General features: G+C 46.5%; 3 protein-coding genes across 12 annotated transcripts in view; all 3 read left to right on the top strand.

Moving 5' to 3' along the window:
- Positions 1-2,239: 2,239 nt before the first annotated feature.
- On the top strand, positions 2,240-71,435 carry LOC135901987 (lysine-specific demethylase 4A-like). 9 transcript variants are annotated; one of them, XR_010564346.1, is made up of 21 exons: positions 2,260-2,279; positions 6,591-6,771; positions 9,635-9,810; positions 13,393-13,516; positions 14,449-14,787; positions 18,598-18,735; positions 19,286-19,464; positions 24,373-24,673; positions 25,126-25,287; positions 28,859-29,008; positions 34,075-34,243; positions 36,621-36,868; positions 37,992-38,190; positions 39,462-39,538; positions 39,999-40,163; positions 45,609-45,866; positions 47,764-47,937; positions 49,039-49,158; positions 49,979-50,071; positions 57,762-57,837; positions 67,945-68,080. XR_010564346.1 is itself a non-coding variant. In XM_065431888.1 (21 exons), exons 2-20 carry the CDS (start codon positions 6,598-6,600, stop codon positions 57,802-57,804), a joined length of 3,285 nt encoding a protein of 1,094 aa, XP_065287960.1. In that variant the 5' UTR covers positions 2,260-2,279; positions 6,591-6,597; the 3' UTR covers positions 57,805-57,837; positions 67,945-68,080. The 9 variants fall into 9 exon arrangements, 8 of the variants coding, with proteins under 8 accessions (XP_065287955.1, XP_065287960.1, XP_065287954.1 ...); XM_065431888.1 differs by having other exon boundaries at positions 49,979-50,067; XM_065431883.1 differs by lacking the exon at positions 57,762-57,837 and having other exon boundaries at positions 2,240-2,398; positions 49,979-50,067; positions 67,945-71,435.
- On the top strand, positions 50,081-57,735 carry LOC139049762 (uncharacterized). The gene has a single exon (XM_070525570.1). The coding sequence runs from the start codon at positions 52,149-52,151 to the stop codon at positions 54,228-54,230; it is 2,082 nt and encodes a 693-aa protein (XP_070381671.1). The 5' UTR covers positions 50,081-52,148; the 3' UTR covers positions 54,231-57,735.
- Positions 71,436-74,466: 3,031 nt separating the features above from the next.
- dop (microtubule-associated serine/threonine (MAST) protein kinase dop) overlaps positions 74,467-123,374 on the top strand; it is a 288,167-nt gene continuing 239,259 nt past the window's right edge. For both annotated transcript variants that reach the window (XM_065431890.1, XM_065431889.1), the window contains exon 1: positions 74,467-75,358. The gene's annotated coding sequence lies outside the window, so the exon portion shown is untranslated. The remainder of the gene's footprint in view (positions 75,359-123,374) is intronic.

Raw genomic sequence — 123,374 nt, 5'->3', positions numbered from 1 at the left:
TGTGAAGAATCTGTTGAGCTAGTAGATGCTTCCGCCATTTGTGTATGTTCCACTACTTGGTTGAGTTTGATAAATGTTGGTTATGATGGCAGCATGCAATGAAGATGGCAATGCATGAAGAAAGAATCTGTGTAGATCAAAGTGCAGCCTTCTTTGTGCTGGCACCACAGTGAAACAGTCATGTGAACGCTGAACTTTCAGAAGGTATTTTGGAAGCACATAGCCATTGGCAAAGCCCATTCACTTCTTTTTTTTTTTCATTCTGCTCAGTTTTACTGTCTTCGTGAAAGGGTTCCAAAGTGGAATGCTGGAGCGAGTAAGGTGTACTGAAACCAAAATAAGACTGACATCAAGGCAACAAAGAGCTGTAGCTTGTGATGACAATTTTCTAGCTTTCTCACAGTTCTGATAGTACAAGTTTTCCAGGGCGTGTGTTTGTGTTGCAGCTTTTATCGTGCTAATTGAACATTGAGACAAATTTCTTCATTTACCACAAAGCCTTACTTCAGCCAAATGGAGGGCCAATTGCAGCTGCCAAAAGCGAATGGTAATATTTTATACGTAATCTCAGATTCTTTTTACAGAAGAGCAAAAATCACTTGTGATGTGAACTGACACCAGATGGCACTTAATAGTACACTTTCCATGGCTTCAGTTTTTGTTCATACAATACTCATCTCTATTTTTTGGGAGTGCCGAATTTTCTATTTACATTTAATGCCTTGTCACTCGTGGTGTATTGAGTGTGCTGCGTTTATTAGGCATGAATTTGTGCATGTGCTTGCAATTTCCTTTTTCTTAACAAGATGACTATTCTGTCTGACCTGCTAATGGTTACATGTTACATACACCTTTATTTGTTGATACTTTCAACCCTTTTGAAATGTATAAACTTGGGTAATGACATAGAATTTCATAGTAAGCTTAATATGGAACTGTATAGGTAATGATACACAAATCTATATGTTAACTTCACTGCTTCCAAAGTCTGATGGTGACTTGTATACGGTGCATTAATAATAGATAAGTTTACATTACAAAAGCTTCAATATTTGCTCCGACATAAAAAGTTTGGTGTTGAAGTAGCATTTATGTTCTATACCTGTACATTGATGCATTTTTGGACAGGGCTGCATTAGCATTCTAGTGTTGCACATATGCATTCAAGATGTTCCACTTTCATGTAGGTTGCAGATAAAAATATATATAGATTTTACTTCCTCGTGTTAATGCTGTGATACTGGCACACTACCAGTTCTGTACTTTCCTGCGTCAGAATGGGGCATTATGTGGCTCCGAGGTAGCTATACTGTGGTTTATACGTGGATAAATATGTATGTTGTATATGAATGTACCAGCCTAATTGCCCGGTTGGTTCATGGTTAAAGCGAAGAGAGTTCGTTGACTTGTAAGCGCTTCAAAACAGATAACGTGAGTTTTCGAGCTAGCGACGTGCGACAAACTCTCCCGGCGTGTGTTACGTAATCCAAGTGAAAGTCACAATTCAGCGAGTCTCAAAGTGAGGTTTTTAGTACTTATAGCGTTATAGTGGTTAGCCGTTAAGAATTCTATTTTTTTGAATTTGTTCGACGCTCCGTTCATTGTCATTCATGCAGAGTGCTTGACTGAGTTTTCCTTGCGTCACTTTCACCAACTCTTGTCATTCCTTTGGTTTTTGACTTTGTTGCGTTTGTTGACTGACATTATTTTGCCTTGTTCAGCCTTTTCATTCTACGCCATTAAATGAAAATGCAGGTAGTTGTTTTCGCACTGAATGTAACGTTGATATGAAACACTGATATTTAATAAACAGAGTTTGGAAAAAATAGCGAAACTGGGGTTCGTCTGCTACGCGGTTATAGCTAAAGCGCGCCACATACGAAAAGACAGCGTCGATGGTGGGCTCTACATAAAGGTGAGCGTAAAGCACAAGCATTTATTTGAGCACTATTGCCAAGTTTGAACGCTGTAAGCAACTATTTGCAGTATTTTCACTCGGTTTTTGACCATCGTCTCCCAGCGTACGTCTGCGGAGGTGTGCGTCAGCTTCTGTATCACTCCGCCGTGGACACTTCCCGCAACGCTCTGCCACAAATTATGCTTATTATATATCTTTCTACTCAAAGTAAACTTTATTAAATTTATATGTTGCTTGGAAGAAGGCGCAATCGTCTTACATATCGTTGTGCACCGATAGTGAAAACTAGATTAGGGCCTACTTCTTGGGACGCGCAATATTTTGAAGCCGTGCTGCGCTTCCAACATGGTGGTTTTTCAGTGTGAGTGGTGTGCTTATGAGATGAATCCCGTGTCCGGAAGAGAATATTTTACTTTGTTCTTGGTACAAACGCCCGAGTAAGTTTCGCGAGGACCATCGCATAGCGGCGTCTGCCGAAAGGTCAGTGTTTCTTTCAACCGCGTACGACGTGTGTCGCGCTTTTTCGCGAGTTCGGTGGAGTTTCTAGGCCTAGCGCTTTGCTATGCGCACAGACGGCGTTCCTTGTAGAACGGCGTTCGGAACCTTCTCTTTTCCCGTCGCTGCGGCGCTAGTTCCAAACCGATGTTCATTTGTTCAACGGCGGAACAAGTGACTCGATTGCGCCGAAGCCGTTTTTGAAAGCTCGGTAGCGCGCTGTGGAGCACAGAAAAAGCATCAACTTCGCGATCGCGGTGGGTCTGCCCCAACATTGGGTCTGCCAGCATCAAAACGTAACCGATGCTCATTTGCGTGGTCGTCGTCTTCGGGCAACTAATTACTACCGTTGGTAAGTTGGACGTACACTTTCGTCACCGCGACATTTTTTTTCGTGAATACGGTTGTTTTCAGTAAACCGCACGGTAGTCTTAAAACGCGAACGCTCCCAACAGCTGAGACGCTCCGCTGTCGCGAGAGATGCGCCGGGATCGGTCAAGGCGACAGACGATTCGGTCGCTTCGGCGTCTCATCGGTCGCTTTGCTATGAAACATCCTACTCCTAATTTGACCTTCCAGCGATGGCAGTGTGTGTCGGAACGAGACCGTCTCTTACATAACGACGTCTATTCATTTTTTTCGACGCTGGGCTGGGTCCCCCAGACGGGCCGAGTCCTGCCCCAGTGAAACCGAGAGAAGCCCGCAGAGGGAGGGAAGGGGGGGTGGCGGCGTTCGGGCATGCATGGCTTGGATCGGCCATTTTGTCCGTGTTTGTTGTGTGTGTATTGTGTTTTATTTTTCGTTCTTTCCTATGCCGTTTACGTTGCGTGGCGTACGGTACTTCTGTGTTGCGTTTCTGTCCCGCCCGCGAGCTTCTGCTAATCCACGTGTGCGTTTGTTTTGTTGCGTCGTGTGCGGAGTTGGTTTATTGGTCCCCCCCCCCCCCCCCCCGAAAAAAAAAAAAAAGTCAGGCACGGCTTAGATGCCGAGGAGAGGGGTCCTGCGGGCGCTTCATTTCTTTCGGTTCGCTTCATTTGCTCGGCGAGCTTTTTCGTTTTTTTTTTTCTTGTTCGAAGGCGCTAGCCATGGGGGTGCGTGAACAAGTGGTTTTTCTTTGTATTCTGTCCTCGTGCCCGTATTGTGAGGTGTTGGGGGAACGGTGACGCGGTCGTTCTTGTGCGATCTTTTTGTGTGTGTGTGTGTGTGAAAAAGCCTCCTCGTAAAACTCTGCTTTCGTAAATGAAGTACCCCTGCGCTGCTGCAGATGCGGTTTTTGTAGGTCCTTTGTGCATGTGTGTGCGTGCGCGCGTTTGCAAGGTGCGTTTATTCTAGGTGGAAGCGGCGGTTCGAAGTTGGTGTCGGCGCGTGGGGGGCTAACAAACAGACTTGCGGTTTTTCGGTATCTTTTTTTTTTTTTCATTCCGTTTTCAGGGCGCGTCGGTCGTAATGTCGCATCTTCTCCACCGCTTCCGCATGGCAAGCGTTCGCATCTGTTTTGAGAGTGCTGTGAAGCTTTGAATACTTTGTCAGTAGCGACAGGTGTGCGCCGAAGATAATTTTGTTTACTAAATTATGTTTTTGTTTTGTTTACTAAATGAGGGGGGGGGGGGGGAGTTATTTCGATGAAGAATTGCGAAGGCGAAATCAAAACGCCTAAAATTTTGTTCTCCCCCCCCCCCCCCCCGTTTGATGGAAAAGAGAGGGGGATGAAGGAGAAACGCTCTTTTCGGCCTGCGAAGAAGGTCGGTTGTCGATCCTTGTAAAATTTCTTCTTCTCTTGCTTTCCCTCTGCTGTTGTGAATCTTCGCTTGTCGCATCTTCAGAGCTGGCCGAGATTTATCTCGGAAGGCTTGTCTAATCCGCGCAAGGAGCCCTTTCCCGATCGTGCGCGAGTATGCGCTCTACCTGTGGCGAAGGAGTCGGCTGTAGAATCTGTCCATCAGTGCGGCTGGTGCGCGGATGGACGGATAAGGGGCCACCCTACCATCCTGTCGTGGATGATGTCAAGGCTTTGGTACCACTAGACTCCGTGAGGAGAAGGCAGGTGCAGCACCCGTAGTCGGGTCGCGCCGTGTGTGTGACGAGTCCGTGGCTGCTGCTATCGGAACAGCTACTCGCTCTGTTCGCAGTTTTGATTGGCGACTCGCTTCCCGCGTCTGCTGCAACACGCGTGGCAATGTGGCCGGTGGCTGCATGTTGTTTGTTGCTCCACAATCTCTCTCTTGCCTGTGGGAGTCTGTCGTTCCTTTGGAGCCGTGTTTCCATACAACGTATTGCACCATCCGCCGTGGTTGCTTACTGGCCATGGTGTTGGGCCGCTAAGCACGAGTTTGCGGGATTAAATCCCGTGTGGTTAGATTTAGGCGTACGCTAAAGAACCCCGGGTGGTTCAAATTATTCCGGAGTCCCTCACTTCGGCGTGCCTCGTAATTAGATCGTGGTTTTGGCACGTGAAACCGCGTATTTTAATTTTTAATTGTATTGCACCGATTATGGAGGTGAATTATCTTGTTGAAGGGTATACGTCGTAATTCTTCTTCTTCTTCTTCTTCTTCTTATTATTATTATAGGTAGGCCAGATTCAGGAAAGTGGGTGGGGTTATGCAAGGAAATGCCAATTGCATTTAATAAAAGTGGGGACGACATCTATCTCCCATTGGCTTCTACCTCTAGGCGATGTGAGGGACCTCTGCCTGCATTAACGCCAGAAATCCCAAACACGATGGCATTCCAATACATAAATGAAAATTGGAATAACTTGATCAGCCTTATTTCTGGTCATTAAGACACTTGTACTATAAGCACAGCAAAATTGTAACTTAAAAATTGTAACTAGTATAGTATCATGAGAAGCCAACAAACACTGACACCAAGGACAACACAGGGGAAATTACTTGTGCTTAATAAATGAAATAAAGAAACGATAAATTAATGGGAAAAAAAAGTGGATGAAAAAACAACTTACCGCAGGCGGGAACCGAACCCACAACCTTCGCATCACTCCCAGGGTTCTACTAGGGCACATAAATACCCAAGAAAATGGATAGGGAAACAGCGCCGCGGTAGCTCAATTGGTAGAGCATCACACGCGAAATGCGAAGGTTGTGGGTTCGGTTCTCACCTGCGGCAAGTTGTTTTTTCATCCACTTTAATTTCCATTAATTTATTGTTTCTTTATTTCATTTATTAAGCACAAGTAATTTCCCCTATGTTGTCCTTGGTGTCAGTGTTTATTGGCTTCTTATGATATGACTAATAAAAATCGGGACGCTCGGTTAACACCCTCTTCTCATTTAACTTGTATAGTAGTTATTTATAGATAGTTTACACAGACATCACTGCAGACATCATCGCTGCAAGGGAATAACAGGTCGAGTAGCGGCGTAAGCAAGAAACATGACCGCACGACAGGCGCATCTTGTGTCCAGCATCGAAGAGATAGAGTGATCAATCGGTGAAGAGCAGTTGCCATTGAAAAGCTAAACAGTGTGTGCGTGATAATACGGCGCACTGATGCCATCGTAGCCAACATGGTACTGGTGTGGTGAGAGCAGCCTCCATGATGATGGGATGTTGATGATGTTGATCTGTTGGGCTATCTACAACTCAACCTTGCTAACAGCTTGTCAACATCGCTATGATGGGTTTTGCATTGAAATTCCGTGTGCCCAAGTTGGCATTCTGAGGTGTCATACTTGCCATATCAAAAAGGAGAAGGGTTGAGTTTTCTGGCATTAGTAAAAGGGGGCATTTAATTAAAATGTAGTAAAATGAAAAAAAATTTAAAGTGGCTTCTTCCGTTTAACAGCTCCAGTGCTGGACCACTGCCTGCTTTGAGAGATCCGTCCCCAGCTATTGTGCAACATTTTACATTCAAGCATGTGGTAGCGTTTGTACAACTTTGTCATTCAGGGACAAAAAAAAAAAATTACAATTCTGTATGCTGCATATGATGGTACTTGTTAAGGTTGACAAATTTGATATGCACCATTGCTGGAATTAAACTAAGAATTCCTAAATAGCATATATATATATATATTTTTTTTTACTTGTGGTAGCAGTGTAACATAGTGAGTGAAAGAGCAGCAAAGAAAAAGTGTTCAGGAACAATTTACAATGTTTTACAGCTGAGGTGTTCCATTATGATGATTCAGGGAGTGTTGCGATTCCTGTCCAGGAGGAGGATGCTGTGCACCATGGAGAAGCCCAGCCCAGGCGGGGGTGCCACGGGGGGCACGTGCACCTCAAGCGTGCCCAAGATCATGGTGTTCCGGCCCACCCTGGAGGAGATGCAGGACTTCTCCAAGTACCTCGAGCACATGGAGTCCATGGGGGCACACAAGGCCGGATTGGCCAAGGTGGGTGGTCTCTCTCTCTCTCCCTGCAAGGGGGCTGCTGCCGCCATACTCGTGCCTTATGCCCCTGTCACATCACACAGGCACCCACAAAGTCCTTTCAACTCCTTCGTCTTTATCTCGAGGGAGACGCACTCAGTGTCACACTGTCTCCCTTCTGCTAAAGAAGCTTTCGGGCAATCTCCCTCAGCGGCTGAAGGGAGTACTCTTACCCATACTTGTTGTAATAAAATTGATAATTTAATTATTGTTTGCATTAAAACTATTGTTGCATGTGTTTAGAATGTTCCTGTTGAAATTAATGAAAGTTCAAGCGCAATTCAGCAACAGTTTGCTTGCTGCTGCACAATACTCTCGACCTAGGCCGCTTGGCGCCGTGTTTTTCTCATCTCTCAGGGCATTTGCACAAACCTGACAGAATCGGGTCGAGTCGGCTTGTTGGGCTGGAATACGCCAGTTGAGTTCATGTAAATGATAGCTGGTCAGACTGAACAAGCTTGGAGTTGGGCTGAGTCAGCCCGACTGCACGGGGTAGGTTTACCCACCCTGACCTGTTTGCAGCATGCATGTAAACGCGGACGGGTCCAGTCCAGCAGCTGTGAGAACACTGGGACGTCACGATTTATACGCCGGCAGCAGGAAGAGTATCTGGACAAGGCCAAGCAAAAAGACTGTGCAGTGCAACCTCATCATAGCGATAAGACCTATGAAATAGAGCTGTAGGAGATGGCATTGGGAATGAGAAGCCCAGTTCGAACGTGTTGATGTCTCTGCTCGACGCTGCGTGCCGTCATTGTCCAGACTCATCATAAGCAAGTCCATGTAAACGCAGTCATGTCGGGCTCGGTCAGCCTGATATCCGACTCTAGCTGCTCGTGTCAGGTTCATGTAAACATGGCCTTTGTTGTGCAGTGGTTGGTGTGGTCACTCATGACTGACACCATCACAGTAGACAAAATAAAAGGAAAGCTCAGGAGTTCACCATGCACGAAATATAGCATTTTAATAGTTTGCAGAAGTTCGTGTAGCAAAACGAAGAGCCAACTCGCCACGCAAAATAAAACACAGATAAGCACAAGGTGGCTGGTGTCACTGTCAGCGCCACTATGAGCGCACTTTGATTTTTAATGAGGTGTATGTTTTTGCATCAAATATATTGGATATTTTTACGGAAGGAGCATTAACTATAGTAGTTACAAGCATAATTAGAGGTTACATATTCTTGTACTTGTGCAAAAACCAAACACTACTGAATCATCCTCTGGCGGCTACTTCTAAAAACTCCTTATTGGCCGTGTGACACAACCACAGCTTCCTTAAAGGGACACTAAAGTGAAATTTGATTTCTTCTGCATCAGTAAATTACTGTTCTACAACACCAAAAACACCAATTTTACAACGATAAGACATTTGGTAAGCCAGAAAAAGCACAAGAACGAAATATGGGTGGCGACGCCTACTTAAGTTCCCGCACCTGGGGGCTATGACGTCTTAGATTTTGATGGCATCTTCTAGGGCCTACTAATTATATATAGCGGTACAGATTGACTACATTGTGTTCTAGTGGAAGCAAATATTAAACATGGCAAGTTTCGGGAACCTTTATTCAGCCAACGCGGCCCAAATGCAAAAACATACTTTGGAATCCCTGACGTCACCCTGACGTACCGGTGCTGGGGTTTCGGCGCGAAATTCAAATACTGATACTTGGACCTTCGTTTTCTCATCTAATAATCAAATTATTTTTTTTTAAATGACTGCCTGCAGGGTTCTCAAACAATGCTTCATTAGTCTAAACTGATTTATTGTTTCGCTTTAGTGTCCCTTTAAGGTCGAACTCCATTGGGAAGTCTCGAGCTTCCTTATCCCGAAGGAGTTTGTGGGTTCTGTGTGATGCAGGTATTAGAAGGACAGAAAGGAGAAAAATTATTTGATCCCTGTTATTGAATTGCCCTTATACAATACAAAAAAAAAACTTTGCAAGTTGTCTGTTCAGACACATATTCAGTGACGCAAGTAGTCTACGCACGCACGCACACACGCAAATATATCTGGCAAGGAAAAACCAAACCCCTGGGAGGAGGCAAGAAAAGCTTTGCTTAAAAACAAAACAAAAAACAGCAACCTGTATTGTGTTCTCAAGACAGTCAGACACTATATATGTACCCCTCTAAGGTGCACTTTCCTGCAGTATCATCACCGGTGATACATAGACTAATCAACCGCAGTTCTCACTTGTGGAGACCTGATCATGGGTGGGGCTGGTCAGTGCGAATGTCTAAGGCCGAATTGTGATGAGTGTTTGCAGGTGGGGCTCTGCTGGGGTCTAAACATGGATGCCTAGCCTCGGAACATTTAACATACACCATGAGTTTGTTTCAGAGAATATTTATTTTTGTGTTCTTAGCAAGTCACGTGGCACAGGCTGTTAGCGTTGTTCACAGCATTTGAAGGTGCTTGTTCAAGAAATTTCTCGTGCCACCCAACTTTTTAATGGCTGGAGCTTGTTTGAATATGTGAAGTATCACAACTAACTAGGGGTACGATAAAAAAAATAATCAGCCGTCACGACTTTATCTTTACTTTGTTGGTGAAAAAAAAAAAAAAAAGTCGACCAGACATTGGTTGCTGGAATTCCAAGTTGAGACAGAGCTGTAGGCTGCCATAAATCTTGGACCTGCTGCAACACATGTAGGCTTAATTGTGATCGTCTTGCACCACAGCAACAAAAGAGTTGGTCCCACGCTAGTGACAGGCAATAGGTGGATCTGGGGACATTATTTAGTGAGGGGTTTGAGAACGTAAATTTGTGTGCTGTGGACATTGTGGACATTGTTTCTGACCCAAGTATGTGTTGCTCATCTAGATCATCCCACCTAAGGAGTGGATCCCGCGCAAGGGTGGCTACGACGACATCGAGATGGATATTCCGTCGCCTATCTCGCAAGTAGTGTCCGGGGGCCAGGGCTTGTACCAGCAGTACAACATCCAGAAAAAGTCCATGACCGTCAAAGAGTTCCGGCGCGTGGCCCAAAGTGATCGGTGAGTGTTGATGAAAGCGTCATTCTAAAGAGGTGTGTCTGATAAATCTGGTCTAGTGGTGGCGTGTAATTCATGGATGTCTTCTTCCCACAGCCCTCTGCCTATACAGTGAAACCTCGTTAAACTGTAGTTGGTCGGAGCGTGAAAAAAGTACATACTAAATGGTAGTAGTGCTTAACTGAAATGGCATGAGATCGCCCTCTTATCTGTCAAGAACGGTAACTTGCAGAGAGTGCGATCAAAGGGCAGAAGTATGCAGTATTTATTCACTTTGTGCGACAAAAGTCTGATTTTCGGTTCATGCCACGACAGCCTAGCAGCAACGACAGTGGCCTCAAACTCAAACCTGCGAGCCAGCTTTTCAGCCAGCCCCCTCTTTTTGGCAAACACTACCATGGCAGATTCTTCGTTTGCGTTGCATATTCTCCATGCATGGGTGCGGTAGGGCTGCAGAAGTTGCGGAGCGCCTTTTTCATTGCTGGGTGCTGTTCTTGTCGCGACGATTGCATTTATGAGGCTGACGTAACGCGCAGCTTCTGCCACTGTCGGGCCTGGATTGCCCGTGCTGTCGCTTTCTGTGTCATCCTCTATCACTGTCGTTAGGCGACACTTCGGCAGCAACGGAAGCAACGATGCAGAAAAGTCATAACCTCGTAACCGACATCTTTTTGTGGTCGCAGCAGCGCTGCCGAGCAACTTCTTTGCATTCCAAATGCCACACATTGTAGTCAACGGCAGATCTCTGTCGCGTGCCAGCACCGATTTCTTCGTTCCGCATTCGATAACACGAACAATGGCCAATTTTTCTTCTGTGCTGAGCACCAGGTGTTCCTATCTGAGCTTCAGCCTGACGAGAGTCCTAGCTTGAATGGTGCCACAACCATAGCCACAATGCTCTCTTTCACGGTGCCGATGTAGTAGCCAGAGGTACTTTTACTTTTATGTGTCATTAAATGCATCCTTTTCTTTATCACTTTCGTTGGTTCGAATTTCAGTTAATTTGAACTTGTTAAGGGGAGATGTGGGTCTTAAAACCAACTTTGTTAATTTTAGTGTGAACGGGATGATATTTAACAGTATTGTTCGGCTTTTTCTGCTGATTGCAAATATATAATTAGATTTTGTATATCTTCATTAGAACAAATGATGCAAAGTTTTTAATACAGAAATTTAATCAATTTCTTACGGGACTTTTCAAAAACTTAACTTTGTCGAGAGGAAAAACAAAGTATATGGCCAGAACGTCAGAGAGTAGCTCTAGCCGGTGATGCTATTTTTATTGTTCTCAGTGCAATTATAATGCAAAAATACCAGATGTAAACATAATTTCAATATCTTTGCTAATTTTCATTTGTATTTAGTGGCAATTAAAATTTAGCCGGCAACTTTAGAAATAAATAAATAGCATCACCGGCTAGATCGATTCGACACAAATATATTGATACCAAACTTTTTGCTGGTACTTAGAAAGAACATATGAAGATACCCCGTAAGGCAGTGTGCGGTGTTTAAAAAAATGAAGCTGAGAAAAACGAGTTTGAACTTTTAGTTCACTATAACTTTTAATGGACTAACAATATGGCAATATAAATTGCACCACCATGTAGCCCTGTCTTTCAGCAACAAGTTCATGACATATATATGGCCATTTTGCAAAAATAACATTGAGATATTGGTTGCAAAATCATGCATAGTCACTGAAAGCAATGCCAGAAAGCTAGCACCACGAGCTTCACATTCCTATTTTAGTTCCTTGTTGTACAGAAGGCACACAAATGACATCCCTATGCAAATAAGGCTGCGCAGAGTTCATGGCCACAACAAAATATGTCATTTCCACAAAGTTTATGGCTACAAAAAATTTGAATCAAATCCCAGTGGTGGTCGCCATATTTCAATGGAGCTGAAATGCAAAAAAGTTCCTGTGCTTGTGTTGTAGCGCTTCCCAAGTGGTCAAAATTGGTCCAGGATCATATCACGGTTTTGGAACGTAAAATTCCAGAACTCAAATTTAAAAAAAAAATTATCTCTTGCACACTCTCACAATTGTGCATTCAGCAAAAGGTCACACCTATACCTATAAAAGCTCAGGACTGTAGGCAGAGTCTGTTGGTGGCTTGTGCCTCTTTGCAAGCTTGTTTTTCAAAGCATTTCTGTTTGTGTGATCCTTGTTCGACATGTGAAGCCTCCGACGATCCTTTCGCGCATGCCACACGTGGAGCACTCCAGCACAAGCTTGGCACAGAGCCCGTACTCCTTGGCGGGGTCCTTCGAAGCATCAGCGTTTTCTTGGCGCACACGGGACACGGCATAAGTCCAAAAAAGTCTTGCACCACGGATAAATCCACGATGGCAAGTTCCGTTCCGCTGTCGCTGATGTCCTCTTTCGTGTCAACACCCAGCAGCTCAAACTTTCGCTCCGTTGCAGACTGCGACGCCAGGCGCCTTATCGGCGATCGCTGCGCGCTTGCTTCTTTCTTCGGTCGTGAAGAAAACGGTATCTACACGGTCTGCGCCAACATGCGAGGCGTGGGTGGACGAAGTGTTGATGCTAGACGTACTGGGTTGCAGCTCGGAACTCGATCCGGCAGAATCTTCAGGCAGACCAGCAGCCGGCAACTCCGGGTACACAACAGGCTTATCCGTCTTCTGTCGTGCATTCCACGGCCGCCTTCGCGCCTTGCCGAACGCTTGACGCGTAGTAGTCTTCATACGACGGTGTCCTCCAGCCATTCGGGCACCGAAAAAGACACTTTATCGAACGTTGTCGAGAAGCGAGCGGCCGAACGTTCACAGCGGCGCGATGAAACCACACAAACACGCAGCGCACACGAGAGCGACCGGCCTGTCGGGAACGCGGGAATCGGCACTCAAACGGCGCCAGACCAATAGGAGCGAGGCGCGCGGGGGGCGTGCGCGCTTTGGCCAATCAGCGGCACGGGCGCATCCTTCAGAAATTACGCGATAGCGTCGGTTCCTCCTCACCTACGCCATATTGAACCGGCGCAAAATACGCACAAAGAAAGCAGCTTCCAAACAAGCTCAAAATGGCGCCCGCCGGCCAACGCGTTCGCAAATGACGACGGCGCGAAGTTCGAACATTTTTGGCGATTTTTTGCTAATTCCGCGGCCACCCTGGCCCGTATAGGTGTTCTTTTTTATTATTTTCCGATTAAATTTAGGTTCTAGATTTCGCGGAGGGATTCTTGAATGTATAAACATAGCGAAAACGCACTTTTTCAAAAATCGACTTTTTTGCGATTTTTTGACATTTCAAGACCCGCGTCTCCCCTTAAGGGTCACTGTGATATTCGAATTAACGAGCTTTTACTGTACTGACATTTACATTCCAAGGTAAACATCCTGTCAAAGCGTTGCAACCGCTGGGTCAGGCGTGGAGTGCGTTTTAGTTCCCTTGCATTTTTTTAGAGCGTCAACTGTGCGGCGTTTAATACTCTCGTTCATGTAGTCTCCGATACTATAGCGTCATCAGCTATGCGCTTAGGGGTGCACTGTTCATTTCAATTAGTACGAGTGTTAAGGGAAGCTGAATATCTCATGTTCTGCCTGCTTCCTTCACAGTTTTAACACACCGGCTCACTTTGACTATGAAGACTTGGAGCGCAAGTACTGGAAGAACATAGCCTTCAATGCTCCAATCTATGGTGCAGATGTCTCGGGATCCCTGTACGACCCTGGCGTCAAGGTGAGCTTGTGGCAATGGATTGTGCTCTCTTCTCTCTCTTGTGTTTGCTTGTCTGCGGCCAAGTGGAAGACAGCACCTCTTTATCCCCGCTATTGTAATTATCTTGACTCTAGTTGAGCCCATGTCCTGCCATTTGCCCTTGCATGCATTGACCAATAGGTTAGAAGAACTGTACAGTTGAACCTCAATATATCGAACAGCGCGGTGATTGGGAAATAGTTCGATATAGGCAGAATTCGATATATAAAGCAAATTGCCATTCCTCCCGAGACGCGGCAGACGCAGAGCGCGGCACGGAGGAGGGGTCAGTGGGGCAAATGCAATGCGTTGTTGACTTTGTTGATCTAGCCAAGCTTCTGCGTGCGTATGCCGCTATGTTCAAATGGTGCCCTCGAGGCAATGGATGTGTGCAGCTATAGTGTGCAGCAGTCAGGAATGCCCATCGCACCACTGCTGTTTTCGATGGTATTGTGGGAAAGCTTGCCGCCTGTCAAGGGAGTGCACGTGGTCTGGTGTGGTGAAATTCGATATATCCATTTTACGTCCGACCCCATTACAAACAAAAAATTGAAAATGCATGCGATTTCCCAGGCAATTGGAAAGTGTTCTGTATATGCAATAATTCAATATATCCGTGTTCGATGTATTGAGGTTTGACTGTATTTGAGTTGCACTATGGTAAGCCCAGATATAGTAAACTACTATTACAACTGCTTTTTGCCAAATTGTTGCATTTGTTATAAGTGGGTTAATATGTACAAACGTAGGATGCACTTCTTGGCAGCCAGTAGACATGTAACCAGCTAAGAGCTTTCAGCAAAATCGTATTCAGTCGAAAAATCGAATTAGCTGATGTTTAATTACCGAAATTTTGTAGTGTCTACTGCGCCTCGCAGCTTTCTTGACTTTTATGTCGACATGCCTGCACCCAGGAGTTCAACATCAACCACCTGAACACCATCCTGGACCTGGTGGGCCAGGACTACGGCATCAAGATTGAGGGTGTCAACACTGCCTACCTCTACTTCGGCATGTGGAAGACCACATTTGCCTGGCACACGGAGGACATGGACCTTTACTCCATCAACTACCTCCACTTTGGGGCCCCCAAGTCGTGGTACTGCGTGCCCCCCGAGCACGGCCGGCGCCTCGAGCGCCTCGCGGCAGGCTTTTTCCACAACACGGCCCAGGAGTGCGCCGCCTTCCTGCGCCACAAGATGACTGTCATATCGCCCCAGGTCTTGCGCCAGTACTCGATACCTTACAACAAGGTGAGCAGCGAGCAGGTTTTTGGGGCACAGGTCTTAGAAACAGAAAAATTGCAGAAACATCACTTTTTTTCAAAACATTATTGTTGGTTTCTACAGTGTCTGATGCATTATCTCAGAAACTTTCACGTATCTCGGACCAATATGGCAGTCATAATGGCGTTTTATATCACGTCTGCGAGCTGTATTTTTACTGATAACCGGGCAAGAAAGGGCCTTCAGTGACGTGCAGTTACATTTCTAAGTTTCTAATCGCAGCCATCGTGCTCTTGTTCGAATTAGCGACTCTTCTTTTTTAGTTTTCGTGCTACTGCTACTCCGTGTGCAGAATTGCTATGAAGGAAAAGCCCGCGAAAGAGTTGTCCCGATGCACAATTCCATTTGTCGACTGAGACACTTGACTGTAAGCACACAATGCCATTGGCAGATTTTTGCTGTTGTCTGCCCAGGCATGTGAAACTCGGCATGAAACGATGTCAAGTTCAGTTTGCTACAAGCCATAAGTTCAGCGAACGAAAGAAGAAACGAGTGGTGTTAAACCTTCGAAAGTGCACAGTAGCTTTGGAAAATGTTGGCAATATTTGCTACCCGTGCTGAGCACCGCCTAAGCCTCCCCCTGTGACAGCGGAATAAGCTTAGCAGATGAAAGCGGTTCTGGCAGCGGCTGGTGCTAATGTGGCATTCCAGCAAAACTACTGCAGCCTGATGTTTGGGAGAAAGCGAAGAAGGCTAAAAAAAAAACTGCAGGACTTTGCTTCAACGCCGGCTACCAAGCGAAAATCTGACTTTCTCACTCATGCCAGTGCAGCCGCAGCTGGCTTCGTTGCGATGGAGACTCGCTTTGTTATCGTAAGCATCAATTCTACAGTTGAATCTCAGTAATTCGAGCTTGAAGGGGCCCAAAGGTCATATGTGGGCATTATTTGGAGTGTGAGTGAGCATCCACCTATTGAGCCATCCTATGCTTTCAAGCTAAAAAGAAAAAGAACAAAAGATTGGTTTCTCGGTCAAACCAGTGCCTTTCCAGGATGCTTGCTCTTCCATATCAGCTAACAAGGGCATACCTGGCCCTTGCGCCATTAAGGGGGGACGCGGGTCTTGAAATCGCGAAAAATGGTCAAAAATGGCAATTTTCAAAAATCGCGTTTTTGAAGTCTTTAATGTCCCAACTATGCCTCTACAAAATTTTATGGCTCAATTCCTACTCGAAGTATAAAAAAAACGGCAATTTAGAAACGTCGGTGAGCCGAAATTGAACGCCAAGCGCGAAGGTTTGCCTCATTTTCAAGCTGCCGTAGCTCCGCGCGACGCGAACCGATCGGCGCCATCTTGGTCTCGTTTGAAAGCTGGTTTCCCGCTCTCCATTCTGGCGCCCCTCGGCACGCTGTAAACCCTCGTGCAGCGGAGCGATCGGCACCCCAGGCACCCGTTCTCAAGAGCGAAATCGTCGCGAGACAGCCGCTGATTGGGTGGAACGGGCGCCTCCCCGAGGCGCAGCCCTCTGATTGGCCGTGACGCATGCTTCGCCTGCCGCGGCCCCGCGGCCGCGTTGTTCTACTCCTTCGCGTCGTCTGCTTTCGCCGGCGCGCACGTAATTTTTCGCGTTCCTCTTTGTTTCCTAGTATTTTTCGTTCTGCCTTTTTCTTTATCGTTCTTGTAGATATTTTGGCTATTGAGTCGCTTCTTTTAACCATGAATTTCTTGCTTTTGCGTGCCTGGTGTCTTTGTTCCGCGTGTCACGATGGCGCGAGACGCGCGCTTGAAAGCAAGCACGCGAAAAGCAGTCAGCAAAAAGAGGCGCGCATGAAATAAGAGCACTACATCGTCGAGAACTACAGCTTCGGTGATGCCGCAAGCTGCTGTGCCCTTGGTGGACGCGGCTGGACTGAGCTCGCCAACAACAGCTTCGCCGGTGGACGCGGCTGGACAGTGCCGATCGGTGTCAACTTCGGTGTTACCGCAAGTCTCCGCAGTGCCGGTGGATGCGCCTGGACTAAGCCAGTCGAAAATGCTAACTTTTGAGACGCTGCAAGTCGCTTCGGATTCCGTGTCGTCGGAAGCGGCCGAGCCGGCTGACCTAAGCCTAACGTCGACTTCGGCGTTTCCGCGCGCCGCTTCGGTGCCGACAGACGCGGCTGAACCGAGCTCGCGTGCTCAACGCTTCGACACGGTGTTTTGCGCGGAGTGCGCGGGGCGTGAAAAGTACGCAGACAGCATTAAAACTTCATTGGCGAAGAAGTCCGCGACTTCCCGCAAGTTCGAGCTAATGAACGTCGGTGCAGCAAGTGAAGACGACTTACTGAGCTTTTTTTTTTTTTGTCAAGTGCCAATGCAATACAGAGGTTTTCACAATCTTTACATGAACAGATTTCTGTGAGTTTGGTGTTATTGTGTTCAGTAATGACTGGGCTGCATGCTAAAGCATTAAATTTTTCCATGTGATAGGTAAACAAAAGTGACAGAGTAAGCAAAACTTTGAATGCAATTTTCTCAGCTTTGCTTTTTCGATCAAATGCCTTTGCCTTACAGAACTTTTCATACTGTTTGCATCAACTGATTTTATTGAATTAGGTATCATTTTTTTCAGTAAAACCTCAACTGCATCCTAAAGCTTTCCATTTTTCATTAAACTCAATAGACTAGCAATTAGGTCAGATGTAAGCTAATTACTCCCGCATTGTTTTTTTCTTCCTACTTTGTTATTCATTCATGACCTATATGATCACTTTTTAAAAATTTCTTTAGCTTTAGGATGTCCAGTGGGCCCTTGGAAATGACAGCTATTCTTTGAAACTAGTTTTTTTAATTAAGAAATTATCATAATGGCCCGTAAGAAAAGACCTATGGGTGATAAATTATTTTGCAATATCTTCATTTCTAGATGAGATATGTAAAATCTGAATATATATTTGGAATCAGCATTCAAAGATATATCTGCATGCCAATTTTCAGGAAGATATGTTAAGAAATAAAAAAAAACTTTTCAAGACCCTCATCCCCCCTTAAACATCAAACATCAATCAATCGGCTAACAAGGAGGTTGGCATATTGCAGGATTTGGAGGGTTAATTATTTAACTCGATGTACAGGGACAGTGAATGTGGGAAATTAGTTGTGCAGAAATGAGCTTGAAGCAACAAAGAAAAACAACATAGGTTTCCCCGGAAAGAAAGCTTCCCAGTTGGAGAAACAATCCTCCTGATCTGGGGATGAATTCGGAACCAACGCCTTTTCAAGATGATCGCTAGCAGAGCGATCATCATTTAGAGCGATTTATTGGTACCATGAAGCACGGGTGCAGACACTGAATGTAACAAATCAGTTCTTTGGAAACCTGCAGAACAAGTTTGCCGAATTTTGGACATGCTCGTGGTGTGTGATTATGAAAGACAAAGTTGAGAAGTCGTGTGCCATTCTCAGTTCTTTCAATGTTCAAGCCCTGTCACCACACGGCTAGATGGGCAGCAGCTTCTGTCCTAGAGGGAGGATCTTTGGCACTTCTGCAGCCACTTAGATAAGGGACGAGATAGGATAGGTAGCTGAGGGAGCTGGCATGATATCACTTTGTGAGCTCAAATAATCATTGCAATGCACTCTGTATATTTTTTATGTGCTCACCAGTTTATTACTTGCATGCCCACCATTAGGAGTTTCAACGATGAAGGTTCCATCACTGTACAGTGACACAGAAAAATAGCTTTTATTTCCTTCATTGGAATCTTGTCTTGCAAGTTGAATGTGTGGTTTGATTGCTTTTGTTTGGAACAGAGTCAGTGGGATTTTTTGGAAACAGTTGTCTTCTTTGATTCGTAGATAACCCAGGAGGCCGGCGAATTCATGATCACTTTCCCGTATGGGTACCACGCTGGCTTCAACCACGGTTTCAACTGTGCCGAGTCTACTAACTTCGCTCTGCCTCGCTGGGTCGAGTACGGCAAGAGAGCCTCACAGGTGAGCTAGCAACAGTTATCCGTATTTCACTTTTATTACCTTACATGTGATCACTGTGTGCAGCAAGGGCAAAAGGAGGGAAGGGGGGAGGGGGCTGTGCCGACTCTACTGAAAAGTGAAGTTGCTGTCAACATCAATACAAGCAGAATATCCGACTTTGCATGGAGAGTGAAAAGTATTCTCTAATGATCACTAGAGTGAAAAAAATTCGGTTGGTGCTCGCAAAAACTAAGCAACTGAAAGCTAACATTTGGGGGTTGTGTTTGACACGTTTCATCTTTCTTCTTGCCCCAAAATCGGTACATACTGTAAAATGATGTCAAGGCAATATCCCTGATTGTGATTGGTACAAGAGACGAATCCAGTGTGCTGCTCATGCCTTAGAAGTGTTTCAAATGCTGCCACAAGTGATTGTCACGGCTAAATGACCGTTAAAGTCATTGAACTTAGTATTGCTGTTTTGTGTTCCATTTCAATCCAGATGTTTTGCATAGCTTCTTGCCATGACATGTAGCCTGGACTTTGGCACGCCTCTCCCTTCCTCCTACAGTGCCTGTGTCGGAATGACTGCGTGAAGATCAGCATGGACGTGTTTGTGAAGAAGTTCCAGCCAGAGCGGTACGAGTTGTGGCTGGCCGGCCAAGATGTGGGCTGCCACCCTGAAGACCCCTCGAGTCGTGTGGCTGCCCGGCCACCCACCCACCTTGAAATGGCCATGTTGCGTTCCATGTGAGTGCACACCTTTCTTCGTATGTGCTGCACAGATGATTTCTTGCTAACATCGCTTGAAGGGGGCAGCAGTGTTCCTCTGTAAGGTATACAGTGGAACCCCGGTTATACGACTGACTCATGACCGCGAAAAAGCAATGCAAAATGCAGGTGTGGTAACTGTACAAGCTAATACTCAGCAGGGCTTGGAAACACAAATCACCAAAAAAAGTACCATATATACCTTCATAATCGACACACTTTCTTTCTCAATACAGTCAAATCCACTTCTAACAATGTTCAAATGCCACGAAAATTTAATTGTTACAACCGGGTTGCGTGAAAAAATCAAAATGGGGTGATGTCAGAACTGACCTGAGAAAACTATAATGGCGGGGAGGCCAGTGCCACTCCCCACCACCTTCCTCCATCTGGCTGCTGATTGTGTTAACTCATTTAACTGCTTCCTGGGCGCTCCAATTGCATGTAACAAGCCGCGGCTCTCGGCGTTAAAGAACGGCACTGCTATAACAACTGCCAAGAGGGGTCACAGGCGGCAAGCACTATGTGAGCTCCGCCAAGTCATCGCTATGGTGGCCCCAAAAGGGGGCTATAAAAAAAGCGAGAAGGTTGCTGCGGCAGCCTGTCAGCTTGAGAAATCCAGAAGAAAGGCTGGGGCGTGATCGCCGCTAGCATCTCCCGACGTACTCTCACTGGCTTGCACGAGAAAACCTTATCTCCGTCAGCCTTGCATGCTTTACGCAAAGCTTGCCGACAACATTCACCAAGGCATCCAGGTGCTCCACTGAAGGGTCCTCGTGAAAACGAAGCCCCAGAGGGAGGGATTGTATCATCTGCCAGGCCCCATGTGAGGACAACGTTGAGGCAGTCTGCCCTACCGCGTCATCGCTGCCATCGTCGCCGGCACTGTCCGATGCAACCACGTTCAGTATGATCGCCTTGTCAGTTAGAAGCAGATAGTTTCGAAGTTTCCAAATCTGTAGCCATGCACTTTATTTTCACTGGCAACATGGTGCATTGCTGATAATAAGCAGGTGGATCAGCCATCTTCCGTTTTGGCGACGTGTCAAACGAAGCTGAGAAACCGCACGGCCAGGAACGATTTTGACGCAGTGAACAAAGACGGACGCGAGCGAATAAAGCTGTTTGCACAACCGCTCTGAATAAGGATCCAGTGAGCAATCTGGGAGCAGTGCAGTTGGCGTGGTCCATTCGTGTTCGGAGGGGTGGAAGGTCTAAGGGATAGAGGCATGCTGAGAAGACTGGAAAATGAGCGGATGTTGGAACAATGGGCCATCGTCATTTTCTTTTTTCTTTTCAAGGATTTCACATTTCATTACCTTTTGGCACGGACACCCAGCACGGACGCCAGACTTCGTTACAACCGATAATGCTTCATCTGGGCATTGTAGTAAGCGGGTTATTTCACCATAGAAAACGTGCAAAAGTTGACTGTGCAGGAGCTTCTCATGTTATAACCAATATATTGTTAATACCGGTATCGTTATAAGTGGGTTCAACTGCATACCGGAGCAAAGTAGGGGGGTGCATTCATTATGCGGGGTAAATTTCATGGAGACATTTTCAAAACACCAAAAAATTGAAAGGTAAGACAGTAATGATTTGGAACATGCATAAGATAACTTATCTTTGCAGCAAAAATACATGTATACCATTTGCAAACCGTAACTTTACTCCACATCGGAACCACCAGACCTGCCGTTCAGGCCACTGGCCGATTCATCCACATCGTAGTTCCACCGTAGAATGAAGAACCAATGCGGCAGCCGCTTGAAGTCAGCGTGGCTTAGGCGAATCACGCACGGCGAAACTGAACGTGCCCCCAGCTTGCCCTTGCAGGTGGTTTCGGCCGTCTGCCGTTATTGCAAGCATCATGTTGAAGTGTGCACCTGTTTTGACAAGAACATTGTGTGTGTCTCTTTCCTCGACCGTCCTGCTGATCGGCATGTCAAAGTTTATTGGTGCCTGATCCGCATTTCCTTTTTTTGAGCAGATAAATTCTATGTCCCACAGCAGGCGTGTAACTCAACTTAAGGCCCATCACACACATAGAAACTGAAGGCAGACAGAAAAGCAAGCCACAGATATGCAAATTCGACACTATGCCCAACTATGATCACTGTGCCAAGTGTTTCTCGGCACAGCTAAGTGACTAATGAGCATACACAGTCGCTTGGTTGTTGACATGCGGGCCTGTGTTGGCCGGCGTATATAAATATGATTTTCCTCAAGATTAATCTTCAGTTGTGAGTCGGCGCCAGTGTCGTGTTCTTCTTTTCCTTCATCCTCGTTTGTTTTGCGCTGTTAATTTCTGAAACATGTACATGGTGTATACACAATTTAATGAGCAATAAAGTGGACTGCCATCACATTTAGTGAAACCAGCCAATGTTATGCTTGCCCATAGTTGCTTTTCTTGGCGCGGGGGTGTCCGTTGCCTATTGAAGTGTGTACTGTTATAGCTATGATGGTAGTCGGTTGTTGAAAACCAGATTTACCTTTTCTGCTTCACTTCGGCGTTGCTTGAGTTGTCATTGATTTACGTTACAGCTACATTATGATGAAGGTGGAACATGAAGATGCTCATTTGCTGAACTTTTGCCAAACATTAACCCTGTGTGTAATGCTGATGAACATAGTCATCACTGGAACTTGTACTGGTATAGCCAATGATAACTATACTTGTCATGAGGAAAGATGTGCCACTGTGAACTAATGATGAGTATATACATCAGTTGACTTAGAGTTGCTGCTTTCGACACTAAATGGGGGTGATTCTCAGTGTTAGTGACATACATATATACCGTATTTACTCGCATAATGATCGCACTTTTTTTGTCAGAAAAATTGAAGCAAATTCAGGGGTGCGATCATTACGTGAGTTAAATTTCCCGGGAAAAAAAAAATTTTTTTTCGTCCGCGTTTGCTGCGAGATGCGAGATTGCGGGTGCGGGACACCAAACAAAAATGGCGGCTAGCGGAGCGAGCCGAACGCGCCGAACGCGATTTTTTTTTTCTTCTCGTGAGTACATTACGTGCATTGAAACAGTTTCTTCCGTATTAGTGATGAATAATATCGTTAATATCGGCAAGTTTGCGGCGATAACGTAGCCATGTCCACTTTGAGGGGACAGAAATAGGTGGGCGCGCTTAGCTGCCAGTGACAGAAACACATGACGGGCATGCTGCGGAAACTGCGGCATCTGTCTTCACTACTTTCCGCTAAGGGTGGGCGAATATCTTAGCTGTGTTACAAGCGTCGGCGTATGAATAGGGTACACTTTTAACGTATCAGAGTAAACGTGGCTACTATCATTGCCGCGCGCGATTTGTTGCGTGCTCACGAGTGCAAAAGCAGATGAAAAGAATCGAAATGCGCCTTTATTGTTTTTGTTGACATCAGCCATTATAAAGCCAACCCATAATACCGTATTTACTCGCGTAATGATCGCACTTTTTTCGCCAGAAAAATTGACGCAAATTCAGGGGTGCGATCATTACGCGGATTAAATTTCCCACGAAAAAAAAAAATTTTTTTTTTTCGTCCCGCGTTTGCTGCGGGATGCGGGTGCGGGACACCAAAACAAACATGGCGGCCGGCTGAGCAAGCCGAACGCGCCGAACGCGATTTTTTTTTCTTCTCGTGAGTACATTACGTGCATTGAAACAGTTTCTTCCGTATCAGTGATGAATAATATCGTTAACATCGGCAAGTTTGCGGCAATAACGTAGCCATGTCCACTTTGAGGGGACAGAAACAGATGGGCGCACTTAGCTGCCAGTGACAGAAACGCATGGCCGGTGTGCTGCGGAAACTGCGGCACCGGTTTCACTACTGTCCTAACACGGCACGTTTCCGCTAAGGGTGGGCGAATATCTTAGCTGTGTTACAAGCGTCGGCGTATGAATAGGGTACACTTTTAACGTATCCGTGTAAACGTGGCTACTATCATTGCCGCGCGCGATTTGTTGTGTGCTCACGAGTGCAGATGAAAAGAATCGAGACGCGCCTCTTTTGTTTTTGTTGACCACAACTATTATAAAGCCTACCCATAATAAAGACAAGTTTGGTAGTACCTCTTTTTGTCATGGAATTGCGGAAAGTGATGAAAGTAATGAAATGAGGCATCCACTTAAGAATGTTTGGTGCGTGCAGGCGAGTCGTTCGCGCAGCATTCGACAGATGGTAAGCGCAATCATTGTTAGCTAGACTTGGAACACCGCATATCGCTGCGGCAAGTTCGGGGTGCGATCATTACACGGGAAATAAAAAAAATCGAATTTTGACGACAAAATTCAGGGGTGCGATCATTACGCGAGTGCGATCATTATGCGAGTAAATACGGTAAAAGCAAGTTTGGTTGTACCTCATTTTGTCATGGAAGTGCGGAAAGTGATGAAAGTGATGAAAGTAATGAAATGAGGCATCTACTTAAGAATGTTTAGTGCGTGCAGGCCGCTTGGCTTGTCTTGAAGAGTCGTTCGCGTAGCATTCGGCAGGTGGTAAGCGCGATCATTATTCGCTAGACTTAGCACACGACATATCGCTGCGGCAAGTTCGGGGTGCGATCATTACGCGGGAAATAAAAAAAATCGAATTTTGACGACAAATTTTATGGGTGGGATCATTACGCGAGTGCGATCATTATGCGAGTAAATACGGTAGGTTTTCCACTTTGTTAATGGCTGCTCGCATATGAAATATGGCTGCCTACCCGCCAAATTTCTTGGAAGCTTTGTACAATTTTCATCAGTTGATGCCATAGGAGGTCTAAAGAATAGCACTGTGAAAGAATTTGGTCCAGTGCCCATGGACATCCTCTCGTAGATTGAATGAGCATAGCTTCAGTTAAGAGTGTAGCTCATTGTGCCGACAATGCTGTCCAGGATCAAGTCGAAGTCCAAGCGCCACCCCGTGCTGGCCAAGGGCTGCCTCGTACCTGAGGAGGATGCCGGCGACACTGATGGCACGGAGATCTATGACCCCGAGGATGACGAGGACACCAAGAAACAGCGGCGGCCCTCCAAGGGGTCACTGTCCAAGCGCAAGCCCAAGGGGGCGGCACAGGGTGGCGACAAGGCCAAGCGGGTTCGCAGGTCTCGCACCAACAGCACCAATGACAGGGATGCCTCACCTACCAAAGTGTCTGCGAGCAAAAACCCCACCCAGTACAGTGGCCTGATGCAGGTAAGGAGAAATGGGGCTGGCTGGTCTGTCTTTCTAACAATGTTGAAGGTGTCAAAATAGGAGTTGGTTGCAAAGTGGAATCCTTGGTGTGTTGTACGTACTTCAGTACCTCAGGGAAAGAATGCCGAGGCACAAGAGGGACATGCACTCACTCTAGTCAGTGCAGTGAGAACCTATGCCATTGTGTCACCGATTCCTTGCAGCGCAGTGAAAGCTTTGGGATGCAGCAGTCAACCAGACAGAACCAGAAGGAACGATTCGCTGTTGACTGCCTCTAATCACCCTTTGCAGGACATGCCGACTGAATGCATGCTTCACAAAAGGATTAGTAGCGGGTAGTGGGCGAGCACCTCCTGTCCATACAATGCAGATGTTCCCTTCCGATAGCTGAAGCGTGGAGTAGCCCATCTGTTTTGCTACATATCCGGAAGGGGCATGCCCTCTCTGTGCAGGAGTTGAGTGTCGTGGTGGAGCCCCTGGCGCACGTGGGGCCTCCAAAACTGGAGCCCCACAAGGCGACCCCGGCTGTGGCTCCTCTCTCGGAGGAAACAACGCAGCTGCCCACTGAAAGCGATAAGGATGTGTACCACCACACTACTGAGCTGCCCGCATTGGTGAGTGTTGTTTAAGGCAGGAAGTGGGGTGGGGTGGGGGATTTCGTTGGGGGGGGGGGCAGTGATACTGCTGCAAGGAACCGTGACACTTGCTTTAGTTGCCTAGTGCGACAGTTGATTGGTCCAACTCTCTGAGATGGTTTGTGTGGATGTAATGGACATAAAGGATAATCCGGGAATGAATTTTTCCTACAGATGGTCCACTGTCAAAGGAAGGATTTGTAATTACAGTGACTGCTTTGAGGATGAATTACTGCTTTTATGCAGCATGCGAATGCTTTGAATTGAACAGAATCCGTCAGTGTGAAAGAGAACACCTGATTTGCATTCAGAGCCATGCATTAGTCTCTTCTTGTGTGTCTGCTGCTGCCAGGAGAGTGCAGCATGACCGATTGTTTGAGAGGGTAGCCAATTAGCAAGTATTCGGAAAAGATGTTTGTTGGTTACCTATTAGGTGTTCTCTTTCTTGTTGGACTGCCCTGTACCCTTGACGTGGATGACGCGCTGTAGTCAGTGCGCTGTAGTGGGGCCTGGCTGCGTTTAGAATCGGAGGTGTTGCGCTCTTAGATGTGCTATGCAATGCCCACTTACGCATCATGCTGTAACACATAGGTGCACCGCTTTTACCACTGCAGTTTTCCATGGCACCGTTATGCTCCGTTCCACATGTGGCTAGCCTTGCAGTTGAAAGCTATGCATTTTTTTTTTCTTTCAGAAAGGGCAGCCTTATCAACAGGGGGATTGAAACAGACAGGTAGTTCTACACAAAAATGTTTTGTAGGAAAAAGCTACCGCTATGAAAATTGTGGAAACTAAGCGCATTCAAAGTTCATCTGTCGAATGTGTAATTATTAGCACTTTACTTACATGGGCATATTGCAAGCTTTCAAGCAACTACCAGCATGTAAAGGCACCTCGTGCCACATTGGTACATCTCAAGATATGTATTTTATCCTTTCCACTACAATGTTTCAAAATGCAACTAGCTCAGCCTCTAAACAAGTGAGCCACAGAAGGGTGTACCAGTCTGTGAACAAAGAAAAGCTCCTAAAAGTTCCTAGAGTGATGTTTGACCTAGTAGAATAAAATCTCGTTAATTCAGGAAATCAGATAACTTGGATTTGTCTTCTGGTCCTGGCAGGCATATGCATCATTTAGTGGAATCACACCCTCATTGAGTAGACATATTTGGCCCCACATCGGTTAGTTCGGACAAATCTTGGAGCTCAGCGAGCACGGAGCACTGTAAATGTGCAGTGCAGAAGAGCAGGGACAGCGCTAGCATTCAACCAAAACGAAGTGGCAGAGTGTGCATTGCAACGAGGCCCAGTTTTGTGCTCACAGATAAAAGCGTGGGTCCTGGCCTCAGCTGATTGTTGCAAGCCACGTGTGAAACGGAGCACAGCTTTTCTCTTTGCTCGGGACAAAGCTGAAATTTAGTGTGCTGAATGTCTCCATTTGTTTTCCCACGTGAGCTACATTGCTTTGCTGTGTCTGGTTTCTTGTCTTTTTCTCGGCCTAGCCCACAGAGTTTGACAGTAATTCATAGTAAGGTTGGTTACAGCGCAACACAAGATGACGACACGGTGCCGTGTCGTCGTTTTATACCTTCCTTTTGTCCATGTCTTGTGTTGTGCTGTAACGAACCTCACTATGAATCCTAGCCAACTGGCCCAACTTGCCGTCTTGATGCAGTGTATTGGACAGTAAGTCTGGAGAGCATATTTCTCAGTGCACAGCATTGCTGATTTCTAGTCACCTTGCTCAGCCACCGGAGCAGATGGAGAGAGCAAGGTTTGGAGCGAGGCAAATAGAAAGGCACAAGCATGAAGTGTAGCCGCATTCTGTGAGGTCACATTTATTGACAGGTTCAGGGCCCAGGTAGCCCTCATCATAGAAAGTTTCCTCCAAAGCTTACTAAAGCGAATTCTGGTGCTAATGTCTACATGAGCTGCCAGTGTGGCAGTGTTCAGGCAGTACATTGATCTGCCTAAACTTTGTCCTTCTTGGCTTTGCGACTTTGAATAGGGATCACTTTCAACAAGATATCGCATTTAAATGCCACAATAAATGGTGTTCAAAACATCATGGCCATGACGTGCTTCCAGCTCTGCAATTGCTTCCAGCACATACAGCCCGCAAAAGCATTGCATTCCTGCTTGTTGCAGCAGCCAAAAACATGTCACAATTGCCATGTTTTGGACACTATATTATTTGCGATGGTTAGTCATGTGCACAGAGTGTAATTGCCTTGCTTTGTTTAGTAAGATATGACTTGTTGGAAATTTGGAAAGATAATGCGTAATAAGTAACATCACAAGAATGTTTGCAGCCACAAGCAAGAGGTTTAGACAAAGCAGTGTACCGGTAGCTGAATGATAGCAATGCCAGAGGTACTTCCACTAATTTTTGTAGGAAACTTACGGCGCCTGGTGCCTTTCTGACTGGTAGAACTTGCATAGCTGTCAGACATGAGCTGGCCTGCCCTGACTCGGACTTCATCAATACCCCTTCCCATCTCCTGCTGTCTTAACAGTAATAGTAACAGTCGTGCCACAAAACTTTTGTAATACACAAATGCATTGCGTAAATAATTTTTTCATTAGTGTATAGATCAGGCTTGCTTTTCAGAGCTAGGAGGCCAAAGTTCAATGCACAGTTTCGTTGCTGGTGATGTCAGCAGTGGCATACTCCTCTCATTCAGCTGCATGTGTACTCCATTTCATACATTGCGGGCAATGCTACAAAGGCTCTAGACAAACTTCTCTCACTGATTGACATTTGGACCAGACCAGAAAATAGTGCATCACAGATGAAGGAAGGGCATAGGTAAATGTCAGGCAATACAGTGTGACACTGTAGCATACTTTTGTTACGATGTAATTATATTACATGAAGGGTGTTGCATGTATAAACTTCTTTACTACTGACTGAGCGAATTCACAGATTACACCTTTTGCATGCGCAATGAAAGCATAATATGGTCCCACACTGGAAGCACAAAGGTGCAAAAACAATATGTGATTTTACATAACCTTACGTCCACGAGTTGCAGGTGTAATATATGAAGTGGTTATTTTGTATGAAGCATCGCTGATCAAAAACGCAATTAAACATGTGGAGTAATATACTTATAAAACCTTATTTGTGTAGTTTCTGGAGCATTGCCTTTTATGCATGAAACAGAGCATAGCGCATTCAGCAGTTTTCATCTCCTACCTGTGTACATTATATGAGTCCCAGAGGCGCGTGCACTGGTGCTTTCTCTCCAAGGCCTTGGGAGGACGAGCACATCAGGGCATGGAATTTTAAGAACTACCCATCTTCACACGTATCTATTGGTCATCAGACTTTACACATTGCAAGCAGTAGATAGGTGACGCCGGTGCATACCGAAAAATAAAAATGTACGAGTAACTTGCCTTCCAAATTTTATCGAAGGATTCTTCTAAGGACCCTGCGTTTTACCCTATTAACGAGAAGTGTGAGGAGGCTCTGTACTTACCGTACGCCAGAGCAACAGTTGTTTGTCTAAAGCACCGTGCCTGGCGCTGTCGTGGCTTTACCACAGAGCCTGGGACCGGGGGGTAGTCTGGGCGACCAGTGGTCCCTGATGACTCCGGTGGAGGCACTTGTTCCCGCGCCATCGTCCTCCCCCAACCATTCGGCACCGCTTCTTCCTTCCCCACCAGAGGAGACCAGCGCGCTTCCCTCCTCGAAGGTGGGCCTCACCCCTGTACACCACGGCACTTCTACGCCGCTCTGGGGCACGGCCACACTAGCCGAGAAACATGCACACCAGGCCTCTTGCAGCAAAGGGCACCCGTGTGCACACGGCCTCTCATTGGCTGGTCCTCTTTCCACCGCAGCTGTTTTGCATGGCAGCCTCAGAACTCGCATGCTCTCTCAGCTGTGCTAGTCGCTGAATTTGTGCGGAATTGCAGCAGTTGCAATAGCCTTGCACTCATCTTATGTCATTAGACATGACTTGAAACGTTCGCTGTGGTATCCTTTCAAAGTTTTTATTTGCGTGCAGCATGACTCGCCTTGTGGGCCTTGGCATTTCTGCACAGCTAGAGGTTCTTCCTGCCCTTAGCAATTCTTTTATTCTCTCTCTCTCTCTCTCTCTTTTACTGGTTCTTATAAACATGTAGCTTCCGCAATATAGTACAGACCTGGGGCCTTATTTTCTGACAGCCGATTTCATTTTTTATTCTTCTTGTCCTTTGCCATTGGTTCAGATGCCATTTCACTGCTGTAATTGCTGCAATCGGCCACTTTTTACAATGCATGATTAAAAAAGAACGTGGAAATATAGACTGTTACATTAATTAGTAAGGGCTCCATGCTCTTCCAAGTGTTTCATCTACTCAGATTGGTAGTGGTGTGGTCAAACTGCTCCTGACAGATGGGCAGCCCTCTTCCTCAGCTATTAGAGATGTACAGCTCTCTCCTTAACCATTTGGCTGTAATAGTCTGTGTGAGCCACTGGTGACTTAATATACAATGTGCTGATAGGCTGCTCTTTTGGTTGGTCATGAGGCTTCAACCTGCTCATGAAATCTGCCCCCTGAAAAAAAAAATTCCAGGGGCTGATTTCAAGGCATGGCAGCAATACTTTGCCACCTCTCCAGCTTCTGCAGTAAAATTCTTGCTGAGCACAGCATTGCACGCATGTTTCTTGGCTAGTGTGGAGGCGCCTTTGCATGCATGCACTGTCCACTGCAGGATACGGCACGTCTGCTGCATCTTGCTGCTTCATGTTCGCTGTTTGCGCATGCCTCTAGCCCTGTCTCTTTGCAGGATAACTTCTAGGTGCAGTTACACGAAGTCAACCTCCAGCGTGTGGGCCCGTCTTGGGGTTTCCCACAAAGTCATTTCCCTGATGCAGGGCAGAGAAGGCAATCGTTAAAATGACACTGCAAGGGGTGCTGAATTGAGCTACGTGTCGGTACACGCTCATTTCCTTGATACAGTGTGGACAATTCAAAGTCCTTCTGTGTCTATGGAAGCTGCAAGCGTAATGTTTCAGCCAGCATGAGAGTGTGGGGTTAGTTACATGGACTTGCTTAAACTTCAACTTTCTTGCTTCAGACGGCTTTGTTACATTGTAAATTTATTGTTGTCAATGAAATATTGTGTTATATTTGCAATGGTTACTCATATGCACAGATACTAATTGCCTTGCTGTGTTTAAAAAAAAAACTTTGAAATTTAAAAAGGTAAAATGTAATTGAGGACATTATAGGAATGTTGGAAGCCACAGGCATAAAGATGAGACAAATCTATGTAGTAAACATCATTCCCATGATAGATGATTGCATCACTGGAGTTCACTCTAGAAATTTTTGTTGAAAGCTCTGTGAGTTAAGTAAGGGGCACACTAGATGAGAGTCTGTGTGTGTTCATGTGACATGTTCGCTTCACTGTGCTGCTTTTTCTTTGTTGTTCTTGCATGTCTCTTGCATGTCTCTGCTCTTGCTTTTGCATGGTTGCTGGCTGCCTGTTCTGTACAGTTCATTTAATGACATTTTTTTGTTCGTCTTTATAATTAAGTGCCACAGTCACCCTTACTCCTTCATTTATTATAATATATACTAGTCCAAATGAAGTTTAATAAGTAAATAAAAAAATTTAAAAAATCAATAACAATAGAGTATATGCTAAACAATAATGAGCTGCATTATTAAATTATGCTTCTGCAATAGCAAAACAGCCACTCTTATTTTGAAAGGAGGCTCTGAAAGCCAGAAAAGACACAGAAGCGAAAGATGGGGTGGCAAACGCCACCTTGAAGTTCCTGCAGTAGCTCATTGTGGCATAACGAATTGTGACCATGCTGGGCCTAGTTCATTCTGTTATCAGTCAAGGTGGACGACATTTTATTCTAAAAGAGCCGAAGACTGAACTTGGCAAGTTTCGAGAACTGCACACAAGAGAATACTTTAAAATTCGTAATTTCACACAGGCAACATTTCTCTATGCAGGCATACTGGTGCTGGGGTTTTGGCATCGAATTGAAAAGAAATAGCAGTTTGACCTTCATTTTCTCTGTTAGTAATCAGTCTGTTATCATGAGATTACTGTAAATAGATTTTTGGAAAGAATACTTCGTCTACCTAAACTGTATTGGTGTGTCTCTCGTATATAACAGCTTTGTTGCACTCTAAGTGGTCAGCTCTCATTCTGGTCTTCATATTCAGAAGCAACTAGAAGGTGGCTCTCTTTGGCCATCCCTGGCCCTTGCACCAGTGAAACCTATATGTGATCATCAGCAACTAGAAGGGAAATTATGACATGCGTTTCCAGTTATTCCTCATAACAGAGGGACCAGTATCAGAATTTTATTGTGCCATCCTAAGCTGACTGATAGTGACTGTGACCCTGATGGCCAGGGCGTGATGACCAAAGGCCGAATTGTAGGGGTTTGCTTGTCCTTGAGCTCCCTGTCGTGGCCCTTGTCGCATGTCGCCATGCGTCAGGTTGGCCTGTTGGGTGAGCTTGGACGCGACCTCGATGCACAGAAATCGGGAAGCGGACTTTAAAAGTTTGGTCTGACCCTGGCACCAGAATTAACTAGTCATGCCCACGCTCTTGGGGCTAGCTAGCCATTTGCCTTGAAAGGGCTTGCTACAACTTTGGGGAGCAAAAGGGTAGGTCCCTTCCCTCCCTCTCCAAGAAGGAAGACTGGAACCTTTCTTTTTTTCCTGCCATATTGTAATGGCTGCGACCTCAATTTATCAGTGCAGTGGCAAATGAAAAACTGAGAAGGGGTGGTGGATTTCCTCAGGATGCGTCACCAGGTTATTAAGTAGAACACTAGATTTACAATTCTAGGAAAATACAACTGGAGATGGGAGGAATTGTCAGAAATGCTGAACTAATGCCTAACTAATGTAATGTACTAGCACATACGTTGCCAGAGTCCACTTCCAATTTCATCCAAAGCATCATCATCTCTTGCCTGCTCACTAATCCATGTTGCCATTTCTGTCTCTTTCGCACTTGCCTGTCACTGTGCTAGCACATTAGGGAGTTTTAGCTTTGTGCATATTGCCGCCAATAAAATACCAGAACCCTGGTAACAGGGATGGGGGCAGCAGTGCTGGCAGTGACATCTTGTGGTACTTTGTTCGACCACGTGTTAGAAATGGTTCTGCATTGCACGACTATTCTTGACGGAGGAGAAAAGAGCCCCTATTAACTAATGCATGTGTTGCTACTGGTGCCTTTACTCCTGCAGTTAAGCAGCACGGAGTCAGTTATTGCAACATTATTTATGGGGGTACTCTGGTTGAACTTGTCTTGAGATGGTGCTACTGACGCTGCTGCTTGTGTCTCCATCTCTTGTGTTCTACAAATAAGAATACATGTAAAGCTCTCGTCTTGTTACTTGTGTTGTGCTAGGTGTCCCACACCTTCAGGATCGGAGATGCTATTCTGGAAACTTTCATATTTTGTCATATCTCACTGTAGTGATGTTGAAGAACCAAAACACTGCCAAAAGTGCGAATCAAGACTCTTCATTGGCCGATCTTGTGGCCAGGAAGACTGGCAACACTCACATTGCAATGATAGCAGTGAGCACAGTGGTCGATCATTGAATCTGAACTTCCGGGTCAAGTTTGCCTGCAATTGATGCTTGTCTTGCCACACATTTCAGAGGAACCACTGGTACATTCGAGACTGTGCAACACTATTCTAGCTGCGCGTGCAGTCTGATAAGTCAAATTGCTTTCAATATAGAGTTGGCGACAACATTCAAGAAAAATATGGAGCATCTCGCATGACAGTAAATTGACACTGGTGAAAATATGGAAAAATGCCAGCAGTAGAAAGTAAAACAATGCGTGCTTGACAATATTAGCTGTTTCCTTTTTGAGCCAGTCAAAAAGGGCATAGTTGCTCCCAGTGAGTCGGAGATGTCGTATGGTGGAATTCGACCATGTCCAGAATATAGCACTCTTGAAGGAAGAGAGGAAGACTAGGAGCAAGCATCACGTGACAGTTTTTGAGTCTAGTCGTAAATAAAAAAGACGGAATCGTGGGAAAAGTGCCCAAGTGCATTATGGAAAGTGTTTCCAAACACACTGCGACTATATTGGGTTCATCGCCTGCTTGTGTGCTGTGCCATTCAGCCCCAGAGCTAGTGTTGTCATTGCAATGGCAACAATGTCTCCAAATATAGGGGCTAATACAGTTAAACCTCATTATAACGAAATTTTCAACATAGCAAAGTATTTCATTTTTTACAACTTCGTGTCCACGCTTTCACCACGGCTTTGGCGGCATGACAAATTGTTACATCAGAGTCCAGTCATAACAACACCATTCTAATATAAAAAAAGTTCCACTGCCTCTACGAAGGAATACTGAGACAATAAATGTAAACTTTCATGGACACAAATGCTTAAATGGTTAAATTACAAACGGCTGCTTAGGAATGCACCTTTCAAGTCGCATGCCACATGACCAAGAGTGGCATACCTCAGGACATACCTCGATTCCCACAAACTCCACCGACCAGCAACACTCAAACCTCTCACAAACTAAGTTGTGTACTGTATGCTGCTGCCAGGATTCAACGTGTGAGTGCACATTTTCCATGATTCCTTGAGTGTAAGTAGGTAGAGAACGGCATCGAGGAGATGGCGTTGCGAAGGCTGGATGCCTGTCATACTCCATCCTAGTTCTTCCTTTCTTCCACGATGACCCCCTTCTGGTGACAAACATTGAAAGACCTGGTGTGGCTCGCGGGCCCTCCCGTCTTTTTCCCCCCAACTCCAGGTGGCCCATGAGGCAGAGGAGGAGGAAGTGACACCCACCCCTGGCATGCCGCGCAAGCTGTGCCTGAGCACAGCTGTACGACGCCAGCCCCTGCATCCAGCGCCCAAAAAGGCCAAGGTGCACCATCCCACTGTCATCAGGGGCCAGGGTGAGGACAGCAGCGACGAGGGTGAGTGACAGTGGGCAAGTGCATGACATGCTAGAAATATGGAACATGCCACCTGTGGTATGGTGGCTCTGTGGCTGGGGTGTTCTTGTTGCTTAGCACGAGGTTGCAAGTTCAATTCTCAACCATGGTTGCTGCCCGAGTTAAGATTCCAAAACTGGAACACATTCTTCTTAAAACTGCAAAGTTTGCTTTCACAGACTGCCAAAATGGGTCTCTAACTTCCTGCTAAGTCCACTAGGTAGCAACTTGCACTTGGTTCTAATGTGCGGTAAGGCCGAGATTGACATGCACATTAGGATTGACTATGAAAGTGTGGCTCTGCCTAGCCACACTTTATTCTCACTGGCATTGAAACTTCTGGACATTGTGGTTGAGCTTGGTCAGTACCTCTATTCATGCCACTACAATTCAAAGATGATCATGCCTGTTGTCAACTTTGTCATCTTGTACTGTGGTGTTCAGGAGCAAGTATGTAGTTGTAAAGAAAGTAGATGAGCTGGGAGCTGTTTTTTGCCAAGTGCTCATAATAAACTTACTTTTCTGCCCTTAGTTGATAGGCTGGTGATGGCAGTAGCTGGGGCGTGATGACCAAAAAGGCCGAATTGTAGAGGCTTGCTTGTCCTTGAGCTCCCTGCCTCGTGCTCGTTGCATTTCATCGTGCAGCGTGTGGACCTGTTGGGTGAGCTTGGACGCAGTCTCGATGCACAGAAATCGGGAAGCGGACTTTTCAAAAGTTTTGTCTGACTCTGGCTACTGGTGCAATCATGCCTAAACTTTGGGCTAAATGGTTAATTAGCTGTAAGGGATAATTAATTAACTTCCTCTCTGTTACCCAAGTGGGTAGTGGAGGTAAATTGTTACTTCTAAATCTGTACGATTTCTATTTCTGTGCCCCATTGTAGCGTCTCCATTTGTCTTGAATAAAAGTTGCTTCATGTCGCAGAGGTGAGATTGGGTGACCACTGAGTGTACTGGAATAGATAGGGGAAAGAGCTTGAACATGGACTTTTCAACAAAGACTACGTACTCAGAACGACAATTTCATTACTTTGTGTCCAGCCTGCAGCGACTACATTGTGATGAGTGCAGGACACAAACACAATTGTGCAGCTATATTTAATTGCTCATTAGTGAACCTGAAGTTGTTAAATCCAAAAAGCCCAGGTGCCATTTCATGTCAAGCAAAATTAGAACAATTTGTCGCTCTATATCTGGCCATAGCGAGCACATTTGCACTAAAAAACAGTGGAACTTTTTTTAAATAAAGCCAATAAGTACAGTCGCCGGCTGATCTTTTTTTACTCCGAAATTCGAACTTGATGGATATTCTGGACTTCACAAATGCACCGTCAGGTTTCTCATAGAGATAATGCACTTTCACAACCGTTCTGTCAGACGAATTTATGCCCTAAAGTTAAATTTTCTGGACTGAATCGCTCGTTCTGAGCCACGCTACCCGATCTTGCCGGCCGCCATGTTGGTTTTTACGCTGGCTTGGCCAGGCTTGACATCCAATGGCCCGCTCTATACCCCCCAAGATTGGGAGGTGCACGCCATCCCCCAGTCTCTGAGGCCATGTCCGCTCTTCCTTGGCTGACAAAACGCTCCAGAGTACGCCACTTTACTTTTTTTATTGTTGTTTCTTCTCCTCTCCCCCCCCCTCTTCCACCACTGCTATTGTCATAATCACTTCGTGTGGTAGTTTCGTTCACCATTCTGCGTGTGGTGTGTCCACAGAGCAAGTGCGTCTCGCGGACGTCGCATCTTTGAGTGTTCGTGCGGCTTGGATTTGGGTGCTCGGTGCCACCTCATGTGCCTTCGCGAGAGCCAAGTGGCGCGAAGAAACGGCTTGTTTCTTCAATCTCGTTGGCGGAGATCGCCAAAGCAGCAACTGACTGTATTTGGTGACGATGTCAGTCTTGCGCAAATCCAAGCAAAATTGATCGCCTCCAAGCGTAGTATGAGGCAGGGCATTATTAGAGATTTTTTCAAGCAGCTAGCTCTAAGCCTAATAAATTTTATTTTTTTTGACTGAACAAATTTTTCAGACTATTTTCCCCATCCCATAAGATCAGGGAAATCGGTCAGTGACTTTACAGTAACAAATTAGAAATTAGTTTTCTACCCTGTTTTTTGAACAGAGAGTTCAGAACTTCAGAATGTCAAAAACACTACTATGTCCTTGCGTTATGTTTCTTATGCTCAAATCAACATTTTTGGGGTATCAGACTCTGTGTAACGAAAAATGATATGTTAGGCTCTGCGGGGTTAAAGTAATCTGAAGCATTCCAGGACTGCGTCTCTCATAGCCCGTGCGCTGCTTTTGGGACATTGGAACGCCGAAATTTGATTGTGGAATTCCTTGCTTATCTGCCAGGGTGGTCGTCGGGAGGGGACACCTCCGTGTCGAAGGCCAACAGCAGTACCGCCACATCCCCGGCGGCCACTACAGGTGGCAACGGCAGTGGCAGTCTCGGGGCGAGGGAGCCCGGTAGCTGGGCAGCGCCGTACATGGACCTGTGGAACTTCCGACCGGCCAGCCTGTATGCCGAGCGCCAGCTCAACCGACACTCCTCCACCCTCGAGCCGCACTGCGCCCTCTGCCTGCTCTTCCGGCCACTCCAGGTGGGTAGACACGCGCTGGGTCAGCAGCAGCAGCGGCATGGGCCACGGGTGCCCAGCTTGTTTTTAAAAGCACACTAAAAGGAGAGGCGACAAGTCAGTTGACGCTGATAAAGCCATAGATAAAAGCACTACTTTCGTAAATTTCATGTTAATTGGTTGATATTGGAAAAGAAAATTAAGGTGAAAGTTGCACTGAAAGCCCGGCACCAGTAAGTCGGTGTGGCATCCCAGGTTTCAAGGTGCTTTTTTGTACTTGAACTATTGTGGCTCTAGAAGGTTTTAAAGCTGGCTAAGTTCAATCTTTTGCTTCTTCAGAATACAGTGAAGTCCATCTTTACCAATAGAAGGTTGGCTGTACCCAAAGAGAGGGCCTCAACATTCATGATGTCACAGCCAGGTGGACTTCTGTTTTTGCTTCTTTCCTGGTTTACCAAGCCTTCTCTCTGGGTAAAAGTGGCTTTGTTGGTATTGCAAAAGGGTAATTTAGTAAAACATCTAAAATGATATTTCTCTTTGGCGTGAGTCTCCATGCTGTTGTACATGTGACCAGATGTACTAATCTTTAGTGGTAGGCATGTGTCCAATACATAAAATTAACCATACACTAGCATGCCTACTCTGGAACTTTTATGCAGCACCTGTGATGGGGTGAAGGCGAGCTCATGTACAAATACTTTCTTTGTGCGAATTTCAGAATGAGCTTTCTCCAGGTCGCCTAAAAGAATATGAATGCTTCTCTGTAGACCAAAAGCTCGGTGGAGGCATATAATGTAAAAAAGAAAGGGCGCATTTGTATCAGCGACATATCTCTGTGCAGCAGTGAACGCCGATTCATCAATTGTTGGTATAGTAAGCATGCATATTGACAATTTCATTTTGCCCATGCATGCACAAAACATATTTGTGCTTGCTGGCATGGTCATTATGAAAAGTGAACTTGCCTGCTCGAAATTGACTTTGTTGCAAGGGACATTCCTTCCTTTCCTGGCCTTACCTCATTCCATTTCACAACCTTTTAAACCCTAATAAATAAAGCTTGCTGCAGGTTAACCAGTGTGGTTTGCCATTAATTAATGTGTAGAAACTAATAGCGATCTGGCGATGCGTTTCGCCTGCTGTGCAGTATTCACGTGAGGAAATGCCCCGAGAGCAGCCCACAGTGCCGGAGTCGAGTGCCGTGTGGATGCCTGCCGTGTGCTTCGTCAATGGTGGCCTGGACGTGGTGCGTAGCGCCGAAGTGGGCATGCCGGAGATTCCCGACACAGACGTCAAGTCGAGCGAGCTGCTCGTTTGCTCCTCTTGCTCTGTCTGCGTCCACAAACGTGAGTCACACATATTGTTTTGAAGCCAAAGTCCTTGAATGTTTTGTACATTTCTGTTCTTCTCTTGGGGTCAGTTTGCCGAGTTTGAATGTGAAAAGACTGTGGGGCAAAAGACTATAAATGCTTTCTGATAGATTGCAAGCATGCACAGTCAAGTAACATTTTACCCTCCGACAAACTCTGCACGACAAACACTGGACGTGACAAAAAGCACGGCAGAGTGGAAACCTTGCTGGTGTGTATGGGACCTCGAAGTGCCATTTGTTATAGGAGTATTTGTGAGGGCAGTGTCACAAGAAAATAAGGAACTCGCAACTAGAGGCTTTTTCTTTCTCGTGGCTTTCGCATCGCAAAAAATGCCCCCAAAAAGGGTTATTTTGAAAAACACATTTTCACTTTCTAAAGGAATCTATTTTTGTATCTGATTCTGAAATATCACTGTAAACTGGTAGAAATGCTCTAAAAAAATTTGTTTCAACAGACAAGGGGGCAAAAAATGTCATGGAAATAGAGAAAGAACAGCGTTTTTCAAGTCACAATATCTCCGGAACGACGTAACCGAACGTTGCCATCTTGGTCTTCTCGGAAAGCGTATTTCTCCGTCTTCAACCGCTTCAGCTATCTCCTCCATAGAGAAACAAGCTCACAATAGGAAAATAATTGAAGGTCGTGCCAGAGTCTGCAATTGGCTGCGCCTGCCACGTGACTCCAGCGTGGTTTGCTTTTGGTCTGGCACTCGCGTCTTCTGCGCGGCTCTTTGCACCTCGCAGGTCTGGACAGTCTCCACTCGTCGTAATCTCGGCATGTCAAAACGGTCGCTACATGTACATCTTGCGCGCAATCCTCGGACATGCTGCTAAGCCTTTCAGCACTCGGTGTTTCGGAATTGGCGAACCAAGCACATTGCGCACACAATCCTCGGACCCGTGCCAAAGCATTTCACGCATATGCATCTCTGAATCGGTGACCAAGCGCATCGCACACAGACTTTCAGACCATCGCCTAAGCTTTTCGTGCATCGGCACCTCCGATTGCGTGACTAAGTACATCGAGCATCTACTCCTCAAGCCCGCGACTAGGCTTTCCGTGCATTGCCATCTCGAACTGCGCGACTAAGTGCATTGTGCGTCGACTCCTCGTACTGTGGCGAAGAGCATGAAATGTGAATTGTTAAAAAATATGACTCTTGCTTGGGATATTGCATGCATTCAGGGATGTAGAACGTTAGTTTTATTGCGTAAAGGAATTTGCCTTGTTGTTACTTTTTCCAGACTGTTACGGTGTCACTATGCCTGTCATCAAGGAGACTTGGAAGTGCGACCGGTGTGCGATTCAACCTGTCAGCGTGGTAAGTTGCGACCTGGCTTGCACAGTTCATTATAAAATGACCTTTTGCAAGCATTAAGTATGCTTTTGCATTTTGAGCATTTCTCCCGAGTTTCTACAGTGGTGGTGTACTACCATAATCATCTACGATGTTCAGTTTTGTTCGTCAGTGCTGCCACGAATAGCCTGCACTATGGGCAGCTAGCACCAACACTTGCTGTGCCAGCCACAGCGCCCTCATTCATAGCTTAGTGAGTGGAGGTAACAGCTCGGTTATCAAGGTCCGGTGTAACGAGAGTCGGCTGTACCTTTATGGGTTTGAGCCGGGGCACGCCTTATAAGGATATGCTTGTTAGGTTGAGTTAATGAGTGTTATACTAAATGTAGTGTCATTAGAACGTACCATAAAAAAATAGAGCCCCTAGCTAGGGTATTATGAAGCACCCTGTGCACATAACCACACGCTGTTCTGTCTTCTGCAGGAGTGTTGCCTGTGCTCGCTGCGCGGGGGTGCCCTGAAGCAGACGACGCATGGTCGCTGGGTGCACCTGCTGTGCGCCCTGTTGGTGCCTGAGGTGCACCTGGTGGACCCGCCCACCCGTTCACCTGTGGACGTGCTCAGAGTCACACCGCAGAGGGCCCGTCTGGTGAGTCTGAACTCTTTGGCAAGTGTGTGTGTGTGTGGTGTCCGTCACTGTCTGCACTGTTGTTGCCACTGGAGAGAGTCCACTCGGTTTGTCCTGAACTTTGCGAACTAGTTAGCACTCGCTCAGTGCTAACTGCTCCCGTATCGCCTGCATGAATTTTGGGGCTGTACTCTCAGACTAAGTTTCAGGGATAGTTTATCTTTCCTGAGATTGCGCACAACAATTGCACCGTACGCATTGGCGTCTATGAGCGACAGCATACTTGGCCAAGTGACAAGTGCAATTTCTGAGCTTACTGCCAGGAACACTGTCAGTACAAATTGATGCATTAGTGCTAGTTGCACAAAATCTTTCATAATCTTGCAAAAGTATCCCCAAAAGTGATAGTCGGAGAATTCAGCCCCTGCACTACCTCTCCATTGAGTGGTGAGAATGCTGAGACTTCCTCCTTCACTGTGGAAAATGGCAATGTGCAGATGCCACCATGTTGAACTAGGGAAATGAATGGCGAAGTACAACACTGTAGTTATGGTGATGACGCCAGGGTCAGCATTTCGAGACCAACTTTAATATCAAAATTAGGGGTGTGCAAATGTCAAAGTTATCAAATAAAAATTGAAATCATATACATTAATACCTGATTAACTCGAAGTAGAAATATGAAAAAATTTCAAGATAAGCCACATTGCGGAAATTGCAGCAAAAAGTCCAGTTCTTTCTAAAAAATTCACCGCTACTGACCAGCTTTTCAACAAGAGATTCAAAAGTGGCTCTTCGTAAAGGTTTCAAATACAAAAAAAAAAAAACATACTAGAGATATCAACCAGCCTCGTTTTGCGGCACTACCATTTTGTTCAGTGCAGAAAAACTGCGTAAGGCTGGTCTGCTTTACGATAGCACTTGGACTTAGGAAGGCATCCTCGAGCAGCTTTACACACCACATCAGCCGATTGTTCCAGCCGCAGCATTCAACTTTATTCCACAGCAAGCGAAGCATGTTCCTTGTTTCGGCTGATGTTAGCACCTCTCAAAGTCCTTCGTCATCGTCTTAAGGGGGGACGCGGGTCTTGAAATCGCGAAAAATGGTCAAAAATGGCAATTTTCAAAAATTGCGTTTTTGAAGTCCTTAATGTCCCAACTATGCCTCTACAAAATATTATGGCGCAATTCCTACTCGAAGTATAAAATAAACGGTAATTTATAAACGTCGGTGAGCCGAAATTGAACGCCAAGCGCGAAGATTTGCCTCATTTTCAAGCTGCCGTAGCTCCGCGCGACGCGTACCGATCGGCGCCATCTTGGTCTCGTTTGAAAGCTGGTTTCCCGCTCTCCATTCTGGCGCCCCTCGGCACGCTGTAGACCCTCGTGCAGCGGAGGGATTGGCACCCGTTCTCAAGCGGGAAATCGTCGCGAGACAGCCGCTGATTGGGTGAACCGGGCGCCTCCTCGAGGCGCAGCCCTCTGATTGGCCGTGACGTATGCTTCGCCTTCCGCGGCCGCGTTGTCCGACTCCTTCACGTCGTCTGCTTTCGCCTGGACGCACGTCATTTTTCGAGCTCCTCTTTGTTTCCTAGTATTTTTCGTTCTGCCTTTTTCTTTATCGTTCTTCTAGATATTTTGGCTATTGGGTCGCTTCTTTTAACCACGAATTTCTTGCTTTTGCGTGCCTGGTGGCTTTGTTCCGCGTGTCACGATGGCGCGAGACGCGCGTTTGAAAGCAAGCACGCGAAAAGCAGTCGGCAAAAAGAGACGCGCATGGAATAAGAACAGCGCTACATCGTCGAGAACTACAGCTTCGGTGATGCCGCAAGCTGCTGTGCCCTTGGTGGATGCGGCAGGACTGGGCTCGCCAACAACAGCTTCGCCGGTGGACGCGGCTGAACAAACCCCGTCGACGCTAGCTTCGCCTGTGGACGCGGCTGGACAGTGCCGATCAGTGTCAACTTCGTTACCGCAAGTCTGTGCAGTGCCGGTGGATGCGCCTGGACTAAGCCCGTCGAAAATGCCAACTTTTGAGACGCTGCAAGTCGCTTCGGATTCCGTGTCGTCGGAAGCGGCCGAGCCGGCTGACCTAAGCCTAACGTTGACTTCGGCGTTTCCGCACGCCGCTTCGGTGCCGACGGACGCGGCTGAACCGAGCTCGCGTGCTCAACGCTTCGACACGGTGTTTTTCACGGAGGCGGAGTGCGCGGGGCGCGAAAATTACGCAGACAACGTTAAAACTTCATTGGCGAAGCAGTCCGCGACTTCCCGCAAGTTCGAGCTAATGAACGTCGGCACAGCAAGTGAAGATGACGATCGCGGCACAGAGTACATCATCGTTGATCTCTCAGTGCTAAAGAAGATGTTTGTGTCCACAAGCTGCAGCAAGTGTGGGATGACCACTCTCCAACTCGCAAAGTGCAGTGAGAGAGAATACGGCCTAGCAGTGAAGTTGGAGCTCACATGCTCAAATTGCGATTTCGCCGAGCGGCACTTCTCGTCGCCACGAGTGCCCGGGAAATCCAACATCACGCCCTTTGAAGTCAATTTGCGGGCAATGAAGGGAATTCAAAGTATAGGCAAGGGAGCGACTGCCCTAGCAGATTTTTGTGCCACCATGAACCTCTCTCACCGAGGACTTCACCACAAGACTTTCAGGGGGCATATGGACACCATGGTGAAAGCTTGCCAGGCAGTAGCTACTGCTACAGAAGCAGCAAGCGTCAAAGTGGTGAAGGACATGTACAAGAACTTCCCTGAATCCACCAGGAAATGTAGATGTCATATTTGATGGCACATGGAAAACACGTGGTCACAATTCAAATATTGCAGTAGGCTGCATCATAGAGCTATACACTGGCCTAGTACTGGACCATGTTGTGCTCTCGAGGTACTGTCGTGGGTGCCAAGGGGCACCTGATCCCAGTGATGATGGGTACGGTGACTGGGCTATGAACCACAAGTGCATGAAAAACATCGACTGCAATGCCGGCCGGATGGAGACTGAAGCAGCTATCATTTTGTTCAACAGGTCTCTGGAAAAAAATGGGTTGCGGTACACAACTATACTTTCTGATGGTGATAGCCGCACCTTTCATGCATTGACCTCAGGAGAAGTGTATGGATATATATCCATTGAAAAGAAAGACTGCTTGAACCATGTCCACAAGCGGATGGGGACGGCTCTTCGCAACTTGGTGGAGAAGAAGAAGGCACAAGGAGAATCTCTTGGCGGAAAGGGCAACCTCACCCAAGATAAGATAAAGAAAATTACAAACTACTATGGGTATGCCTTGCGGAGCCACAGCCACGACGTTGCAGGCATGAAAAAGGCAGTGCATGCCACGCTGTTGCACATGACCTCGACAGATGAAGCCCCAGACCACAGTTGCTGTCCTCAAGGGGTTGATTCGTGGTGTGCCTTCAATCGTGCTTTGGCGAACCAAGTGGAGCCGTCACCACACAAAAACCCTCTGCCAGGCCACGTTCGCACTGCTCTTGAGCCAATCTTTGCAAGGCTGGGCGACGAGGCCCTCTTGGAGCGCTGCAAAGATGGCATGACACAGAACGCCATTGAGTGCCTACACTCTGTCATTTGGAGCCAAAGCTCCAAGAACACGCATGACTCTTTGCTGGCTGTTGAAAGAGCTGTTGCAGAAGCAGTTTCTCGCTTCAACCAAGGAATGGCAGCAACCAGCAGAGCTGTTGCAGCACAGCTTGGTTACAGTCCTGGGAGCTGCCTCATTCGTAGGAGCCTTGAGAAAGATAAGCAGAGGCTGTGCAGGTCTGATAAAAGTCACACCAACGCTGAAAAGGTGAAGAAGAGGATGGCCAAGAAACACAAGCCTGACAGAACCCAGGACTACTGCCCAGGACTTTTGTGAATGTGTGGCAGATTCATAGAAAATAGCAGGTGACTTTTTGAGCTTTTTTTTGTCAAAGGCCAACGCAATACAGAAGTTTTCACAATCTTTACATGAACAGATTTCTGTGAGTTTGGTGTTATTGTGTTCAGTAATGACTGGGCTGCATGCTAAAGCATTAAATTTTTCCATGTGATAGGTAAACAAAAGTGGCAGAGTAAGCAAAACTTTGAATGCAATTTTCTCAGCTTTGCTTTTTCGATCAAATGCCTTTGCCTTACGGAACTTTTCATAATGTTTGCATCAACTGATTTTATTGAATTAGGTATCATTTTTTTCAGTGAAACCTCAGCTGCATCCTAAAGCTTTCCATTTTTCATTAAACCAAATAGACTAGCAATTAGGTCAGGTGTAAGCTAATTACTCCTGCATTGTTTTTTTCTTCCTACTTTGATATTCATTCATGACCTATATGATGACTTTTAAAAAATTTCTTTAGCTTTAGGATGTGCAGTAGGTCCTTGGAAATGACAGCTATTCTTTAAAACTAGTTTTTTTAATTAAGAAATTACCATAATGGCCCGTAACAAAAGACCTATGTGGGATAAGTTATTTTGCGATATCTTCATTTCTAAATGGGATATATCAAATCTGAATATATATTTGGAATCAGCATTGAAAGATATATCTGCATGCGAATTTTCAGGAAGATACGTTAAGAAATAAAAAAAAAGTTTTCAAGACCCTCATCCCCCCTTAATTGTCCCCTCCGTTTGTAACCATCCCAACGATTTCGGTGCCAGTGAATTCACCGGTCACCAGCACATCCTGCTTGCATAGCGCGTACTTGCAAACGCTCACATTGTTATTCTTGGCACCATTACTGGTAAGTTTGATCACTTCTTGGCGGAGTTCCTCGCAATCAATGAACTCTTCTGTCTCTGCCTGTGGCAAACTGGTGGCACGAGCAGTTGACGATAGCTGCTGAATGAACTTGCTGCCAGGTGCTGCATAAAAGATGGACTGCTCCCAGCAAGTCAACTTCATATCCTTTACCCTTTTCCTACGATAATAAAATTTGCTGAAGTAGGCTTTTTCTGTAGAACTTGCGGTCATTGTAAATCACACCTTGGTCCATCGGTTGCAGCGCAGATGTCATGTTGGCCGGCAGGAACTCTAACCGCCTCCAAGTTAGATATTTTGCTGTGACCTGGGCAATTGTCCACAATGACTAGCACTTTCGTACTCTTATTTGCCACCTTGCTATCAGTAACGCTAGTGTACTCTTCGAAAAGAGTTGCCGTCATTCACACTGCTTTGTTAGCTTGATAGACGAGGCCGTTCGTTTGAAAGTTGAAAACTATTTGAAAATGCGACAGCGCAAAGAAACACGGATGGAGAAAAGACGACAAGGACGAGCGCCGTTCGTGCTTTATTGCGCTGCCGCCTTTTCAAATAGTTTTCAACTTTCATGCTTGCTAAGGGTAATTTTTGTCATGTGTGAGACATGCACCATATAGTTTTGTACAGCTTTGAAGATACTATGTGTGAGTGCTCCTTCAACTTATTACTCTCTCCCACCACATCCCTCTCCTCCCAGCGCTGCACGTACTGCCACAAGCTACGGGACCGGCTCGGCTGTCCCCTGGAGTCGGGCGCGTGCATCCAGTGCACGTCGGGCAAGTGCACGACAGCCTTCCACGTCACGTGCGCCCACGCCGCAGGTGTCTCGTTCCTCACCTCCGACTGGCCGCTGCCCATCTTCATAAAGTGCATCAAGCACAGTTCCACGCAGGGCGACACCAAGGTCAGGGAGGACACTACTCTTTCACGACTTGAGAAAGTGACACCACGGGAGGTAGCGTGTGCTGTGGTCCAGCAGTACTTGCATTCAGCATGCTAGGTTCTTTCAAAACAGTAGGCAGACGAGTTCTCTCCATCAGGGTAATTTTGCAAAGAACCTTTTAACGCATTAACCCGTTCACTCAGCGGCTACAGCATTCTCCTGCTGCTGAGCATGGAGTTAGGGGTTCCGATTCCCGGCTACACTTCAATGAAGGCAGAATGAAAAATAAAAAGGTGCTCATGCGTTGGCATGACAGGGTCCCTCATAGCTCTAGCATTGGTTTGGGACGTAAAAATTGTAACAGTTCACTTTTAGACTGCCCGTTCACGTACAGGTCCCAAAAGACTTCTGGTTCGGGAATGTGATCAAAAGATTTAGAGTGGCTAAGCAAGACCGTTGTCTCACTCGACAGCTTTGCCTGCTCAGTTGTGCCCATTTGCACGACCATCACTGGGACCAATGTTTCCCGACCTCGTGAATCGTACTTGGTACTCGTGAATCGTACTTGGTACTACTCAAGCGGCCCAACCTGACTTGTCGTCGTGCCAATTTGCCCTGATTCTCCCAACTTAAGAATTCTTCACAGGTTGCAAATCATGCCAAACCTGATAATGAAATGGCACTGCTCGCTCTCTACCGGCACGCCGTCCCTTTTATAAGAGTAGGCTGTACTCTGCATCTTAAAGGGACACTAAAAGCAAATACTAAGTCGACGTGGACTGTTTAAATGCCCTTCCAGAAACCTTGCAACAGTTGTTTCGTGCCAAGAAAAGACTTTGCTCACAAGAAAATTGCAGGTGAAGGGTTTGAATACCTTTTTCTAAATTCTAATCTGCCTCAGAACCGGGGGAGTGGTTACGTTGCATATGCCATTGCCGCCCGTTGCTGCCGTCGGTAAGTAATATGGCACCCGACAGACAGTGGTACCGAGCCAAGACAGAGCAGTGGATACGCCACTGCAGCTGCTATTCGGTCGAGTGGCATAGACTGTTCGGTCATCCCACGACATCGCATGGAAGTTGAATTGTCTGCTGCTTGTAATTTGTGAGAGTTTCGCGAGCCAGCAAGCCCAGTGCAGCACTACGCGATAACAAAATCACTGAAGCGCGAAAAGCATTGGCAATACAGAGTTGAGCGAAAACAAAACTTTTTGATAGTCTGCGGCCGTTGTCAACAGTAATTTCAATCAGTTTATTTCTAAACGTGAAATAGAACTGGACAAATAGCATTTTATTTCATCTGATAATACAATGCAAGGGTGTTTTTTGCAACGAGTGGTTGAGTACTGGTGACAGAATTCAACTGAGGAGTGCTTTCGTGATCGGGCAAGTACTTGAATGTCCCGGGGGAGTCTCTAATCATGTCCTGCATTTACCTCAATTTCTCGATTATTAAGGCTCTGTTGGCGATGATGTTGGCACCTTAGAGGTTCTCGGGCACTAATCTATCACTTTGGCATGACTTAATATTTGCCTTCAGTGTCCCTTTAATTACTGTGTACCTAAATTAATGTCAGCTTGCTACGTTCTTGTTATGCAAGACTACACTTTCAAGCATGTGCAGCTCCGTATATTCTTGCCCAAATTTGTAAGCATTAAACATTTTGAAAAATTTTCGGCTATTCAATATTTGATTAGATATTTGTCATCCTTTTTCTTGTTTTCTTGTTTTGATTTGATATTCAATTTGAAATCTGCTATTCGGTACTCACGTACACGTAAAATGTATTCAGTCAGAAATGTTAAACACAACCAACCCTCAGTGACACACAAACCAGGGAAACATCTCAGTGTATTTGTGCATTTCCACGGCACTAGTGAAAGTTTGCTGCAGCATAAAACCATTTGTGGGTAACATTTTCAGTGTCCTTGGTGTCCTTGACTTGCCACTTGCGGAATGTTCTCTGCAGCGCCCGCCGGCCGAGCCCCTGCCGGCAGTGGAGCCCGGCAGTCGTGTGGTGGCCAAACACAAGAACGGCCGCTACTACTGGGGACAGGTACGAGATTGTCGCAGCCAAGACTTCTACTCGGTAGACTTCGAAGACAACTCCTCCTGCGACAACATGCGGCCAGAGGACATAGTGGTAAGCGCACCACAAGTTTCTTGCATGCGAAGACACGGCATGTCCATATCTAAAGTTGTTTTTTAATTTCCCTGTGAGTGAACAGTAAACTCCGGTAAGTAGAATTCTTGGATGTACCAAACAATGTGGGAACGTGTGGTCGGATTTCCATAGACTCGCTGTAAAAAAAATTGGCTTAATATGAACCACTTCACATGTACTCAGTGGTTAAGGTGAACTGGAAATGAGTTGTTTATTATGACTGTTCGTTCTGTCTATTCTTTTTTTGTAAGTGGGAAATAAGCATCACTAGTTTAGTGGCTATGGTACTACGCTGTTGAGCTTGAGGTCACGTTCGATCCCTGCTGCATTTCGATAGAGGCAAAATGCAAAAACACTTTTGTGGACATTGTAGGTGGACGTTAAAGAACCCCAGATCGTCGAAATTAATCTGGAGTCCCTACTAGGCATGCCTCAGTTGGATTGTGGGTTTAACATTTGAAACACCAGACCTTTATTTTATTTTTTTTAGGAGTGAAGGGAGGGGGGTTGTATTGTTTTGTCACGGCCAAGGCATTACATAGGGCAATGCTCCAGCTGCTTGCTGCAGTGATGCTATGTACATGATTTTAAGAAGTAAATTGTAATTTGCCATCACTATACCGGCAGGAGAATCCATGCCACAGCTTTCCCTTCTTTGTGTGCCGGATATGTGCGTCATGCCCATCTGCAGTGCCACGCTCCAGCGTTTCAATATTATGTGATTGTGCCTGCCTAACATTTTCTTCAGTCTGGTTAAGCAGCTATGTTATAGTGTAAGTGTATAGTGTAGTGGCAGTAACAGAGCAGGCATAGCTGTAAGGAGTGGGCTGTACTGATCCAATAGCAGTTATGTGTAATGTTGTGAATATGAGCTGTGCTCATGCAAAACACTGCACAGGTTAAACCCGAGAACATATTCGAATGCAAGGTTGCAACTGTTCAGCACCAATAGGAGCATGGCCAGTGTTCAGTCAGGTCAATAATGCGGGCATTGTAAGTCTTACAGCTGCTTGTATTTTCATGTAGCCAGCGTTTATCTTTCTATCATTCTGTAACAGCATTGGTCCAATTGTCTTTCAGGATCGTGACTGCGTGCAGGCGGGACCACCCAACCCTGGTGACATAGTTCAAGTGAACTGGACGGACGGCAAGTTGTACAGCGCTGTCTTCAAGGGACACAGAACGATCACCTTGTACACGGTAAGGAGAGAGGATTTGGTGGTCATTCATGGGGACAGAACTGTAGACATGGCATGGTTGCACTGTGATGATGAATGTTTTCTGCGGCTGCATATCACTGCTAGAGCTCACTAAAATGCATTGAGAAAGGAGAAAAGGATGGGCAAGTTGTCACAAAGTGCAGATATCGCACTTGCAACCTTGACTCCTCGGTGCTATCAGCTTAAGCTGTGTTCTGCAAATTCATCAGTCGGGAATGTTGTCCATACGCAAGCTTTCACTATATACAAGCTCACTAAAAAAATTTTTGTACATGCGTTCACGGTAACCACCGGTTGATCGCTCACCAACCTCGTACCATGATTTCGCGCCAGATCCCCGTGTATTTATTAATGGGTACGAACAGATATCGAAGGTGAGCTTCCCGCGACAGCCTGCTGCACGAAACCCCCACTGGATAGTCTTAACCAGCGCCATCTCATCGAGAATCAGCGGCTAAAGTTGCAGTTTGGTGCAAGGTCAATGAAATGCTTTGCAGTGGCTGTACTACACTTTGAAAGCAGAGCAACCACCCACCTCGCCAACAAAAGTGAGGGCTCATCCTAGTCATATGCTTTGATTCCCAGACGCCCGTTTGCTTGGTCTTTTGCATGTGCGCCCCCTTTGATAAAACACTGTTCTGGTTGTAGTACGAAAATTCGTGCCTCCAGTGACTCGCATTGTAAGCGGTTTATGTTGTAGCAGTAGTTGAAGATAGCCGAGAGGGAGTCATCATTCCACAGTGAATGTGAAATGAGTCGATGGCGATGATTTCAAATCAATGCTTGTTCCATGTGCACAGGTGGTGTTCGAGGACGAGTCCGAGCGGATAACCAAGCGCGAGGATATCTACGCCGAGGGAGAAGAGCTCCCGAAGCGGGTCAAGTCTAGGTTGGTACGTATTTGGGACTGCGGAACGCTACCCCACCACTGAGGCCACACGCCCCCCGTCCACCGGGCCTGCAGGGTTCCCGGTGGCATTGCCCTTTTTGGTTCTATTGGTGCAGGGGGAAGCCTGTCTTGCATCCCTCTCACATCTTCTTTCAGTGGGGCTCCCCCATTGGTGGGCACCTGTTGGGTGGGAATCACTGGTGGGACTTCCTGTAGGCACAGCAATGCTGCTACTGCTCGGGGGGGGATAGCGGCTTTTGGGTGGCTGAATACTGCTTCTGCAGGCATCGCTGCTCTGACCCCAGCGTGCAAACTAATTTTGCATTGCGTTGAAAAAAAAAAAATACTTCACTTTGTTCTTTGCATTCGGCATGAGGCTCAAAGGTTTGAAAGAATGTAGGTGTGTATAGATGCAAAGAACCTCACCAGGCAACATGCTTTGATTGTAACACGTAAGAGTGATTATGGTACGTAGTAATACGGTGCGCAATTTACACATCCCAGCGACAATTAGTTTCCTACAAAAATTGAACTGTGGTGCTACAGCAGCTACAAGTATGGCAGTCGAGACACAGTGGAAATGATGGCCCTTGTCTGAACGGTGTCCTTCTGGTTGTTGAAATGGCCTTTTGACTTTGCAAGCCTTAATAATAAATAACACCACAGGAGCGTCTGAAGCCTTAAGCACAAAGGGTAAAAAAATCCAAGTGCTACCAACCGTTCCAGTTGTAGCTGAAGGATTGCAGTGTCAGAGCTCCCTCGAGTATTTTAGTAAGAAACTCAAGCTTCAGAGTAATGAAAGCGCAGCTCAAAGGGCATGCTTTGATCTACTGCAGCTGCCGGAAGCAATTGCAGGAACTGTCAGTATACCATAGCCTCTGTGTTTTAGGCATCACCGAGAAGAAGAAAAAAAAGCCGGACGCATGGAATCGGACAATTGGCAACAGTTTGCTCGGTTTTGATACCAAACTGGTTTTAGTTGAACTGCTGTTTTCACTGCTGTTGCAAGTTCATTTGATCTCAAGCAGCATTGGCAGTGTTGGCATTACCATCACCCATTTGATGGTAATATTTGCTGGAGTTAACTTGTATTCATGTAGTTGTTAGTGTGAGGGACCTTGAATGAGTTAACCCTTTGAGGGTCAGTTTTTTTCTGAAATGTAAACATGCATTGTTCATTCGTGAATAGAGATGAGCTAGCATAAGTACTTCTAATACGAATAAAAAAGTACCGTATTTACTTGCATAATGATCACACCCCTGAATTTTGTCGTCAAAATTAGATTTTTTATATTTCCCGTGTAATGATAGCACCCCGAACCTGCCACAGCAATATGTCGTGTGCCAAGTCTAGCCAATGATCGTGCTTACCATCTGTCGAAAGCTACGCGAACGACTCTTCCAAGACAAGCCAAGCGGTATGCACGCACCGAACCGTATACTTAATTCTTTGACCTCGTAAGGGTTCGATGTAGTTGTAATGTTGGTACCAAGTGCGAGGAACCATATTATGATGAAGCGTATGTGAGGTTAAGGGGGGACGCGGCTTTCGCATCGCGAGAAATGACCGAAAAACCGATTTTTCGAAAATCACATTTTCAGTTTTTATAACCCTTTCTCTACCTGATTCCAAAATATCTTCCCTGAAAACCGCTTAGAAGTGCTTTAAAAAAATTGTTGTATCAGCCACGGCGACGAGAAGTTTTGCGGAAATCGCAAAAAGACGGTGTTTTTCAAGCCACGATATCTCCGTAACGGCGCAACCGAGCGCCGCCATCTTGGTCGCAACAGAAAGAGCATTTCTTCAGCTTCAAATCTGCCGCCTTCCCGGCCTCCTCCGAGCGAAAACAAATACAGAAAAAGCAAAAGTTTCGAGGTCTCGCGGAGGCTCCTGATTGGCGGCGCGCGGCCCCGTTGGTCTCCGGAGCGGTTGCCCCTAGCAACGGCGGGCGAAGTGCCGCGCGACGTCTGCTCTTCCCGCAGCTACGTTCTCCATCGCCCGTATCACGAGCCTCCCCATAGCTTCGGTAGCGGCTCAGAAGCTCCGCGGCGTAGTTTCGCGTTGGATCTCGGCTGTGATCATGGATCGGCGACGGCACAAGAAGAAATACAAAACTTCGCATCAATTTGGCAGCCGTAAGCGCAAGTCTCCGATGCCCAAAAGTAAAGCGTCATCAACAGCTTCCAGTGCTGATTCTGCTGATGTTCAGTGCGGCGCGGACATCGTGGACACACAGCAGCAGTACCCCCAATGTACGGATGCCTCGGACCCGCAACCAAGCACCTCGCGCGCCGACGTCTCGGACCCGCGACGACGCATCTCGGGCCCCGACGACTCGGACCAGCGACGACGCATCTCGGGCGCCGACGACTCGGACCCGCGACCAAGCACTTCACGCGCTGACGACTCGGACCCGCGACCATGCACTTCACGCGCCGACGACTCGGACCCGCGACCATGCACTTCACGCGCCGACGACTCGGACCCGCGACCAAGCACCTCGCGCGTGGATGAAACGCAGTCGAGATTCGGCAGTACAATTCAGGCTCACTTGGAACCGCACTACATATCGATAGAAGCTTCTCGTGGGCGAGCCGAGACAGTGCAAGCATCACTCAGTTCTGTTTCGGCGACCGAAAGAAAAATGAAGCTCACAGGTGAGGGAGGAAGTTGTGCTGATGTGGAGCTGGCGGATGAGTTTTTGGTTGTGCAGGTCACAGCATTGAATGCTTTGTACAAAAATGCCTTGTGCCAAGAATGCTCTCAGCCAGGACTGACTGTTCATTTGGGAACAAGGCATGGATTGGCTGCACGAATGCTACTGACCTGCAATGCCTGCGGCATTGTTGCAAGTGAATGGTCATCGCCGCGAGTAGAGGGTGGTAAGGCTTTTGACGTGAATATGCGTGCAATGCAAGCAATTAAAACCACCGGCAGAGGGGCAACTGCACTGACTGACTTTTGGTCAGTAATGAACGTTTCACACAGAGGCTTGCACCATAAGACATTCCAAAGACATCTGAAATCAAAATTCAGGCCTGCTGGTGGGATGGCTGCGGCAAGTCTCTTTTCTGATGCTGTGGCAGCCGTGCGGAAAGTTTACAGTGAAATGGACCTGGCATTCACCAAAAATGTGACGGTAGTCTACGACGGCACATGGATGACACGTGGTCATGCATCCCATATTGGTGTGGGCACAATAATTGAGTTTTACACTGGTCTGGTGCTTGACTGCGTTGTGCTCTCGAACAGATGCCATGGATGCACGCTTGGGCCGAAAGAAAACGATGAAGGCTACAGTGAATGGAAAGAGAATCACGTGTGCCAAAAGAACACCGATGCAAACTCAAGCCGAACGGAGGTCGAGGCAGCGTTGATCTTGTTCAGAAGGTCACTGGAAAGGAATGACCTCCGCTACACATCTGTTGTTTGTGATGGGGATAGCCGTACCTACCAGGCCCTTTGTGAAGACAAGGCTTATGGCTTCATTACATTCAACAAAGAGGACTGTATCAATCACGTTAAAAAGAGGATGGGTACAGCCCTGCGAACACTTGTCTCAAAAAGCAGAAGAAGTAAACCGATTGGAGGGAAGGGTGGCCTGACCCAAGACCTAATCAAAAAGCTCACCGATTATTATGGCATGGCCATACGTAATAATACTGAAGTAGATGATATGCAAAGGGCCATAATTGCAACCTTTTATCATATCACTTCAACAGATAAAGACCCTCATCATGAGCTCTGCCCTCCAGGACCCCTGAGCTGGTGCAGACACCAGGCTGCAGAAGCTGAAGGTAAAGCTCCGCCAGAACACAAGTACAAATTGGCAACACATGTTTCAGCTGCGTTGCTGCCTGTGTATCAACGCCTCTCGGATCCTCAGCTGCTCAGCCGTTGCCAAGGCAAGAAGACTCAGAATGCAGCCGAGAGTCTCCACTCTGTCATTTGGTCAATTCTACCAAAAGAGCAAAATGCTTCATTGATCGCAGCGGAGACAGCTGTCAATGAGGCAGTCTGCAAGTACAATGCTGGAACGCTTCGTGCATACAGACAGTTTTGTGCCTCACTTGGCTTGAAGCCAGGAAAGCATTCCCTTCAAAGAGCTACAGAAAAGGATGCCCTACGAAAAAAAAAAAGGCGTCTAAAAAACATCAGATGAAAGGCCACATGCCCAAGAAGCCCCGCTGTGCTAAGGACACCAAGGACTACAATCCTGGTGCATTTTAGGAGAGTGGAGGCAAGGCAAAACTTTGAAGGCCTTTTTCTCAAAACTGTGTTTTTGCCTTTCTGCTCAGTTTGCGGAGCTGATTTCTTTGTTACCGTTTGGCCTATTCTGACTCTGTTTTTTTTTGTCTTGTTCCTTAGGCTACAGTGCAGGTCGTGACATTCTTGCTTTTGGGCCATGACGTTTTATAAATTTATGATGTGGCTGTTCGTTCACCCCAAAAGTGTGCTTGATACGAAGGTAACATAAAGAATGACACTCCAAAAAAATTTGTGCAGAAAAAAACAAAAGCAAGAATGTCACGACCTTCAGCGTGCATTTAGCTATGCAGTCAGTACTTAACAAGCCTTCTATCACGTTTTTTATGTTCCCCAGGCTCTTCACAAAGTTCGAGGTTGAAACATTCTGCTCAATCAAATTTAATAAAATGTTCTCAAGGTATCACTCTGAAACTTTTATGGAAGCATCAGGGAGACATTCTAAACATTTGTGCCAATTTTCATCAAAATCCATGAAGAAATAAGGAAGTTGATTTTCAAAGCCACGACCCCCCTTAATCTGTTCTTGTATTTATGTAATTGTCCATGTGAGAGATGCTAATGGGGATACATTGCACAGATTGTTTGGGTGTTTGGCTGTAGCGTAGTTGTAACATTTATATGAATATGCTCCGAGTCAAAGTAGCTTCTGCAAAAAGTCTTCGTCCCTGTATATGGTATCCCACATGCCAATTTGTTGTCATAGTGAGCTTGTACTGCGTGGAAAATTTCATGTAGATTATAGGGGTTTGCTGGCAGAGACCATAGCACCCCGGACAGGCAACATTGAACATTTTCAGTCTGAAATGATTGGCGATGACCCTGTGACCTGATACAGTAAAAGCTCATTAATTTGAACCGCAAGGGGACGCCATCTCAGTTCGAATTAAACGAAGTTCGAACTAACGAAAGCAATGAAGAAAAACAGGACACCGCGACCAGGAAGCAGCAGGGCATGGCGCCAGTTCAATTTAATGTTTGAAAAAAATCCGTAGAGCCTTGTAGGACCTCGGAGCGCCAACTTTCACATGTTTCAAAGTTAACAGCCTTCATCTCCCCTGACACCGCACGAAACACAAGGTCGTACCTTTCACGGAAGGTCGGGGTACTTTGCCAGCCGCATCCTCTTCCTTTCCCTGGCAACTTCTGCCTCTAAGGCGTCTTCAATCGCCCTCTTATTTTTTATATAAGTGGACAGCGTGCTCTTCGGTATCCCATGCTTCTTGGCGATTTCTTGTTTCGACAAGACTCCGGCGTCCACTTCCCGTAAGATGTCGCATTTATCCTTCAGTGTTTTGGCGCAGTATTTACCGCGGGCGCACACCATTCTGAAACCGCACGTCAGCACGGCGAAGCACACCACCGAGGCCTAACTTTTCAAGCGATCCGCACAACAAAGGTCGTAAGCGCGCTGAAAACCAGAAAACTCGAGGCTGCCGAAAGCGGCCGAGACCACCGCGCGAGTTCAGGACAAAGACGTTGACAAAGGCTCCTCCTATTCGTTCAATTCTCGAGCGCTAGCGGCGCTGCGATGTACTGGATTCGCTGTATTTTTTGTGCTGGTTGCGCCATCCATCGGTTAACAACTGCAGCTATACGACAAGATTCTTAGGCCTCTGAGATCGGCGGCTCAAAACCGGAAACCGCAGTTCTCGGAGGTAGAGAGAGGGCGTAGCTGTTGCCACAGCTGTCACCCCATGCCCTCCAGCCTCTGCGCCGGGTGCTGGCACCGGTTTTACCTGCTTTTTCCTTCTCTCCCCATTTTGGAGGCAACTCAGCCGCTGCAGCCTCGCGACAAGGCCTGCTCTGGCCATGTGCCAGGCGGCACGCCGCCCAGGCGCGGCGGCGCGTAGTTCGAATTAACCGTGCAGAACCAACTCACGTCCGAATTAACGGGGTTTTTTATACATGGACTTCTATGGAGCTTGGCCGGACCAAATCGTACAGTTCGAATTATCCCGAAATTCGAATTACTGAAGTTCGAATTAACGAGCTTTTACTGTATTAAGAGAGACCCCCATTTTCTCAAGCAATCCTTAACTTGAAGGTCTTCTTCTACTGCACTCAGCTCAGTACAGCGTCACTAAAGCAGTTGCTAGGCTTCTCAAGGGTTCGTGTGAAGTGGAGTGAACAAATTCCCTGAGCGGAGGAACACTCTAGAATACACCGGTCAGAATTGGAGACCCAAAATCTGACACGTGCCAAGTATAATTTGGATCAGTCGGCATAAGTGCGCACAAGCATGGTAGAGTGTCTCTACTTATTGCTCCGTAGACTTCTAGTGTGACTGGAAAGCAAGGTGTTTAGCAAGACAGTTCAAACTAGTTCGGCCTGTTTTACATCTTGTGTACCTATGCCAAAGTAATCGTTAAACGGCACGTGACAGTAAATTGTTTTGCGTCAAGCGTAATTATAATGCATTACAGCTAAAACTTTCTTTTAATATAAGTCTCACCCGACATGTTTTTACAGGCTCGCAGTGTGATCCTAATGCTGTCTTTCTTTCTTTCTTTTTTTTTATTTATTTTGTACGTACCACAGCTGGGCAAAACTGCAGTAAACTAAGGCCCTACTGGCTGTACCGTGCCGCTTGTGAAGATAGCATAGGAATGGTGGCATGGTGTCTTGAGGGTTTTCCGGTGCCTGGGGGCATGGAACACTGGCGAATCCACCAGTCCGATCCGCCACTTCGATGAGAAGCAGCCATTTCTCATGGATGTAGCCGTCAAAACCCACACAAAAGGTTGTTCACAAATCTGTTATTGAGTGGACAAATTGCACGCTGGGGAATGGCGCACAACTGCTTGCAGTCTACTTCACTCTGATAAATGTTAACGCCTTCCAAGGTGTACCTGTGTCACCTGAATGCAAACCTCACGAGTGTGATACCCAATTGGTCGTGGTGTCATGGGAAGAAAAGCAGCCTTTTAAAAAAAGCCTTTACAGGAAGTATACATGTGACGTCATGCACGCCATAACGTCCTATTCGTAGCATCTACGACTGTGCCGGCAGCATTGCCATGTTAGTACATGTCCAGCTAGTTCTGGCTAAATTTTTTTTTTTTGACGGCAATGCTACAGTTTTAGATGGTAGTGAATCTTTTGTTGATTTTGCATGAATTATTCTTAGCATGTTTTTAATCGATACATGAGAGTATATAGCTGATTCTAGTTGATTTCAAAAGTTGTCTTAGCAAAATGAAGGATACAGTGCTTGTCTGTGATAACGTAGACATCGCTGTGCGGTTTATTACCGCAGCTCTTCTAGCATATTTTATGTTGTAAAGCATGCAGCAAAACACTTTGCCATTGATGTAAACCTATGTCTTAAGCATTTCCTGTATTTGCAGCATTGCTAGACTGATACTTTACAGGCCTTAGACAGGAGTACTACTGTACTTAATCTTTCTCATTTAAATTTTCACAGAGGATTTTTAGCGGATTCTAGTGGATTTCGGATTCTGTTTTAACAGAAACCTTGCAGGAGGCAACAGTGACTTCAGGTGAGTTGATAAATATAATAAACATGTAGCATATCACTACACCACCTGTGCAACGCTATGGCAGCTCCGACGACGTCAGTGCATACCGCCTGTTGAAAGCGACCCCAGCCAAAAAGCGAATGTGAGGGCATTTTAGCTAGACTCAATGAGCAATATGTCACTGTCGGCACCACCCTCCTAATCCTTTGACTGGTGTTACAGTAAGGCCCGATTCACACAGCCGTCATTTGCCCTAGTGATGTCAAGGAGTGTTTTGGCACTGGTTTCTTCTCAAAAACTCGACACCGGCAACATTAAGAGCATAGCCGACATTCCCAGTTTCCTGTTTTTTAGGAGAAGCTGGTTACGAAATGCTTTCTCTGACCAGGTGCTGGTGCCGTGATAGGATGGGGCGGATGGCGGCCGTGTAAATAGAGCTTTATACGTCCACGTGAGGCTAACACTCAATTGTCGCGAGACACAAGTACGCATTGGAAGGCGTAAAATTTTCAGGGTGTTGTGTCGTATGCCTGCACCTTTCTTGGCATTAAAGCTTGGGGTTTTCTCAGTGCACAAGGCGCAATTCGGTGGTTTCTTCCTGGGGCTGCTGTACTTGGTGGTGGCAGGGCACATTAACGTTCCCTCGAAAGAGATGTCCTGTATATGCTAGGGGGGTTGTGCCCAAGTGGTGGGGTGTTCCGCTTCTTATTCAGTGTGCGTTGCTGCATTTGTTGTTTGACTAGTGCACATTGCTTGTAGTGCACCACAGTTTCACGAGTATAACCTGCACCATAAGGTCAGAAAATTACTTTTTAAAGTTAGTGTTCCACGGAAAATAAGCGCACAGGAAGGCACACACGAACAGCCGAAAAAGACGCAGGACAGTGCCTTTCCTGTGTCTTTCTTGGCTGATTGCGTGTGTATTCTTGTGCGCTTATTTTTCGTCAATCTGCAATGCACCATCTAGCCTGTCTGCAGGTGTTATTAAAGTTAATGTTGTTATTTAGAAACTTGTCACAAGGCATATGTAGTAAAAAAGAAAAGTGAGGAAGGGACATAAAAATATAATTGCATTCAACCCTTTGTAGTGCAGCTACTACTGCAATGAGTTTGCAAAATGTGGCTGTGGCTTGTACGCAGATTGCGCCTCCGAGTGCGGCTTCACAGCAAGGCAGAACACATTGCGGTGAAGCTGCCATGTGGAGGCAAGGATGGTGGTGACTGAACATACAAAGTTGTGTCTGGAGATATGCTCGCTCTTGTATGTTATGCCAGTTAGAAGTTGTAATGAGGAACGAAGATATTATTTGGTGGGTGCTGGCCCACTGAATATTTATATCATGGTGAATACCAACTGGGAAAACCAGGAATTCAGGGATTTTGAATGGACTGGAAATACTCAGGGAAAATTCGGGGAATTTGTGCTTCTATCAGGGGAAAATAAGCTGTCATTTTATTGAAAGGGAACGAAAGTCGCCCCAATTCTGGCTCGAGTAAAAGAGAGGATTCGTATTGAATTGTCTTTGAAGTTGTGTCTCGGCTGGAGGAGCCGCCAGTGAACAATCGACCGATTTTTCGGACGCCCGCTTTTTGGGACATGCCCGATATTGAGAATGGCTTTGCGGCGACCCCATAGAGTCAGTTGAGACTTCTAGCATGTCTGCTATTCCAGCAAACGGAGGTGGTTTGGGCGGATTGCCGGATGGTTGGGGGCGTTAACGTGGGCAGCCGGAACGATGCAGCTGCCTGGTGGTGTAGAGCTCAGCCAAACACAAGGCTATAATTGCAGTAAGCTACTATATTCTGCTTCGCTGCTGGTGCAAATTTTTGGCAGCAGCGTAATGGTGAACACGATTACACCGCTGTCGAAAATTTACACCAGCAGTTAAGAAGAATATAGTAATTGGCTCTGTGTTTCTGTGGTTGAGCTTTGCACCACTAGATGATGCCACCAATCTGGCCGCTCACGTTTACGCCCCCGCTCATTGGGCAAACCGCCCCGGCTTGCCGATACCGTCTGCACTAATGTATAAGAACATCTGAAATTTCAGTCACAAGAACCCTTCTCCGCCCGATTTGCCGTACTGTTTGCCCCGACTGCAGGTCTGAAATGGTATTAAGGGGGGATGAGGGTCTTGAAAACTTTTTTTTTATTTCTTAACATATCTTCCTGAAAATTGGCATGCAGATATATCTTTGAATGCTGATCCCAAATATATATTCAGATTTTATATATCTCATCTAGAAATGAAGATATTGCAAAATAATTATGATAATTTATTAATTATTATGATACCCATTATGATAATTTCTTAATTAAAAAATCTAGTTTCAAAGAATAGCTGTCATTTCCAAGGGCCCACTGCACATCCTAAAGCTAAAAAAATTTTTAAAAAGTGATCATATAGGTCATGAATGAATAACAAAGTAGGAAGAAAAAAACAATGCGGGAGTAATTAGCTTACATCTGACCTAATTGTTAGTCTATTGGGTTTAATGAAAAATGGAAAGCTTTAGGATGTAGCTGAGGTTTTACTGAAAAAAATGATACCTAATTCAATAAAATCAGTTGATGCAAACAGTATGAAAAGTTCTGTAAGGCAAAGGCATTTGATCGAAAAAGCAAAGCTGAGAAAATTGCATTCAAAGTTTTGCTTACTCTGCCACTTTTGTTTACCTATCATATGGAAAAATTTAATGCTTTAGCATGCAGCCCAGTCATTACTGAACACAATAACACCAAACTCACAGAAATCTGTTCATGCAAAGATTGTGAAAACCTCTGTATTGCATTGGCACTTGAGAAAAAAAAAAAAAAAAAAGCTCAGAAAGTTGTCTTCACTTGCTGTGCCGACGTTCATTCGCTCGAACTTGCGGGAAGTCGCGGACTTCTTCGCCAATGAAGTTTTAATGTTGTCTGCGTACTTTTCACGCCCCGCGCACTCCGCGCAAAACACCGCGTCGAAGCGTTGAGCACGCGAGCTCGGTTCAGCCGCGTCCGTCGGCACCGAAGCGGCGTGCGGAAACGCCGAAGTCGACGTTAGGCTTAGGTCAGCCGGCTCGGCCGCTTCCGACGACACGGAATCCGAAGCGACTTGCAGCGTCTCAAAAGTTAGAATTTTCGACGGGCTTAGACCAGGCGCATCCGCCGGCACTGCAGAGACTTGCGGTAACACCGAAGTTGACACCGATCGGCACTGTCCAGCCGCGTCCACCGGCGAAGCTGTTGTTGGCGAGCTCAGTCCAGCCGCATCAACGAAGGGCACAGCAGCTTTCGGCATCACCGAAGCTGTAGTTCTCGACGATGTAGCGCTCTTATTTCATGCGCGCCTCTTTTTGCTGACTACTTTTCGCGTGCTTGCTTTCAAGCGCGCGTCTCGCACCATCGTGACTCGCGGAACAACGACACCGGGCACGCAAAAGCAAGAAATTCGTGGTTAAAAGAAGCGACTCAATAGCCAAAATATCTACAAGAACGATAAAGAAAAAGGCAGAATGAAAAATGCTAGGAAACAAAGAGGAATGCGAAAAATGACGTGCGCGCCGGCGAAAGCAGACGACGTGAAGGAGTCGAAAACGCGGCCGCGGGGCCGCGGCAGGCGAAGCATGCGTCACGGCCAATCAGAGGGCTGCGCCTCGGGGAGGCGCCCGTTTCACCCAATCAGCGGCTGCCTCGCGACGATTTCGCGCTTGAGAACGGGTGCCTGGGTTGCCGATCGCTCCGCTGCACGAGGGTCTACAGCGTGCCGAGGGGCGCCAGAATGGAGAGCGGGAAACCAGCTTTCAAACGAGACCAAGATGGCGCCGATCGGTTCGCGTCGCGCGGAGCTACGGCAGCTTGAAAATGAGGCAAACCTTCCCGCTTGGCGTTCAATTTCGGCTCGCCGACGTTTCTAAATTGCCGTTTCTTTTATACATCGAGTAGGAATTGAGCCATAATATTTTGTAGAGGCATAGTTGGGACATTAAAGACTTCAAAAACGCAATTTTTGAAAATTGCCATTTTTGACCATTTTTCGCGATTTCAAGACCCGCGTCCCCCCTTAAGGGCAATAAAAGACATGCATTCATTTTTTTGCGCTGTCAGATTTTTCTGACGTTTTCGCGGCTCCTACGAAGTCCGAAAAATCGGATGTTGACCGTACAACTGACCAAGAGAATGCTCCAAATGGTCTGGGGGGCGTACGTGCGGGGGAACGAGGACAGAAGGGATCATCGCATTGAAGATTGATAGGGAAAGGAACTGTGCCACATCTTCTTTGAAGGAGCTTGAGCTCAAAAAGCAAAGTATTGGCTGACGCCAAAATGCAGGTGGCCCTCACACAAAACAAAATAAACTCAGCAGTGAAACGCAACAGTGAGGCATTGTGCACGGGCTGAGAGTAAGTCGGGCAGTTGAGGTTGACTTTCCAGCTGGTCTAATACCAATGAGCTTGCTATCAATCGATAGAAATAGCTCATTTTCGATAATATCTACTTCTGTAAGCATCTCTTTTTATTCATATTTGAAGATGTTAATGGACTTTACTTTTTTTTTCAGATACATTTTATTCACAGTACATTTTAGTAACCCCTCGCTTCAGTTTTCTATTTTTAATCAAATAAACACTGCTCCTTACTATTCAGACTGCATTAAAACAATTTAAAAATTTTTTTTTTACATGCTTACTTGAGAGTGACAGCATCGGGCTACATGATGTCGGCTTGTCTTGACATAAAACAAAGTTCTGTGTTATCAGGGGATTTTGCAAAGGCACTCAGGAAAAACCTGAAAAACTCAGGGAAATTAAAAATGTCAGCTTGGTAGGCGCCCTGAATATCTTTGTTCCTCATTACAAAGTAGATTTGAAAATTGGTGCATGTGGCTGTTTAACCATTGTATGTGGGACATTTTATGGGTTGTATAGGTGTGCAGCCTTTCCGGAAGAATAACATGTATCATAAAAGTTATCACGCTTTATTTATTTCTTGACCATCACAACAAATGTCAGACACCGAGGTTGATCTCTAATAAGCATGCCAGGCAAATAACGACTCTTCTGCTGAACTACTGCCTTGTTTGTGCTCGTTTCACACAAGGTTGGCATTTTGCAATGTATTTCTTTACCATGTTCAGTTGCAGTGCATACCCGTTTCATCCACCATAAATCACAGCCACATGTCTGTGGTGTTATGAGATTTAAATACACTCTAAACTCGCGATAACGGAATCCTGCAACAATGAAATACTTACGTGTCGCTGGCGAACGCCCATAGGACCCGATGCATTTCATACCTCTCGACAACGAAATGCATCTTTATATCTTTAGTGCAATTCTGCATCAACAAAATTTGCCGGAACGTAACCCCACTTATTACCTACTCGCACAAGGCTAGCAGGCTCCAAAAATTGCTCAAATGCGATTGCGTCTCACTAAAATTGCATAAAATACCACCACATTACACTTGCTTGGGTGCTGCGATCCTTGTTTACAAAAACAACCAAGCGCCAGAAGTGATCGCATGCGCAGGAAACACGTAATGGCCGCCGTCTTGTTTGTTGATCGGCCGTGTGAAGCAGCACGCATGTTACTACCAGCATGCGACGACGGTTTTGGCACACCTAGCGCAGTGTGTAATGTGTGCCTCGGTGACAAAAATGCAGCAAAAACGAGGAAATCTGCATCCCACCGACGTGGAATTGTTTATGGTGCTTGAAATGGCAGTTGCAGCGTGAAGTACCACACATAGGGCCGTGATTGAGCGATCATTCGGGAATACGCATCCCTCTCTTCAAGAATGCTGGTCTTTGTGCCATCCAACAGGCGTCGCATGCGGATACGTAGACTTGCGTGAAGGGACTGTAATCTCAATTGATTGCCTTCGGGTATATGAGATACGATTACTTTCGTGCTCAACACTAGATGCGGTGGTGCCTACGGGCAACAGTGTGCACTGGAGAAATGCTGCTGCATGCATGGAACGCTGTTGCTCCTGCGTCCTGGGACAACTTACGCAAAATCTCGCAAAAGTGATCGTCTCCCCTAAAGGACCGAGAATACTGCTCCACGGCTGTGCTGCCACGGCTGATCAACACATGTTACACACTTTGCACTGTCGGCAGTACGGTTCTAAATCCTCGTGTAAAGCTTGCCAAAGTAGGTTAACAGAATTTTGACAGTAAAGTTTCTTTCTGTGTCACATTACCTATCTGTGCTGTCTCATTTTGCAACAATGAAATTCTTGTGAAAGCAAATTTTTTTACGTTCCCGCCGATTTCGTTATTGCAAGGTTTGATTCTAGTACTTGTCTCGATTAATAAGACTAGTGGTGCCGTCTGTCACGGTTTCCGTTAAGTAGAGCTCTGCCCTAACAATGGAAGTCTACACCTTGCACCTTACACAGATACAAGTGACATACAATTTTAATTTCTTGTGGCTGAAACAGGAAGTTACTGCATGCAACAAAATAAATAAAGGAGTACAGCATGAAATGCCTCCTCTGTATGGAATGAGAGATGACCTTATTGAGTAGCGAAAGTTGCAAAGTCCCTCAGTCACTGACAAATTGAAGCACAGTGACACACAGACAAACAGAGAAATAAAATACGACAGGTGGGTGCAGGCTCTGTCATCTGTTTTCTTCTCTGTCTGTGTGTTTGTGCACTGCACTATTTCAAGATGTTGAACCAGCAGGCCCGAACTCCGGAATTTTCTAAATTCAGTCTCTCACTGGTGTAATTATTCTAAACTTCACTGACGAGCTCCACCGGGTACACAGGAAGTCAGTTCTGTGGAAACCCGCAAAGTGGGGGTAGTTTAGCGAGAGGGAAAATTGGCATTCACCGGCAAAGTGAACGGTAAGTGTTGAAGTTAAAGAAAGCTTTTCCAGGAGCTAGGATTAAACCCGAGATCAAACCCAGGACCAACTCCATTTCGCAGTTAGTCCTGGACGAGGCTGAACTCGGAGCATAGCTTTCGTTCTGATAAACTGGTATGGGTTTCCCTGGTAGGGCAACACAAGTCATGGAACTAACTGAGCAGGCGAAATGCGAGAACACCCATGTACTTAGAGTCAGGTGCGCATTAAAGAATACCAGGTAGCCCAAATATCCAGAGTCCCCCCACTACGGTGTTACTCAGAATCAGATTGTGGTTTTGGCACGTAAAATTCCATCATTTAATTAATGTTTTTTTCTTGAAACTTTGTGCTAATTGTCACGTGGATGCCAATTTTTACCTTTGATGATTTACCAGGCACTGCCGTTGTGCACCTATGGTCGAGAGGCGTAGTGTGTGCGGCAGCACTTGGAAGCACAGCTGCACCTACCACTTCCAAGGCGCCTGTGTCAGCTCTGAGGAAACATTTTTTCATCTATCCTTCCTTCATAAGAAGTCAATGAGCAGTGTGGCAGTCTGGGTTGCTTAGTTTAAGCCTCGTGGACGCTTCACCATGGTTGTTGCTTGCAGCACTGTGGAGGCTACAAACGTTGCTGGCTGGCAGGGAGAGCATGCACCACTACAAATGTGTTTGTGTAGTTTATTCACCTGAGCACGAGGTCGCGGGATCGAATCCCGGCCACGGCAGCCGCATTTCGATGGGGGCGAAATGCGAAAACACCCGTGTACTTAGATTTAGGTGCATGTAAAGAACCCTAGGTGGTCGAAATTTCCGGAGTCCTCCACTCCGGAGTCCTCCGCGTGCCTCATAATCAGAAAGTGGTTATGGCACGTAAAACCCCATAATTTTTAGTTTATTAATCTGCTCCATGCGCGCGGTAACGCCCTGCACCCATGGTAGTGCTTGGTTCATTGTGTAGCAGCTGCAAGAGACTCATCGCAGCAGGCTGAGATTGAAATCCTCTGCCTTTTCCGTGCATTACCCCTCTCTGCTATGAGGCCGGAGCCTTTTGACTGACAAGATTTTCCTGGTTCTGTTGTGTTCAGCGGCATTGGTGGCTAAACATGCAGTTGTTTTGCTGCCGAGCTCTTTCTGGAGTTTTTCTAGTGCATTTAAAGCTACTTGCTTCACTGCTTTTGTATAAAAACTTCCTAGCAATACTACACAGGCGATACTCCCAGTGCTCCGTATTGCACTAGGCATTGTCAACCTGTGTTGTTTGCATTAAATGTAGAATTTTTGTTGCCACAGTCAAGAGCTGAACTTTAAAAAAATTTTCACTAATAAAAACTTGGTAAATGGTGGTTAGGTTCAGTATGGTTAGGTTCAGTAAGGCTTCAACTGGGGTTAGTTGGCACGACATAGTTCAGTCTAAGTGCTGGAATTTCACACAAGGGACAGTGAGAATGAGACGGAGAAACGTGTGTGGTGTTCGTCCATGTCCTTTTTGTTGTCTCCTGTAAAATTTTAAAGCACAGTAAACGAAATGGCAGCCAAGTTGTGGCCAGTTTTCCTGCAGATTCACCTGACATTGTGGACAGAAGCTCGGCACTGCTTTCTTCCTTTCTCAAACACATATGCATCAAAACGTTGTGTAGCTCACTAGAGCTTATTCCTGCATCATTATGTAGTTTGAAGTGTGTGTTGCTGTGTATAGAAGCATTATTAGCATTAAGTGTTTGTTGCCAGCAATACTCGGGCTCCGAGACATTGCAGCCTTAGAACACCTCATAGCCCCACAGTGCTGCGGGGAACGACAGAGATCGCGTGTAGTTTCGAGGACATCCTGAATGCAGTGTTCCAAATGCTTTATATTATGGTGAAAGAAACTGAAACTGTATACCTTACAAAGGGTGTATGCCCCTCTGCACCGTGATCAAAATGCAGGTGAGCTTGCTGTTGTCATCACTAAGAGAAAGCTGTCCTTCATTTGTGTGCTCACTCATCGAAGGAAGGAAGGAAAAAAAAAAAGCAGTGTTGAACCCCATTCACCTGTTAGGGGAAAATGCTCAGGTGGCTGAGCACTCAAACACCTGGTGTGAGGCTATGTACTTCTGCTGCTATGCAGGAGGTCATGGGTTCAATGCCCCACTGTGGTGGACGTGGAATGCAGTCTCTTAGTGATGATGTCTCAGGGCATTTATTTAAGGGGCTATAAAGGCAAATATTAAGTCAAGCTAAAGTGATAGATTGGTTCTTGAGAATCTCTAAGGCATCAGTATTAGTGCGAAAAGAGCCTTAATAGAGAAACCGAGGTTAATGCAGGACTTGATTTAGAGACTCCTCTGGGGCATTTAAGTACTTGCTCGACGACAAAAGCGCTCCTCAGTTGAATTCATTCACTAGTACTCAACCACTCGTTGCAAAAAACATAATTGTATTGTATTATCAGATGAAATAAAATGCTACTTTTCCGGTTCTAGCATTTTTAGAAAAAAGAACTCATTGAAATTACGCTCGACAATGACGTGGGCACTTGAAAGGCTTCGTTTTAGCAGTTTCATTATCGCATAGTGTTCTGCTGGTTTTGCTGGCTCACAAAACACACACTAATTGCCAGTAGCAGAGAATTATGTCGTGGGACGCCTGAATGGTCTACGCCACTTGACCAAAAAGCAGCTGCAGCGGCGAATCCACCGCTCTGTTATCTGTCGGTGCCGCTGTCTGTCGGGCGCCATTTTACTCACCGACAGCAGCAAAGAGTGGTAATGACGTATGCAACGTCACCAATCCCCCGGTTGGGTGGTGGGAGAGTTGAATTTCGGAAAAGGCATTTAGATCCTTCAGATGCAATTTTGTCATAAATAATGTCCTTTCTTGGCACAAAACAAGTGTTGCGAGGTTTCTGGCATGGTATTTAAGCAGTCCACCTCTACTTAGTATTTGCCTTTAGTGTCCCTTTAAACTGCTATCAATCATTCAATATCAGTTTGGCTTCAAATGAATTTGTTCCCTTGCAAGGGAGAGTTGATCTACCATAGGGAAAGTTGAGCCAGAACAGTCAGCATAAAACTTCTTTCGCTCATGACTGACCATTGCAAAACACTACCTTTATGGCTAAGGTGCCGCTTGTGAAATGAGTGTTGTTTTTTTCCCCTCTGGCACTGTGTTATGTAAGATCTGATGGCACTAGAAGGGAGCCTGCACACTTCTGGCCAAGCACTATCAAAGTTGTATTAGGTTGCTGCGCTAACTAATCTTACCTGCTCTCTCGCACGACGTTCGTCGCCGGCTTCTGTGCACCTGCAGTCTGAAGCGACCGAGAGGCAGCACATCGACCTGTTCGAAGAACAGCCGGTGGAAGGTCGTCGCCGCCGGGCCCTTAACGTCCGCTACATCGATGATGACATCCTGCTCCTCTGAAGAATGTGGCAGCACGTCATCATCGTCATCATCGGCGTCTCCCGAGCAGCAACAGCAGCCACTCCGCTGCCCGCCTCTCTACCTGCGGAGGGAGAGCACACCACCGCACGTCGCTGTGCTGCCCACTGTTGTCTCAGCAACCGCCCATCAGCTCTCGTCTTGTCGGTGATGATGACACAGTGAGAACAGTGTTGTTGCCCGAGAACATTGGCAACCGCTGAGGCCTGAACAAGAATACTGTGTGTGTGTATGTGTACGTGTGCGTGGTTGCAAAAGATGTGCTTGCATAGTGAACTGAAGTATTGGCTGCAGTTCTGGACCTGAAACACAAGCCCACTGCAGTGTGTCTTCATCAAAGGGAGGCATAGCAGCACAGCTGCAACGTGCAAATGTGTATGTGTGCTCGCAACACATATATTGCACCAAATGAACCTGTCTCTCAAGATGTGCACGTTGCGAACATTACCTACTTGTGTGATACTGTACTGTGTGCTTGGTCTGTCACATTTGCACTTTGTGTATAGAAGCAGTAGTTTTGGGGTATGGGGAGGGGGCAACACTGTACAGGTTTGACTCTTCATGTAACACAGTCCCATCGCCCACGGCTACTCCATTGTGTTAGTGTTGGTGTGTATCCTAGTTCACCATTGGCGAGGGCACTCGCAGTAGGAGCATGCTGAAAGCGACGTGTTGCCCGCTGTGTGTTCCAAGCGTGTCGCCTGGTGAGCTGTAAGACATCCCCCACCTGAGGTTCACAAGTACTGGAAATTTGCTGTACTGGCACACGTGGTTTCTTTGACTCTACACCTTTCTGTAGATGTTTCTGTGATGCAGAGAGCCCTCCAAAAAACATGAACAAACTGGCTGTCTGTGTGTTTAAACTGGAATAAAGATTTCTAGCAACCATCAGTTTTCAGTTGTATGTTGAGACAGTGAAGAAATTTGGCATTTGGGCGACTTCTAACATCATGGGCAGGTACGAATGTCGACCTGTAGCAATAGAAAAATGAATGGCACGCTGAAGATGGTCTAGTGCTCGGATACCGTGTGTGCACCCAGGGTTGTGTTGCTCACAAGGTGTGCCTGCATGGGTAAAATTTGGCTCATTGATATAATGTGCTCATGTATGAGCGTCTGCGATTTGTCGTATGCTTTAGTGGGGCCGTTAAGTACATTTACAGCTGTAGTATTTTTAAGTTGCAAAACAAAGGAGGTAGGTTATTAGTCATTTGGAGCCTGTAATTTTCAGTTGTGGCAATTGGCGCTGAGAAGCATTGTCATAGTATGTCATAGTTGTGCGCAACCACCTAATGGTGCTATATGAATCGGTCTCGGAGTGCCCTTGGGTGAAGATTCATAACATGCAATGTCCTAAATGTAATTGTGTTTATCTAGAATTGCCTGTGGGTTTGTTTGTGGGGGCAGGTTGCTTGATGTGGTGTAGAGCCCTTGGTTCTTGCAGTACAAGGGAGGGGGGATGTTGCCTAGCCGACTGCCGTTCTGAGTGCTCCTGGACATGCCCAAAGTTCATTCCTGTTGCCAACTCATCTTCCTTCATCTGCCTTTCTTTCTTTTAATTATTTCCTGTAAGCTACGCCATCAGGATGGTTGGGCGAGATATGTCATCATTATGTCGCATTGCCTCGGCCACAATTGTCCGTTCCACAATATTTCAATGCTCACTACCTCCAAAAGGGCCCCCAGCAAACTGGATGTAGGTTTTACCAACGCTATCTGGTACAGCAGTTGACGTAGCCTAAAGTTGGTGGCAGCTCTGTTTGAGATGCAAGCCACTATTTAGAAGGACTTCAGCCGTCTGTAGCGCGTGTTCTTGGGGAGCATGTCTTGTCTGCGAATTCACATTTCTCAGTCTCTGGCAGAGAACTGTAAGCGGCTTGTTAAAAACATGGTTGGATGAGCTACTGGCAAGTTGCTTTTTATATTTAGAGAAAGCAGTGTCTGCAGCTTCCATTTGTTTTGTTCACATCCATGTGTTCCGCCAAAGCGTAACGAGTTCTGGTGTTTGGCTTAAGTGCTGTCTTGGCCTGTGGCATCTTGTCGCCATGGTGAGTGTCAGTCACTAGAAAACTTGGCAGTGCTTTTGGCGGGAAAAATGCTTTCGGAGGGCAGCATTTAAACAAGGCTGACATCCCTGGCAGAGTTGTTTCCTGTTTGCTGGTTTCCCTTCTCACCATATTCTTGGATGTGTTGTTTTGTTCGATCTCATCATTGGAACACACTGGTGGGCATAGAATTTTGGTTTTTGTTTCCAAGCAGTATTCAAATTTTTTTTCGTTTTTTTTCTTAATCTTTGTTTGTCACTGAAAAGCAATCATAAGTGTGGGGTTTGTTCCTTTGTTTCAACATGTTTCGTGACGCCATGTTTTTTCTGTTTCTTTCAACTAAGTCAGTGTTTTGTGGCCCCATTGGAACCTACAGGCCATACTAGTGTTTCTTCATGCTTTGTGTATTCTAACATGCTTCAACATGAATTATCATTTACAAGCGTTAACTTTCTTGTTTTTTGAAGTGTTTTATCGCATTATATGGTGGAATGTTTGCAGTTGCTCTCACTCTTTCCCTTGGCTGCTTTTTTAATAGTAAATATATTGTTGGGATTTTAGTATGTACTTCTAAAAGGGGTGAGTATTGCAATGATTAGGATTCATGGGCAGTTATGTGCAATGACACAAGCATCTCCCACAACCCACTGCCGTGGTGTGTTTTATTTGAGGCTACAAAAAGGAACTGCGAAAATTGTACCTTGTCTTCTGTGCAATTATTTTGGCATAGGATAATGCAGTGTTGTGCCATTTTGCTCATTTGAAGACATAGTATGTGTAATCTACTGTAGAAGCATGGTGGCATACATGAAGTGCGAAATTTCGTTTGGTAGTACCTACATCCTAAGCTTGATATCTATGGCACTTTTCATGGTGTTGTAGTCAATGTGACTCTTTTTAAATATATTTTTTTCCTCTTCAATTTCTCATTTGGCAGAGTACTTCCTGTGTTAATGAATTTTCGCTTGTTAAATGCGTGTGCATTTGTGTGTCCAAAATGCGTGGTATTTAAACAGTGCTTGGTCAACAAGCGTGTGTACAGAAGCATATCGCATGTGTAGAAAAAAAATCAGTTTCACAAAAGCCGTGAGGTTAACCCAGAGCCATGACATTGCGTATTCAGAAAATGTACTCGGAGCATCCTGTTGTTTACCTAGCAGACATTCATGTATAACATTTTGCATCTTTGTCATCCCTATAGTTTTGAGTGAAGATTTCTCTATCTCGTGTTTGTTCACAGATTATTTATAAATGCCTACCTATTCTGGCTTGTACTATTGTTTGCCAGCCAAAATAAAAGTCGTGTTGTACATAGCATGGCCTTATGCATTTCAAATTGCTATGACTACTGCTGAGTATGTGGTGTTCTAGTGAAGCTTTCATTGCCTGCAAAAAAAAAAAAAAACAAGAACTACGGTAGAGTGTACTAGATGTGGGGGAGTGGGTCCAGCGCGTTGAGGCCGTTTTTATTTAATAGTTGGTGGCGCCACCGTCGCCTTCACCTGAATGAGCGGCCCCGCGCGCGCGCCTGCACGCTCATAGGTGTTCTGTGGTACGCTTGTTGCGTAGGAGACCCTGTCGCAGCTGCATGGAACTTGGAGAGGTGCTTCACTCTGCTGCGTCTATTAGTTACGATAGTCTTTGGTGGAAACATTGTACAGGGACCTGCACCTCTCGAAAACAAGGTTTTGTGCTCGCCGCTGCACTGTGTATTTTTCTTCAGAAATGGGGATGCGAGCTGCTGCAGCGACAGCGCTGGCATAAACTTTTATCGTTGCTGCACACCGGCAGGTGCTGAAAGCAGCCGAAGGTTTGTTTACACGTAGTGAGTCGTCGTGAATGGACGTGCCTCGCAACCATTTGGATTGCGATCCATTCGCTGCGATCGCGCTCCTCAATCGCGCGCGTAGCATAGTCTTGCTGAGTAAACTCGGTCAACTGTATCCCACGACCAATTTTAATAGCCAGTAAAAAAAGAAAAAGAAAAGATTGGGTCTATCGCAGTCGCTATTGCGTAAGTGACACTAGTAGTAGAAAAAGCGAGTTCGTTATGTTTTATTTCTCAAGACATTACACTAGCCGTGTTTTATCTCAATAGCGTTAAGGGCCCCGTGTCCCAGAAAATCCGGCGTCAGCGTCGACGTTCGTTTTCCGGGAATAATTTCGAACCACCCCGTCATAAAATACCCCGATCGTAAATATAACCGCCGTACAATTGAATCAATGAACGGCACGGACTGCCGTCGATACCAATGGGCTGCTGCGTATCACACGTCAGTGAGGTCTCAAAACATTTATTTAAATAATAAAGTACAAACTTTAATAACAGAAGTCCAATAAAAAAATGTATGCGTATTTTGTAAAAAAAGTAACATGTTAACTGTGTTGGTGGTTATATCTACATTTATAAATCAAATAGATGAATGAGGGAATGGATGCCATGAGCGTGTTTTTTTTTAGACAAAATAATGAATTGCGCCGCCAAGCTCTTGTTATTATATTGTTTAATGCATAAAATTTATGGCTATGGTTTATGACAGAGTTTCTCATGGTTTATGATTTAATGTTAAGGTGGATGGATGTTATGAGCGTCCCCTTTGAAACGGGATAGTGGGCTGCGTCATCAAGCTCTTGATATATTATAGCTAATGTCTTACCTAGGTTAAAAGGAAAAAGAAAAAAAAAGCCATGATGAGCTCTAACAACCAAATTTTTTGACCCCCTTTCGTACGTTTCTATTTTTTGTTGTTTCTCCACTATTCATTATATTGATATGTGGATAGATGTTATGAGCCTTTTCTTTGGAACGGGGCGGTGACTTGCGCCCCTAAGCTCTTGCTATTATACTGTTTAATGTCCTACCTAGGTTAAGAAAAAACCTATGAACTCCCACAACCAAATTTTCTGGTCCTTTATTGTGAACTTTGCTTTTGTACGTCTCCATATTATAGGATGGATGGATGTTATGAGCGTCCCCTTTGGAACGGGGCGGTGGCTTGCGCCACCAAGCTCTTGCTACTATGCTGCCTAATATCCTACCTAGGTTAACCCATGAGGAGGAGGAGGAGGAATAAACTTTATTTGTGCACAGCAGATTTGAGACCTAGGCCTCTACCTAAATGACGGCCTCGAGCCCTTGGGCCCTGGCGGCATCTTCGGCCTGCTGGTTAACCCATGAGAAAAAAAAAAAACACACTATGAACTACCACGTCCAAATTTTCTGATACCCTATTGCGAACTGTGCTTTTGTACGTCTCCGTCCTTTGTCGTTTCCCTACTTTTCTTCCACCAATCCTCCAATCGCCTCTTACTGATGTCTGTTGCGGACCTGTTTGCTTTACCACTGCTCCCGCTTTAGTCACGTTGAGCGCCTCTAGTAGAAAAAATACGAACTAAAGTATTTACAAAATTACAGTAGTTCCACTTGCGCGCTTCGTGCTGGAACGCGCCGCGGTTGATTTTTCGCCCTCTGTGGCGGTCCATGCAGCTTGAGCATGTGTGGGGCCATTGTACGCTTAGAGTTACTTAACTACTCTATAATTGTGGGGCCTCGGAGTTGTGGATAGATGTTATGAGCGTTTCCTTTGTAACGGGGTAGTGGGTTGCGCCGCCAAGCCCTTGTTATTATACTGTTTAATGTCTTATCGTGGACACCTATGTTAACCTGTGCGTCCCTCACTGTGTGTAAGTGTGTGTAACTGTGTGTAAGTGTAACTGTGTGTAACAAGTGCTGTCTAGTGGTGTCCAAATTCACGGCGTCCACGACTCAGGGTAACGCCCCCTAAATTGAACCTGTGAATCTTGAAGGCTATGTTTTTGCAGGTTGAATGCGGACGCGATTGCAAGAGCCGAATTACGTTTTAGACGTCGGGTTTTAGACACCACCTAGTATGGTAGCAAAATCTTAATTCAAAATGTTATATGCAGCCAATTAAAAAAAAAAAAAAATGCTCTTCTTCTCTAAAAGCTTACCAGAAAACAAACAACAACAAAAAACCTCTTAGCACATTCTCAGCAAAGTAATTGTTTTGAAGCTCTCCTTCGATGAAGCGACAATCTGTAAATATCTTTATAATAACATTTAATGTCTATTTTTTTAAAGGATGCAGTGTTGCAGCTGAGGTCATTTAGTGTTTGATTGAAAAAACGAGGGTGGAATATATCAGTGCAGTGGACGCATGGGTGGGCGAATGAGGAACGAAGCATATGGAGGGTAGGAAACATATAATTTTTGTAGGAAACTGTATGGGAAACATGGTGAGAAGGGTAGGAGGCATAGTAGGAGGTGCTGACGAGAGCGAGAACTTGTGATTACGGTCATAGGAGGAGAGATGGAGGAGAGAGAAGAAGGGGGAGAAATGGTGGGGGCGCTCCGTATCCCACGATGCAACGCGTGTCGTGCGCGATTATGAACCTTGTGAATCATGGCTGTGGTCCAACAGGAGGCTGCGGCACGCTCCTAGCTCTCCGGTGTTGTTGCTGCTGCAGGTTGTTGTTTCCCGTTCGCCCGCCACCGCCGCGCAACCTGGACGCGTGCTGAGTGCCAAGTGTTTTCCAATCTGGTGCGAGCCTTTTGTTTGCGGACGAGTGGGCGACCTACGAGGGACATCGTCTGCTACACCTTGGAGCGCCGTCGTCGTCGTCTGCACGAGTGTTGTGGTCGTCGCTGAACTCGGGATTGCTTGCAGCCTCACAAAATCGCGGCCAACGCTAAACAGGCGTGGGTGAGACGGGACAGGCCACGTCGAAGGGTAAACATGTGCTTTTGGTCGGCCCCGCTCTCGTGTGGAGCCGGAACAACGTGCTCCGTTCAACATTCGGGCGCCTCGGTGACCGAACGCCGTGCGTCGACGTGCTGCCGTGCGTGTAATAAAACAGCGAGCGCGGTTTTTTTAGCGCCGTCTTCTTAAGTGGTGAACTCTCCCACCGACCAGCTGCAGCGACCGACGTGAACGGAAATGCTCGGTGACGGAAACGACAGTGAAAAGTGTGCGATAGTGAAGAATTGAAAACGAAAAGAAAGCAAAACCCACCGACGGTGCGCGCAACCTAGGCGATCGCTCAGCTTCCCCTCCTTCGTTGTATGTGTGTGTGTTTTTCTTTCGTTGCACTTTTATTTTTGTAACCGCTGTACCGGCCGGAATTTTTCATTCGCCTCTCGGTTTGACGGCGCGACCGACTTGCTTCGACGATGGCCTTCGCCTCGAACAAGTTTCAGCGGTGCTTGACGGAGTCAGGTGAGCATGTTTCCTTGCCTCCAGCCCGCCTGGTTCTTTTGAGCAGCCAGCGCGCGCGGCGGCTGGCTGTATCTGAAACTCGCATAAATTGTTCCCGCGTCGAGCTCCCACCGCGCGGGAGTTGAAGTGGGGTCTGGGCTGCCGCAATTGTCGCACCGCGGAGTGTGCTTTGCATGCGTGTACCCTGTCCAGACGATAGCGAGCCTTGCGTCCTTTCGCCCTTCCCGGGAAGCAAGAAAAAAGAGAAAAGCAGGTTGCCCGACCGTATCGCGGTCTAAAACTGTAGTGTCTTTCTGCACGCCCAGCAGTGCATTATGTGCACGCATGGGACTCCCACCAGGTTGTTCCCACTGACGAGTGCCAAATGAAGCCGTGCTACGTGCGTCCATCCGGTATACGCGTGCTTGGGTAAGTATAGCGGGCCCTCGCATTTGCGCGATCTCGGGCATCGTCAGTCAGCACGTGAGCGCGAGGAATCGCGATCGAAAGTGATTGCACGGCCCATTCATTCCACAGCACGCGCCGACGATTGCCTTTTCGCATGGCTAGCCCCGCGCAACATCCCGTGCTCGTGGTGCATTCAAGCAACGCACGTTACAAAGCCTGGCTCACGTGCTGTCGTCTGTTCGGGAACAGTCGTTTGCGATTGCTTTTTATTACTGTCGTCATCTGCTGCGCAGGCGATGTGTCAAAGCGTTGCGGGACGCCTCAGGCTGCGTTGCGCGTAGATATGCGGCCTCGGTTGCAGTCATATTCCTACGCTAATTAGGCGAACGGCTTCAAGGTTGAGGGTGCGCGACCTGAGAGCCGCATAATCGCACCAGCAATTCTCTTGCAGCCTTGGCAGCTGGTGTCATTGAACACATTGATTGACTTAGCATATCTTTATCTTGAAGTCACTGAGAACGTGATGGGCGCGTTGTTTATACGATTACAGGATTAATTGCGTGGTGGTCCCGTGTCGCCTTCCGTCGTCCCTTGTTTTATTTGGCGCCTTCATTGTAATCTTTATCTTGTACACCTGCAGCGGGCACCGCGATATCTTAATTCACTTCTTTTAATGTGCAAGGTACGTGTCAATATATAACATTTATTTGCAGGTGCTAAGGTATTGATACCCTGAGAAACTGTAAACATACACAAACACATGCTTGCACTGAAAACATTTCAGATTGTGCCCCCACCACCCTTCCCCAGCTGTGCCGAAATATAACCTCTTGTTGCTATGCCTCAGTCCAATGTCACCAAGACGCTATGGATGTGTTTTTCATTTGGTTATACATGACGCGTAAGAAAGAAGATGCCAGGAGGGCACACCTCTACTGCTTTAGCTACTGTGCTGGGGCCACTGCTTTAGTGAAAACAATAAAGTGCAGTGTGTGAAAGTTTTGTTTTTCATTTGCTGTGCCAGTCGTTGACTATATTACACTGCCCTAGACAAAACCAAAGCAAAGTCACCTACAACATAACTACTGAAAATCCATGTTTCCCTTTGCGTTAGCCTCTTTTATTGAACCAATATATTTTTACTCAGAGAACGACCTACCTGTTCTGTGCATTGTCTCCAGCATGCACTGTATGCATAGGCTCATTGTTATCAAGCCACTTGTGCAGCTATCTCAGGATGAGCAGCACAGGGAAGCAATGCATCGTTTGTGCATGCAGCAACCTTGCAGATAGGAAAATGGTTGTTTTCTTTGAGACCCTGGCTGCTATAAGTAGCTCACACTTCATTGTGCCGTGCCACCTGATAGGAACCTGTGCGCAGCTTACACTGCCCTAGACAAAACCAAAGCAAAGCCACCTACAACATAACTACTGAAAATCCGTATGTTTCCCTTTGCGTTAGCCTCTTTTATAGAACCAATATATTTTTACTGAGAGAACGCCCTACCTGTTCTGTGCATTGTCTCCAGCATGCAGCAACCTTGCAGATAGGAAAATGGTTGTTTTCTTTGAGACCCTGGCTGCTATAAGTAGCTCACACTTCATTGTGCCGTGCCACCTGATAGGAACCTGTGCGCAGATTTGCACGCTCTTGGAAAATCTTTTGACCAGGAAGCACAGACTCCCTTTTCTGAATAGTGTCCTTGGGATGCCTTTAGAAGTTGCCGAATGTCATATGTATTTAATCCAAATGAGACTAAGGGGTCAGGGGATATGGACACTTGAATTAATTAACAGCAGAGGAATAGGGGAAGTCGCAGCGTGCGAGTAATGTTTCAACAAGGGGCCTGGTCTTCATCAGGACGTCATGACCGTGATAAAAGCAAGTCCACTTGCCGCAATGTCAGCTCTGTGCTGAGACCTAATCAATTATGTTGCTAATCTTACTTTATAGATTGTGCTTATGAATATTTAAGGCTTAATAAAGATCTAAATGATGGAAACTCAACAGTGCGAAAGTGTGCTGAAATGCTTTTGTGTACTGTACTATGATAAATTAGTGTACAATCTTGCGCAACAGCGTGATAATTAAAGGGGACGTTTCCATGATACACTGTCTGGGAACATGACTTAGTTGCAGATGGCTCAAGTTTCTAGGACGTTCGTTCATTACTCATTATGCAAAATAGAAGTGAGGCGTGCAGACAGGACACAAGAGTAGAGAAGTGGACAACACGAACGCCGTGTGGACAACACGGCGTTCGTGTTGTCCACTTCTCTACTCTTGTGTCCTGTCTCCACACCTCACTTCTATTATGCATAATGAATCCTTACTAACTAGCTCAGCTTTCTGTCACTCTAACGTTCATTACTGTCAGTCACACCAAGTTGCACTGAATTGAGTTGATTGATTGTTGTCCGGGAAGGCTTTAACTCTTTTGTTACCACGCCTGCAGGAATCGATCTTCAATGTGGTATGTTTCACAAATTTGTTTTGGAATTCTTCTTCTAACAACATCATGCACCGTCTGAAATGACGACTGAACTTTCACTATTTGCCCGATTAGATAATATTGAAAATTGGGGAGCCTGGAAAAATAAAACATTGACTGGAGGTATCGTTGAAACTATAGCATCATGTGCTCCTAGCCTTTCAATAAGAAGATGCAAAATTTACGCTTTGATCGACTCAGCAACATAATTTTCAAATGACAGCAGCAATGAAGACACAGGAGCTTCTCTCGGCTTGTCAATTTTATGATCTGAGGTATAGGCTGTTTTAACAAGGTCTCAAACAACGGTAGATGCATGAGTGCATATTATTTTCATAATTGTGTTAGACTAATAAACTGCAACCTTATTTGGTCCACCATAGGTTGCTTTTAACCATCAGCGCTTCAACAGCATAAGAACGCTCCAGCATCACTTGAATGCACACTAGAACACATTGCTTGCACAGAAAAGGTGATCGAACACAATAACCCAGTATGGAATGGCTTCTGCATGCTCCCTGACCTGACACCCATTGCATCACTAGCCTAAAGAATTCAGTAAAAAAGCAAACCAGGTGCTTTCTGTAATAAGTAAAAACAAATGCTCTCTCTACGAGAGGAGCTTACCCATTTTCACATTTGCAAAGCTACTACTTTTCTGCATAGCTTGGGCATCAGTATGGCTAGTATTGATGCCAGCAAATCACGGTAATAGTTCTTTTTCATTATCTGACTTGCAAAAGTTGAACCAGGTGCATTTTTTTTTTTGCTGTCAGTATTTATGTTTAAAATAGAAAATTATCACTTTCAAACATGTTCTTTAAGGGGCTTCATTGAAGTTACGCATAAGAACTCGCAAAATTGTCTGAGCAATTATTACTGCTATACATCCATTCAAAAGACCAGCGATCAGGTCATAATTTTATGTATTGCAGTATAGGTTGCGACTACTATGTCTTGAAATAAAATGTTAAAACATAAATGCACCAAAAGTGAGCATATGTGCATATGTCTAGCCGTAACGAAAGAGTTTTATAGAACACTACTATGTGCCATAGTGATCCGATCACAAGAGACGATGACGACACTCCCAGCATGCTGACGGTGCGCGAGCAGTGGTATCGGCGTTAACTTGTAGCACACTACCAAGAGCCACTATTTGGCTCCTTCGTTGTAATCAAGAGCCACTGGCCTTGGATTTTGCAACCGCCGAATCCGCTGCACGCGTGCTGTCAGCGTGCTGGGCATCTCATCGCCGTCTTTTGTGATTGGATCACTGTGTGGCACGTAGTAGTGCGCTACTAGTTAACGGTGTGTTTTCCTCATCTTGACAAATATGTTTTGTCGCTAGCATGCCTTACAGCAACTCCTATCACAAGGACATGTTTCACCAGCCACATGAAGTAATGACCGGGTTCCATTTGTTCTCTCATACAACTGAGCCATAATTTAATATATTTAGGAACCAGTCTTGCAGGACGTTCTTGTGTTGTACCACAAGTGTGATGTTAAGCTAACAGTACAATCTGTATTCGCTGATTTTATCTGAAACCAGTGTGCATGCAGGAATGGTATTCAGCATGAGGAATTCGCACATGCTTTGATTGAGAGTGTTTATTTTGCCCAGCTTTGCACTTTATGTTTAATAGAATCGCATATCTGTAGGTGAAATGACAGGTGCTGCAGGTGCAGGTTATTGCAACTTTTCTGCGGCCTACCATGCCAACTGCATTCTTTGCTGCTGTGATACATCATTCCGTGTGTCATTTCTCTTGTTATTATTGCATTGTACTAAGGCAAACGTTAAAAGCAGGGCTTGCCTTGCCTCCTCCCCTCCCCCCGCCTGTTCTGACGTTTATAAAATTCTCGCTATGAACTGATGTGAATAAAACCTGTTCATTCAAAAGGAAAAGCTGTGTTGGAATGGAGGCCTTTGGGAGCGGATTCTTGACTTAGGTGCTGAAATATTTTAGAAACCTTCATTAATATTGTAAAAAAAAAAAGTAAAGTACAGCTCTCTAACTTTGCAATAAAAAAAAAAGAAAAGGAGATTTGGGAGAAGATATGTCAACCATGCCTATTAGAGAATCCATGGGGGCCGAAATTGAATCATAACACGTGATTTAATCTATAATTTGATATATTTACTAATATACCATATGTAATATGGAATATATCAAATGTAATATATTCTCTTTCAGAGCACACATACGTATAAATAAATGTCAAGCTTACATTGTAATTTCTTCTGCTTTAAACGCTCTGTGCATCATTTCTCTTTCTATTAGTGCAGTCTGCGAAGGCAAAATTTAAAAGCAGAGCTTGCCTTGGGCCTCCCACCTGTTCCGATGCTTATGAAATGTAAATGGCTTTTTCTATGCAACTGCTGAACTGATTTGAATGAAACATGTTACATTCAAAAGAAAAAGCTATGTTAAAATGGGCTTTTGGGAGTGGATTATTGAGTGAGGCCCTGATATGCTTTAGGAACCTTCATTAAAATTGCAAAATAAAACAGAAGGTAAGTGCAGCTCTGTAACTTTGCAAAAAAAAGAACATATGACAGAAGATATATGTAAACCATACCTGCTAAAGAATCCAAGGTGGCTCAAATTGATATATCACATGTGGCTACAGACCTTTTTCATATATGTGTACCGTAGTGAATATTCTATTTAATATATATTAATATATGTTCTAATATATGATATATAGCATGGAATATATTAAATGTAATGTTTTCTTAGAGAGCACACACAAATACAAGTCTCAAGGTTACATTGTGATTTCTTCTGCTTTAAACACTCTTTCATGTACTGTTTATGTGCATGCAAGCAACGTTACCACCCCCCCCCCCCCACACACACTTTTTTTTTGCTTCACAACTGTTTATTAAAGTGTGCATTCCTTTGAAATTTGGAAACAAACTCTATTTTCACGCTAAGTTTTGGGGTTTAAGTCATAACCGTGCCCCCAACACTCATTAAATACTATTTTTCAAACACAACAAGCTTTAGTTAACCCTGTCTTATCCACTCAAACCTCCACTAAAACTTATTTCGACATAAAAGAAAATTAGAGCTTGTTCATCTTTATTTCTGGCCATAGAGAGCACATCTGCACAAGAAGAAACAATGAACTGTTACTTGAGTAATAACCTTATTAGTATATTAATTAATCAATTACTAATTGGTGCATTGAAGTATCTGTTACTGAAAACTCGCTCTTGTGTATCACAAATACACTATGCGTTAAATTTCCCTCAGTGTAGAAAAAATGATACTTTGGGCGTTCCAGGGTTAAATTAGCTGACTGACTGCCTGGTGAGACCGTATCTGCATTTCTCATGAGTTTAAATTAAATAGTTGTCCTCGAGCTGAAGTTTCCACCTAAAAACATTCACATGCTACACATGTAAGCAATAGTCATAGCAAGCTCAAGCTTACCAAACCATTTTGTAGCATGGTTTACATGTAGCCATTTGATACATATGACCACAGGTTTCATGGTTCAGGGTAGATCTGTTTTCTGGTGTGTAGCACTACAAGTTGAACATTCAGTTATGCCGATTCTTCATATACAACGGGCAATGCTACGAAGAAATAGAGCTTCATCTTGCTTGCTAAATATAAAGCGGAGTCTAATGTGAAGATGAGCTTAGATTATTGGAGCCTGCATGGCTATAGTTATACAAGGGCTATCTACTGGTTAGTTACATTCCCATTGTTTAGCCAGTACATCCAAACGTTACTAGCCCTTCATGGAACTACTGTTCAGAGCAGAATACTTTCCGCTCCAGTACTCAGCATCACATCAATGTGGTCGATACTTTTCGTTTCTTTTTCACAGTCAAATTACAATAGGCACCCTATTTTATGCTGCCTTGCTGGATCTTTGGAATGTTTAAGTAAAAGGTCCTGTTTCCATGAATAAGGTTACAAGTCGAGCATTCAGGTATGTCTAATCTTCTTACACAGCAGGCAATGCTAAAAAAAAAAAAGTGCTTCACATATGAAAGAAAGATGTAGTTACCCAGTCAAAAAAACGTTGCTCAAATCAGTTGGAAATTTTCACTGTTGGAACAAATTGGATATTACCATATGTGTTTTGGGACACTCATTGGAAAAATCAGACAGGTCCATTTGGACCAGTTGTATTGAACACAATTCGACTCAGTTGTGTACCCAACTTGTGGTATACAGTAATGCTTTGTTTTGTGACTTGAATAAATACTAGTAATGTTCAGTTTGACATCCTACCATAGCCAAGGTAACTTTCCATATGCAGTTAGTTTAAAGTATGTCCTATTATTGTTGTCACCTTAATCTTTCACTTATTTTCATTTGTGCACTGCCCATTTGTGCAGTATTTGTTTACATCCCTTTGTTGACAGCATTGCTGGCATGAAGGTTACAAATAAAGCAGAGCACCGCTTTTTGCCATTAGCTTGCATTAACCTGCCATGCTTTCTCAGATTAGTGCACAATTCAGTCATTTGACTTTTGAAAACCTGTAGTATTTGTTTTGTAACTAAAGTTGCTAAGGCGGTAGTACCAGCATCTTGTGTGCAACTTGCACTCGCGAAGATGCAGTGTGTATGCATTGTAGTGATGTTTTCACAATAGGGGGCTTTAAATTTGCCACAAGATGAGTTATATAGAATCTTGTGTGTCCTTTCTGCGTTATTCATTTTGACAGTCACTTCTCATTCTGGTTTCCTCTCAGCTCCTGTTTCTTCACATGTACAAAGTCCACTATGAAAGTAATGCACATTTTCTGGGAAAAATATATTTATTGATGGGACCTGTACAAATGGTTAAAATTCTTCAAAATACTCTCCTCCTGCATCAATGCACTTGCGAAGACGTGGCTGCCATGTCTGGAACGCACTCTGAAAGTCATCGACGAGAATGTCTCTCAGGAACGCTGTAACATGCTTTTGGATTTTTTCCACGGTCTCCCAATTCTTTCCTTTCAGCACTCTCTTCAGTCGGGGAAGCAAAAAAGAAAGCTGCACGTAGCCAAGTCGGGACCGTAAGGGGGACGGGGGAACACCGGGGTGTTTCATATCATACATGTTTCATATCATACACTGGTCTGCTAAAGCTTTGGCCGGTCAGGCAACAGGTGAAGATCATATAAAGATACGCAGCTAATAGATCCTATCTATTCACCCAGCACTTCATAACTAGCTCACATCTGTTATTAAGTTATTGTTGGACTAATGCAGAGTGAATTGGACTGCTCTAGCATGAGGCCTTACTAAGCTGGGCTACTTGCAGTAGTCCAAAGGTAGGCCGGACATGAGCTCCCCTAAACTACTTGTGCTAAGTACTGAACAGAGACAAGAATTGCACATGGACATGCGACTGGAGGGACTCGCCTTGTCTCTGCTTGGGATGTGGCACAAATAGTAAAAATAACCAGTTACCAACTGGTGCTCGAATTAGTTCAACGGATCTCACACCTTGCCATTGGTTTCATTAGTGCAGCCCAGCAGCATCTGCATTACCATGGTATTTTGCTGGGCTAGTTGGCCATGGTTTGGCCAGGAACATGCACCGAGCCACTGTATGTTGCTGTTCATTTCACACGGTGCAAGCTTTTTGTGGGAGAAGTTCACTGCACTCTTTGCATTTGTGGGAGAGGCAAGGTGCTATGGTTCATGCAGCTACCTGGTTTTTATTGTGAGAGGAGGATTGACAAGCTGTAAAAATCCAAAAATGAAAGAGAGAGAAAGGAGGAGGAGAAAGCAAAGGAAGGGAGGTTAACTAAACTTTGTCCCCTTTTCTACCCTGCACGTGGGGAGGGGGATGGGGAGTGAAAGAAAGAGAGAGAAGAGACAAGCCTTGACCGCACTTTCACATGCACTAAGCCACGTGCAGTGTATCTAAAGTCGGGCAGTGAAGTTTGCCGCCTTCAGGCACTGTAGAACAGCTCGAGTGGCTTTCTGGGCTGATGAGCTGTGAGGTCATGCTCCCAAGACGGGTGGCAATGTTGCCTTGAAATTCTTGCACTTCGAAATTTATCAGTTTTTATTGGAACCCTGAATTGTATCCTAGAGGAGCTAAAGTCTAGGTGTAGCAAGTTTCAACAACTTTAATTGAGTCACGACTGCCCAAATATTCGGAAACTTGCTTTGAAATTTGTGATGTCACACTGACGTATTAGCTCTCAGGTTTCAGTGTGAAAAAAAAAAAAACTTAAGCGAAGCTTTCTTTGCCTCATCCTTCAATTTTTCCACTGTTGCTGCTGCTGTCTTGCACGCTGCGTTGGGAGGTGGAAGCGGAAGAAAGGCAATGCGAGAAATTCGTTCGGACCTTTCCACCGCGTCCCACAATGCCCTCTGGAGCTTTCTGGGCGTTGCCACCCTCTGCGAAAACATCGCACAAACTGCAGCGCTTACCTTTGTACTAACGTGCAACGGTCCAGTGGGGAAGCAAATAGAATGGTAGAGAGGAGGTCAAGAATGGGGTTAGAACTGACGCAGTCACGAAACAAGGGAATAACAGCCTTTCCACTCTTCTATTGCATACAAGGAGGGAGGGCGTTCAGCATACGGTATGTTTCTGCTATTTCTGAAAAAAATGAACATCGTGTAAATTTATAAAGCGGACAACTAACGCAAGGCGTGCGGACCCAAGGCCGCATTAAAGCACCGTAGCGCCTAGGCAACATCACGAAAGTGGCCGCAGGTCAAATCAACACTTCTGTGCCGCTCCGCGGTCGCTTTGTGGCTACGGTGTTGCACGAGGTGATGAGTTCAATCCCGACCGCGACAGCTGCATTTCAACGGGGGCGAAGTGCAAAAAATGCTCATGCACTCACTCCCACTAAGCCGTACCTCATAATCCTGTGGTTTTGGAGGCTGCACCTTGTGGGTGCATGCCGCCATGTTGTGTGAAAACGAATGGCCGAACCGCTGAAATGTCACGGCTATGGTGGCTGGAGGGGATATCACAGCCACCTCCTGAGTCATGACGTCATGACTCGGTAACCTCCTGAGAAACAGAACCGAAACTGACTTCTCAAGCATACCTGCAGTATTAAGGCGGAAGCTTTAATGGCTCATTGTCAAGGTCATCTGCCGTTAGCAGAAACTGACACAGCTTTCCGGCCTCTTGATTGGTCTCCTCTGTGTCGTGACGTCACTGTCACTAGGCGCAGGTGTGCGCCTCCTGATTGGCTCGCGTGCGTGACGTCACTGTCGTCAAGTGTGGGTGTCGAGGTGGTTCGGCGCCGCGCGGAATGACTCATCACATCGGCAAGCGTGGCGGCCGCGTGTTCGACGGTGGGCCCTGACGTCACTGTCCTCGGGTGGTTGAGCACTTGAGGTGGCCTCCCGATTGGGCGCTGCGTGGCCTGACGTCACTGTCGCGAGGCGCGCGTGGCGACCGTCTGCTTGGGTGTGGTGTGGCGGCGGCAGTGGCGGCAGTTTACTTTGCGGTATCATGTGGGAAGGATGCCTCGTCTGGCCAAACCAGTGTCTCCCAACACGCGACGTGTGGCAGCCGCGCTGAACGCAAGCGGCGCTCAAGAGAGGCTGAGCGTATACGTCGCATGCACCATGGCGGCGAGGCGCGTCCGACATCACAGAGTCCACGGACACCGACGGGCCAACGCAAGAGAGGCAGTACGTATGGAGCGACTCTCTGCATCTCCATGTACCAAGGCAAATGAAGCTCGGAAGCGCCGTCACCGCCATCTTGCCGCGGCAAGCCGAGCAAGTAGAAGTCAATCGAGCGAAGTGGATGATGAGGATGGCCAACTACTCCGCGTCAGCGCCATGAAAGACGCGTCTCCTCCTGAACCACAAACGGCGCTGCAACAGTTCGGCGCTGTAAAGCAGCCATCCTGGATGTGGACGCACTAAAGCACGAGGGGTTCACCGGCCATGAGTTGCAAGTCAACATCCTCCCAGATAACAGCATTGAAATAATGGACTCTGTAAGACATCTAAACGATATACATAGGTGTAAACGACGTTGCAGGCATTTAATAAACAAACAATCACACAACTGTGTGCGGATTATGTGCCTCCGTGGGGTTTCCGACGCAACAAATCGCCATTGCAATGCATGGTGTGAGGCTTCCGTCATTTCGCACTTTAGTCTCGACGGTCTCTCTTCCGTTTTTGTTTGTTTTTTTCCGTAGAAATTCGGCGCCTAGGACCTTCTTAGTAGGTGGGGGTGGGGAAGGGTCGAAAATATCGTTTCTATACTCTTTTAACCTACGGATCCATAGTCTTTGCGTAAGTGATCCCGGCCGTCACGAAGCTCCGCTAATCCGTATTTAGCACCAGTAAGGCGTACGGTACTGGAATGAAAGGAAAGCCGATGGCGCATGTGGTTCGTTCGCTCGCACGGTGTTGCTCCTCTCAGATATATGGTGTACACTGCTCCATAATGCCTCCGCGCATGGATTACGAGAGAGGTATAGTTGCACAAGGCGAAGAACGTGGCGCGCCGGATGCAAAAGCAAAGCCTCCCCGCTTGTCTTTGGAGGCCGTGCGTGAACCGCTCTGCTTGCGAAGCGTGGCGACTGCGATAGGGTGTGACGCCGGCGTTTTACTTCCCCCCTCTCTCTCTGTTATTTTGCTTTTTAATGTGCGTCGATCCCGGCATTTGGCTTCGGACGATGTGCCGTCTCCTCGCGCGGCCAGATAAAGGAAGGGGTTCTGGCCGGATAATCCCTCGAGCGGGATTTGCTTTTGGGGGTGCAGGAACGCACGAGCGTGCGTGCCGGATTATGTTATTGGGTGGGATGAGCCGCGGATGACCCCTCCCCTCCCCCATTCCGATCCTATTCGGCCCTAACGCCACTGTATACTGAGGATTTGAAGTGCGCTCGTGTGTGCTGCAGCTTAATTTCGGTGCAGCGCGAGTGTACTTCGAGATAAGGTTTGTGTGATCCAGAGGGAGCAGCACCCTGGCCGACTGTGCACGTACATAGCTTCGTACGCACGCAATCGCATCAATTCTGGCGCTGCTGTTCTACGCACAGAACAGTGCAATGTATTCAAATGTCCACATTATCGGGCGGCGCCTTTAACGTGGCAGTAATGGCAATGTGGCAAATCAGGCTCGATCTCCGGAAAACGTTTATTCAACCTAAAAGCTTTCTTTCTGAGAACCCCCGTACGGAGTTTTACTTTGTGTCTTCGTGCTACTGTCGGGTGTGGGTGACAATTATTAAGGCGAAAGCCTTAGACGGCTCGTGGGACGGAGAATCCGATGTCCGGCGTCATGGCACCAAAATTCATAGAGTAGTCGAGCCTTCGACCTTTGGTGGGAGTCGAATCCACTACCTGTGGTGTTAATTAACGTGAATTTAATTAATACAGTCAATTATGATACAGTTAAGGCACTGTACCCGTGACCTTTGGTGGGAGTTGAAACCTCTTGGTTCGATTCGATTCCGATTCACATCGTGAAGGTCGAGAGTCGAACGCACGACCTTTCTTTAAGCTAAGTTAAATAAGGCATTCGAACCCACGACCAAACGTAGAGGTATGGGCGAACCGGCTGTATCCCCAAGTTGGATTCCAATTGACACATTGAAGCCTTCTTTGCTGTTAATTAGGACGAATTAGGGAGAAAAAATGTAACAGAGAGTAACAACGCATTAGAATGAAAATGTCAAGCCACGTAATGAGTGTCCCGTGAGCGGGCAGGCTTTGGCGTTCATGCTCTTTAGCGTATGCTAAAGCGACTGTCAACTTTTCCCTTCCAGTAATGCTAACATATACTTGCACGAGTTTGGGTTCCTTACATGTACGCCGTCAGGTCTAAAGTTCCCATCGAACATATATTTGCGCGAGTTTGGGTGTCTTACATGTACGCCGTCAAGTTGCCATCGATACAGGAGTAAATTATAAAGTCTTGTAACCGCGCCACGCGACATGAAGAGCTATAGGAACCCCATTCAAGCTCTAATGAGAGTCCTCTTGAATCCTACGCGCTGAGGAGGTTATCGCCTCGGTCAGTGCGGAGGCGGGACCGTCTGAGCGAGGCCGTAATCATTCTAGCGAAGCAGCTGCTTGCACTCGTGTTACTCCAGCTTCGTGTAACGATAACACTCGCCTACGAGTGTGGGCAGATCACGAAAACAGCTCCGAGGAGGAAGGGGGTATACTGCCGTCTAAGCGCACAGGCACTGGGGGAAAGCCGCGGGAACGCGGTACACCGCTCAATGGGGAAGTCGCTGTCCAAGTCACTCGACGACAAAAACGAAAACAAAGTGGCTCCCCAATAGCAACGTTATAGGAAACTCTGCTTCCTGCAGCGCGCATTTGATGTCCCGCGCTTGCACGTGGACGTGGCGCTACGAAGCTCTTAATTTGCGTGTGTGTCTGCACGTGTGTGCGCAGTTATCTGTGCGGGCCCGGTTTCGATTAGGGACGCTTGGCGCGCACGCAACGTACTCGTTTTCAACGATCTTTGCAAATGAGTTTTCGCCCGAAATTTCATGTCCGCGGGTCTGATTTCGAGCAGGCGGCGGGGACAGTGGGTGTATCTGCGCTTGCTATAGGGCGTCGGAATGCAGGACATATATATATATATATATATATATATATATATATATATATATATATATATATATATATATATATATATATATATATATATATATATATATATATATATATGCCGCGTACACTTTATACATCGCGCGCTTTGAAGTGGCTGCGGCTCTTTCACGAGGTTTGGTCGAGACAGCGAAATTCCCGAGGCTGTAGGACAGAAGCTGAGCGCGCTGTCGTAGACGACGATAGGTCGTCGCTCTGACCTTTCTGTTTGTTTATTGTCCCTTGTCCTTTAGAGCGTTAAGTTTTGTTGTTGCTGTACGTGCGCGGAAGAAAAGTCCGCCATGACAAAAAGAAAAAAGAAAGAAAACAATTTGGCAAGGTTCGTTGCAACTAACATTAAAAGGTTAATATGTATCGACTGTAGAAAACAACGTTTTAATTGCGGTCATCAAATTTAAAAAAAATCTTAGAAATCACACACACGCACAAAAATAAAGCATCAATTTTAAATCTCTGGTTCTGTAACTCCGCAATAAAAAGATATGTTACGAGGACTCAGATCTTGCGCTTGTATTGGGGCCCACCAAGTGGCCACACTATCTACGGGATCGGCTTATATGGGAGGGACTCAGTGGCGTAGCTAGGTCGTGTGGCACCCGGGGCCCATAGGTCTTCTGTCAACCCCCCCCCCCCCCCCCGGCTGTAGTCGAGGAAGGCGAGGATATCAAGTTCCAGGTGTTTTCAGACGTACATGACCCCCTCTCCCCCCCACCCACTGGCCCCTTGCACCCAGGGCCCACGGCCCTCCGGCCCCCCCCTGTTGCTACGCCACTTGGACTATTCGCGTGACGTCACCGTTCGCCATTTTTTGTTGTACGTAGTACTGCTCACAGCTTCCTCTGTGCTTCTATAGAGTTGAGCGGATTGTCATAAAGCGTAGCTTTTCACCTTGCTGGCTCTACAACAAAATGGCGGTTTCAACGACGTCAAATCGGGGTATTCTCGTGACGTTACCGCAGACCATATCGTTGGACACTGTTTACAGCTCCAATCGTGCTTATGGAGATAAGTGAATCGAAATACAGCGAAGCTCTTCGCCGTTCTGGCTCTGCAACAAAATGGCGGCTTCAATGACGTCGAATCAGAGTACTCACGAGTCGTCACCGTATACCGTTTCGTTGTATACTGTTTACAGCTTCAGTCGTGCTTCTGGAGATAAGCGGATCGAGATAAAGCGCAGCTATTCGCCGTGCTGGCTCTACAACGAAATGGCGGCTTCAACGGCGTCAAATCAGGGTATTCTCGTGACGTCACCGTATGCCATTTTGTTGTACACTGCTTACAGCTTCAGTCGTGCTTCTGGAGATAAGCGGATCGAGATCAAGCGCAGCTCTTCACCTTGCTGGCTCTACAACAAAATGGCGGCCTGAACGACGTCAGAGCAGAGTGTTCACGTGACGTCACCATACACCATTTTGTTGTATACTGTCTACAGCTTCAATAAGCGCATCGAGATAAACCGCTGCTTTTCACCGTATACTGACTCTACAACAAAACGGTATACCCTCAACGACGTCGGTGCCTATACCCCCTGTAGTTTACTCGGCGAGACTCATTTCGACGCACCAAAATTTCGAGGGAGGTATAGGCAAAGAAGGCCGGCTCCGCCTTAAAAGCTGCTTACGTTCGAGGAAATGCGGTGTGTTGGCGCTTTCGCCGAAAAACGTCGCGTGCACGCGTATATACCCTGCAATAACGCGGCAATTCCGCGCATAGCGTGCGCGTGTCCTCCAAAATCCGCGCAAGCGTTATGTCCTGCGTGTGACAGCGAACGTAGCCGACGCGAACGTAATGAGCGCGTCTGTGCGTTAGGTGCGCGCTTCGTTCACTGCCTTTTCTGTTTGTTTTTCTGGAGACCAAAAAATGCTGCCGGTGATACAAAAGTGCGCAGCGAGTATCGCGAGCGCCTGAACGAACGCGTTGGCAACGTTGCGCAAGGATGCGCAGTTGCGTCACACAAAGTGAGGCCTCGTTGGCTCCCTGGCTGAAGGCACGCTGCGGCTTTTTCACGAGCGGGGTAGATTGGTTTCGGAAAGGTTACTCGCGGTGTCGAAAAGTGTAGGTGGATGAAGTAGAAGCAGAAAAGGTCTCGTTGTCTGGCGTCTGGCTTGTGAAAAATCCGCTGACGTCATTTGTAAAACGCGTTCCGTTTTTTTCTCTCTCTCTCTTATTGCGTTCGTTGAAGCAGAACCTCGGTCGTTTGAAACACTTCTTTTTGAACAAAGTGACAAAGCGTCCCGGGTCTGTAGGCGATGCGGTCCCTATAGCATGCCACCCAAATATCCCGCCGCATGCAAAGGGGTAGGGGAGGGGGGCTGGGGGTGGAATTTACAGTCTGGCGAAATAGCTCGCGTGTACCGTCCTGGGCCTTTCGACGCCCCCGATTTTTTTTTCCATTTTTTTTCTCACCACCTTATACGACGTCAGCGATGACGTTACAGACGCCGACCTCGGAGGGTTAGCATTAGCTCACCGCGGGATCGAAAGAACAAACAAGTTTCTTTCTCCGATTGGTGTCGTGGAGAAAAGTAAGGTAATTTCATTTACAGCGGAGCTGTCTGTGGCTAAAAAAAAATAAAAACATGTGTCCGCGATGTTGACAAAAACAAATCATCATGTGAACCGTTCCTGGCGACGTGCAGAGAGGGTCCAAGCTCGATGGCGCATGCGCCTGTGGGCTCGCTGGTCTGTGACGATGCGTGTCGAAACGTCAGTGTATATGTGTAAAGAAAAACAAGAGAGAAACAAACAACGAAGTTGTGTGTTTGAGCCTTTATTCAACCAATGTAGGATAGCCACCACAGAGAACTTACATTAAGTTCCATATAGCTATATTAGCTATTGAGCAATGCAGCTACACTGGTCTTCCATCTCCGCATAGTGGAAGGGCTCTGAATTTTTTAGTGTCAGTTTCTAGACATTTAGTATTATATTTTAGATGCATAGTAGTGTCACTGTACGTTTGTCGCATACAAACATCTCGTTCTGCGCGTCTGAAAGTGCAATTACCAGTATACAGGCCCAGTCAAGGGTTTTGTGGCTTTCAGTCCGCGCCCCCAGCATTTCGTGCGTGCTATAGATGTACCAGAATGCCGAAATAAATAAATAAATAAATAAATAAATAAATAAATAAATAAATAAATAAATAAATAAATAAATAAATAAAAACGAATGAAAACGAACTTTCAGCTGGGCATATCTTACGACACCAAACCGACACGAGAGGGGGAACATTGAAAAGTAAGCTTACCGCTCTCAACATCGCGCGCGGCGGTTGAGGTTCCTGAAAATGTTTTTTTTTTGCAGGGTCATATATAAGGACCGCCCAACTGCTCAATCACGTCCTTTCTTTTCTTTTCGCTTTCATTTACTTCGTCGTTCCTTCTTTCTAAGTAAACGTGAATTTCAGTAATGAATCTGCCTATTCTACCCGATTCTTCGACCCGGGACCCTTCTCGGTGAGACTGCCCTCCACCACACTTAGTGTTCACGTCTTCGTCATCCTTAGCGCTATATGTGTATAACCGTGTTTCAGCTAAGGCTTTGGGCTGCTGAGCACGAGGCCGCGGGATCGAATCCTGGCCACGGCGGCCGCATTCCGATGGGGGCGAAATGCGAAAACACCCGTGTACTTAGATTTAGGTGCACGTTAAAGAACTCCAGGTGGTCAAAATTTCCGGAGTCCTCCGCTATGGCGTGCCTCGTATTCAGAAAGTGGTTTTGGCACGTAAAACCCCATAATTTAATTTTTTTAACCGTGTTTCAGAATTTCCACTTTCAGGATTTACGCTCGCTTTATGCGCGTTGGCCTAGGCAACCGTGTTGCACCTCTGTGTGGACGACGATTAGAGCCTTCAGCGGGGCCGTCCCGTGCATCGACCGCAGCACGTCGCCGCCGAGTTCGCCGTGCTTCCCCACCACGCACGGGCGCGACGGCGCCGCGCGAAGTTGGGCTTCACCGCGTGACTCACGTCGCAGGCGCCTGTCGCGGTGCGTGCACCGGCAAGTGTCGCTTGGCGCGACGCAGGACGCCGCCCTTTGCCGTTCCACAACCACGTCGTGCTCTGAGGGAAAAATAGGAAGGAAGGGTCGCGAGGGAGAAGGAAACGTGGGAGAGAAGGAGGAAAACACAGGAAATGGGGAGAGAATGGGGAATGAAGCGATGAGAGAAAGAAGGGAGGGAACATGGGGAATGGAGTGGAAAGAAATGGATTTGTATGGTGAGCGCGAAATAGCGAGGGAAAAATAGGAAGGAAGGGTGGGGGGAAGGGAAACGCAGGAGAGAAGGAGGAGAAACACAGGAAATGGGGAGACAATGAAGAATGAAGCGGTGAAAGAAAGAAGGGAACATGGGGAAAGGAGTGGAAAGAAATGGATTTGTATGGTGAGCGCGAAATGGCGAAGGGAGCGACGACCGGAGATCAATGCGACGCGTGCTCGTGTGCCTCGCCGTCCGTCCACTTGCCGTGCGAAGTCGCGCGACAAGGGAAGTTTGAAAACGCGCCGCTGCTGTCGCCGGGAGGCTAAGCGCATGCGCCTTCCAACCTTTAGACGGACTGGGTGGAGGTGGGTGATGTCTTTCCTTCTTTGTTTGTTTGTTTGTTTCTTTCTTTCTTTCCTTCTTTCTTTCTTGAAACGCGTAAGCATCAATTTTCGGCCACCGCTGTTAGGCCAGGCGACTATTTCTCGCCGTCCCCATTCAAAATTAGTGCCATTAGCAATCATCAATCAATCCGCCATTATCGCCATCATCATTGCAGCGTGACATACAGGCCAGTGCTCTTACATCGCACGACCGTAATCCCCGGGAAAGTTTTCCGTCGTACATGCTACGCGTTGTAAAAGAAGAATAAAAAAAATTGCGCTCGGTGCAACTTTTCACGATGAGCCAGGAAGGAGGAGGAGGGTATAGCCGGCTGCTGTCGTGCTTGCTCGAGCAGCCTCCTCTTATACGCGTCATCACTTAACGGGCGTCGCAGCGTGAGATGGCTTTGGCTCCTCTTACGTCACGGGACTGTCTTTCTCGCATCGCCGTCTATAGTGACGACGACTTCGCCGTTACAGTTTCTTTTTTTTTTGCTTCCTCATCCTGCTTGCCTGTCATCTCGTCGTATCCTTTCTCTCTTTTTTTTTTCCTTTTCCTGCCCCGTCCGTGTCGCCCGTCGTCGCTAATACGCGCCTTGACCTTTTGGGCTTCGCGGGAGACGTCGCCCCTCTGCTTGGCTCTTCGACGGCTCGGCGTAGACTGCGTTTCTAGGAGACACTGTGCTTTGCGAACCCTCAGAGCCCAGCACGGCAAAGACAGTTAGTACGTGGATTTCGTCCACGTATTAACTCTATGTGGACGAACTTAGTACTAACGTACACGTACTAAGTTCCACGTTAGTACGTGGAACTTCGTCCTCGTGTGGCTTTGAACCGCTCAGTGACTTTTCAGATTGACCGTTTTTCGACAAAGTATTGCGTTACAACTTCGACAATTATCTACAGTTGGGCACGTGCGCAGAGCCCTATTGCCTTGTGCGTTTAGAAAAAAAGTAATATTGCTTCTAAATTTATATAGACCCGTATAAAGGTGGATAAAGCGCAGTATAAGTAAAGCCGTAAGGATATGTTTGAAGCCACAAGATGGGACGAAATTCTATTGCCTTGTGCGTTTAGAAAAAAAGTAATATTGCTTCGAAATTTATATAGACCCGTATAAAGTCGGATAAAGCGCAGTATAAGTGAAGCCGTAAGAATATGTTTGAAGCCACAAGATGGGACGAAATTCGTACGCATCATAACCACCGTTTCGACGCTGCCTGAGCGATATCGCATGGCCACAGTTCCCTCTAGCGATTTTTTTAGGAAGCCTTGTGCATGCCGTCACCTTCTGCAGACGTTGTGAAGCTCTTCGCTCAATTTTTAATATGTTTCTTAAAGAAAAAAGCTTTTCACCAGGAAGAGTCTGAGCTGTGCTTAAAGGGGCACCAAGCAGTGGGCGCTAATCATTTAAGCCTAATCAGTTAATTAGGCTTTTGTAATAGCGAAACTGCCGCTCCTACCGCGATAGAGACGTCGCCTCGCTGCAGCTCGCCGGTGACGTCATTGATTTTGACAGCGTCTGCTCCTATCTAGTTATAACTAGACCTGAGCAGAAGTTATCTGCAAAGGAGAGCTACATTGAGTTATAAAAAAGAACGAAAGACTCAAAACAAGACGTTCCCAGAACTTTTTAATGTTCCAGAAGTGACAATAGAGTCAGTCGATAGAAAATCAATTGGTAGAGCATCGCATGCGTAATGCGAAGACTGTGGGACCGTTCCCCACCTGCGGCAAGTTGTTTTTTCATCCACTTTCATTTCCATTAATTAACCGTTTCTTTAATTCATTGAGTAAGCATAAGTAAATTATCCTATGTTGTCCTTCGCTTCTTATGATATGCTTAATATAAATTGGACCCCTCGGTAAACCCCCTTTCTTCTCGTTTATTACATAACGAGGGTCTCGAATCCGGCAACATTGATGCTTCAGGTATCACGTGTGGGTTTACTGAGCAGTTGCCTTCACCCAAAAAATATCACGTACTCGTCACGCCGGCGGAGAAAGGATGTTCCACATCCGCCGCCAAGGTTTGTGCGTGGCGGCGCTGGCTAACACTCCCAGGGTTCTAGTAGGAAGCATAAGTAGCCATCGACGTAGTAGTTCTGCGGAAACCCGCAAGGTGGAGAAAAGTAATGAATAAAGGGAAAATCAGACATCCACCCGTTCGTAGCAATTGCTACAAAGGAAACCCATGCGGGTTCCTCGAAAGAAAAGCCTCATAGTTGAAGAAAAAAATTCGTCCCGGACCAGGACGAATTTTTCTTCAACTATGAGGCTTTTCTTTCGAGGAACCCGTATGGGTTTCCTTTGTAGCAAATGCTACGAACGGGTGGATGTCTGATTTTCCCTTTATTCATAAGTAGCCATCGCGGCAGGTGCTGGTGGTGGTGGAGTACAGTTATTCAAGGCAATTTACAGAAGAGCGACTATTTACAGAAGGGGACTGGCAGATGGCTACAGAAAATTCACCAGCATAATACGCAGCATCCATTCACCTCCAATTTGAGTCCACAACGGCGTCTCTCATGGGCGAGGTTGGGGAAGCTAAACCGGTTAAACTCTTAATTTCACGATCAATCAATCAATCAATCAATCAATCAATCAATCAATCAATCAATCAGTCAGTCAGTCAGTCAGTCAGTCAGTCAGTCAGTCAGTCAGTCAGTCAACCAATCAATCAATCAATCAATCGATCAATCAATGAAGCGATCAATCTCACGCTGTCTTACATTACTCGCCGCGATTACCCAGTGACTATGGCTCTCTGCCGTTAAGCGCGAATTCGCGGGTTCGAATCCGTGCCGCGACGGCCGCGTATCGATGTGCTCGAAATGCAAAAGTGCTCGCGTTCTTATATTTTAGGTGCACCTTAAAAAACCACAGGTGGTAAAAAAAGATTAATCCAGAGTTTTGGAGAGAGCCGCCAGGGGGCCAGGGAGTGCGGACGTGGTTCAAGTCGGCTCCGTGAAAAGTTGCCTTGTCTGGTGGAAACAGTGCCGATTCATAGAAATAAGTGATGTGATCGCCTATCGGAAGACCCAAGGATCACCTGGATTACAATTTTATGACTGTAAGTGGACTTTTGGATGTTTTACGGCCACTTTTATGACGACCGCGTCTCCCACCTAGCTAAAGGTAAAGCTAGCGTTGAACAAACGCGGCGGCTCGGCGGCAGCCGAAGCCCCCGGCATCCGCTTCGGAACCCCGCTGTGGAGGCACGAGGACCATGGAGGTGACCGTAGAGGGCAGAGAAATTACCCCCGAAGAACTGAGAACAGCGGATTGGATCACGAAAGTGGGAAAACATGTCAAGGAGCTGCAGGACCTTGCGAGAGGCGAACGGCGAGAAAGCCAAAACAACGGCGAGCGGACGGAACGCGGAACCGCGTTCGGGGAAGGCAAGAAGGCGGCAGCGGCGAACGCCGCGTATAAGCAGCTGGGGCACAAGATCGCGGAGCGTTCCATTGCGTCGCACCTCCCGCGATTACCGCCGAACGACTACAAGATCATCCTTCGGCCGAAGAACGGGCTGGCGCTCGCAAAAGTTCCGACTACCAGGCTGAGTGCGGCGGTGCGCATGGCAGCGCAAATCCCATGGGTTAAGGGACAAGAAAAGGACGTGCTTATTGTTAACGATAAGCAAGGCACCCTGATTTTCAGCACCCCAGATATGGACACTGTCTGGAAGGTGACCAAGATTAAGTCTATCAAGATCGAAAACAAGGACTACGAAGTCACGGCGTACCTCGCGCCGCACGAAGACAACGGGCGGGGTGTGGTGCACGGCATCGACCCGACATTGACAATAGAGGAACTGACTGAGGCCTTCGGTAACGCGAAGAACCCGCCGATACTTGGAGTTAGGAAGATGGGCAACTCCAGCTCGGCAATCGTCACCTTCAAGAACGAGACAGTGCCGAGGTGGATGTACTGTTATGGCGTACCTCTGAAGTGTGTGCTCTACAAGAAACGCTACGAGGTGTGCTACCAGTGTGGTGAGCTAGGACACAGATCGGACGTATGTGTCAGCGAACACGTTCAATGTCGGGGATGCGGAATGACGTCTCCACCTGAGGATCACGCATGTAAGCCCAAGTGTAAGTTGTGCGGCAAAGGTCATTTAACGGCAGACCGGAAATGCAAGGAAGCTTTCAGGACCCCTTATACGATAAAGAAGAGGCAATGGGAAGCCAAGCTGCGCTTGGAGGAGGAAGAGCGGAAGGCGAAGGAGACCGACGTAGGAAGGAGCAGATGGGACAAGAATCAAGGCAGATCCAGGAGTCCGTCAAGACAGCGGAGCATGTCGAGAGGGAGGTCGGATTCCTTTCCGCGACTACCGCAACGGCAGGAAGGGGAGACGCAACCGAAGGCTGGGCGCGGGAATCCGGGGACCTCCGGCAGCGCTGTCGTCAACAATCCAGCGAGATCCACGTCTCCGAACAGAAAGGTGGGTTGGGCAAGCAGGGCCTCCCAGGATAAACGCGATGAGGAAATGTTTCAGATTAAGGAAGAGAATCGCATGCTTAAAGAACAGCTAGCCGCGATGAATAGGCAATTGGAGGAGCTTAAACTAGCCCTTAAGCCTAATACAGCACATGTTAAACAACCGCAAGTGTCGCAAAAGCCAAATATCGAAGGATCAGAGGAGCAGATAGCGTCTCCGCCTCCTGCTAAAAAGAGGGCGAAGGAAATGGAGAAGCCCATGATAGATAAGGACATAGAGACAGTGATAGACAATAAAATAGCGAAACTGGAGGAAAAATTTGAGACCAAGTCTGCTCAGGACGATGAATGGCGCAAGGCCTTCGAGGAACGCATGTTGGGGATGTTCCAAAATTTGACACAGCAGTTGCATCAGCGAGATAACAATCTCACAGAGCGACTGCATCAGAGGGATAATAAACTCACTGAAGAACTTAAGGCAGAATTTGCGAAGAGGGACCGGGCATATGAACAGCTCACCCAGCAAGTATTAGGAAATCAGCTAGTTGGCAGCCATGGCTCACAGATCCAGTAAAAACACCGTTTGGCAATGGAACTGTAGAGGCTTCACGCGCAAGCGTGCGGTCCTACAGGAATTCCTGAGGAACGGGGATCGACCTGAGCTAATAGCACTACAGGAATGCGGTAGAAAGGCAAAATTGTCGGGGTACAAATCCTACCTAGGCGAAGGTGAAAGCACGCAGGTGGCCGCCCTAATCAGGCGAAACGTCACAGCGGTGCAGCATGACACCGGGAATGCACAAATCGACCACGTCCTCGTAGAACTGGTACCGCGAAGAAAGAAAGATTGTAGCTTGTTTGTATTAAATGTGTACAGCTCTCCCAGACAAAGAAAATGCGACTTCGGGGATCTCTTCGCGACGACGCTACGTAAAATTAAGAACAACCCGCTGTTGATCGTGGGGGACTTTAACGCTCACCACACGGCATGGGGATATAAGCAGACTTCGATTAAAGGTAGGAAATTGTGGGACGACATACAAACTCATAATCTGGATTTAATAACCGACCCGATGCAGCCTACGAGGAAGGGAAATAGTGTCGCGTGTGATACGACACCGGATCTCACCTTGACGGGGAGCGGCACTAAAGCCACGTGGTGCAATACAAACGAAGACTTAGGCAGCGATCACAAAATCATAGAAGTGGTGGTAGAAGGAGGCCCGTCAACCTCCCGAAAAAGGAGGGTGGAGGCTGTAAATTGGGACTCTTTCAGGGCACTCAGGGGAGACCCGGCTCCCATCTCTAATATTGCAGAGTGGAGCGATGGCGTAGTGCGCACTGTTAAAGAGGCCACCGAAGTGGTGGAAACGGAGGGGGACAACGAAGCGGTAGACAGGAGATTAGTTAATCTCTGGAGGAAAAAGAAAACGCTGGAGGACCGACTTCGACAGAGGAGATGGGATCGAAATATCAGGAAACAGATAGCGGCTTTAAATAAGGACATTGAAGAGCACGCCATCACGCTCACGAAGCAAAATTGGGGAAACGTATGCGATCAGATGGAGAGGAATATGAGTACCGCGGGGACGTGGCGACTTCTTCGCCACCTCTTAGATCCGGATAGCACAAAGTCAGCGTCAAAACAACAGCTGGAAAGAATGGCACATCAGTTTGATGGCACTAAGAAGGAACTCTTAGAAGAAGTTAGGAATAGGTACATCAATCCCGCCGGACCTGAACCCCTCCCGGACTACGGAGGGGGAGAGAATTCGGAATTAGACGCCCCCATCACACTGGCTGAGGTCAGGGCGGAGATTAATCGCCTACGGACTAAGTCAGCGGCAGGGCCGGACAGAGTGAGCAACAAAATGCTCCGTAATTTAGACGACAGCTCAATCGCCAACCTCGCAACGTACATGCAGGAGTGCTGGGAGACGGGGACGATACCGCAGGAGTGGAAACTCGCCAACCTCATTTTCATTCCCAAGCCGGGCAAAAAACTGGGCTTCGAGAACCTCAGGCCTATATCGCTCACCTCCTGCGTGGGTAAGCTTATGGAGCACGTCGTTCTGACGCGGCTCAATAGGTACATGGAGGACAATGGTCTGTATCCGGACACCATGATCGGTTTTCGACCAAAGTTATCGGCATGTGACGTGATGCTGCAGCTCAAAGACCAAATTATAGACAAGCAAACGCGAGACACGAAAGTGATCGTGGGGTTAGATGTGGCAAAGGCATTCGACAACGTGAGGCACGTGTCCATCTTGGAGAATTTGAACTCGCTCAATGTCGGGAAGAGAGTGTACGATTACATCAAGGACTTTCTTACCAACAGGAAAGCCACTCTCAAGATAGGGGAAGAATCTATAAAGAGCATTGACCTGGGTAACGTGGGGACGCCGCAGGGCTCGGTCTTATCACCTACCCTCTTCAACATTGCCATGTTGAAACTCCCCGAACGGTTGGGGGAAATTGAGAATCTAAACTTTACCATATACGCGGATGACTTAACACTATGGATAAACAAGGGCAGTGATGGGCAAATTGAAAGCTCCCTGCAAAATGCAATTGACATTATCGAGGAGTACCTGAAACCCAAAGGACTTAAATGTTCGGCCGAAAAGTCGGAAGTACTGTTCCTGATGCCCCCCGGAAAACAGCGGCTTCACCAAAGGCGCGAAGCGGGCATCCACCTGTACGTTAACGGCGCCGAGATCCCCGCGGTCGACAGTATCCGCGTCCTCGGGCTGAGGATTCAGGCAAACCGGAAAAATTATGAAACGCTTGCTAGGTTAGAAGCCAGTTCAAATCAAACGTGTCGTCTTATCAGGCGAATAGCGAACAGGCACGCTGGGATGAAGGAGGCGAATCTCCTGAGGCTAGCACAAGCCTTTGTAATCAGTAGGATAGTGTACGTGGCACCCTACCTCAAGCTCAGTTCTGTAGAACGGAACAAGCTCGAAATCATTATTAGGAAAAGTGTCAAGGTCGCGCTCGGACTCCCCCCGAACACGCCCACCGGCAAACTTATGCAGCTGGGTGTGTCGAACACTCTCGAGGAACTGATTGAGGCTGCCGTTACCGCGCAGCACCAAAGGCTACTTGGATCTAAAACAGGTAGGAAAATTTTAGAGAAATTAGGCTACGAGCCAAAACATGAGCAAGTGCGCTCAGGCGACATACCCAGACAGATCAGGGACAAGATAAAAATACCTCCGCTACCCAGAAACATGAACCCTGCCTTTCACGACGGCAGACGTAAAGACAGGGCAGAGGCATTACAAGCTAGATACACTTGTCGACAGGACGTCCTATATACGGACGCTGCGGAATATGCAAGCAAAGCGGCACACGCGGCCGTGGCGGTTAGAGAAGATGGAACACCGGTGGCGTGCTGCACAGTCAGTGGCGTCGAGACGGTTGAAGCTGAGGAAGTAGCCATAGCCTTGGCCCTCAGCCAAAGGGGGGTAAATGTGGTCATCAGCGACTCCAAAAACGCTGTGAGAAATTACGAATCGGGGAGGGTGACGGAGACTGCCATCCGTATATTAAACAGGGAAGGAGGACCCCGGCAGCTTGTTCTGCTCGTTTGGGCACCAGCTCACCAGGGACTTAGAGGGAACGAGGAGGCTCATTCGGTCGCCCGAGGTCTCACTTACCGGTCGACCCCCGGAAGCCCCCAAACCACCGAAACTATAATCAGAAGAGAGGATATGCGCGCATACCATGAAATCATAGCATACTATAGACTCAATCGCCAAATCTACCCGGGAGCGGACAGAACGCTCAGTAAGAAAGATGAGGTGATGTGGAGGAAATTGCAGACGGGGGTTTTTCCAAACCCCGTACTCTACAGCAAGTGGCATCCAGGAGTGTACAGGTCAAAGTGCAGGTTCTGTGATGAGACAGCAAATCTGGTTCACATGGTGTGGACATGTCCGGCTAAACATGATAACTCGCGAACTCTAGAATCCTGGGAGGCTTTGCTCCGCAGCCCAGACCCCAACGTCCAGCGGGACATCATCGGTCAAGCCCTTGCTGCTGCTGCGTCTCAAGGCATTCCGGCCGACGGCTAGGGGCGAAGGGGGAGAAGCATTTCTCTTCTGACGTTCATTGACTGGTGTTTTTAATAAAGTTCTTCCTCCTCCTCCTCCAGAGTTTTCCGCTGTGGTGTCTAATAAATCACCAGTGTTGCTTTGTGACGTTAAACACCACGAATTATAGAAATGAACTGTCGGTACGTCATTCTATTTGATCAAGAAACACGCCCTAATCGTGCATATAGAGGACGGGAGGGAGGGAGGGAGGGAGGGAGGGGGGTGGATGCAGTCATTGTTATCCGCAGCTTGACCCAGTGACGTCGGAAGGTAAAAGAGGACGGAGAGCATGCGGGACAATCGGTCTTTGTCTGTAGCAGTCGTCCTGGTCCCGCGTCGCACGGTTGAAGTTATCGTCGAACGCTAAGGGTCGGATAACAACCTGTAGGCTGACTATCAGTTGGTGTTTTATCCAGAAATAAGAAATGTATGCACGAGAAAAAAAAAAAGAGGCGGGTATCATCATCACAGTTTGATTCTGTGAGGTTGTGGCTATTCCTTAGAGTTTCTCGTTATTTTCGTGTGTACATTTTCTTGACGGCCAATAAGGCAGCAGTTGATGATAGTCCACGCGCGTGTAATTGTCCATGCTGTGTTGCATAGCCAGCATTACTTCTTTAAGGTGTCAACTCTAGGGGTGTGCGAGCATTGTTACCGAACTTTGTTATCTTTTCTATTCTAACTTTGGTATCTTTTTCGTCAACTAACCGAATTCTTTCTAACGTTATCCTCTTCTCCGTAGGCAGTACTCGAAATTCAGGCCATGTTTAGTGAGGTATGTGCCTCGGGATTGAACTGAACGAACGTTTGAAGTTTAATTCGCATGTTGCACTGCTTGCTCAAAAACGGCTCACGCTATTAAAATCTTATGAAAGATTCGACCTTCGTTTCGTTCTGAAATTTTGTTGTCGCTTTATTACACTTTTTTTCGTAGCAATATTACTTATTACATTTCCATCAAAAACCAATTACGGCCTAAACATAAGACCAATTACGGGAAGTCTACCGCACATTCTTTGTCGGTTTCTTTTGGGAATTCCGTGCCTGCATGCATTAAGAAGGGATTAATCGTAATATCTAATAATAACTTGCTTTCATACTTGTTCAACCCTTTATTATTTCATATTATCCATGCTAACTGATTTTGCATCTTCTTTTTTAAATTTTAATTTACATTTATTTCCGTCTTGCATGTACATTTTGTATAATTTATTTTCTTGTCTTTACCACTGTTCACCACGACGTTAATCACCTATGTACTGCCTAACGGGAGGTTATCTCAGTGTCGCGACATTGAGACCGCTTTCTGCATTTATGTAACTTTTTATGCCATGCATTACATGTATTCTGATGACAAATCTGAAATTTGAATAGTGCCCTATTCGATTCGGTCTTCGAATCGAGTAGTCGGTATTCGTGAATACGAATATTTTGCGAATAGTTTTCGGGTAGTGTAAATCCTCAGGAGCACGCGATCAAACATAAAATCCGAGTAAGAACTTGATAAATGTCATCACACCGGCCATAGTAGGCTTAGAATGTGAGAAATCGCGTTGTGGAGTGCATCGTTCAGGGTCCCTGATTTTTTTTTTTTTTTTTTTCACCGGCACTGTCGATAATCGGCAAGGAATCGCCAATGCTGCCTCGGTTCGGACCCGGGGGCTCGGAAACTGCGGAACTATTGCACTAGCCCTGCTGGATAGCTCACGGGATGTTATCTATAGCGATTCAAGGTCTGCAGTTAGAGCATTTGAAGAAAGGCACCGTTTTCAAACAGGCCAGGCCTTCGGGACTTATTGGGGGCAAGGAAATCACGCACCGCTTCATTTATTGGTTTCCCTCACATCAGGATCAGATAGGGAGTGCTCCTCCCAACCTCAACGAGCCGGCTCACGGAGCTGCGCTCGAACTTGCCCATTGCGCTGCTCCCGACCAATCGGAAGCCGACTTCGTCCTTCTGGCTTCGGACGGCTTTGTGTCTCTCCGAATCGATCAGTTCGATCAAGCCAAGTATATGTTTCGTCATACGAATGCAACGATTCGCAAATGATTAATTGCGCGCGTGTGCCGAAACTAATTGCATTGATCTGTTTAGAAGAAGGAGAAGTATAAAAAAAGAACGGAAAGACTCATATTCAGACAGGTAAAACGCAGCAACGAGTGTCACAAGAACGTTTGAATCCTCAACCACGGAGATCAGACAATTCGTACCATTCTGGACACTGTCACATTCCGCCACGTTGTCGACTTTGGTATAATCTCGGAATTTCGAGCCAATCGGAGACTGCTGCGGGTTCTTCTGATTGGCTCTGGCAGCGCCATAGTTCTTCGCCCTACAGGAATATGTCAGCTCTACGGCGGCAGACAGGGTGTTGCAATTTCCCGTACTCCTTCGCGCAGCCAAAGTTCCCCGTGTCCATCCACGCTCTTTTCGAAGCGTATATATCGTATTCTTCCTGCTTTTTTTTCTTTTCTTTATCTTCCCTTTATTTATCTCTCGGCGGGAATCTATTATTGCGTCTTCGACGCGTCGTTGATTGGGGCCTCCCTAACAGTGTTATCTCTTCTCGTGCCCGCTGGGGCTGCGCGGCAGCGTTGAAATCTAATCGCGCCGAACCAATTGCGCGAGGAAGTTGACGCGACCTCCGGACGAAATTGTGTCACTGCGAAGAAGGGGGACGCGACGTCTTTGTAGCGCCGGCTTCGCATTCGCCGTAATTGTTTTCACGTGTAATCAGGTTACGCTGTATGGCGTATAGTGATTGTTAATTACGTTGACGACGAAGACAAGCGCTTCCGGCCTCCATGCGGGCCGCTAAAACGCTTTTGCCTAACTCGGTTTGGCCGGAGCGGCGTGTACGCTTTTGCGTAACGTCGTCACACGTCCGGCGTGTTTATGAACCTGGAGAATTCCGAACTGCTGGCCGCGTCCGCTTGTGGCTTGGAACGGCCGCGCGTTGGCTTGATTTCGGAGATGGCGCTCGCGAAACCGCTGACAAGGCGTCGGTAATATAGCGTTCATTTTCTTACTTTATCTCTCTCTTTTGAATTTTAATGACTTTTTTTTTATGAACGTTTTCTTTATCAAAAGCTTGTTACACGTGGAGCTGCAGGGACTCATATTGCCTCAAGCAGAAATGTTCCTGAAAAGACCTCGTTTTATATCCTACCTTCTCCCGCGAGGCTGAAAATTATAAGAGCTCTCTCCCCTTATATTCAGAGAGAAACGAATATATTCGATGATTTTCAATATATATAGGGAATTCTCGAATCGTGTACTCATCGATTAACCGTCAGTATTCGATTCGTATTTGAAATGTCCGAATATTCGCGCATTCATAGCTTAGATATACGTACAGTTTTGTGTATTTTTTCCGTTCAGAAATAAACGGAAGAAGTCATTGGAAAACCGTAGTAAATGGTTTGAGAAATTATCGACTTCCTTACTATGGCTCGGACGATGTGACAAAGCAGGAAAACATAATATACAAGCAAAATAAAAATAAAATATCGCATAGTGAACTGTGACAAAAGATTGAGAACAGGCACTACCAGCATAAATTCAAAGGCCGGCGCATTTCAAGCAACACCAAAGCGTACACTTGGGACTACTCCATGCTTAGAAAACGACTACAGAGTGAACAGTCTCCTATTCTATTCGGTCTTTGAAACGAATAGTCGCAACTCGTAAATGCGAATATTTTTCGAATACTTTCGGATATTTCAAGACGTCAACCAACTGTAACCAGATAAACTTAAAATTGGAGCAATGGTACGGTAAATTTTCACCCGCGCGCGAGCATAGTGTAGACATAAAACAGAACTTGCGTAGTGGGGCAGGCTATGTCACGTAGGTATCCATGCTATACAGGCTGTACAGCGATCATTCATGTTCACTGAATGAGTCCTGTGCGTGCGAAGAAACTACTTTTTTGCTTCTAACATTTCAGTTCTGCTTTTAGTAAACAACGCCTCATGACGTACTAGGTAATGACAAAGACTTGCTAACTTCAAGAATACCGGAATGTGAACATCCTTTTATATTAATCGTGGTAACGGCTGTTTCTTACTTAAAGCTGTTTTAAAGGTATTCGTTTCGATTGGCTTCTGGTACTATTCGATTCGTATTCATTTGGTCTCAAACATCGCTATTCGGACACCCCTAACGTTATATCTTATCTGGTATTTCCACACCCAGCGTTTTAACTTATCGGGGTAGGTCGTGTCTATTACGCTAGTCCGACATTTTGTGCACGATCAATGCGGGGAGAAATGCGAGAAGGTCAGAGAATAACGTCGTCATGCAGATCGGGTTTGCAATAATCCAGCCAGTGCTCCTTCACCAGTAAAATATTTATCATCATACTTTCCTTAATAAAGGCACACGAACGCTGCCTCATGAATTTAGGCGTCTGGGCTTCTGACCTCAACAGACGCGGTCCCTTCGTTCTTCCGGAGGCGTATCGATCGACGGAAATTGCTTCGTTGCGCGACAGTCTTCGATGTTATCGCTACTGAGGCATTCTCGAAGCCCGTGTTATTACACACACACACACACACACACACACACACACACACACACACACACACACACACACACACACACACACACACACACACACACACACACACACACACACACACACACACACACACACACATATATATATATATATATATATATATATATATATATATATATATATATATATATATGTTACAGCTGGAATTGGCTGTGTAGACTTTCTTACGCTCGATAAAGCTTGAGCGATGGCAGCCGTATGTTTTCGCCAAAACATATCGACTTACGGGAACGACCACTTCGATGTTATCGCAGCGAGTCTCTCTAGATTTAGAGCCTGTTGTGTGACAAGATAAAGCGTGAGGTATGGGGTGAATTGATGTTTCTCTCAGACGCGTATGTCGACTGACGGTAAAGACTCGGTGACCTGACGATGTTCGACGCTATCGCATGTAAAGCCCACCTTCGGCTTGTAAAGTCGGCGTACTTATTGCCATATCGACATGCGCGAAACATCCGCCATTTTCGATGCTGTCGCTGCGAGTCTTCTCCGGTAGACTCGCCGTTTCGTCTTTCGGGCAAGTTTAAGCGCGGGCTGTAGGGGTGTCTTAGCGTTCCTGTAGAGGTGTCGACTGACCGTAAGGACCCGAAGACGTTTGATGCTGTTTTCGCATGTGTATTTATTATAGGCCCATTTTTGGGGTAAAGAGCCGCCGCATCGCTCCTTCCCGATAGCGAATTGAAGTTTGAGGGAGGTAGGCTAACCCTCGTGTTCTAGAACGTTGCTCCATTCAACTCGACTCCACCTCGGCTCAAGAATGAGGCCAACAGCGTCGCCCCTCGACAGACGTAGTCATGATGGAAGTAGTCAATGAAGCGCAGCAACTCGCTGGAGCGGATCCTCGACTCAACTCGACTCGATGGATGGATGGATGGATGTTATGAGTGTCCCCTTTGGAACCGGGCGGTGGGTTGCGCCACCAAGCTCTTGCTATTATACTACCTACTGTCCTACCTAGGTTAAAGAATAAAAAAAAATAGAAATAAAAAACGCACGATGAGTTCTCATAACCAGATGTTCTCGCCCCCTCTTGTGAACTTTGTTTTTAGTACGTCTCCGTTTTTTTTTTTGTCGTTTCTCTACTTTTCTTCTATCAGTCTTCCAGTCGCCTCTTACTAGTCTCTATTGCGGACATGTTTACTTTCCCCCTGCTCTCGCTGAACCCAAGGGCTTCAAGGAGGCCAGTGGTGCCGAAATCGATCGCTGGGCAGATGTCTTCACATTCTAATAAAACATGCTCCATCGTTTCCCTAGCTTTACCGCAGCAAGCACATGGTTCTTCTTCCTTCTTATATCTCGCTTTATAGGTGCGTGTACTAAGGCGTCCCGATCTCGCTTCGAAGAGTAATGAGCTTCTCCTTGAGTTATCATAAATTGTTTCTTTCCTGATTTCGTTTTTTTCCCCTCTTAAGTAGTTCCTCATGGCAGGTTTCTTTTCCATTGCCGCCACCCACGAGATTGTTGCAGCCTCTCTGACTTTCCGCTTGACGTTCGTCGTTGCTGTGTTGCTCACCCTACAGGCCGCATACTTGCTGGTAAGCTTCCTAGTTCTCTTCCTCCACTGGGAATCGATGTTTTTCCTGTACAGATACCTCAACGCTCTCCCAGCCCATTTACTTTCTTCCATATTCCTCAGTCGTTCTTCATAATCAATTTTACTGTGAGAAAGTAAGTGGCAGCGCCACCTCTCGACAGAAGTGGTCACCGCTCTCCTGTGACACTCGACGGCAACCCGTCAGAGGCGTAGCGGCTTCCTCAGTCGATATGCGGTGCTGTACTCAACTAAGTGCTAACTGAGTGGTAACAGCCTTCATGCGGACGCTTGCGGCGCTTGAGCGCATGTGCGCATATGTGTGCGTACTTCGTGGAGCCAAGGAGGAGCTTCCAAGTCGAGGCTAGCTAGGGAATACGGGGGAGGGGGGGGGTAACTCTGTAGCCGGAGATATCGATTGATCGGTGAGGACTGCGTGACCTGACGATCGATCGTCGATGCTGTGGACCTAAGCGAGCTGTCTTTGAATACATATCTTCCTGATAACTGAAGACAGCTCAGGGTCACAATCGCTTTTCAAGTTCGTTCTTAATACTGACTGGTAGGTATATGTGCTGTGAATATGAACAACCAGCTCCCTAACGCGATTAGCATTCTTAGGATAACTCACACGCTCTGCGGCATATGCCCATCTTCCTGCCTTCTGTCTGTCATCTCTTATTCTTCCAATCGGTTTTTTGCCGCCAACTTACTTCACCGGGCATGTGTCCACCTGTCTAATCGGTAGAGCATCGATCGGGCCGCTGTGCTGAGGGAACTCAGTTGGAAGCCGACCTTCAAACGAACTTAAGTCACTGGCTGTGAGCCACTGTGTATCTGCCGCTCTTCAATGACACGCACACACAAAAAAATAGTTTAAAAGTTCACCGGTGCCGGGCGGAACCGAACCCTCGTGAAATATGTCCAGGCAATCTTCTTTGGATGTATATTCGCACACGCCCCGCGCGCGGACTTCGCGGCGGCGCCGTCAGATGACGCCTCTAGCTCTGCGGCGGCAATGCGTTGTGTCGGTAAACATTGCTCCACTGCTAATCGCATTACCGTCGACGATCATCGTCAGCCGTGGTTCTGACATGTAATAACCCAGAATTTAAGAGGAAGCTTTAGCTCGGGGGCTACTGTCTAAGTACATGGGAAAGAAGAAATCGTATTTCTCGGCAACCATGCACTGCACCAGTTGCAAATAAAAGAAGAAGAAAAGTTCAAATATAGTGTCTCGTGGTTGATTTAGGCCGCTAGGGTTTTAATAAAAACTTGGCAGAAATCGCCAATTTTCAGAATGCGAAACTATCAAGTTTACAACTCTGTAACTAGGCAGTGAAAAACGATGTCATGTCACAGTTCTGTAAAGAGCACCTAATAAGAGCGCTCTATTGTTTCTGTCTATGTTTTGCCTAACTTGCTGCTTCTTATGTGCTGTCTGTAAATAATCGTAAATAAATACATTGCGTACGTATTGTCGACTTAAGGTGTGTGTGTGCTCAAGGTAAACATAAACGCAAACGCATGCTGCTATGTGTTAACGGTATAGTTTTCTAGTTATGGTTTGAGGAGCACTCAAATCAATGTGCGATATAATGTACATAGGGTCTCAAGAAGATATAGTCAAGTCGGCGTAGAGCATTTATAACCTGGAGCTAAAAGCTTTCTTTGAACTCTTGGCCAAATGTCGAAGAAAAATAAAACAGAAACATAGATATCGATCGACGGGAAAGAGACTACGTGACCTTAACGGCGGGGCTTTGCCTCCGACAACTTGGTTCGGTGTCTTCTTCCCAGAAATAATAGATAAGAAAAAAGGAAAGCCGTATTTATATACCGTCTTGCTTGGCTTGGATTCTGACACTTATATAAGACGTGCTTTCGGCTCCGACTCTCGTTATAGCTGACGCGCGTTTTCTTCGGAGGCTGCAAGCCTCGACTTCGACTTTATGCTCTGTTTGTGGATCCATCGTCTGACGGTTCCGCGAGTTCATCGAAATAGGTCTCCCCCACCCCCCCTCCCCCATTTCCTCCCATTTATACCGCCTTTTTTCGGCGTCTTTCCAACGTTATCTTTTTCTTGTGTCTCTCTTTCTCTTACATTCTCTCTTCCTTTCCCCATCTCTCTCTCTCTCTCTCTCTCTCGTGGTGTCTCTGATCAGCGTGAGGCAATATTTGCCGGGAGTGCAGCTCCCGTATCTTCCTTGCACAGGTATAGCAAATAAAACCCGACGAGCGAATACCCGGAATGGATCGACTGCCTCTAAAATAAAGGAGCTGCAAAGAAGACGAAAAAAAGAAAGAAGACAAGAGTGGAATAAAGAAAAAAAAAGGGTCTTAGCGAAGTCTTTGCCCGAGTAATCGGGGCGTTAGTCGCAACCAGGGACGGTGACTGCATGCTTCATGGGGCGAGCTTTCGGGGTTCGGGAGCAAGCGACCATGCATCTGCGAGTGCGGTTCAACGCGTCTCGATGCATGCCACGATGGCTCAGCGGCTTTGGCGCCGCGCTGACGAGCACAAGGTCGCGGGTGCGATGCCTGCCGGCTCGCCGTACGCATTCCAATGGGGGCGGAATGCAAGAACGCCGGTGTATATGCCGTTACTTCTTTAGGTACGCGTTAAAATGAACCACAGGTGGTCAACGTTAATCCGAAGTCTTCCCCCACTGCGGCATGCCTTATAAACGGAGCCGTGGTTCTGGCATGTAATAATAAATAACCCAGAAGAGGAAAGCTTTAGCTCGGGCGCTTCTATCTGAACGCATGGGAAAGAAAAAATTGTATTCCTCGGCAACCACTGCACCAGTTGCAATTAAATAAAAAAGTTGAAGTATATATGGTAGCTCATGGTAGCGAATTTTTTCAGATAGGTCGTTGGTGTTCTAATGAAAAATTGGCAAAAATCGCCAATTTTCAGAATACGAAACTATCACGTTTACGACTATGCAATTCGGCAATGAAAAACGATATCACAATTCTGTAAACAGCACCTAATAGCACACCTAAAGTTGACAAAATTGACATATTGTACATGACTGTTAAATAAACCATTAACACGTGAGTGGAACGTTTGCGAAGCCCTTGTAAACGATGTAATAAACTCACGTAAGATATAAATTGACATATTGCAATTGTCCGCTTTGGATGCTCTAACGGATGTAGTTACAGAAGTAAGATATATTTTTTTTAGGATCAGAGCTACGAATATGTAAACTTCGTGCTTATATCTTCTTTTCAAACTTGCCAAATATAGAAAATTCCATTTAAGAAATTCAGGCCCTAGATCGAAATTCCGATCCCAACAGTCACTACAATTTGACTTTCTCTCGCAAGTGCAACAAGTTTGATGCGTTTCTGCGTTTTACACGCATTTGAATTGGCGACATCGGAGTTGGGCTCGAGCTAAGGTTTCCTCTTAATATTATTTGTTTGCTTGCTTGCTTCTGAACCTCTACGCGTGAAGTGTCGTTATTAGGTGTGCCTTACAGTTCTCCTTTCCACCCGTTCCTTTTTCTTAAAAAAAAATATTCCCAATCTCCTTTATTTGCGTGCGCGTTGCGCCTTCCCGTGAGCGATTACTACCCTGCTTCTCCTACTGTCTGTGTATATTTGGTGTGTATTGTACACGTTTACATGATTATTGATACTAATTAACGCGTTGCGCGCACATATACTCTACACGACTCCATCGCGTTGTCTGCAGGCCGCTTGATAGTGGCAGTGCGCTTGTTTCACCTCGTGTCGTCGTTCGTTGATTCATTCGCCCGTTCATGGTTTGCGGAGAAGCCGGTGACAAAACAGTGCAGGGTGTTTCAGATTGCATTCGAGTGATTCACGCGACCCACTTGCGTAAGTACAAGAAAGACATAATGGAATAAAAACATGGAATAAACGAATGAAGCAAGAAAGGAAATGAACTAAGGGGGAGACATCAAAGCAATAGAGAAATGAGAGGAGGGAGCAAGAAATAAATAAATAAATAAGATGAAATAAATGAATAAGGTGAGGGAGGAACGAAGAAAGAAGCAAGAATGGAAGCAATTAACGAAGATACACAAAAAATGAGAGAGAGAGAGAGAGAGAGAGGGGGGGAGGGGGGAGGGAGGGGCGAGAAAAGAGAGGAAGAAATAAATGAACCCGGAACAGCGCACGCCTTACCGCTTGCCCAGTTACGCACCAACAGCGAAGAGCTGGCCGGGTAGGGAGGCAAACATAGAGAACTCGTTGAAACAACAAAACCCCTAATCACACAAGCCTTTGGTAAGCGGAAGCTTTACGTCGAAAGCTCCTGTGCAAATACATTGGAACGTCGAAGCGGTCTTGCTCGGTCGTCCGGTGAACCGATTTTGATGAGGCTGACCGCTCTGAACGGAAAGAAAGAAAGAAAGAAAGAAAGAAAGAAAGAAAAAAAGAAAGAAAAAAAGAAAGAAAGACAGAAGAAAAGAAAGAAAGAAATAAAGAAAGAAATGAAGAAAGAAAGAGGAAATGTAACGATTGTGCGCGTTATATTTTCTTTTCTGTTATAGCCCCCCAGCTTTCATTTCTGCCTGTACAAAATATTGCTGAAAAGCGCCACTGTGTGTTATTCCGCAATGAAAACCGATGTCACCGAACTGTGAACTGGATCATTAGGATGGGATTAAAGCGGGAAATGCTTACGTGTTACAAAGTGCGCCGATTTTAATATATAGCACTTATTTGCGAACATGGCTTATGCAGAACTCGAGTAAAAAAAAAAAATGAAACACGTAACGACGTTGAAAAATTTCAAATTCTTTCTCAAATAGTGCAAGTTGTGGTTTGCTTGCACGGCTCTTGGCACCTCTCTTGATACAGAACGCATCTGTTATTTCACGTGTCGATTTTTGTGAGTGAACGAAATCGATGTGTCGCGAAAGAAAGAAAAGTCTGAAAACGACAATTAAGTTAATGCTTAGCCAAGTTAGACCCCAGATTAATTTTGACCGTCTCGAGTTCTTTGACGTGCACCTATCTAAGTATGCACGAGCTTTTTTTTTTTTTTCCCCTCGCATTTCGCCGCCATCGAAATGCGACCGCCCTGCCCTGTGACCTCGAGCCACTCAGCTACGAGGGCGGAGAGCTTAGCCTCGCTTAGTGTGAGTAGTTGTCTATGTACGTACACGGAAAACAGACGTGCTCCTTAAATATAGGTGTTGATATATCTTCGCCTTTACCCATTGTAAAATGTAAACATGGTAGAATCTCCATCACACGTACCTTGCCCGTAAAAGGATCGCTCTTAGCAAGTGTGAAGGTCGGGAAGCACATAAGGTGTATCAACTTGATATTAAAGCCCCCGAAATGCCGTTCCTGACGTCATCGACATTATCGCGACGTCATGACACTCAGCAAGAATTTGCTGACGTCGTCTAGCAATAATGTCAGGCATGGCGGTTTCGCTCGTGAAATAAAAGAAGCAAGAGTGCTACCCGCGTTTTTCCCCATTTTTTTCCTTTTCCTTTTCTTTCTTTTCTTTTCTTTCTTCTTTTTTTTCTGGCAGCGCTCGCGTGGTGGCAGTCGCAGCAATATCGCCGGAACGAAGCGAGCCAGCGCATCATGACGTCACGACACGTGGACCTCTTCGGTGCCGAAACCGAAACTAGTTCGGAGAGCTGGGAATTATTTTAGCCGCTCTAGCGCTTTTAAGCATGTTTTTTTTTTCCAAGCTTCACAAAATCTGGACGTCCAATTTACGCAGGAAGACGATGAGTCGGAAATGTCGTGTCAGTATACCTCTTCAGTTTCGAACGAGCTTTACCGCGGAGGAGGAGGAGGAGCAACATTTATTAAAAAGAAAGGACAAGCAGGTGTCTTTCTGCTTGTGCGGGAGGCGCCCTTAGTCCAGGGCTCCTGCGGCTCTTGCTGTCTCCCGGGCCCGCCGCACCAGTTGCTGCTGGTCACGAGGGTCCGAACTAGTCAGCACAGCCTCCCACTGCTCGGGCGTGGGGTTGGGTATCTGCGGGGCCGCCTTCACGTTGGGGCACGCCCATGTGGTGTGATATAGGGAGGCGTATTCATTACAAAGGGGACATTTGTATGACTATAGTGTAGGGTGTATTGCGTGTAGTCTGCTTAAATGGGGGTATGTGTTGGTTTGTAGTTGTCGCCATGTTCCGCGTTTCGCGTGCCTTTTGAATAAAGAATCGAATCTCTTCCATTAGCGAGGGGAATTACCTGAGTGGCCGTGCAAGAACAAACACGTAAAAGACATGAACGAGCGGCCAAGAAATGTACCGTAGCGTAGAGCCACGTCCGTTGTCAACACCTTGTCGCCGATGGGATCTCTTGGCCTTTGTCGGTTGCGGGCCGGTTGCCGAGATGATCACGTGGGGCCTCTCCGAAGGACGCCGGTTGGATGCGTCGACGCCTCTGTGGGCGCGTAGATACAATGCGTACGCGCGTTGGATGCATGCCACACTTGTTTTCAATCCGGTCCCTGGACTACTGAAGTATCGGGGCGTATCGTTGGGACGTCGAGGCCGTGCTTGCTAAGCGACGCCTTCCCTATGGTGCTAAAGAGCACGTACTTTTAGAAAACAAGCTCAACGGCAGCACCGACATTAACAATGGCAGTGTACTCGTGTTTTAGGATAGCCGGCTGTAATGGAGCCTAACTTCACATTATTCTGCATTGAAGGGAATGACAAAAACAACTCGGCACAGCACGGCTTCATCCAAGCATTGTATTCGTCCACTCCGCTTCTTGTGTCTTCCAATGAGCTGGTCGTAACCATGCATGTAGTTGTTTTTGGTTTTAGCCCGACCTATGCCACTGTTGTGCGCGGGCTTTTGGCCATATATAGATGGGAAAGATAACGAAAATGTGAGAAAAAAATAATATATGTAAGTTATAAAGTGTGCAGCGTACAGTTGGGCGTTGCCGCCTCGTAATTCATGCACTGTAGCGCTGGCCCGTGACGTCACAACGTCCGTGACGCTGCCGACACTGTTCCCGCCGTCGGGGTAGCTGGTTGACTGGTGGTATTTAACTTCCTAAGGCAATATCGAGGCCATGAAGAAAGCCTAAGTGCAGGGCTTCGCGTGTTAATTTTGACCACGTGGGGTCCGTGCTAACGTGCAACCTTGAGCTCAGCGCGCGAACAATTTATATCCTGCTCCTAAAACTGGATTCACACGACGGACCGCATTCCACGGACGAACACTGTGTTTCTCAGTGCCGCCTCCTACCCGCCGTGGTTGCTTAGTGGCTATGGTGTTGGGCTGCTGAGCACGAGGTCGCGGGATGGAATCCCGGCCACGGCGGCCGCATTTCGATGGGGGCGAAATGCGAAAACACCCGTGGTACTTAGATTTAGGTGCACGTTAAAGAACCCCAGGTGGTCCAAATTTCCGGAGTCCTCCACTACGGCGTGCCTCATAATGAGGAAGTGGTTTTGGGACGTAAAACCCCATAATTAATTAATTAATCAGTGCCGCCCAGTCATGCAGTACGTAAGGCTGGCAATCGAACCCTCGGGCAGAGCGCTAGAATTTTATGACAAGTGACACACTGTTCCTGTGCCTTAAAAAAAGAGACGCAAAGATACACAGTTTCCTACAAACGTAGTTTCTTGGGAACATTGCTTCCCAAACATGTAGTTCCCTACAAAAATCACCAGATGGAACTCTGGCGATGGTGCCTGCGTTAGCTGTGCATGCAAGCACGGTGGTTCAGTCAGCATGGGAATGACACATAGATTTGCCTATACTTCGTCCTTCTGGCTTAAGACCGCTTTATGACTTTGCAGATTGGTCATTCTGAAACGAAATTTTGCTGCGTTACACGTTCAACAAATCTGCAGTAATCCTGCGTGTGCGCCGAGTCCTGTGCTTTCTGCGTTCGGAAATATAGAATTGCTTCACGATTCTTCAGAAGGCAGATAAAAGCGCAGTAAACGAAGCCGCAAGAACGTTTGAAAAAAGCAAGCACGTAGATCAGACAAACCCATGCAGCAACCAGTATTTATTCAGGGTGCATTTCCATGCATTGAGACATTCCGCCGGGCGTATTGTCGAGTTTTGCCATCTCGTCAGCTCTGATTGGCCCACAACAGGCCCAGAGGGCTGCTTATACGGCCTCTGTGATTGGCTCAAAAATGCCGCCATCACTAAATTTGGCAATATGGCGGGATTTGACGATGTCAATAATAGCATCTACGGCACCTAAGCGATCGTTATGCCAGAGCTCTCTTTAGTAGTTCTGGTTGGAAATGTTATGATCCGAAAGGTTCGACGCCATATTGAATTACGCGGCTGCAGGTAAAGTACAGCTTAGCTCGAGAACTCACTAGTTTTCAGACATAGGTTACTATTCTTAAAGGTGGTGTGGTTTGCGAACAGCAGCCAAACCTAATGCATGTATAGGTTCGAATTATCAGGACAAAATCTGCATTTTGCTCTACCCCAACCGAATGGCAGTTCGGTCATCTCACCGAATGGCAGTGTTTCGAAAACAAGCATGATTGATAGGCTACACTTTCGGTCAAGCATGTGTACGCGCATGCGCTAAAGTCTTTCACTCCATTAACCTTTTCGACCTTGGAGATATTTTTTTATCTGTGCCGTCGTTAAGCTTCCAGAATTAGGATTTTTTTTTAAGAAAAGAGAGAAGAGATCTTACGCGTAATCAGTGAAAGCCTATCAGCACCGAGCAAAGCCCAGCTTTGCCCTGACAGGATTACCTCGGCTTTATTCGCCGAGTTCGCTGCAGCTACGGAAGAGAAAATGCGCTTCCAGCTGAAAGTCCATTAGCGTCAGCCACCGTTCTGCGATTACGAAACTGAGTCGCTGGGCCTTTTTAAAACAAAATCATATACGAAGCGGGCGCTGCGATACAGACGTGCACATAACGGTCGCTCCCGTCGACTGCGCAACGGCGGCTGCTCGCTCGTTTGGAAACTTGCCGAGAAAGGCAACTATCAAAGCATCGAGGCAGAAAGTAGCAGTCTACAAAAAGCCATCATTGGTGCATACGGCTTCAGCGAACACGCAGTGTCCTTGCAGGCTTGACTCATTCCTTTTCGACGGTCTCATTTCTGTATCCTTGTCCTGTACTGAATATGCACAACGTCGTGAATGCTATTCGCTTCATTTCCAGCGTCTGCAATACACGTCCCAGTCTTATATGTGAATGCTTTATTAGAAGGTTTAAGCCTATCCGTAAACGATTTCAGTTTGCGGAATGCCGGAACACCGGAGAGGCGGTGTTCCGGCATTAGGTGGCGCCACCAGCGCACACGTCAGTGCTGGTGGCGCCTCCTAGTGACGGTTACGCCCACTATAGTACAGCGAACTGCAATTGCAGCGATCATGTTCTACCTATGCTCGTGCGATGACGTCGGCAGCAACAGTCATTAGCGCACGTGTAGCAGGTTTTCGAAGCTTTCTCTTTCTTTCTTTCTTTGCTGCGAGTACAATGGCTCAACGTAAAAAGGTTTCTAACGCGCCTTGGTTGAAGAAAGCGCCACGGGATGGCGTCACTAGCGCTGACGTCGTCTTCACAGGTGTTCCTGTACTCCTTAAATAGAAGTATGAAAAATAACGGCAACATGAAATCGAAAACGGGTAATAGCTACAATTGGTTGCTTTAACAATACTGTCCTCATAAAAGACGACTTCACTCTTTCATTCATTTTGAGTATGTGTGCGGACTTAACAATGGGAGCCTCTTGTCGCTTCTTTTGATTGGGTAAAATTTTTATATGTTGCGCGCCCTGCGACTATTGACATCAGCGTCGACCTGTAACTATATCGATGAGCAAACCACATCGTTGAATACAAGCCGCACGAAATGAAGGGTTAATATTTATACTGTTGCATACCTGTGCATGTACGGTATTATCATGCGCCGAACACGTACGCCGGACAGTTTTGAACGTTTGCTTATTTATTCCGCTTTTTGAGTTTGACGATCACGTTTCGTGTAGCAACCCTGTTCGCTTATGAAAACGGAGTGGTCCTTGGAATGCATGAAATTGCGCTCCAAATCGCGAGGCACGTAGTCATGCGTGTGGCTTTGGCGATTCCGCAGCGGGTCCGGGCATCGTATCCTTAGCGGAATTTCACCAGTTTATGTCGTTAGAAAACCTCCTCAAATAATGCCATTTCAGAAGCCATGCAGTATTCAGTAGCTTCTTTTCTGTGTGCAACATCCGCATCGTTATGTGCTGCTACCTACCCTTGCATAATTCACAAAGCTTACATAATGGTAGAAGAGGTGATCGATATAAGCGATATAGACCTTCATGTGTCGCAGTGTAAGTGAACCGCCCTGCATCGGGAACACGACGTCGATTGGAATTTTTCTTTTCTTTTTTGCCTAGTGATCGTTGCCTCTCCGTCGAAAGGAAATCTCAATATAAATATGTTCTCCTATGTAGCCGGTCGTAACTTGTGGCTGGGTGAGTCTATAGGTATGACATCAATAATAGAATGGAGCGAATCCAAGTAACAGTTTCGTCTGCTGCCTCGACGTCGTTTCGTTTTCAGAGCAGGAGCAGACGACACCGAAGAAGTGTAGTCGAGTGCACTTCTGTTCTAGTGAAATATGAAGCATATTTACGTATTCATGCATACACAGTGCGCTTTCTTGCGAAACTAGGGCGTCTATCTCTGCTGTGGAAAGAACGGCCTGTGCATGCGCTGTAGCTTCTCGTACGCTGCACACATTTCTTGAAATCGTATACCTGCGGTGTTCTGTGGCGCGCAGCGCCGTGCACATTTGAGTCACATTTGAGTGTGTCGTCTGCTCCCTTACAAAAAAAAAAAAGTTTCATCTGTTCTTTTGTTGTCGCTGTCGTCTGCGCAGCTCGCCTCATTTGACCCGGGAGAACGAAGCCGTTGGAGCGTACTACGCATTTCTCGTCTGCCCGATAACTTTTCGGTTTGTTTTCGTCTACGTCTGTGACTTCTCGCCCCTAGTACTTGGCCTTTCCCGTCTCCATTCCCGACTTTTCGTCTGCTTTCTTCTTTCTTTTTTACGCTCTTTCTCGTTCGCGTGGTAATTGAGTATTGGATCGCATTTAGATTACACCCCTTGCCCGCTTTATTTGTGCGTGGTTGGGCGTGCTTCAGCTCCTTATCTGCCCGTAGTTATCTCCGCCTTCCGACCGTGACTTCTGCGGCCTCCTCATGTTCTCGAAGCGTCGTTTATGCCACCGCCAATCTTTCTGCGTATACGTTTCACCCTTGTTTTGCTAGGCTGGAATCGTTTTCTATATGTTTTCGCAGTTCCTCTGTTGGCGCATTTGCCTGTCGAGTATGCTGTTTTTTTGTGGTGAGCCAACTATATCTTGGAGTCATGTCGCGACTCTGTCCGTCATCTCATATGCATAACATAAGATATACACTTATGACGGCCGACACCGTATGGGCAGTGGTCGTCCGCAGCTCATGCTACGGAACGTGCTGTAGTGTTCCGTTTTGTATATTTGGTTGCATGTGTGCCATTGTATGCAGTCCACTGCGTGCTACATTAGACAACGTTTAGTGTTTCTCGAGCATGCTCGTTTCCTTTATTAAAGATAAGAATTGGTTGTGATAAGCGTGCGCTACATTTAGTTGCGACAGATCTTTTAGCCACATGCCTCCTACCGAATTTCTTTGGTAATACGAGATATGAAATGCCGCAGAATGCATGTTCATCGTGCTTGAAGCTTACTTCTCACGTCCTTGCAGTTAGCAGACAGCATGCATGTTCGTACGCTTTTTTTTACCGAGTGTTCATAGCGTTAAGCATACCCTGCACAGATTATCGCTGCATCCAGGCATGCATATAGCTGATTCCTGTCAAAACAATGGAAGTATACTGTGCGTTCATAGTCCACAGATGTGCTGCGGCAAATGGAACAGCGAATGTAACGTCATGACTTCTAACGTGTGCGTCATGCACTGCTTTGCGTCCGTTAGACTACAATGTTGCGCTGTTATGGCGTGCGCAGCAACCATCTCCCGCCGAAGAGCTAGAAGGCGACAAGCTGCACAACGGCGCAACTGTCTTCGTGTGTTATCGGTATCTATTTGCTTACCTACTTTGTCGCTAACGCTTGCTCGCTTGCTGACTGTCTCGCTCACTTCCTTGCCCACCCACCCATCCACTCACTCGCCCGCTAACGCGACTAACTAACTCACTCACTCACTCACCCCACTCACTCATTCGCTCACCCCACTCACTCACTCACTCACTCACTCACTCACTCACTCACTCACTCACTCACTCACTCACTCACTCACTCACTCACTCACTCACTCACTCACTCACTCACTCACTCACTCACTCACTCACTCACTCACTCACTCACTCACTCACTCACTCACTCACTCACTCACTCACTCACTCACTCACTCACTCACTCATTTACCCAACTACCTTAATGTTCATTCACTCACTTACTAGTTTACCCGCACCCACTGTTCATTCACTCATTCAGTCACTCATTTACTCAACCACCCACATGTTCAACCACTCATTCACTCACGAATTTACTCACACATTCACATGTTCACTCACTCGCTCGTTTAATCACACACCCTCATCTTCATTCACTCACTAATTTATTCACCCAACCACACATTCACTCACTCACTCATTTATCAACTCACCCACATCTTCACTCCCTCACTCGTTCACTCACTCACTTACCATGTTTTCCTAAGGACGAGATCTAAAAACGCTCATGCACCTAGATTTAGTTGCACGTTAAAGATCCCCAAGGTGGTCAAAAAAATTTTTTTTTCATTTGACCTATGTCGTACATTATAAATACATGAACTGTTTCGGCGCATAGCCAAATGCTGGTAATGGATTCAACACACACACGCAGACGCACGCACGCACGCATGCACGCACGCACGCACGCACGCACGCACGCACGCACGTGCGCACGGACGGAAAGCAATCATGAGGAAAGTACGTACCAATCCCACAATGATTATCGCGTTTAAAAAAAAAGTCCCCGGCCACAGCGTGCCTCATAAACAGATCGTGGTTTTGACGCGTGATACCCCAGGATTTGATCAATTCAACGGTACTTAGACGACATTCATTATAAGGAGTTTTATAGATAGCGCTCCCAAGCGGTTTTTGCGTAACCCAAAATACAAGCTCATTTCTTCGCTTCCCGTGTTCTTGTATGCGCACGGTTGATTGCGTCCAGTTGGGTCCTATTTCTAAAGCTGTACGTATTGGCTTACTTACTCAATCACCGTCTATCTTACTCTCGCAATCACTGCCTTTCTCACTAACTTCAATGTTATATACTCCCGGAAATTGAGTTGCGTAGCTTATACACAACGCCGTCCAATAGGCCGCTATGTGAGGCCACGCCACGACGAGCGCTGGCGTTTTTTTTTTTTGACATTGGAGACAGCGCAGCACGGCTCCGCTATCGTCGGGATCGCGTCTTAGGTTTCCGCTACGTAGGACGGCCGAAAATAAGAAAAGCTGTTGAACAAGTAAATGGTTAAGGAAGCCGAAGCCTTTGCCGCTCGTAAGCTTTCTACTAGATCTGATAACGCGGAATCCGTTTTTTTTTTTGTCTTTACTTGGCGTGAAATTTACAGGACGACCGCGGGGGCCGATATTCTCGAACGATCCTTTTCAGGGGATACAGTGTAACGTATGCAAATACATACGTTACACTAGGTAAGCAAATAGATACCGATAACACACGAAGTCAGTTGCGCCGTTGTGCAGCTTGTCGCCTTCTCGCTCTTCGGCGGGAGATGGTTGCTGCGCACGCCATAACAGCGCAACATTGTGGTCTAACGGACGCAAAGCAGTGCATGACGCACACGTTAGAAGTCATGACGTCACATTCGCCGTTCCATTTGCCGCAGCACATCTGTGGACTATGAACGCACAGTATACTTCCATTGTTTTACAGGAATCAGCTATACGTAAGCCTGGCTGCAGCGATAACGTCGGCTGTCCACGGCTGACAATGTATCTGGAACTGAACAACAACAACAACAACGACGATGACAACAACAACAACAACAACAACAACAACAACAACAACAACAACAACAACAACAACAACAACAACGACAACAACAACAACAACAACAACAACCGCCCTTGCAGTATTCCTCTGAAGAAGAGCTCGTGCGGGATAAGGGCTCTCACTATACGCCACTCCTTCTATCCGGTCGTAAACGTATGAGAGCGTCAAAGCGTGCCACATTATTACAGAGCTTTAGGCTGTACTTGATAGTATTAATATGTACCTATTGCAGGAATACCTGAGGCGCAGCAACAAACTAAATTCTCGGGTTTTACGTGCCAAAACAACGATTAGATTATGAGGCACGCCACCGTAGATGGGGGACGACTTTGGGTTAATTTCGACCACCCGGGGTTCCTTTGACGTGCACCCAATCGCAACGGGTGTTTCGGCATTTCACCCCCATCGAAATGCGGCCGCCGTGGCCGGGGTTCGATCCAGCGCTCTCGGGCTTACAAACGCAACGCGTCGTATAGCCACTAACCCCCGTATGCAGAAATGCAACTTAAGTTGAAGCCCACGCTTGACTTGATCCGAGTGACGCCTATCGGGAACGCGCCGAAGGAAACGCAGTGAGCGTCTTTGGGCACGTTAACGCCAGGCGTCATCTAAATCAAGTCAAGCATGTGCTTCGACTTAAGTTGCATTTCTGCATACGGGGGTAAGCCACCACGGCGGGTCTGAGGCGCAGGGAGCTGATGAAGGCATACATTATGACGCTGGGTCCAACTAGCGAATAGGGGCTGTCGAACTAGGGGCGTCGCTGCGTTTTGACTATATGGTTATACATATATGGTTATATTATATAGTTATAGTTTACAAGGAGGTTGGGTGAGGGAACAAACGCGAGTTAATGACATCTTAGTTGAAATCAGGAAAAAGGAATGGGCATGGGCAGGACATGTAATGAGGAGGGAAGATAACCGATGGTCACTAAGGGTTACGGACTGGATTCCAAGGGAAGGGAAGCGTAGCAGGGGGCGGCAGAAAGTTAGGTGGGCGGATGAGATTAAGAAGTTTGCAGGGACGGCGTGGCCACAATTATTACATGACCGGGGTTGTTGGAGAAGTATGGGAGAGGCCTTTGCCATGCAGTGGGCGTAACCAGGATGATGATGATGATGATGATGATGATGATAGTTTACACGTTGGCTCCGGCGCCATTCCTTGCTCGACCACTGTTAATCAGTTCAGGCCTCCGCCTTGCTGTGAAGACGTCCTACTTCGTATCAACAGCAGGAAACAAAACTAAATTGGCAACTACGCCGCCTTCTA

The sequence above is a fragment of the Dermacentor albipictus genome, chromosome 9 (assembly GCF_038994185.2).
Source record: "Dermacentor albipictus isolate Rhodes 1998 colony chromosome 9, USDA_Dalb.pri_finalv2, whole genome shotgun sequence".
Taxonomy (NCBI): Eukaryota; Metazoa; Arthropoda; class Arachnida; order Ixodida; family Ixodidae; genus Dermacentor; species Dermacentor albipictus.
The sequence above is the reverse complement of the archived record's forward strand: the minus strand, read 5'-3'. Positions and strand labels throughout refer to the sequence as shown.

Coding starts and splice junctions, on each gene's coding strand:
- LOC135901987 (XM_065431883.1), top strand. CDS start 6,598: ATGCTGTGCACCATGGAGAAGCCCAGCCCAGGCGGGGGTGCCACGGGG. Junction 39,539..39,998: donor CGATTCAACCTGTCAGCGTG/GTAAGTTGCGAC, acceptor TGTCTTCTGCAG/GAGTGTTGCCTGTGCTCGCT. Junction 40,164..45,608: donor CACCGCAGAGGGCCCGTCTG/GTGAGTCTGAAC, acceptor CTCTCCTCCCAG/CGCTGCACGTACTGCCACAA.
- LOC139049762 (XM_070525570.1), top strand. CDS start 52,149: ATGGATCGGCGACGGCACAAGAAGAAATACAAAACTTCGCATCAATTT.